Genomic DNA, 144,179 nt, shown 5'->3' on the forward strand with positions numbered 1-144,179 from the left:
GACCCAGAATTCAGAGTTCAAATCCTGACTTTCCCACTCACTATGACTTCGGGCAAGTTACTCAGCCTATCTGTTCCTGTTTCCTTTTCTTTAAAATGGGGTGTAATCCTGGTACCCTCCCCAGTAATTGTTACAAGGACTAAATGGGTGAATAATTCTGGAGTTCTGACCCCTGCTTGAAATCGAACCAATGAGACACAATCTGAAGCATTCTTAGAGATGTCAGTGTGTTACGAAGATGATTATTCATGTCCCTAGTCATCATCAAAAGGGACATCACCTTTTTTCTTGCTGAGTGACAGCAGCAGCAACAGCAGCTCAGGGAGAGGAGGGCAGGCAAATAGTACTCAGACTATTTGCAAATTGCATTTGCGGTATAAGGCTCAGGAAAGGAGGTGGTCAGTGGCAATACTGAGGTTTAGAGAATGTCAGAGGATTTCAATCATCCATGCTTTCGTAGCCTTTTCTAAGTTGTGTTTTTAAGTGAAGTCAAGTGTTAACAAATTGTTATGAAAATCATAGTCTATATCCATCAATCCACACATGCAAGCCAGCCTTGGCATTCTTGAGCTATCCATCAAAAAGCAGCGACTTTCAAAAGAATAGCTGATGTTAAAAAGAATAAGTGCCTGATGTAATCGTTCAAGAGGCACTAAATAAGCCAATTCTTTACTTTCCGTTTTTAAAAAGGGTTTCAAAGAAATCAAGAGAAGTTTAAATGACTCTGCAGAGGAATAAGCAAATTCCTTGATGTCAGCATCGGAGCACTTAATTAAATCAGATGGCTTTATTTTTAGGTTGATTGAAACATGTGTCTGCCCCACCTCAAATGCCCATTTCAACCATCATCTCCTCTTATCATCTCTCCTGTCCACAGAGCCAACACAAATATTTGCTGAATGAAATAATGAACAGCTTCCTCTATATAGCTGATCTCACAAAACACTTTATCAGGAAACCATTACTCTCTGAACTCTGAGTCTACAGATATTTTTGAACGGTAAGCAGATATTTGAGGGGGATTTAACTTAGCAACATAGATCCAAAGAAGGCTCCGCTTGAATAGATTTACGGTTACTATTATTCTCCGAATGCGGAAACCACAAAGAACTGAAAAACAGGATTTTTTTTTTCTGATTGAGGATCATTTTTTTTTTTTTAACGTTTATTTATTTTTGAGACAGAGAGAGACAGAGCATGAATGGGGAAGGGTCAGAGAGAGAGGGAGACACAGAATCCGAAACAGGCTCCAGGCTCTGAGCCATCAGCACAGAGCCTGACGCGGGGCTCGAACCCACAAACCGCGAGATCGTGACTTGAGCCGAAGTCGGACGCTTAACCGACTGAGCCACCCAGGCGCCCCTGATTGGGGATCATTTGTAACCTCACTCTCAACCTTTGTCATCTGGTTCTTCCCTTCTCCCCTCAATCCCATGCCACTTCCCCCACTTAAGGAAAAGGGTTTCCTTTTTGCTTTGTTGCCTTATTGACTACATTTTACAAAAATTGATTTTAAGAAGAAGATTCAGTCTATCCTCTTCGATGAGATTTGTTTCCGGCTTCTATGAGGTTTAATGAAATCTCTAGAGCACTGAGCTCTGACCACATGAGTAGTTTGGAAAACAAGATGAAACGCGTTGGAGGAAGAAGGAAAGGCCAGTTCTGGATTAGATTAATGGGGTTGAGACATTTGTTATTCTTAAGAAACAAGCTAGAGAAAAAAAATGGTAAGATTCAGGAATTTTGTTAAGTGTTTGCTGGCAAGAATGACTGTGTCCTTTGACGTTTGTATCTACCCAAATATTCCAGTTACTCTCACTGTGACATAGGCTGTGTCAAGCTTAACATAAAACAACTATCATTTTACTCTGGTTATGGCTCTCATGGGTCAGGAATTCAGAGAGGATGCAGTGAAGACAGCTTGTCTCTGCTCCTTGACATCTGGGGCTTCATTTGGGAAAACTCAAACAGCAGGGAGTGACTTGAGAGTTTGAGGCTGACATCATCTGGAGGTCTGTTCACTTATAAGTCTGGAGGTCCTTCCTGGCTGTTGGCTGGGAACTCAGCTGAGCTGTTGGCTGGAGCACCAGCATATGGCCTGTCCATGTCACTGCTTGAGCTTCCTTACTGCAAAGTGGCTGGGTTCTAGGAGTGAGCATCCCACGATGACGTGGGTGAAGCTGTGCTGTCTTTTATGATCAAGACTTGGAAGTCACACATAGTGTCAATTCCACCATAGTCTCAAACCCACCCAGATTAAAAGGGAGAGAATATAGGCTACATCTTCCCATGTCAGTTATACTGAGTGCCAGTTAAGAAGAGAGAGAAGGGAGATATTGTGGCCGTCTTTGCAGAATACAAGGTGCCACATTGGGCATAAAGTATATTTTAATTTTTCTCATATGGTAGCGTGGAGAATAAAGTTCTCTATGGCCCTTGAATCTAGTTTGAACAAAATTAATCATGTCCTTTTCTCTGTAGACTGGTGAGGAGGGAAAATAACACAAACCAGATAGAGAAAGTGGGATTAATTGATAATCATGAGTTCTCCTTGAAACCCAAGAATATACTAAAACTAGGCCAAGAGCGTTAGGGTGAGTGGGAGAAGATTGTTGATCAGGATCAACAGAAGCCTTGGAGAGAAGGTGGGGGAAAAAAACCCAACTTGGTAAAGCCAACTATCAGTGAAGCAAGGAGTCTCTCTGGAGAATCAACACCAAACTAGCAAATGAATCCTTGAGTTTAATGTGGTGGTTACATCTAACATCCTTTCATCCCTCCCAGAACCAAATTTGGTGTTTAGAAGGCTCAATGCAACCACTCTTTGCAGCTAACCCAAAGAGGTTTCTCTGCCCCTATTTCTCCTTCATCTTTTTCTTCTCCTGCTTTCTCTGGCATCCAACATTATCCCAAGTTCAATCTCAACTCCAAAAATGCACGTACTTCTGGTGAATTGCTGGGAGAGAGCACTTTTTCGCTCCACTGCATTTCTGTATTATAAATTTCTGTTAGGGGTGCCTACAAGCTCAGTCGGTTAAGGGACCCTTGATTTCAGCTCAGGTCATCATCTCCTGGTTCTCCTGAGATCAAGCCCGCTTCAGCTCTATGCAGGCAGTGCAGAGCATGCTTGGGACTCTTCCTCTCTCTGTCCCTCCCTTCCCCTCTCTCTTTCTCAAAATAAATAAACTTAAAATTTTTTTTTCAAGTTTCTGCTGGTAGACTTGAGATTCTCCCTTAAACACTAAGATATTTCTACCATCACCTGAAAATGTGTAGAGTGATAGAAGTCCTCCTTCTTAATTAGTTTGGGACATTTATAAATTGCAGTATGAAGGGAATGGCCCTAATAGCAATGTGGTAGGCAGAATTATGGCCCCTCAAAGATATCTATGTCCTTATCCCTGAGACTTCTGAGTATGTAACCTTACATGGCAAAAGGGACTTTGCAGGGGTGATTAAGTGAAAGATCTAGAGATGGAGAGATTATCCTGGATTATCTGGTTGGGACAAATATAATCACAAGTGTCCTTATAAGAGTGAGACAGGAGGGTCAGAATCCAAGAAGGAGATATGATGATGGATGAAGAGGCCAGAGAGAGAGAAAGAGAGAGAAGAGGAGATACAGAGAGAAAGCTGAAGATGCTAAGCTGCTGGAAGATGTCAGAGGGCCCACAAACCAAGGAATGCAGGTAGTCTCTTGAAACTAAAACAGGCAAGAAAATAGATTCTTCCCGAGAGCCTCCAGAAGAAATCCAATCCTGAGAGCCATTTTGGACTTCTGATATCCAAAGCTATAAAATAATAAACGTGTTTTGTTTTAAACCACTAATTTGGGATAATTTGTTATAGCAGCAGTAGGTAACTAATACAGACAGACAACTTATTTTTCTTGTTGTCATTTGTTTCAGAAACGACAGGAGGCTTTTGGTGAAAGCTGCTTGGGGAAGAAATGTTTCTACAAATCTGCATGGACTGAGTTTGAATCAATATGGAAGGAGTTTGAATGGAAGGCTTGAACAGTAGCTTCCAGAAGCTACACAGGAAGATACAGAGAAGAACAAAATTTGATATCACGGTTCTCTTTTTGTAATGTTTATTTATTTACTTTGAGAATGAGCATGAGCGGGGGAGGGGCAGAGAGTGGGAGAGAGAGAATCCTAAACAGGCTCCACACTCATCATGGAGCCCGACACGGGGCTTGATCTCATGAACCTCAAGATCACAACCTGAGCCCATAGTGACCTGAGCCAATATCAAGAGTCAGATGCTTAAATGACTGAGCCACCCAGGCGTCCCTGATATCACTGTTCTAGAAACAACTTTCCTCTTGCTTAGGACACAACTATTTATATGGAGTATAACATAAACGTATTTGAAATATGTATTTAACATATTATCTTCAAACATACTGTATTCAACTGATTAAGTTTGTTATGACAATCCAGGATCATATTTATGTAAATGTAAATGTGCTTAAAATTTGTCTAGAAAATTATTGATACTTCTGATCCCAGGTTGTATGAAACATGTATGATAAATGCCAAGTATCAATAGACTATTCAAGTCTCATGAGTAATGCTATGAAATTAGACATGGCTAACTGCTACAATTACCTGATTAAAGAATGGAATAGTTTATTTTTTCATATCTTTGTTAAGGTACATAAATAACACGATTCTCTCTTTTAAAATTTTTTTAATGTTTATTTTTGAGAGAAAGAGAGACAGAGCGTGAGCAGGAGAGAGGTAGAGAGGGAGGCATAGAATCCGAAGCAGGCTCTAGGCTCTGAGCTGTCAGCACAGAGCCCACATGGGGTTGAAACTCACAGACCTGTGTGATCATGACCTGAGCCAAAGTCGGACACTTAACTGACTGAGCCACCCGGGCACCCCCTGTTTTTTTTTAAAAAAAATTAATGTTTATTTTTGAGAGAGAGATAGAGTACGAGTGGGGGAGGGCCAGAGAGGGAGAGGGAGACACAGAATCTGAAGCAGGTTTCAGGCTCTGAGCTGTCAGCACAGAGTCTGACACGGGGCTTGAACTCACAAACCTCGAGGTCATGACCTGAGCTGAAGTCGGATGTTTAACCGACCGAGCCACCCACTAAATAACATGATTCTGTTGAGAATTGTCTGAATCATGTCTTCATTTGCCCCTTCAGATTTACTTGATACCCTTCTTCACCCTGCTCTGTGCCCTGGAAGGCTGGGCCAACATGGGCCAATTCAATAGGTTCCCTGGCTTCCTTGCCTTCTGGCTTGAGGCTTTGGCAGAGGTCTCCAGCGGGTGACCAAAGGGAGTAAGAAGGGTGAGGTGGGAGTATATGTTCTTCCGATATCCTCCTAAATAAACTAGTACTCAAATCCTTGATTCAGAGTCTGCTTCAGGGGATCCGATCTAAGAGAGCATGATATCTGGGAACTACCCCCATCTTCAGGGTGGACCCCTGCAAGCTTGCTTGTACTTCCCATAGCTAGCTGGACCCAAGCTACACCCGTCAGCTTCTCCTTCCCTGGAATCTTGTATTGGAACAGAGAGGATATAGGTCAGTGTCTGCAGGAGGCTAGGGCTCTCACATGTGAACTCAGGAGCTTTGCAAGTGTACCAACAGGTAAGGGAAGCAGAGAATGCCAGTCTGCAGGACGGGGCAGAGGGGTGGTACAAGGAGGCAGGGAAGAGAGAGAGAGAGAGAGAGAGAGAGAATGGCCCAGAGAATCAGACAAGAGATGTGGCTTCTTGATCCAGATCCTTCCTAAAACCCTCCTACACCTGGCTCCTGCTCTGTGAATTATGCCGATATGGGTACAATATAGGTATAAATTCTCCATTGTCTCTCATGGTAGCTCAAGTAACTTCTATAACATACCATCAAAGAATCAATTAACCCAGCAAATCATCGTAAAATTACACTCACACTCTCAGCGAACCAGAAAGCTCTGCTCCACTACACTCCCTGTGAGAATTTCCTTCTTGAAGGCTTGAAAGCACAATGATTGTTAATCCCCCACAGGTGAATGAACAAAGCTTCAACCACCCTCGGGCATTTACAAAATCTGGCCTAAAGACCTGCTTGGCACATACAGCGAGGTGTTTGTGGTCCAAGACAACCCAGAAAGGAACAATTTATTCCCTAATTACTCTCCTGGAGCAGCACAAGCTCACCAGGGAGCCCCGATCTAGAGATCGGTGGTAGGAGGAGGAAGTTCGAGAAAGCCAAATACACTTGAACAGGAACACACTGTGACACCAGTTCTGCAAACTCCCCGGTCCCTACTTACTGCCTGCCAGGGTTCTGAGTCCTCAGCTTTCTTGTCTTTACTTCCTGGGCCACCTAGTGTGTGGGTGTCATAGGCTGCTCCCCATATGATACTACTATTGAGGGAGCAAAAGTATCCCCTATCTGCCAGTCTGCCACAATTCATAAATTCTCATTATCAGGTTGTTCTTCTGGTTAAGCTATTATTTCCAGAATATCACTAAGGCACAGATGTCCTATAAAATACAGAAAAAAGACTGGAAATGTCGTCGTTACCTTGCTGTTCAGGGTAGGGTGGCAGCAGAAAGATTTTTTTTTTTCTTAATGCTTTTTGGTGATCAGAGGGAGATACCAGAAAGGGATTGGAGAAGGAAGCATTAAAGGACCTTAAATCCGTTTGGAATTAGATTCATTTGTGGAACAAACATCTGTTGAGTGGCTGTAACAGGCATTGGGAATACAAAAAAAACCAGCCTCCTGCGTTTATGAAACACAGAGATTAAAGAAAAAGATGGTTGGGGCGCCTGGGTGGCTCAGTGGGTTAAGCATCCGACTTTGGCTCAGGTCATGATCTCACAGTCCATGAGTTCAAGCCCCGCGTTGGGCTCTGTGCTGACAGCTCAGAGTCTGGAGCCTGTTTCAGATTCTGTGTCTCCCTCTCTCTGACCCTCCCCCGTTCATGCTCTTTATCTATCTCAAAAATAAATAAAAATTAAAAAAAAAATTTTAAAAAAAGAAAATAAATTTAAAAAAAAGAGAAAAAGATGGTTAAAGATCAAAGAGTCAGTCCAAGATGGTGGTTCTCAACTAGGGGCCATCTGAGAACTCCTGGAGATGTTTTTGTCACTACTGGAGGAGTTGTTCCTGGCATCTATTGAGTAGACGCCAGGGATGCTGCTAAATGTGGTGTGACGCGCAGAGCTACTCCTCCACAGTAAAGAATTGTCTGGCCCAAGATGTCAATAGTGCCCTGGTTGATAAACCCTGTAGTAAGACAGTGATTCTCAAAGTATGGTCCCTGACAGGCAGCATCAACGTCATCTGGGAACTCGTTAGAGATGCAAGTTCTTAGGCCCTACCCTAAACCTGCTGAATCAGAAATTCTGGGGGGTAGAAGCCAGCGTTCTGTGTTTTAACAAGCCCCCCAGGGGACTCTGATGCAGGCTCATGTTTGAGAACCACTAAATTAAGGAATGAAGGAACCTATCGTTACAAGTGAAGGCAAATGCTCTGAAGGAAAAGAACTCTGTACCAATGCTACTCAAAAAGTGGTTTACCCACTATTGGTAGCATCACCATCAGAGAGGTTGTTAGGAGTACAAATTCCTGGGTCCCACCCTACCTAGACCTGCTGAATCATGGAGAGATGTGTAGGGGTTAGATTGAGAAAGCCATTGTGGGCCATTCTAAGTAACTAAGACCTTAGATGATGGGAAATCAGAAATTTTTCGACTCTGGGTGGATCAAGTGCTGGCAATAAGCAGGATTAGGTTGGAGAAAAGATTAGAAGGAAACCAGATGGAAGGTTGTTGAGGTAGCTCCATGGGAGTGTGAACAAAGGCAGAGGTCGCAGAGATGAAATGAGGGAAGTAACAGTGGGAAAACCACAGGAGGAAGAGTGTATAGGATGTGATGACTGATTGGATTAGGGATGAAGGTGTGCCAGGAATTCTTTTGACTGGAAGTAGCAAAAACATTCCCAATTTAGAGTGGTTTAAACGGAGGAGTTAATTTTTCCCCATAGCAAGAAGTCTAGACCGAGGCAAATGCTGTCTTTGTTTCATGATTCAACAATATCAAGGCTGCTGTCTCTCTACTTCTCTTGGTCTTTTCTTAATAGTTGTCACCTCATGGTCACAAGATAGCTGCTGCAGTTCCAGATGTCTTGCTTGCATTCAGGGATGGAAGGAGAATAAGAAAGACAGGGTCTGTTCCTTTCGATAAAAAAGCAAAAGTGGGGCGCCTGGCTGGCTCAGTCGGTTAAGTGTCTGGCTTCAGCTCAGGTCATGATCTCCTGGTTCTTGAGTTTGAGCCCCGCGTTGGGCTCTGTGCTGACCGCTCAGGGCCCGGAGCAAAAGCGTTTGTAAAATCATTCAGAGACTTCTAGTTATTGGCCAGAACTGCACCCCATGACCACCTATAGCTACAAAGTAGTGTGAAAAAACGTTTATCATTGGCATCTCCATGGCAGAGAAAGAGGTTTGGAAGTTGGTATTAAGTCCTCCAATCTACAGCATCTGTAAGGGAGGAAGGAGTAAACTAGACTGACTCTGGCTTCAGCTAATATGGGGAGTCTGGCACTATTTTGTAGGATAGGAACATGGTGGGAAGACACAAGTTTGGAATGGGAAGGACATTATGGTAGATTGCCTACTGCAATAATTCTATCCACTGTTGTATATATAGCTCTTTGCTATGAGACTGCTACTTTTTAAAATGTTTTTATTTATTTTAGAGAGAGAGACAGCAAGGAGGGGCAGAGAGGGAGACACAGAATCAGAAGCAGGCTTCAGGCTCTGAGCTGTCAGCACAGAGCCTGACATGAGGCTCGAATTCACAGACCTGTGTGATCATGACCTGAGCGAGTCAGACGCTTAACTGACTGACCACCCAGGCATCCCGAGACTGCTATTTCTACCATCAAGAAGTAGAATTTACTTCTCCACCCTTTGAGTTGGGGTTTGGCTGTGGGACTTGCTTTGGTGCATGGGACATTAGCAAGGGTAACACAAGCAGGGCCCTGAAAAGCACTTACACATGGAGGCCTGCTCTCTTTCAGCCAGAGGAGGAACACTGAGACCATGATGTGCATAAGCCTGATGAGCTCTCTAGAGGAGAACTGAAGTGCCCCAGCCGGGAGCTAGTATCAACCACCAGATACATGAGGCCCTTTTAGGCCAAGATGAACCACCAGAGACTATAGCTGCATGAGTGAACTCCGGTAAGATCAGCAGAATTGCCCAGTTGAATCCAGCCCAAAATGCTATTCAAAGAAATATGAGCAAATTAATATCCTGGTGAAAACATCCCAGGAACTACCTGAACTTAAAAAAAACCCTAATTTTATTTTTTTTAATTTTTATTTTAGAAAGAGAGAGCAAGCAGGGGAAAGGGGCAGAGGGAGAGAGAAAAAGAGAGAGAATCCTAAGCAGGCTCTGCACTGTCAGCATGGAGCAGGACTTGGGGCTCAACCCCACAACTCTGGGATCATGACCTGAGCCGAAATCAAGAGTCAGACACTTCTACCAATTGAGCCACTCAGGTGCCCTGTACCTGAACTTTTTGATCTGAAGCTGCAGATCGGGATGCAGGAGTTATCAGCGTAGAGGGAGTACATATTTGAAGTTGTGAAAAGGGATGAGATCGCCTTGGGGCATCTCAGAAGCACCAGTGAGAGGTGGAAAAGAAACGGGCATAGAGCTCATAAGAGCAATTTCCAGAAGAAAAGTATCAACAGTGCCATGTGCCAAGGAAATATTAGGAAAGATGAAATCCGAAAAGAGAATGTTGGATTTGGCAATTAATGATTGGTCATCAGAGATCTTGACCAGAGCAGTTTTGGGAGACAGGAGGGCCCAGAGGTCAGGTTGCAATAGGATTATAATGGGTTGAAGAGTAAGCAGCAGGTGGGAAGTAGACTGTTTTTCCTAGGAGTCTGGGCTGTGTAAGCAAATAGAGGGAGAGGGGGCGGGGTGGTAGCTTGACCACACAGTCAAGGGAGGCCTGAACCTTCTTTTTGTCTTTCAAGATAGGGGAGGCTTGAAAATGTTTAGAAAGTGTTGGGATAGGGAAGATATTAAGAAAAGCCATAATATCCACTGGGACTTGTTTCTTGAGAGGCAGGGTTTATTTTAATCAGGGGAAAGGACGCCATAACACACAGAATGAAAGAAAACAAACACAAAACTAGAGGGTAGGCGTTGTGGGGGTGAATGAGAGAGACAAGGTTGTAGATATGGGAGTGGGAAACTGAGGTACCCAGGCTTGACAGCATCCATTTCCTCTGGGTTGTCAGAGATCCAAGAGGCAGAAGACAGGCTTTAAAAGAGTAGCAAAGCTTTGGAACAGGCTCTATGGGCGTGAAGGAGGGAGCTGACCGGGCACCAGTGTGGGATTCACTGGGATGCTGAGATCCATCTGAGGTTTGATGATCACTCATCTGGCCACTACCTGTGCCAGCTGTGTAGCACTTGGCAGTCTATGTGTACGAACTAGCAATGTGAATACTGGCTTACTCCATGGATTTCCTCCTAACTTCATTTCCTGCAACACAAACTCTTCTTTTAATTTTTCTGATTATTAAGTTTTACTGGGCGTGTGGCTTTCACGATCAAAGACTGCATTCACAAGCTTCTCTTGCAGCTAGTTGTGGCCACTTGACTAAATACTGACCAATGGGATATGAGTGCCAGTAAGTGTCCCTAAAGGACTAGGCATGGCCGTCTTTCTCTCTTCCTGTTTCTCTCTGGTTGGAATGGAGATACCAATGGCTTGAACCCAAGCAACTATTTTTGGTTATGAGGGAGAAGCTACACATTTAAATGGCAAAGCAACAAGATAGAAAGGATCTTGGTCCCAAATGATCACGGAGCCAATATATCAGCACTGGACTAGCTACTAGCCAAAAGTCATTTACATGAAGAAAAATATTCTATCACATTTAAGTACATTTTCTGTTTTATATAAATGAAACTAATTCTAAATTTCCATACTCACTGCTCTCTTGAAGAGCCTCACCTACACTGATATTCTGTCAACTCCAGATGCCTATATATTTCTCAACTCCCTATTTAAGTTTCTTCTAAGGTCTTTTTTGAACACCTACTACATGCTTTGACCTGGCATCAGCTCTGCTTATTCAAATCTCTGACCAAAGACTTACCACATTTGGGCACTTCTGTTTATATTTTACTTCTGATTAAACCTAAGGGGAAATACTCTCAATTCTTACTCAGATATTTTTAGTATTGCATTATTTTCACCGTGCTACAAAAAAAAAATCATGCCATCCTGTGTTACACATTTATTAACTCATTTATTCAACATTGATTTGAACACTTTCTATGTACTTTGAAGTGATGGACTTCACAGAGACACAGAAATCAGTGTGGTATCCCATCAAGAACTTGACCACCCAGCACAAGAGAAGAATATGAAAGTAACTAAAATAATGAAATTAGAAGTGACGCAGCCATATTTTGCATGTTTTGGAGAAGTAGGCAATATTTGAAATATTTTCCTAAATTTCCCATTGTGGTTTATAAGACTGGATTTAAAACTAAAATTTCCTGATTCCCAATATTCTGGTCATTGTATCAGACTCCACCCTAAGCCATGATTCCAACTTTCATAAAACCATCTTAAAAGAATTTTTTAAAATTTGTTTAAAAGTTTAAAAAAAGAAAACAAGGGCTGTGAAAGACGTAGGAGTTGATTTAAGTTTATTCATTTGTTTCCGCACAGTGTCAGGGCCCGAAGGTAGATGTTGAGATAAAATTGAAACAAATGACTGATGTGGTCTTGCCCTCACAGATATTAAAAATAAATCTCCCATGTAAACATCAAGTGCTAACTGTGATGAAAACATTTCCAAAGGGAGGTCCAGAGAGGATATGATGGAGTGTTGGTCCTAGACAGGAAAAGCATGGCAGGGGCTGGGCTGGGGAGGGGAGGTAGCCTAGCAAAGGCATGAGGAAAGGCCCATTAACAGGAGAGAATAACAAAGACACTGAGAGTTGGCTCACTCCCTGGAGCTCAGAGAGCAAGGGGAAGCGAAAGAACGTGGTGTAAGAGGAGATGGGAGAGGTAAGTAGGCGCCAGACTGCAGAGGCTCCTGTAGACCACATTACAACTTTGGCTTATTTTAAGAGCAACAGGAGGCAAGTGAAGTGGTTTGCTTTCAAACAGATCCCTCGGGCTGCCAAGTGAAGAGAGAAATACGGGGATGAGGAAAGAGTAGGAAGAAGGGAGACCAGTTTGGTGGCCATGGCGGGAATGCATCTGCAAGGTGAGAATAGCCTGGACACGGGTGTGCTGTGGGGGAAGAGAGACTGATAGGAGAAGTCTTCAGGAGGACTTAGCAATAGTTTGGAGCTGGGATGTGAGGAAAGAGAAGTCAAGGAGGACACTTGGGCGTTTGGGTTTCTTCACCTGATGGATGATGCTATTATTCAGGGAAGAACATGAACCAGATTTGGGGATAAGGGCAAAATGAAACAGGTATTTCTTGGGTCCAGTTTTGGACATGCTGACTTTAAAATGCCCTTGAAATACTCAAGTGAAAATGTCATGAAGGGGGTCAAAAAATGAGTCTAGATTCACTTAGGAGTGGGACCTGGGTGGGAGAGAGGGATGATGAGGTACCTGTGGGTCGGTTCAAACTGAAGCTACAGGCAGGGATGAGACAACCCTGGCAGTGTGTGGGCATTAAGGGAGCAGGGGGTGGGAGTGAGTGGAGAAACACCAGGGCTGGGTGGCCAGGTAGGGCAGCAGGAGCACAGGTAGGAATTGGCTAAGGAAAAGGAGGAAAAGCCAGAGATAGTAGAGACTTGTAGGCCAGTCAGCACAGGTAGGAATTGGCTAAGGAAAAGGAGGAAAAGCCAGAGATGGTAGAGACTTGTAGGCCAGTCAGGAGAGCATTGTTTTCATTTTATTTAAGTTTATTTATTTATTTTGAGAGAGAGAGAGAGAGAGAGAGAGAGAGAGAGAGAATCACAAGTAGGCTTTGTGATTGGGAGTGGAGCCCAATGTGGGGCTCAAACTCACAAACTGTGAGATCATGACCTGAACCAAAATCAAGAGTCAGATGCTTAACTGACTGAGCCACCCAAGTGCCTCAAAGAAAACATTTCAAGGAGCATTCAACAATGTCAAAAGCTGCTGGGAGAATGAATAAGATGTGGCCCAAAATCTGCCTGGGGAATCCAGTGTCATGGTGACAATTCAAGTTCAAAATGTTTTGATGGAATGACAAGGGTGAAAGCCAATCTGGAGGGAATTGAGGAGTAAATGGAGGTATGGAAATGGAGGCAGAGTATAGATAATTATTTTGAAAAGTTTGACTACAAAGTGGAAGAGAGAACTAGGGCAAAAGCTAGAGAAGGATGTGGGCTTGAGGGCTTTTTTGTTTCTCTTTATGGTAGATTCATAAATAGAAAATCCATAAATTGATTCAAATACATACAGAAATTTAGAACCTAATAAAAGTGACATCTCAAATCTCTGGGGCTAAGACTTTTTACGAAATGGTGTTGGGATGCCTGAATAGCCATTTGGACATTCTAAAATTGGATCTATACCTCATATCATATATGAGTAAATTCCAAATGAATTGGATCTGTAAATGTAAAAATGAAACCATACAATTCTAGAAGAAAACGTGTGAATTCCTTGATATCTTGAGGGTGGGGTAAGGCTTTTGTTTGTTTGTTTGTTTGTTTGTTTTTAGTAATCTCTATACCCAATGTGGGGCTCAAACTCAAAACCCTGAGATCAAGAGTCACATGCTCTTCTGACTGAGCCAGCTAGGCACCCCTTTTATGTATGTATATATATATATATATGTATTTAGTAAGGGAAAGGTATTTTTAACTCAAAATCCAGATACAATGAAAGAAGTGTTTGATAAATGTTATTATTTAGAAAGAAACCTTTGCATGCCAAAAAAAAAAAAGAACAACACAAAACACAGTAAGGAGGCAAACAAATTTAAAAAAAATAAACAAAGTTAAAAGGCAAATGACAAACTTTTGTCTTCTTGGGGTAAATATTTGCCTCATGCATTATATATATTATGCATATTACCGGTAAAGGAATAGATATATAGATATAGATATAAAGAACCAGTGGAGAGGGAATAATTGGCCAGAGAAGAAAGGGGAAGCGAAGAGAAGGGAAGAAAAGGGAAGGGAAGGGAAGGGAAGGGAAGGGAAGGGAAGGGAAGAGGAAGAGATCAATAGTGTGAGTGTCCTGTGAACAGTCCAGGACAGAGGATAGGGCATAGAAAGACAAAAAGGGACTGCCAGCAACTTCTGTGTTAAATCGACAGGAAGATAATCTGGATGTGGCTAGATGTTTAATAACATTAGGAAGCCAGTTAGCAGGTGAGAGGGAGAGGAGAGAAATTTAAAATAATCATGGTGGAGGGCAGGAGCCTGCACTGACCAGAGAAATGCCCAGAAAGACCAAAGCCTGTTGAATGAGTGCACTTGGCAAAGGTGAACTTACAAAGGAGCCATTGTGCCCCATGAGTGGCTTTTCCCCGGCAGTCCTTGAGAGCTGAGTTATTTGACTTTTTATTGTCTTCTTGGGGCAAGGACTTCCTCCTGATTCCACTCTATCATCCTGGGAATTTTTTTCCTACAGATCCAGGAAGAGGGAGGAAATGAAGGGAGGCTCAGAAAGAAGCAGTTTAACTTATATGAAAAATATTTTGACTAACTCATTGAGTTTGTCAAGTAAAACAGTGAGCAATGTGAGACCTGGAGAGAGGCAGAGAAATTCAGAAGATTCTGAGAGAAATGTTAAGGATAACTGTTAGAAGAAGGCTAGTGGTAAGTTTATCTTATCACCTTAATTCAGAGCTTGCTCTCACTGCATTTTGTTTTGTGGTTGAGTGAGGAAACCCTTGCTCAGAGCTCAAAGTCCTAACACTTCCTAGAGTTAATCTCTGAGATGGTTCTCTGAAGGGGATGGTACACCGGGTGTGTCTGTCTCTGCAATTTGCTAGCTCCTTCCTCCTTGCTTGCCACTCCTCCCTCCCCCCAGTTCCATGCTGTCTGCAGATTAAATAGACATTAAGAGTTTTCTGTTATGACAACCTCTTCACAGCCAGGGCTGGTGGGAATGGCCCTTAGTTTAGTGTTGCTGGCACTCAGGGGATGGTAGGTTATATGCTAAGAGAAAGAATGTGAGTGTAGTGAGTTCCTTTTGCAGAGCGGGGGGGGGGGGGGGGGGGGGGGGGCGGGAAGCATTCCTGTCTAGGACCTTGAGATCCTTAATCAGAGCAGAATACAGACTCATTCTCCATGGAAAGGATTACAAAATCCATGATGACAATATAATTTAAAAACAAAAACAAAAAAGCCAGTTTTCTGGGGGTCAGGAGTCCATCTTGGAAAGATCGTGTCTGCATCTAGGCACTGCCCATAGCCCGGCTCTGTGTGTCTACAGTCTCAAAGCACAAGAGAGAAATAACGCCAGTGAGTCACCAAGTCTAGCTATTTGCTGGGAAGGTGACTTCAGAGGGAACCCAGCCAAAGCTGGAGGCATTTGTGCAGTTGGAAACTAGATTACCAGCCTGGCCCTGTTTATGTGGGACATACTGACCTGGGAAGGACTAGAGCTCCTTTAGTCCTAGGGGTGGTCCAAAGCTGGGAATAGTAACTCTGATTCCTTTTAGAATAATCACATTCTTTGAAGTTTGTTTATATTAACATCTTTTTGTGTCTCTCTCCTGGGCAGGCCCCTCCTAACCTCCTAACTTGAGGACTGATTGACCTTCTAGGCGTTACTCCCAATGACCCAACTTTGAACTAACTGCTCATGTGGCAAGGTGATGTGAAGATACTTTCATTCTGAAGGAAGACTCCAACAATACAAAGGAATGAATATCTAATGGTGGAACTTCAGGTACATAAAGTTTCCAAAGATGTTTTGGGCCAGGATGTTCTACCTTGTGCCGTTCAAATGATCGACTAGGTAGCCTCCTACTTTACCCTCTTGAGAGGTTGGCTCTGCCCTTTGGAACTTCAGAAACATCTGGCTCATTGTCTTTCTCAAAGGTTAGTGGATTTCAGTTCACTCCAAGGACTTACTGATAATGGGTATTTATAACTTGATATTATCAGTGGACAGTAGGTAAGTGCTTTTCTCGTCACTTTGATAGCAAAGGGAGAGTACGTTTACATGCTGTCTTCAGGTATGGCGGGGAGGTGGATTTTACTACCTTCTTTTATAGAACAGGAATATTAGGAACCCCAGGAGCTGAGGCTGCGAACTCTCAGAGTGTCACCACAGACATGAAGTGAGCACTCTGCCTCTCTCATGAGTCTGTCTGGCTATCCACAACAAAGGATGCAGCCAATTTAAGATAATAAACCCAACGAAGGGCCTGTCTTCACATTTTTATTTTCTACATCAATTGGTTTGGAGCATTTGAGCTTTGTAATTACACATTTCTCCTCGTTTATGCTTTTGCTAGTGATTTGCCTGCCCTCTCTTGGCCTTTAAACAAGCCAGTTTAGCAACCATGCATTCTGACATGGGGTTTTTATAGCACACACAAAGGATATTTCTAAAACACACAAAGGATTTAGGTCACAGATATCCAGTATAAGGCTGTGTCTGCTCTATTTTAATAATGCTCTTAAAAAATAATCTATGAGTTCAATGTGCTCCGGTTCATTAGTTTAAATGAAAACTTAAATCATTCCCTAAATTATAAATTATTTTTGACTTATTTTCTAAAGCTAGGAATAGTACCACTGATTCTTTTTAGGATAATTGTATTCTTTACAGTTTATATATCTTAAAATCCTCTTAGCCATTTATGAGCTTTGTCTCTGTGTCTCAGTTTCCTCACCTGTGAAACAGACATAATAATAGGACCTTACCCACAGCATTATTACTAAAATTACATGAAGAAATTCATGTCATTAATGCCCTTAGCACCGTCTAGAGTGCTGTACCAAACTTAGCTATTGTTAGCATATTATAATTATTTTGAATTACAGAAGTAATGTGTATTGTTGTAAAAAAAAAAAATCCAAAGAATTTGGAGGTTTATAAACTAAAGAGTAATCGTGTCCACTCTTCACCAGCCCTACCCGGTCCTACTTTCTAGAGATAGCCACTGTATATCGACTGCAGTTTTTCTCTGCGCTTAGAACTTTGCTTGCCATCTAGCAACTGGCCATGGACATCCTTCCAGAGCAGGTTCCCTAGAGCCCCCTCTTTACATAAGATGGGTATTAGCTCCTCACCCGATCTGTCTGTGGCTCTGATATGTGTTTAGGTCAGCTTTGCACATTTCTGTGCAGTCAAATCCTTGCTCTTTCCTTACACCTTCTGGGGTATGTACAACGCATAGGAAGACCTTCTCAGGGACCAGCATTTAGAAATACACTCCCCAAAACTGGAAAACAAAGACTTGCACAATTCAAGATAAATTTTGGAAGATACATTACACATTAGTGTGAGTGTATTTTGCTTTTTACTGGAGAAGTTCAAAGACTGAACTGCTTTTAGGTGTCATGGACAATGCTACCTTCAGTTAAAGATGAGAAATACAGGAATGAAGACATCTTCCAATCTGCACAGCCTCTTTGTGGCACCTGCAGGCTTTTTAGAAGTCATGGTGTGGAAAGAATGGGGGGGAGAAGTCAGTAATTTGGTGCTCGGTGTAGTTCAACCTGTGATTTAACCAGCACGGAGTGTAAGAAGGTGGCTTTACCTTATTTCATTTCAGAAGGTTGTTGTCAAAGATCGTAACAGCCAAATCATTTGGAGACTCAAAAATTACCAACAAAGCCAGCTGAAGCCAGCAGCTCTTGGCAAGTTCTGTCAAGTTCTCCGCATTCTTGCTCACATCCAGGCATTGAGACACTATCTTTGAGAACATGACTCAAAGGTATTTTCCAAAAAGACAAGTGGATATTTAAAAAGAAAAAAAAATTTTGAGTGATTACTATATCTTTGACAGTGAGGTATTTCCATAAATATTTCACTACTCATGTTTTTCCTACATTTTTATTTTTTTCTTAGTAAACACATACTGTGTCTATGTAAAGTCAGCACAACTGGCTGAAAAATATGAGGCCCACTATTTCAAAATAATTTTGTTAGGAGTTGTGTGAGATTTTTGAAGATAAAAAGATAGTCTCCACCCATAATCTAGTTATTTATATTCTTTTTATTTTCTAGACTTTTTAGGGAATAATTTAGAAAAATACCAAGCAATTAGGAGTAGAATATCTTATATTTTGAGATAAGGACAATTCTCTGTGTGCTCTATCATGTTAATCAATTGGTGTGCTGCTCAGACATATTGTTTTTAAAGGCACGGTGTAGCAGTGTCCTCCGATGATCCATGCCTTTATGTACTCCTCTCCCACAATGAATCAAGCCCTGAATGACTAATAGAACACATGGGAGGGGATAGTGTGTGACTTGGCAGTCTAAGTTTTTGAAGATATGGCAGCTTCCATCTTGGTCTCTTGGATTGCTTACTCTAGGACAAGGACTGGAATTAGGGCTAATGGGCAAAACCCAGCCTGCAAATTGTTTTTGCATGCCTGTGAGCGAAGATTGGCTTTCTTATTTAAAAAAAAAAAAAAAATTCTTTTTTAACATTTATTCATTTTTGAGAGACAGAGAGAGAGATCATGAGCAGGGGAAGGGCAGAGAGAGAGAGGGAGACACAGAATGTGAAGCAGGCTCCAGGCTCTGAGCTGTCAGCACAGAGCCGGAGGTGGGGCTCAAACTCATGACCTCAGCTGAAGTCAGACGCTTAACTGACTGAGCCACCCAGGCTCCCCTCTTATTTTTAAAATAGTTTTCTAGGGTTACCTGGGTAGCTCAGTTGGTTGAGCATCTGACTCCTGGCTTCAGCTCAGGTCTTTAGTCTCACGGTTCATGAGTCAGAGCCCCACATCAGGTTCTGCACTGACAGCACAAAGCCTGCTTGGGATTCTCTCTGTCCCACTCTCACTTCCCCTTCTCTGGCTCATGCTCTCTCTCTCTGTCTTTCAAAATAAATAAATAAACTTAAAAACAAAAAATCAAATACAGTTTTTTAAATTTTATTATTATTATTATTATTATTTTTTTTTTTTTTAGAGAGAGAGAGAGCGTGTGCACTGGGTAGAGAGAGGGGCAGGGGGAGAGGAAATCTTAAGCAGGCTCCAGGCTCAGCACGGAGCCCAACGTGGGGCTTGATCCCATGACCCTGGGATCATGACCTGAGCCGAAATCAAGAGTTGGACACTCAACGAACTGAGCCACCCAGGTACTCCTAAAATAGAGTTTATTAAAAAGGGGAGAATATGTGGCAGACTGGAGGTGGCCCACAGGGCCTAAAATATTTGCTGTCTGGTCCTTTACAGAAAAAGTTTGCCACCCCAGATCTGAGGAATGCAGGCAGCTTGCTGTGAACACACTTATCTGGAGTGCCCTGGGCCTCAGGCGGTCCTATGAAAAGGCCAATATGGAGAGGAACTGAGGCCTCCCATCCAGAGCCAACACAAACTTCCTCGTCATGAGTGAATCAGCAGGGAAGTGGAGTCTTCAACTCCAGTTCAGCCTTCAAAAGGTTTCAGCCTTACCTGCTATCAGCCCGTATCCTCATGAGAGACACCCAGCCAGAACCATCTAGTCAAACCACTGCCAAATAACTGAAGCACAGAAACCATAAGAGATAATAAAAGATCAAGTGTTATTTTAAGCCTCAAAGTTTTGGGGTAATTTATCAGGCAGCCATAGTAAATAGAATATATTATGTATTGTCCCTAGGTAAAATGCTCATTCACTTCCTTTAAAAGTTCTTGGAGGTAGGAAGAATATAAACACATAAAAGTCTTCATCACCCTATTATATCTGATGATTTCAAAGCTTTGCAATAACTACTAAGACCTCAGACATCACATTCCAATAAAGGTATAGGAATCAAATTATTTCTTTAGTATTTATAAATATCATCAATGTTTTCATCTACAGCCTCTACAAACTGCCTTTGTTCCCTGTTGACATCATACTTTCGTTATACCTGGTATTCTTCAAATCACTCGTTTGCAAGGAAAGTGAATTTAGAATTGCTAGCCATCAGTCTGTCAATGACGCCATCAAGCAATTTTGGTTTTTTTCTAAGTAGTCCTGGAAAGCATTTATTGTTCCCTTTTCACAGGCAAGGAAGTTGAGGCTCACAGAGATTAAAGGGCTACAGCCACATAATTGGTTATTGAGAGCTAGGACTGAAGCTCAGCCTCCTGACTCTACACTAAGAGATCTTGTTTCTTCACCTCTGAGTATAGATAGTCCAGAGTGGCTTTGGGTTATAGGTCAGACAGTCTTTACCATTGTGCTAGTACTGACTCTAGAAATTAAGGTCCAAGCTTATGTTCATGATAAATATACACGGTCCAAGTGCTGGGTATCTATTGGCAAATAAAACCCACATCTTCACTTTCATGGATCTTCCGGTCCAGTCTAGGAGCTTACAGTCTATCTGATACGTATTTTTTTTCCTTGGACATCTATTTATTGTTTAATTAAGGCTTTATAATATTGCATGAATGAAAAGCAATAGGATGCCTTGAGACTCATCAATTACTTAACCCTTGAACTTTTGTAAGGTTTTCTTTCTTTATTCTGAAAGCTAAATTCCCCAGATGGGTGAGTAATTAGATCAAGGTTCAGAATGACAAAGACAGATAAGGTAACTGCAAACAACATCATCCCACGTTGAAAGAGCTATTCTGGTCTTTCACCTAAAGTGACTTCTTTCTGCTGAAAGAGATTTGGCAGCAGCTAGCTTAGCTGATGGCAGAAAAATCAACCATGAAATATAAAGGTTTCATAAGATTGTGACATAACCCAGTTTTTTACAGCCATTATATAATCAATGGCAAAACAGCAGGGGGACCGAAATAACTTATACCTTACTTTTGGAATGCAATAAAATCTCTATTTTGCTGTCTCCACAGATTTAAAGTCCCTATTTTGTTTTGATGATGACTTCAATTAGTTTTCATTTCTTATGCACTAACCAATTGAAAGTGGTAAGAAAGGATGGTCAGAGGCATGCTATATGGCAAAGACAAATCATTTCAGAATTCAGAAATTTGCTCCAGGAAGCCCATCAGAAAGATAAAATTTATTATGGAAAGGCCACAGGAGAATAAAGAAGAATTAGTTTATAAGCAAACAAGTATGTTTTTTCTTTTATTATTATTTTTTTTGTTTATTTATTTTTGAGAGAGAGAGAGCATAAGCAGGGGAGGGGCAGAGAGAGAGAGGGAGACACATAATCCGAAGCAGGTTTCAGGCTCCAAGCTGTCAGCACAGCCCGACACAGGGCTGGAACCCATGAGATGTGGGATCATGACCTGAGCTGAAGTCGGATGTTTAACGGATTGAGCCACCCAGGTGCCCTAACAATGTGTTTTTCAAGGAAAGGGTGACAATGGCAAAATGTTCCAAGGTTTGTTTCACTGATAACAGGTCAGGAAGAAGGTATGTTTTTGAGACTTCTTGGAGAGTATAAGGGTTGAGTCAGATGGCAGTGGGGAATGCGGGACACCTGGGAAGAGACTTATTAATTCATGCATATAAAAATGCTTTTGAATCACTGGGCTGGGATCTGGACTACAAATATGAAATAGACACAGTCCTTGCCTTCAAGGCAGTAACAGTTAGTGGGAGAAACAGAAAGGGCAAAGGAATTTAATCATGGTAAATGGAGGAATGCAGGGCTTCTTAGGAGGGATAACTAACTTTCATTTGAAAAGTCAGAGAAGGTTTCCTGGAAGAATTCCCTAAAGCTGAGATCTGAAAGATGAGAAAGACCAAAGAAGAGTGTCCCTAAGGAAGCAAACTGTCTATGTAAAAAGCTCAGGGGCGAAAGCAGGCAAGCACAGAGTATTTAAGGAAAAGAAAAGAGTGTACAGGTGGAGGGTTGGGGGATAGTGGTGGGAGATAAGGGATAAGGGTCCTCTAAATCTAGTAAAGAAGTTTGAGCTTTAGCCCCAGCGTAAGGGAGTGGTGTGCTTAAACTTCATTAAAACAAAACAAAAGAAACAACTGGCTGCAAGAGAGGTGGAAAGCTGTTGTCATCCAGGTGGCAGATAATGGTGAGCTGTACTCAGAAAGTTGCTGTGTGGATGGAGAGAATTAAGAAATAGTCAGTAGATCTCTAAGAAAAAGAATCAGCAGGGTTATGGTTGTATACAGGACATGCTGACAAAGGAGGAAAAAAAACGTTCTGGCTTTGGCAACCAAATGGTCCAACTCACTGAGACAGGAGACACTGGGGTAGGAGCAGGTTGACTGAGAGGTGGGAGAAGTTTGAAATAAAGGTGACTGAAGGATATGTTGATTTGAATCTCAGGAGGAGCCTCTCAGGAGGCTTAGAGGTTTGGGAATCATGAGCATAGATGGGAAGGAGAAGATTCAAGACAGAATCCTGAGAAAGGCCCACAACGAAGAGAGAGAAGAGCTTATAAAGGAGATTTAAATGAATTTTTAAAAGAGGAAAAAGAAAAATAGGAAAGTGGTATCAGGGAAACCCAGGAAAAAACATTTTCCAGAGGGAAGGTGTGATCAACAGTGCTTAATGCCATTGGAAACCAGGCTGAAGCATCAGACAAACTCCAGTTGAGGGACATTCCACAAAATAAGTGACCTGGAATCTTAAAAAACATCAACACCAAGAAATACAAAAAAAACTGAGGAATGGAGATTCGAGGAGACCAATGAAACATGGAAACTGAGAATGCAATGCATGATCTCAGATTTTCTTTTTTTTTGCTGTATTTTCTATCATCTTTAATGGTTGTATAATAATTCAGATAATTTCATTTAATTATATTTGAGTTTGTCATTTTATGAAACAAACAGGAAAGTAACTTAGTATTATTCCAGGCTTTCTCTAATCACAATTTGTGTTACTTTAGAAGAATGTTTTTAGGGCACCTGGGTGGCTCAATTGGTTGAGCGACGACTCTTGATTTCAGCTCAGGTCAGATCCCAGGGTCCTGGGATGGAGTTCTCCCCACAACCTCCACACTTAGCGTGGAGCCTGCTCAAGATTTTCTCCCTTTCCCTCTCCCACTTCCCAGCTCACACACATTCTCTCTCTCCCTCAAATAATAATAATAATAATAATAATATTTTATAATATATATTATGTGAAAAAGGGTGAAAATTGAATCTATACATTTTGACTACCAATGCTGGAAGAAAAAATGAAATTTACAGTTGCTGTGTTAGGTTTGTCTGAATATGTTTTTACTTCTGCTTCTATTTTTATTTGTCTTCAAATTCAGCATGTGGTTGGCCAAACCTCAGCTAGCATTATTTAAAAAATTCTTCTCAAGTGAAGGACTCCCTAAATTATGGGATTCTATTCTAAGATAGGAATCTGTAGGAGGATGTGAGTGTACAAGACTCTTTCAAGAAGATGGTGAAATGGGACAATGACCTTCAGTCTCCTTTCTGTGATCCTGCAATTCTGGCACTGGTGTATGGCTAAGTCGCATGCAACATACTAAAATATTTTCATTCTCTTTGTTAATTTCTCTCTACTCTTTATGTTTTTTAAAACGTAGGCATTTAAATTTTTAAAATTAAAAATGTTTCCTGTTTTCTTCAACGTCCACCAAGAGCATTTACCAATAAGCCTTTGGTAAAGTTTAGTCAAGGGCGCAAAATTTCACTGGCTTGGCCAATGCCCTCAGTCAAGATGGCGGTAGCTACATTCTATTGCCCTTACTTGCCCTCAGCAAAGGTGGCTCCAGTGACTTCCTTTCAAACCCTCTTTTCCCATAACAAATATGGCGCCTCCGCTTCCGGATTTGGATGTGCTGCTGTTGCCGGTCGGTGAGTGTAAACGGGACTTTGCAATTTTTCTCTATCAGTTGTCTTCGTGGAACAAGGAGTGCCCTGGGATTGGGAATCGGCAGGGAGTCTAGGCATTGTTATCAGATCAGTCTCATAGTTGGGAAGTTATGGCGGCTTCCCCTGGCACACTTCCAATTTCCCGTACCACCCCTCCTCCACCCCAAGAACACATGGCCTCTGCAGACACCTCTTTGGGGAAACCCCGTAAATTTGCAGGCAGTGTGACCGGATGCCCTTGGGTTCTTCTCCTTTTTAAAAAGCAGCTTTTTAAAGCAATAAATACATATAATAAAATTCGCCTGTTTAAGATGTAAAATTCAGTGGCTTTTCATATATTCCCAGAATTGTGCAGCCATTCCTACAATCTATTTTTATCTTTATTTTTTAAAGTTTATTTATTTAGAGAGAATGAGAGAGAGAGAGAGAGAGAGAGTGCACGGTCAAGGAGGGCAGGAGCAGAGAGAGAATCCCAAGCAGGCTCTGTACTGTCATTGCAAAGCCCATCAGGGGTTCCAGCCCATGAACCATGAGATTATGACCTGTATATGACCTGAGTCCTGAACCAGAATCAAGAGCGGGATGCTTAACTGACTTAGCCACCCAGGCACACCCCCCCCCAATCTAATTTTAGAACATTTCCATCACCCCAAGAAATGCCCTGTGCCCCTTAGCAGTCTCCATTCACTTTGACCTTCCAGTTCTAGGCAGTTACTAGTCTACTTTCTATAGATTTGTCAATTTGGACATTTGATACAAATAAAATCATACAACATGTGGTCTTTCTTTACTAGTGTTAAAAGATAAACTGAGGCATATTTAAAATTCTAAGTTAATTTGAGTCAAAAAGCAATTTGAATTGGGCAGGATCCAGTCTAGCAGATAGAAAGGAGCTCTGAGGAGTTGAACAAAATGAGAGACTTATAGGCAGAAGGGAGCAGGAACAAGAAAGTGATACTAGGCCAAAAAAGCAGGTTGGTTATTGCATGGTTACTCCTCTTTAGGGGATGGCAAGGTTCTATCTGGCAGATTACCCAACTAGTGCTGATGAGGTGATTCCTGATTGGTTGTGGGGTTTAGCACAAGCAAAACCATTTTGGATCTGTTGTCTTGTTTTTTAACACTAGGTTTTTATCACTAAGTATACATGTGGCATGTATTCGAACTTAATTCTTTTATAAAGCTGAAAAATATTCCATGTGTGCATATACTACATTTTATTCATCCATTTATCAATTGATGGACATTTGGATTGTTTCCACTTATTGCCTATTGTGGATAAAGCTGCTGAAGGGTGCTCAGTTGGTTAAGCGTCCAACTTTGGCTCAGTTCAATGATCTCATGGTTCATAGGTTCGAGCCCTGCCTTGGGCTCTGTGCTGACAGCTCGTAGCCAGGAGCCTGCTTCCGATTCTGTGTCTCCCTCTCTCTCTGCCCCTCCCCTGCTCACACTGTCTCTCTCTCAAAAATAAACAAACATTAAAAACAAATTTAAAAAAAAAGGCTACTGTGAACATTTGTGTAATGTTTGTGTGGACATATGTTTTTAAAAAAATTTTTTTAATGTTTATTTATTTTTGAGAAAGAGAGACAGAGTGCAAGCAGGGGAGGAGCAGAGAAAGAGGGAGACACAGAATCTGAAGCAGGCTTCAGGCTCTGAGCTGTCAGCACAGAGCCCGATGCGGCACTCAAACTCATGAACCATGAGATCATGACCTGAGCCAAAGTTGGATGCTTTAACCAACTGAGCCACCCAGGCACCCCTGGATATATGTTTTTATGTCTCTTGAGCATATGCCTAGCAGTGGACTTCCCAGGTCAAAGTGTAACCTGTTTAACCTTTTGAAGAACTACCAAACTGTTTTCCAAAGTGCTGGCAACTTTGTATGTGGATATCCATTTGTCTCAGTGAAAAGACTGCCCTTTCCTTTTCCTATGTCTTGGCACCCTGTGGAAAATCAGTTGACCATAACTGTACATTTTACTTCTGGACTCTCAGTTCTATTCCACTGATCTATATGTCCATCCTTATGCCAGTACTCACAGTCTTGATTAGTGTGGCTTTTTACTAAGTTTTGAAATTAAAAAAAAAAAAAAACATGAATCCTCCAACTTTGTTCTTTTCCAGGATTGTTTTAGCTATTGTGGGTCCCTTGAATTTCTGTATGAATTTTTTAAGTACTTTTGTCAATGTCTGCAAGTAGAAAAAAACACACACACAACTGAGATGCAACTAAGAATTACATTGATCTATAGATCAATTCAAGCCATATTGCCATCTTAAAATATTAAAATATTAGATGTGTTTCCATTCATTTAGATTTTTAATTTCTTTCAACTCTTTTTAAAAAGATTTTATTTTTAAGTAATCTCTACATCCAACGTGGAACTCAAACTTATAACCCCGAGATCATGAGTCATATGCTCTACTGACTGAACCATCCAGGAGCCCCACTTTCAAAAATTTTTTTTTCAGTTTTCATTGTGCCTGTCTCACATATTTTTATTAACTATGTTCCTAAGTATTTTATTCTTTTTTGATGCTGTTTTTTTTCTTAAGTGTATTATTTTGGGGGGAGAGTGTGAGAATGGGAGGGGCAGAGAGAGAGGGAGAGAAAGAATCCCAAGCAAGCTCCGCACTGTCAGCACAGAGCCCCTTGAGGCCCTCAGTCCCACAAACTGTGAGATCATGACAGAGTCGAAATGAAGAGTTGGACACTCAACCAAACTGAGCTACACAGGCGCCCCTTAATCTTTTTTGATGCTATTGTAAATGGAGTTATGTTCTTAATTTAATTTTAGGATTATTTATTGCTAGTGTATGTAAATATTTACACAGTATTTTTACATATTTTTTATTGGCAGTTTAAAATCATTTGCATACAATTTTACTATATTGATCTTGTATCCAGTAATCTTGTTTAACTTGTTTCATGGTTCTACCAGTTTTTTAAGTGGATTCCTTGAGATTTTCTTTTTTCTTTTTTTAAATTTTTTTTAACATTTATTTATTTTTGAGACAGAGAGATAGAGCATGAACGGGGGAGGGTCAGAGAGAGAGGGAGACACAGAATCCGAAACAGGCTCCAGGCTCTGAGCTGTCAGCACAGAGCCCAACGCGGGGCTCGAACTCATGGACTGTGAGATCATGACCGAAGTCGGATGCTTAACCGACTGAGCCACCCAGGCGCCCCTCCTTGAGATTTTCTATCCACAAAATCACACCTTCTGCTAATAGAAATAGTTTTACTTCTCTCTAATATAGAAGACTTTTATTTCACTTTCTTGCCTCATTGTGCTAGCTAAAACCTCCAGTATAATGTTGAATAGAAGTGATCAGAGAAGGCATCATTGTCTTGTTCCTGATCTTAAGGGGAAAACATTTTACCACAAAATATACTGCTAGCTATGCAATTTTTTGTCAAAAAATACCCTTTATCAGACTGAGGAAGTTCCTTTCTATTTCTAGTTGTTGAGTGGTTTGATCATGAAAGAGTGTTTGACTTTATCAAATGCTGTGTGTGTGTGTGTGTGTGTGTGTGTGTGTGTGTTGTGGTTTTTGTCCCTTATTCTTTTTGTCCTTTATTCTAATATAGTATATTACATTGATTCATCTTGAGATGTTAGAACAACTTTGAATTCCTAAGGTTAAGTTCCACTTGGCCGTGGAGTCTAATCCTTTTTGTATTTTGCTGGGTTTGGTTTGTTAGTATTCTATCAAGGATTTTTGTGTCTGTATTCATAGTATTGGTCTGTAGTTTTTTGTGGTGTCTTTGTCTTGATTTAGTATCAGGCTGATACTGAGCTTAGACCAAATTGGGAAGTGTTTGCTCCTCTTCCATTTTTTAGAAGAGTTATTTAGGGAAGGGAATGACAAGTATAGTGGGAGGAAGTGGGGCTTATTGGAGAACCTGAAGAAAAGCCATTATGCTTGAAGCCTGGAAAGCAGTGGGGCCTGGCGGTGGAGGATCTGGGCTAGAGAGAAATTTCTGGATGGTGATTAATGTCTCAGAGGAGGAAAGAAGAGGAGAGAGCCTTGGGCTAAACATGGAGAAAGTCCAGTTGCGGATGGAGGATGAGCCACAGAGCAGGATGGAAGGAACAAAGGCAAAGAGATGGGAAGACAGGAGAGTGGTTCCCTGGAAAGCAAACAAAGGATGGCAGAAGAAGGAGTTTCTAGAAGTCGTATGCTAGAGTGATTGAGTTGGTGGAGATGAGGAAATGAACCAATTTAGACTTTTGAGAATTTTGTGGATAGGAGAGGAGACTGGCTGTGGGGAGTGCAGGTGTCAAAGATTTCCGTTTCACTTTTCTTTCTTTCTTGACAACCTTTGTTTGAGAGAGAGAGAGAGAGAGAGAGAGAGAGAGAGAGAGAGAGAGAGAGAGTGTGTGCTTGCACACGGGAGCCAAGGAGGGGCAGAGAGAGAGGGAGAGAAAGAATCCCAAGCAAGCAACGTGGAGCCCAATATGGGTCTCAACTCATGAACCATGAGATCATGACCAGAGCTGAAATCAAGAGTCTGTTGCTTGACCAGCTGAGCCACCCAGGCACCCCACTTTCTTGACAACTTTAAAAAAAAGTTTATTTAATTTTGAGAGGGTGGGGGGAGAGAGAAGGAGTGGGGGAGGGGCAGAGAAAGAGAGAGAGAGAGGGACAGAGGATCCAAAGAAGGTTCTGTGCTGACAGCAGAGAACTCCATGCAGGGCTCGAACTCACAAACCATGAGATCGTGATCTGAGCTGTAAGTTGGACAGACGCTATAACCGACTGAGCCACCCAGGCACCACTTCTTGACAACTTTTAATGTTGATATGATTTTATACCTTCAAAAAATTGCAAGACTTGTACAAGGAACTCCCAAATAGCATTTTCCAGATTCACCAGCTGTCTATACTTGCCCCATCAATTTACTTTACCATTCTCTCTCTCTCTCTCTCTCTCTCTCTCTCTCTCTCTCTCTCTCTCTCACACACACACACACACACACACACACACAGCGCTATTTGAGAGTGTGTTGTGCACACCTTTCCCCCTACCAATTGATGTTTGAGTGGCATTTCCAAAGAACAAGGACATTCTCTTACATGCTAGGTTTTGTTGAAAATGGGAGCAATTTGGGCATATTGAAAAATCTAAGTGAAGATCCAGTGGGAGAGAAGTGAGAGAAGGGGTTGTTGTCACTGAGGGCTTGTTGAAGGGTCTAGAGAGCAGGATTTAAGGTGCAGGTGGAGGGGTTGGACTTTGCCACAGGAGGGACAGCTCTGTGTTGTGAAGAGGAGTGAAGCAGTGTGCAGACGTCGGAGACTTTGTTCTGCTTGATGGGTGGTGGAGGAAGTTCCTCTCTGCTGGATTCTGTTTCCTTTGTCGGTTAGGAAGTGAGCAGATCTACTGAAAAGAGCAGGAAGGCGTGTGGCAGATGGGAAGCGTCTGAGTTGAAGAAGACAGGAGAAAGCACAAGAGTCAAGGAGAGGGGAAGAGGAAGTAATGAGATAAACATCTCAAGATTCATGTGGCCAAACAGCCCATTTCTAGTTGATGTTTATTCAGTTAGAGTGAGCCAGCTTGCTCTATTCAGTGACTCATGTCTAGCCCTGCAGAGGGGGGAGATAAACTGAGTTCATCTAGGCGAGGGTTTTGCCAAACGGGTGTGATAAAAGAACACAATGGTTCGGGAAGGGAAGTTTAGGGTACTGACAAGATAATGGACTATAAAATACACTGGATAAGAATGAAAGAAGTAAGATGGCTACTGAATGGGAAATAGAAGGGCAAATGGATAGGAGGTAGACTGGGAAGATGGAAGCCTGTAAATTGTTTTCTAATTATTACTATTTGACTTATTGGATCTAGATATTATTGAGCATGCATTCTCTACTGAGTATTTTCCATCCATTAATTTCATATAATTCCTATGACAACCCTATGAGGTAAGCACAGGCATCAAGCCATTTTTATCGATAGAGGAAACAGACGTTAGTGACTTGCGTAAGGTGACACAGCTAAAAAGTGACTCTCTAACTTCAGAGACCCTGTGTATCTCTGGACTGCTCTGCAGAGCTTCCCAGCTGTGCTCCTTGCTCCACTTTGACCCTCCTCTGACTCACGCTTCACTTAGCTAACAGTGTGAGCATTTGGAAATGCAAATTGATTGTACCGGGCACTAACTCAGAACCTTTCATTACACGTCACTGGAAATATGTAAAAAAAGAAGAATTAACAGATGAATAAAGACCTGGACAGGTGGATAGTTTTATGATAAAGAAAATCATAGTATGATGTTAATTGTGAAATCTAGACGGTAGCTATAGGAATGTTCATCAGATAATTGTTTCCAGTTTTCTTTATGTTTGAAACTTTTCACTGTAAAAACATGAAGGGAGGGAAGACCTTTGGCTGAAAAAAGAGATGAAGCTAAACAGCTTTTTATCTGAGGACCCTGACTGACTTGGATTTATAAGTTGGTAAGAATCTGTAGTCATGGGAGAATGGCTGTCTTCTCTCGGTAAGCAGGTTTTGATGTACCAAGAGACATCTTGTGCCTGTGCCCCTATGGTATTGGAAAAGAACACTTAGATTGTATAATTAAAGCCTTTTTTATTTTTTTTAAGTTTTATTTATTTATTTTGAGAGAGACAGAGACAGGGCAAGTAGGGAAAGGGCAGAGAGAAAAGGAGAGCGAGAATCCAAAGCAGGTTCCACACTGCCAGCGCAGAGCCCGATGGGGGCTTGAACCCATGAAACCATGAGATCATGACCTGAGCCGAAACCAAGAGTTGGAAGCCTTAACAGACTGAGCCACCCAGGTGCCTCGGCACTTTTTTTTTTTTTTGAAAGATCCTTTTAAGCAATCTCTACACACAATGTGGGGCTCAAACTCACAACCGTGAGATCGAGAGCCGCATGCTCTCTTGACTGAGCCAGCCAGGTACCCCCAGTACTTTTAAGAGGAAAATAAGCTCTTCTGGAGAAGGAAGTGGAACCCCGTGTTAAAAGTTTTAGGGCAGAGATAATCATTGCATCGTACTTGTCAGCTTAGGTGGTTACAGGCCATAGGAAGGGTCTCATCTGTACCTATTACTTGCTTTCTCCTGGGCAACTTCAGAATTCCAAAGAATGTTTTGCATGCACAGTTTCTTACTTTGCAATAAACCAGATTCTGCCTTTCAGTAGACTTTCTTTTTTCTTTCTTCCTTCCTTCTTTCCTTCTTTCCTTCCTTTCTTCCTTTTTTTTTTTTTTTTTTTTTTTTTTTGTTCAAATGCCCAGTTTGGAATATATTTGACATTTAATACCAGTGATTTCTAAAAGAAAAGAGAGATATCACATCCATCTGCTGCTTGTATCACTAATGACACTCTTGCTTGATGGTCAATGTCAAGGCTCCTTTTCAGGCAGGCAGGATGTACTGCTGTCCTTCACTGAACTATTTGTTCCCTTCCAGAAGCCTCCAGAGCAGTGTTTGTTAACACGAGGGGAGAAGGAAGAGACACAGATGCCTGTGGCGGAGGTGTTTGATGAAACTTCAGGCTTGGTTGGCTAATGTAATATGTGTGAAGAGACAGGATGTTCTTGCTTCTTTGGGAACCTTGATCCCTCTGCTTCTTTCAGAAGCAATCAGCTGCTTGCTCTCTTGGCTCACTCTCTGCATGGGCGAATGTCCACAACAGCATGCGACCGTTGTCCTCAAACAAGAAGAATCTTGCCAGGCCTCTCTGTTGATATATTTTTATACACACCCTATCTTTGCCTGATAGGGTGGTCCTTTGGGCTGTGCAGACACAGGAGGCTGGGAGGTCTGGGAGGTGGGTTCATTCCAGATTGGCATTTTCTAGATGAAGTTTCTTTGGGCAAGTTACTCGACTTCTCTCTGTGTCTGACTGTCTGATTGTAAATGAGGGTCGTGGTAGGATTGCCTGCTTCATGGGGCTACTGCAGATGAAACTCTTCACACAGTGCTTGGCACCCAACAAGCACTGGATAAATGTTATCTACCCTTATTATTATACTGTTCCTGTTATTCTGAAATTGCTTGTTTCATTCAAACATATGTCTTTGAGATCTTTCAGGTTCCAACTGTCATCTTAACAGCTGTACAGTATTCCATAATTTGGAATACCACCCCCTCCGAAAACTATTCCTTCTCTAACGCAGTTAGATAAAGCAACCCAGTCATTAAAGCTGCCATTCCTCATTGACTCTCTTTCTCTTTAGCCCCTTTACCTGTTCAGTGATGAAGTTCTACTCTCGTTTTAGTTCCTACATATGTTCTTAATCTGCCCCCTGCTCTTGATTACCCCTACCCTAGTTCACATGCTCCTTGTCTCTCACCAGGACCATGGCAGCTGAATGAATTCCTGTTGCTTCTAAGATTGCTGGCCACTGGGGTGAAGCCCTATAAAGTCATCTCCCATCCAGCTGCCAAATCTGCAGATCTGACCGTGTAAACTCCTCTGCGTGGCACGTGGTGGCCCACGGCAGTCATGACGCCTGGTGTTGGCTACAATATGATTTATTGATGACAGAAATTTATGAGGCAGAGAGTTGCAGAGGGTTTAGGCTCTCCCCAGGCCCATAGTTATTTTATAGAGAGGTGGGCAGAGCTGAATGCACTGTAAAGAACCTTCCAACAGAGAATCCAGTACCCACAAGTAGATCGGGGTCTACCTGGGGAGGGAGAATGAGGAGCACCTAATTTTATTTTATTTTTTTTTTTTTAGGAACACCAATGTAACAAGAAATGTCCAAGTGATGAACCCAATAAAGCACCTTTGTGGTCTCGAAAGCTCAGCCGGAGCGTTTGTGCATCCAAGTGGCTATCAACAGCCAAGCCTCGCTGTCCTTCCCAGAGCTGGGAACAGAAGAGCCCCACAGCCATCCAGCTGAAACCACAAGGTTTGTCTCTCCCCAGTTACCCATGTGCGATTGTTCTTTGACTCTCACTTTAAACTCCCAGCACCCCATGGCACTTGTGGTTGCCCAAGCTGGTTCTACTTGCATTTGTGCTGTCCCCCAGGCATTGGCCTGGCCTGCCCCATGCTTGGAGATGACCTTCTCCAGAAAACTTACTGTTGCTTTCTGGGTTCTTCTCTGTCTTGTCGTTGTGTTTACATGGTATGTTGGTGCGTTTACATCATCCCAAACTGTGAGCAACTTGAAGGAAGGGTCTATTACATTCACCTTTGTATACCCGGGCCTGGTGTGTTAAATCATTGACTGAATGCATGTTTGACTAGACCACAGATAAAAATACAAGTCACCCGTAATCTCACTAGTCAGCAATTAAACCACTGAATTAATTACCATTGAAGTTTATTTGGGATTTATCCTTCAAGATGCTTTTTTTCTAGCTATAGATATGTGTATTTCTCACTTACACAAACATACACACACACACACACACACACACACACACACACACACATACACCCCACACATGATTCTGCATTTTATAAAGTCTGGATCAAACCCTACCTATTGTTTAAAAATCTTTTTTCCACATAATGTATCATAGACAGTCTCTCTTCTCATTACATATTCTTGTAGTCCTTGGATTATCGTGTTGCACAGTGCTTCATCCTTATCAGACATACGGTTTATTCTCCAGCTGAAATTGTTAATCTTTCTGTGTCGAGAGTATTTGTTTCTCATGATGAAGAAACATGGTAAACAAATACTGGGTCTAAAGTAAGCACAAGGAAGACTGTTACTAATGGGAAAGTATTCTGGCCAAAGTATTGTTTGGCCTTTAAGGCGCTGGGACTTTAGTCCTTCAAGCTGTGACTGAAATGGGGGCCTCCTCTTAGGCAATGCCTCTTGTATTGAATTATTTTTTCCACAGCAGGACTATGGCGACCCAGGAAGCCACTCCAGGCAGCCAGTCCGAGGAGAGCAGTGCCTTGGATTTGCCAACAGTTTATGACATAAGAGATTATGTGCTGCAGAGACCCCACCAAGAGGCCGACAGTGAGGCTTTTAGTTCTGTAGAAGCCCTTTCTAGTGCTTGCTCTTCTGATGCAGATCCAGGTAAGAAACAGGGTTTGAAACAAGCTAACACTGACACCCCCCCCCCCCCCTCAATACATACAGGTATGTGGTTGTTTGTTTCTCTCTTTTCCAATAGCACCTCTCTGAGGAATGATTCATTGTCTCGGGTAGAAAAACATCTTATCTAAGCACAACTGTGGGGAGAGACTTCAAAGGACAAGCTCCCTGGTGTAACCACAAGGAGCTATTTCCTGGAGGCCTTTTTGTCTGAGGACCTTTCTAATCTCCATCCAACTGCATTCAGAGGTTCAACAGGGAGAGGGTGGAATTGAATTTTGTTTTGTTCTTTTAAAACTTCAGAAAGTTGGGGTGCCTGGGTGGCTCAGTGGATTAAGCATCTGACTCTTGATTACAGCTCAGGTCATGATCTCATGGTTTGTGAGTTCGAGCCCCACGTTGGGCTCTGTGCTGACAGCATGGAGCCTGCCTGGGATTTTCTCTCTCCCTTTCTCTCTGACCCTCCCCTGCATACACTCGCATGAGCACGTGCACACTCTCTCTCTCAGAATAAATAAATTAATTAAAAAATAAAATAAAAACGAAAACTTCAGAATGCAGCAATGTGGGCCTGTTAAATGTTACAGGGGACAGTAGTAGGGCACTCAGTATTCCTCGTAGAGAGTATACTCTGCATTTGGGGAACAACTTTTCTACAAGTTTCCCTGACTGAATTGCCAAAAAGTTTATTATTTAAGCTTAATGATGATTGTTGACGTAGTTACTGACCATCTCTGGTTGTAAAGCCCTTGTCTTTCCCATTCTTTGCCCAGTCCAGACCTGGAGGTCCACAGACCTGGGCCCAAAGCTCTCCCACTTACTGGCTCTGGGACTTGGGGCATGTTTCTTAATGTCTCTGAGCTCTGTGTACTTGACATCATCACTTAGATTTCTGTTAGACTCCTGGAATTTGATATATCCTAAAGCAAATTGCTAATTCCTCCACCCCCTCCCCAGTCCATTTCCCCTTGTATATACACACCTGTTCGTTGACCCTTTCTCATCTCTAAAAAGCATTTTTACCCATCCATTCACTTAGGCCCAAACTTTGGAGTCATCCTCAACCTCTCTCACATCCAGTCTATCACTGTCAGCTTTACTGCCAGAGTAAGATCTAGAATCTAAACCGTTTTGCCACCCCCTCTGCTGCCACTATTGCCTGTCTTCTGGATTATTGTTACAAACTCCTAACTAGCTCTTTCCATACCTGCCCTTGACCTCCTACACTCTCTTCTCAACACATCCACCAGAGGATCCTTTTAATTTTTTTTTTTTTTTTTTTAACGTTTATTTATTTTTGGGACAGAGAGAGACAGAGCATGAACGGGGGAGGGGCAGAGAGAGAGGGAGACACAGAATCGGAAACAGGCTCCAGGCTCTGAGCCATCAGCCCAGAGCCCGACGTGGGGCTCGAACTCACAGACCGTGAGATCGTGACCTGGCTGAAGTCGGACGCTCAACCGACTGCGCCACCCAGGCGCCCCCAGAGGATCCTTTTAAAAATGCAAATCAGATCATGTGAGTCCTTGGTGCAAAACTCCCATGGCTTCTCATCTGTCTCAGAGCAAAAGCCAAAGTCCTATGGCACCCATGCCCTCTGGGCCGTGGGTCTGCCACGTCTCTGCCCTGACCTCCTACTGTTCTTATCCTCACTGGGCGGGGCCTCTGCCTCCCACCTCTAAGAGCCAGCCACCCTCCTCCCTGTTGACGTTCTTTGTTGTACCCTTCCCTGGCTTTATTCTTTGCCTCGGCAGGAATGCCACTGGGCACCCTAGATTTGACTTTAATTGATTCATCTCCTGGAATATAAATTCCAGGATAGCAGGTACTCAATAAATACTTGTATGAGGAATGAATGGGTGAATGTTAACTGCTATTGGTATTTCATTAAGAGATATGCTTGTATGGATGTAGGGCTGAAGCTGATCCCAACGTAAAAACATCTCTGGTCCCCTCTCCACTGCCCACACATGTAGCTTAAGGCTGGTTAGGAGTAACTTTGGAAAGTTCCATGTATGAGGAGTGGGAGTCATAGGCAGCACTGAATCAGGTGAAGCCTGAATTTAGCCCCATAGCACAATCAGTGTTGGAGGAGATTGTCAGATTGCATCTGCCTCCCAGAAGAAAAGTCAAAATGTGTAATTGATGGAGACATGGCCCAACTGTCAGCCATTAACGTGTGCAAAGTGCGTTATCAACTATTGTGCAGTGATATAAATCTGAGCCACTTCTGCTAGGATAGAACACATGCACCCCAAACCCAAGTAGGTCCAGTCCAACTGGAGGCCCAATTCTCACTTTGTCTTCTCCTTGCTTGGGCCTCCACCGCATTCCTACGTGCCCTGGGCCTTCATATGTCACCCTTCAGAGCCTCCCCAAAAGACGATTTGAAACTTGGACTCAGAGACAAATAGCTTCAAGTGTCAGCTTTTTTCCATGATGGTCTTCATTTAAGAATACCTAGCCTTAACCTTAAAGAATGGTTTAATTTCAGGAATCGAGGATAGGTAGAAGAGAGAGTGGGAAACTCTGTGTGTCTGATGTTCCTAAAATGCATCGTATTTATGTTTTCCACCCCTACACATTCTCACACCCCCCCTCTGCACCCTACCCCCTAATTTGACCTTTCCAAATGGAGCCATTCCTAGCATCTGGGAGTCTTATCTCCTCCTTCTTCCCTGTGGCCATGCCTCCTGATCTGCAGCATGTGTTTAAAACACTAATGTTGGTTTACACATACTACCCCAACGAAGGTTCTGTGGTTACTTTTCTCGGCAGAGCTAGACATCGGAATGTCTTAGAATACAGGAATAATGATCACTCCCATTTATGGCAGCCTGGCTGCCTGTCAGGTTTTTTGTTGTTGGGCTCCATGCTAAGTGGTTCACAAAGATTGCTACTTTTAATTCTTACCACAAACCTGAGAAGCAGAAAGCAACCCTATTTTATAAATAAGGAAATGTAGATGTGGAGACATTAGGAAGCCTGCCCAGTGTTACTTAATAAATGGCGGAGCTGGGCTGAGCCCAAAGGCACTGTTTTAAATCACATTTTTATTGGAAAAAAGTTGCTTTTTCTAACCTGGAAAACAACCAAATAGATGATATCACTGAGATAAGGAATTGCCCAGAAATGAATCTAGGCAAGTTTGTTCACTTGATACAGCAAACAACTCATTTTTGGAGGGGGAGCAGTTTTAGGGAGGAATATTAAGTTTTTGATACTATTTTATTCAGACTTACATATTTAAAAGCAATATTAATTTTGTGGTGCAGTCCACCATTCTGCAGTACTTTTGTATGCTATACTATTTATTACTCACGATACTTGTTATGGTTGCTTAAAATTGGACCAGATCGGGGCATCTGGGTGGCTCAGTCGGTTACGTGTCTGACTTCGGCTCAGGTCATGATCTTGCAGTTTATGAATCTGGCCCTGTGTCAGACTCTGTGCTGACAGCTCAGAGTCTAGAGCCTGCTTTGGATTCTGTGCCTCTCTCTCTCTCTCTCTCTCTCTCTCTCTCTCTCTTTCTCTCTCTGCCCCTCGCCCGCTTGCACTTTTTTTCTCTCTCTCGAAAGTAAAAATAAATATTCAAAAAAATTTAAAAAATAAAATAAAATAAAATAAAATAAAATAAAATAAAATAAAATAAAATAAAATAAAATTGGACCAGATCACCTAGAGCTTCCCAAGAACTGAGTGGAAATGATATCCGAAAGATATCATGATGGGAGCAGGGATTACGCTAGGATCCAACCCAATGGAAGGCAGCCACCTTTATATTTAGTAGCTTTGTATTTAGTAGCTTTGTAGCGGATAGTTTATAGCAGGCAGGAATAAATGCACTCAGGTGTATCCACCACAAAAGGAACTTAATTCTGATCTAAGTGAAATTTACACAGCATGGGAAGCTATTTATTTTGTTGTAAACATTTCAGGGTTGCCTTTTGTGAGAAAGAGATTTTTACTAAGTAAATTTAGGAAAGATTGTCACTGGTAATCCGACCATTACCAGCCAGTGAAATGGCTGAGGTGGACGGTCCTACACTGTGGGGGAAATCACTGCCCTAACCACCCAGCCTGATTTGCTCTTGGCTGACCATCTTGCACCTCCAGTTTCTCAAAACTGTCTATGGTCTTGAGTTTTGATTTTCTATTTATAAAGAGGACCCGGGGTGGGGGGGTGCCTGGGTGGCTCGGTCAGTTGAGCCGCGATTTTGGCTCAGGTCATGATTTCACGGTCTGTGGGTTCGAGCCCTGCATCGGGCTCTGTGCCGACAGCTCAGAGCCTGGAGCCTGCTTCGGATTCTGTGTCTCCCTCTCTCTGCCCCTCTCCCGCTCATGCTCTGTCTCTCTTGCTCTCAAAAATAAATAAACATTAAAAAAAATAAAAAAAATACATAAAATCTTAAGTAAGTAAGTAAATAAATAAATAAATAAATAAATAAATAATAGGATCCGGGGCACCTGGGTGACTCATTCAGTTACAGGGCTGACCCTTGATTTTGGCTCAGGTCATGATGTCATGGTTCGTGTTGGGCCCGTGTTGGGCTCTGCACTGTCAGCATGGAGCCTGCTTGGGATTCTCTCTCCCTCTCTCTCTGCCTCTGCCTGGCTCTCCCTCTCTCTCCCTCTCAAAAATAAATAAACATTTAAAAACTAAAATTTAAAAAAGTATATATAAGTAAGATCCACTTTCCTTCCCTTTACTGCATGCTCACAGATTCTCTCCCCCACAGCCCTTCAGCAGATTTTGCCCACATTTTAATCTAGTTCTGATAACTCTGGATCTGTTGTTTGCTCAGAGACACGGCCTACCTTTACATTGGTCTCTGTTGGTGTTCTGATGGCTACTGTTCTAGCTCTGCTTTTTAACATATCCAGCTCCCAAGCCAACTTGCATTCTTGGCTTGCTTGTTTGCTGTTGTGTTTTGTAAGGAAGTTGATCTTCTAGAGATTGGTGAACACAGTCAAAGTTTTCCAGCTGATAGTCACCCAAGGTATCTCAGCATTGGGCTGCACCCAGCCCTAGTACTCCCTTTCTGTTGGTTGCACTTAGATAGCCTGTGCTTACCTCAGAGTATGGTTGACTACCTCAAGAACCGATGGAGTATGGCAGGTTGCTTACAGAGGTCTGAGGGTGAACCCAGGACCTGGCTTCTCTAGCTACTGGGTGAAATAGGAGCCAGGAGCTGACCCTTAAGATTCAGTCAAATTAGCCCAGTTGTCAAAACCTATGGTTAAAATTCAGACACATAGTTAGCAAGGAGATGGGGTCCACAGTGATGGTATAGAATAGCCTACTGGTAGCAGAGCACAGCCCTGCAACAGGTAATGCAACGAGAGTACCCAGAAATCCCAGCAAGTGGCAGGCAGTGTGCAGGTGGCTTATCAGTGAGTGGGAAGGTCCCAACTTCAAGGTCGGAGTCAGCATCAGAGTTGTAACCTCTGGAAGAATAGCAGGCAAGGGACGAGTGGCCCCAATTTTAGGAGATGGCAGGGACCACTGTAAAAACCAGGTTTTAAGGACAGGGACCTGGGCTGACGCCTAACTTTTATAAAGGATCCCCCATTTCACCATGTAGCTGCCTCTGGCTTTGCCCATCACTGACCTGTTCTTCCCAGCCAGGCTTTTTGAAGGGGTTGCCCATATTCCATTCTACTTCCTCTTATGATTGTTCTTCAATTCTGGGCACATGTCCTTCACCCCCACTACCCACTAGACTAAGCCCGCCCTTGCTCAGATGCTGGTGATTTTGCCCGGGAGCTAAACCTAATGGACATTTCTCTGCCCTAATCTTGTATGCCCAACTGCCATATCACTGTTCATGCCCTGGAGGAGGATATTAGCAGCAAGGGACATGAGAGTTCAGAGCACTTTCGAGGAAATGAGTTGATAAGAATCGGAGAGTATTAGTCAGGAAAACCTCAAAGCCTTGGTCATTTCAGTCTGGGTACCCAAAAGCGGGTGAGTCTGGGCTGTGTCTCTCTAGATAAACACCGCTCCTCTGTCTCGAACTGGTGTCTTGAGCAAGCATTGTCTAGCTACTTCTTATGAAGTAGTACTAAAACAAACAACAACTTGTCACCTAAGCCAGGCATAGGAGTACAGAACTCCCTCCCTTCTCTTCCTGGTGAGATCTGACAGAAGAGCCACACCGCCAAAGAGGTCTTCTTGAAACAGCATTTCCATCACGTTCCTCTATTTAAATCCCTTTGAGATATCATTGTACACCCCCACTTTCCTTCCAACTCCAAACAAGGCTCCTGTGCCTCCTTGTCAGGGCTCTGCATAATCTCATGTCCAAAGCATTTGTTCAAGATTAAAAAAAAAAATTATTTTAATGTTCATTTGCTTTTGAGACAAAGAGAGAGAGACAGAGTGTGAGCGGGGGAAGGGCAGAGAGAGAGAGAGAGGGAGACATAGTATCTGAAGCAGGCTCCAGGCTGTGAGCTGTCAACACAGAGCCTGATGCGGGGCTTGAACCCATGAACTGCGAGATCATGATCTGAGCCAAAGTCAGACGCTTAACTGACTGAGCCGCCCAGGCACCCCTGTTCAAGATATTTAACAGCCAGTTCAGCAGTACTGCAATATTTTAGTAACTGGCAAGGCACCAGGTAACATACAGGTGGATGCCAGCCGAATGCAGGCCCCTGCTGGTGTCTAAACTACTCATTAACACAGGCCTGCTACTCCTGTCGGGCTTGTTTTTATGCTGAGTCAGGCCTTAATGCCTCAGCTGTGTTGTTCCTGTCCTTGAAATGTGCTCCTTCCTTCCTGGTCAGCTCCAGGCCACTCCAGAAACTGTTGAGCTGAGTCCGTCAATTAGTCCCCCATACACACTTAGCGATGGGCTTGGATTCCCTGCCTCTTAGATACTTGTTTCCTTTCTCTTTTGTTACTGGGCTGGACAAAAGCATAGAGTAAACAGAATGCAAGTGCCAAGTGAGATGGTCAGTAGTCTCGGATAAACCCCTCAAAAACAAAGTCACCAGGGTTTCCTGGAGTGAAGTTCTGTGTGTACTGCTATAGGTTGAGAAAAGTCTGAGATCGGTGGCTGATCTCATCAGGGCCCTCTGCAGCCCCTGTTCTGGAGATGCATTCTATTAGATGCCTTCTAATATAGGACAAAGAGTTGCTCTGGAGTTGTTTGGCTTAGACGTTGCAATATGGAGTTGGTAAATATTTCTTTTTGAGCCCTTTCCTCAAACTTTGACTTCTAAGAGCATTTGTTGAGAAAACCGGCTGCATGTGAACAACAAACTGAATGTTTGATGATTAAATCTTGATAATTAAAAGCCCTAGCTGGTAGCCCTAGTTGTATGTCTAAAGTAAATAGTGATTTAATGTCTCCTTTTTTTTCTTCTGGAATCTGTCAAAATCCCAATCTTCAAAGACCATTTTGTAACCTATGTAAATATATAGGCATTTCATTCAAGGAATTTGCGATTTAAGAATAGATAAATGTGTCCTTTTTCCTTTCTATGATTCCTATGGTATGTATTTGTAATTCTGGAAAATTTTATTTCCATAAGAAACTTTAAGGTCTTGGGGTACCTGGGTGGTTCAGTTGGTTAAGCGTCCGACTTCAGCTCAGGTCACGATCTCGCAGTCTGTGAGTTCGAGCCCCGCGTCGGGCTCTGGGCTGATGGCTCAGAGCCTGGAGCCTGCTTCCAATTCTGTGTCTCCCTCTCTCTCTGACCCTCCCCCATTCATGCTCTGTCTCTCTCTGTCTCAAAAATAAATAAACGTTAATAAAAAAAATTATAAAAAAGAAACTTTAAGCTCTTAAATCTAAAATTTCAAAATAGAATTTATATATAATAATTATAGAATTCTGAATGTGGTGTTGTCATCTTAAATAGGAGTCAGGATATATTCTACACATGTAAATAATGGTAAAGACATTTTCCTTAGAGGTGACATCCAACCTAGAAGTGACATCCAACCTAGCAGCTAATGACCCAGCACCCTTTAAACCAGACCTGAGATATAGGGAGGAAGGGAAAGGAGATTGAGGAACTAATTCTCTGAGAAATCAGAGAACAAAATCTGGTGCTTACTATCCCATGTCCAGTTGATGGGTTTTATTTGGAAAGTTTGAGTGTCCTGCATGCCAGTGCATTTCTGATTTGTTACCACTCATTGGGATGAGTTCTACAGATTCAGCCACTGTAGGCTTCATTTTCAGGTCCAAAACAGGATGTTGAATTCTTTGTTTGCTACTATTGGAAGGAAGCAGTGTGTCCTAATTGTGTGGCCCAAGCAGTGAAGGATAAACTATCCGTGTATATGACTAAGGCCCACAGAATTACAGAATGTTACAGCCCCTGGGCCGGTGGTTTTCAAACTGTGTTCTAAGCATCCCTTCAGGAGCTATAAGGTCAGGACTGAACTTATGGGGGCCCTGGACTCTCCACTCTTGCTCTCCATATCAACTTATTTGCATCATAGGCTTCTAGATGAGCAGTCATTGGAAGAAAGGATGTCAGGGCCAAACAGTTTGAAAATTGCCAAGCTCACCCAGATGTGTCATTTTCTGCAAGAGAGTGTCAAAACCCAGGATAATGAAGAAAATCACCCAAGGTCACATAGCAACCTGGTAACTTCTATTTTTAGGTGGCCCTCTCTACAGACTACTTCTGTGACTTTTCAATCCCTTTTCTGAAAATAGAAGAATATTCTTCTCTAGTTTAGACTGCCAAATTGTAGATAACCTTAAATTTTTTTTTTTCAACGTTTATTTATTTTATTTTTGGGACAGAGAGAGACAGAGCATGAACGGGGGAGGGGCAGAGAGAGAGGGAGACACAGAATCGGAAACAGGCTCCAGGCTCCGAGCCATCAGCCCAGAGCCCGACGCGGGGCTCGAACTCACGGACCGCGAGATCGTGACCTGGTTGAAGTCGGACGCTCAACCGACTGCACCACCCAGGCGCCCCTGTAGATAACCTTAAATAGTCGTTAGAGATAGTAGTTTAAGAGGAGAGTTCTTTTCAAAGGCTCAAGAATGCTATTTGCCATCTGTGACATCTCTCATTGCTCCTCGCTTTTGAGTTTCAAGGACACCTGCTATGGGAGAAGAGACTTGTTTACTTCTGTGTACTTTGCCTATAGTCACAGGGTTTTTTAAATTTTAATGTTCATGTATTTATTTTGAGAGGGGAGGGGAGGGGCAGAGAGAGAGAATTCCAAGCAGGCTTCATGCTCAGTGCGGAGCCCAATGCGGGGCTTGATCTCACAACCGTGAGGTCATGACCTGAGCCCAAATCGAGAGCCACATGGTCTTCTGACTGAGACAGCCAGGTGTCCCAAGAAAACTATACTCTTATCACATTTTATAGCATTCTGAATTTTCCTGCTCGCAAAATAATGGAATTGAGTGGAAATTTTAAATAAATTCTAAAAACCGACAAACAAGCCAAGAGATTTAACCCTGTTTCTTCACAGTATATTCAGTCGTTAGATCCAGAATTTTCTTCTGTAAAGAACTCTTCGAAAACGTTAGGGAATGTTAAGCGCAGTGCAAGTGAAAACATGAGGAAGTTACCCGTGGGCCAATGCCATTTTAGAACATGAGTTTGAGGGAGAATGGGTGAAAATAATATTCTGTGTTTTCAGCCAGCAAAACCCAAACAGCTGCTCCGGGTCTAGATCCTGGAGATGGTGCTTGGCAATTGCTTGCCATGGGGCAGTGTTCGAGTCTACTGCCCTCTAGTGACTATTTTTTTACATATTCCTGAGCGTTACTGAGAACAAGAATTTCAGTGTACCAGATGTGTTAAGCCTTTATAATTCATCCTTTGCAGAGCTTTTGTGCCTACTAGAAATAAAACTTCAAGTTATTAGAGATTTTTTTACTGGAAATCTGAGACGCTAACTTGTCTTAAGGCCACCAGTGTTAAGTCTAGTTACTGCAAGTGCATTATATAATTTGAGGACACCTTTTCATTTATCTTGCTTGATTGATTGCAGGTGAAAATGTAAACATAAAAATACTATCTGATTTTTTTGTGTGCATTTGCCAAGAAAAAGTTGCGTTCTTCTGCAAAGATAAGACCAAAGGATTTAAATTTGCTTTATTTGATGAAATTATAGTAGCATTAAAGGGTAATGAGATTTTAAAAATCTTTCGGGATTTCTGATCTGATAAGATGGCATACCCATGACTCCCTGCTAAGTACAACTATAAACCATGGAAACATGAGAGGTGATCAAGGAATAGTGGGCAGTGGTAAGAAGAGGAATTGGTTTCAGGCCCCAGGACTGAAGGAACAACACAGAGGCAAAGTGTCTTCTGTTCTCCCACCCACCAGAAGAAGGTGACCAGAACTTGGTGCATTTCAGCCTGCAACCTAGCAACAAGAAGGGGCCTGGGTAGGCTCATTTCTCCACAGTACTGAGCAGTGGGTCATCCCACATCACCAGGAGAGCCCAGCACCCAACAAGGGGGCATCTATAGCAAAACCCATCATAGTAAGTGGCGAGAGGAAGCACTCTCCTCCATTGGGCCAGAGACTTCACTCCTCTGCTAAACCAGACCCAGGTGGCCCACAAGCACAAGTGAAGGGATTCTGCCAACTCAAGTAGTGACCTGGGTCGAAAATCCCCTTTGTCTTTGTGGGCCTGAGACTCCCCTTGCTCCCTACCTTTTTACATTCACTGGGGCAGCTAGAGGCACTGGAAAAGGGAAATCCCACAACAACAAGCAGCCCATCTGGAAAACCTCCTCTTCCCAGGGGGCCTGAGATCAACCCCCTACCAAGAGACACCCACGGGCTGGGTCAGTCCTGCAGGCAGTTCCAGCAGGGTGCTATGGGAGCCTCAACAGTACCTGATAAACCAAGGAGACCAAGATAAGCAGCAGAGGCTCTGAAAATTAAACTGTCATTGGAACCATGCAAAAGTAGGCCACAACCTGCGTGCTAAACCTGAACAGGATGGATGTGTGCTAAAGTACAGGACTTAAATAGCGCCAAGGTCACTCGTCATACCAAGAACCAAAAATCACAACGTGAATGAAAAGAGTCACAGACACCAATCCTGAGATGAATCAGACACTGGAATTTGCTAAGGATTTTAAAGCAATCACCATAAAAGCACTTCAGCAATCAGTTATAAATTCTGTTGAAACAAATGAAAAAATAGAAAACTCAGTGAAGAAATACAAGTTATAAAAATACCTAAATGGAAATGATGAAAATGAAATAGACCATAGCCAAAAAATTGATAAATTGGACCTCATTAAAATTTATTAAATTTGTGGGGCGCCTGGGTGGCTCAGTTGGTTAAGCTTCCGACTTTGGGTCAGGTCATGATCTCACCACTCATGGGTTCGAGCCCCACATCAGGGTCTGTGCTGACAGAGCCTGGAGCCTGCTTCAGATTCTGTGCCCCTCCCCTGCTCACACTCTGTCTCTGTCTCTCTCTCTCTGTCTTTCTCTCTCAAAAATAAATAAACATTAAAAAAAGTTTTTTTTTAAATTTGCTCTCTGAAAGCCCACATAAAAAGGATGAAAAGATAAGGTACACACCAGGAGAAAATACTTGCAAGTCTGTTGTCTGATAGAGGACTAGTATTTTGAGTGTAAAAGAACTGTCAAAATTCAGCTGCAGAAAAGTAAACACTTCAAGTAGAAAGTGGGCAAAAGACATGAAGAGACATTTCTCTGAAGAGGGTATCCAGATGGCAGATAAGCACGTGAAAGTATGTCCAACATCAGGAGCCATCAGGAAAGTACAAATTAAAACAATAACGATACCTACAGAAATGGCTAGGATAACACCACCAAATGCTGGTAAAGAGGTAGAGAAGCCGGACCACTCATGCATTGCTGCCGCGAGTGTAAAATGGCACAGCTACTCTGGGAAACGGTTTAGTAGTTTCTTGTAAAACTAAACATGGGATTACCATATGAGCACCTGGCATTTGTACTCTTGGACATTTATCTGGCAAATGAAGAGTCTCATTCATGCAAAAGCCTATACATGAATGTTCGTAGCAGGTCTCGTCTTAACACCCGAAAACTCGAATGTCCCAGATATCCTTCATCAGGAGATCGTTAAGTAGATTGTGGTGCATCACTGGTATGGCCAGTGAATACCGCTCAGCAGTAGAGTAATGAACCATCCAGACACACAACTTGGATGAATGAATCTCCCAGGGAATTCAGCTCATGGGGAAAAAAGTGAATTCCAAAACTTGACGTACTGTCGTCCATTACGCAATATTTTTGAAGTGCAAACATTTTTAGAAATTGGAGAACAGACTAGTAGATGTCAGGGTTTGGAGTTGGGGTGGGCAGAAGGGAGGTGGATGTGGTTCTAGAAGGGCAATGCTTGGGATCCTTATGATGAAAATATTCTGTATCTTGACTGTGGTCATGGATGGGTGAACCCAGATGCGTGATAAAACTGTAGAGACATACATAAATGCATACAAGTAAACTGGAGAAATCGGAATAAGATTGTTGGATTTATTAATGCCAGTATTCTGTAGTTGGAAGTACATTGAGGGAAAGTAGGGAAATGTTCACAGGATTTGTCTGCATTGATCTCTAGCACTGCATGGGAGTCTTAAATATCTCAAGAAAATTTTCAACCAAAAAATCTGTCGGGCATCATAAAAATCCTGGCCCTTTTTCTTTAAATGCTTGTAAGCTCACCTTTTCTTTGTTTTCTTTTGTTTTCTTGTGTTTCTCTGAAATAGTTGCATTTTTCTCTGAAACAACTGTAAAAATTGCTATACAAATAAATAATTCCCTAGCTTTGATCATTTTCATTGTTTCTAATGTGTTGTTGTTATAAAGGGCTGTCTTCAACATCCTTCTGGTTAAGCCCTTGTATTTATCTTAAATTATTCTTCAAGCTAAATTCCTATAAGAAAAATTGCTCTGGTTAAGCCCATGTATTTATCTTAAATTATTCTTCAAGCTAAATTCCTATAAGAAAAATTGCTCTATCACATTAAAACTTTTTTTTGACACGTATTACTAGTTTGTCCTTCCAGAAAAGGGAAGAAAATCATTTTTTCCAAGGCTCTTCTCAACACTAATATTATAATTTTTTGAAACTTTGCTAATTATGGGGGGAAAAAAGACTTTTGTTTTAATATGCGTTTCTCTGATTATAGTGTAAAGAAATACTGTGTTTTCTTGGACATTTTCTTTTTTATGAATTGCCTGTTTTCTATTAAAATTGTCTTCTTTTCTTACTAATTCGTAAGAGTACTTTATACATCAAGAATACTAACTCTTTAGCATTTTTTGCAATAATTCATCCCAGTTTTGCCTTTTAATTTTTATACACTCTCTGATTGAAATTTGTTTTCTCTAAAATGACCAAAGTAATGGGTACTTTAAAAAAGGTAAAATAGGGGCGCCTGGGTGGCTCAGTTGGTTAAGCCTCCAACTTCAGCTCAGGTTGTGATCTCATCATTCAGGAGTTCAAGCCCCACATTGGGCTCTGTGCTGACAGCTCAGACCCTGGAGCCTGCTTCAGATTCTGTGTCTGCCTCTCTGTCTCTACATCCCTCCTCCACTTGTGCTCTCTCTCTATCTTTCTCAAAAATAAATAGACATTAAAAAAAAAAAAAGTAAAATACCACATATGAAAAGGAAGCAAAAAGAACATTCTCTATTCTTCCCCTCCCTTTCTACTTCCTGGTGGTAACCAGTAGTGTTGTGTATATTTTTAGGGAAGTGTACCGTAAATATATATATCTCAGTGTTGGTAAACTGTGCATGTAAATGTGTGTATTTTAGTATGGTTGATTATGCATAGCTTTTAACCTGTCAAAGTTCAAGGAAAAAAAAAAAAGAAAACAGAAGTAAAACCAATGAATCACTGAAGTAGTAATTAGTTTATTGTGCATACACTAAAAAGACACTTTGCAAATTGGGAGTGCTCAAACCAAAACACAGAATGAAGCTCAGAGGTATATTGTTATAAAGCAGCTTATGTAGTGTGGAGGCAGTGACTGGCTTTTGCAGTAATTGGTTACAATATTAGAATTTTCTTAAATGTAAGGGTTTGGTTGGTGGTTACCTCCTATTAGTTTGAGGGAACAATTTAGGTTTTGCTTATGATTTTCAGACACATAACCAAGAAGTGTCCCAGGTCAAGTTAGCCTCTCTTATCTTGCAAAGTAAACTAAATTAAGCTTTACATGTATGACTAACTGGTTGTGTCCATTCAGGGAATTTTCAAGTCTGGTCTCTGTTTGTGTTTGATTTTAGCAAACCAGAAATCTCTAACAAAAACATACTGTTTTCCAACTTGCCTTCTTAAAAATTTATTTATTTTTTATTGTTTTTAAATGTTTATGTTTGAGAGAGAGAATGAGCGGGGCAGGGCAGAGAGAAAGAGGGAGACAGAATCCGAAGCAGGCTCCAGGCTCTGAGCTGTCAGCACAGAGCCCCACACAGGGCTCGAACTCACGAACCATGAGATATTGACCTGAGCTGAAGTCAGACACTTAATCAACTGAGCCACCCAGGCACCCCTGCAACTCACCTTTTAAAATTCCATGTTCTATCACAATCATCTTTAGATGTTAATAGCTCAACCAAAGGTCTGTGTAGTATTCTGGAGTACAAATACACTATAATCTTTTTCACTGTCCCCCTGTTAATGGCCATTAGTTTGTGTCCCAGTTTTGGCTACTACAAGTAAATGTGTTGTTTCGTTTTGTTCAGATTTTGTTTGTACAGATTTTAAATTCTTACATAGTTAATTTTATCCATCAATGCTTCTGCTTTGGTATAATATTTAGAAAATCATTCTCTCCCAATATTATATAAATTAGGTATTTCCTGGTAATTTTACAGTTTAAATTTTTTTTTTTTAATTTTGAAATGTGTTTCTTGGTGTAGAATGTGAGGCAGGGTGATAGCTTTATTATTTTCTCAGTGGGAGCCAGTTGTCTTAAAGCTACTTATTTAATTGTATCATTTTCACTTAAAAAGATCATATTCTGCATTCTTATTTTTGGTTTTGGAGCTAGACTGGTTTGGGTTTGACCTTGATTCTGACCTGGGGCAAGTTGCTACACTTTGCGTTGTTCAATTTCTTCATCTGTAGAATGGAAATTATAATATTGCCTGCTTCTTAGGTTGTCATGACAACTGAATGAGGCAACAGAGCTTAGAACATTTAGTAAAGGCTAGCGGTCATTACTGTTGCTGCTGTTACAGCTAGTAGTGCCCCTGTGGGTGTTTCTAGACTTCTACTTCTTTGTTGAACTCCTTTCAACAAGCATCTATAAGCCTTACCCTTTATGGTGCTCAGTACTGGGCAAAAAAAAAAAAAAAAAAAAAAAAAAGATTTGTACTGGCACAGAACCTTTACAGGGAAGTTATTCTGATTCATACTGACCCAAAGTATCCACAGAATTACTTCCTAGAATTTGCTGTTAGGATAGATGTTTTCTGCTAACTCAGCGTATAGTTGTAGGCAAATTATCTAACCCTGTTCTCATATAATCTCTTCATTGCAAATGTAGATGTCAACAGATGCCTTCTCATTTGCAAAGTGCTTTGATTTGTATTTGAAGAGGCTTCCGTGCAGTTTCCACAAATCATCCTATGGTGAAGGATCCCCATTAATTTCAGGTGGCTTTAAGCAGAGCCACGTCTGTGAGAATGTGTTTTATGGCATGCTTTTTTTTTTTTAAGGTTTTATTTTTAAGTAATCTCTACACCCAACGTGGGGCTCAAACTCACAACCCTGAGATCAAGAGTTGCATGCTCTACCGACTGAGCCAGCCAGGCGCCTTTATGGCATGTTTGTTAGAGGTCTATCTAACCAGTCAATAGTCAGTGAAACATTTTTTTATTGTCCTCTTTGCATCTATCACCATGCTCTAGGTTGAGGGTGACATAAAACATGAAATCGTGTGGGAACACATGATTTCTGTATGCAGGGAGTTGAGGCTAGTTGGGAAAATAAAATATGCAAACTTAAAATAAGAGGAACAAAATCAGGCAGGGTAGGTATCATAGCTTCACAGAACAAATAAATAGAATGAACAAACTCATTTAAGAAAATAACATCTCTTCAGGAAAGAGCAGATATCTTATTTCCCATGTCAGAATTCTCTATGAAAAGAGTAGCTGTTGAAACTATTACATTCTGAGGATGCTAGAGAAATATTACTTAAGGAATAGAAATTAACATGTTATTTTACATTTACAGTTCCCCAGAGAAGAACAATAATACAAAATTTAATCAGATCTTGGAGGAAACATTTTTTATAACCATTTATTACTAGACCTCAGAGTTTCCTTATTTATTGTCAGTACTTTTAAACCTGTAGAGTTTTAAATTATGCTTTAAAGTTGCTCTGTCAGCCATAGTTATTAATAACATTATTAATATATCATTAAGGAAATATAGAGAAATAGTCATAATAAGAAACAGGGAGTTGCTCATTTGTGATTTCAGCTGGTGCCTGTGGAATTTTTCCTTCATGATGCATCTGAGAAGTACCCTACAGTTTCCCACTGCTTTATCTGTGGCTATAAATTCTCAGCTAATTGCCTAAATTTGAATTTGAGCTACTTTGTGAAGATGAGAAGATCATTGGTCTTTGAGACCAAGTCTGTGCCTTCTTTCTTCAAAGAATGAGTTGATTGAAATATGTTGTCTTTCAAATCTGGACTTCATGAATATAGATTATGTGGTAACTTCCTACAGGTCCAAGGCAATAGCAGCCTGAGCAAAAGTATGAAATGGCAAGATTTTGAAATTGGGAAAAACAAATTTGGAATTATCTACATAAGGCTGTAAATGAGAATTTTTTAATGCATTCAAATGCATTTAATGCATTTTGCGGGCTCAGTATGAACCAATAATATCAGATAATCCTACTTTACTTATTTTACACAGTGAACACTGTTTAACATTATTTTCAGACATTCATATTACTCTCTATTTAATGCTTTTTATTCATCCAGTAAGCGTTGAGTAAGTGCATGCTCTGTTTTGAATACTGTGCCTGCTGTTGGCTATCCAGGTGCCTTACAGAATGGTGGAAAGGAAATGAGTTTCCTACTGCCTGTATGTCCATCCAGGTAGAATCTTCCTACTTGTAATCTGTTTCTGATTTCATCTACTGAGGAGGTAACGTGGCATTTACCCATGCGGTGGACACTCCATAAACATTTCCAGGGTGTTAGAACATGGGAGGTGAACTGAAAGGTAACTGGTCTCTGCCAGTAGTAGGCTGTAAACCTACATATCACTTTTCAAATATTAACTCAACCTTCAACAGGCGTGAGAAGTTGAAGTTGTTTGCAACTAGCCAGGAAGTAGGAAGGATATTGAATTCGTTTCAGCATATTAAGAACTGGGAAGAAACAGCCATAAAAAAGAATGAAATCTTGCCATTTGCAACAAAATGGATGGAGCTAGAGTATATTATGCTTAGAGTATTAGAGTATATTATTAGAGTATATTATAGTATATTATTATACTATAATTATATAATATACTATTAGTATAATATACTAGTATATTATAGTAGTATATTATATAGTATAATATACTATAGTATAATATACTATAATATTAGTATAATACACTAGTATTAGAGTATATTATTAGAGTATATTAAGCGAAATAAGTAAGTCAGAGGAAGACACCACATGATTTCACTCATACGTGGAATTTAAGAAGCAAAACAAATGAGCAAAATAAAAAAAGAGAGAAATGAACAGACCCTTAACTATAGAGAACAAACTGATGGTTACCAGAGAGGAGGGGGGGAGGGGTGAAATAGGTGAAGGGGATTAAGAGTATGTGTATCATGATGAGCACTGAGTAATGTATAGAATTGCTGAATCACTACATTGTACACCTGAAACTAGTCCAATACTGTACGTTAATTATGTTGGAATTTAAAAAAGAAAGAACTGGGAAGGAAAAAAAAACAGCTCTGGACTCTATTTTTTGCTCAAAGTTTAACAGGAAGCTTTCTTACATCTAACAATGTATGATGTGATTTAGAAAAAATTTAAACTACCTTTTCTGATGAAAGAAGGAAGTAGGAAAGAAGAGAGGGAAGGAAAGAGGGTTGGGGGGAGAGAGGGAGAGATAAATATTCTTATTTTTCAAGACTGTTTTGAGGAATAAGGACAATGCATGGAAAGTACCGAGCACCATGTTCACGCACACTAAACACACTATTAATAGTATCTGCCATGATGATCATGTAAAATTGTATGTTCCAGGAAATAGTATTTGACTGAAGGCACGTCTACATTTGTTTAAGAAGTCACGTTATGATGACTTTGTTACTCATGAACTTACAATGACTTGATATCACTGACCTCTTTGGAATTATACACCCCTGGCCATGTGACAAGACTCTGCCATTGTTAGAGACGTCTCTGCTCCCTGTTTCCTGGGCTACTGCTTGGACTCCTGGCATGTCACACATGTACATTGGACCCTTCTTTTGTTATTGTTGTTACTTTTTTTATTTATTTAAGTTTTTTATTTATCTCTATACCCCATGTGGGGCTCGAACTCACTACCCTGAGATCAAGAGTTGCACGTTCTTCTGACTGAGCCAGCCAGGCGCCCCAACATTTGCCCCTTCTGGCCGCTGTCACCAACAGTGGTTCTCTCTGAGATTGTGTTTGGGTTATCTGTTGCAGCCTAACTCCTCCAAAACATAGTGACTTGAAACAACAACCATTTTATTAACTCTCACAGTTGTGTGGGTTGACTTGATTCTGCTGGGTAGTTCTTATGCCTAGTGTGATGTTGGCTGGGGTTGCAATCACATGGGAGCTGGAGTTGTCTGAAATGTTCAAGATCTTATTCACATCGCTGACAGTGGATGCTAGCCATCAGCCAGAAGCTCAGCTGGGCTGTCTACTGGAACACCTCCACGTGGCCTCTTGATGACCCAGGCTTCTCACAGCATGGTGGCTGAGTTCCTAAAGGGAAGATCCCAAGAGGGAGCCTTCCAAAAGAAGAAAAGCAGAAACTGTTAGTCTTTTAAAGGCTTGCCTCACTTCTGGTTTATTCTGTAGGTCAAAGCAGTCATAGACCAGCTCAGATTCAAGGGGTGAAGGAATCAATTCCACCCTTAATGCAAGAATGGTACATGCACACAAGGAGAGGACGGGGTTAATGCGTGGCCATCTTACTATAAATACCACATTCCTTTAAATTTGTCTTAACTAAAGTTAAGTAATAAATAAAATAATTAACTAAAAGACTTAACTAAGTCTTCAGTTATTTAGTTATTATTTCATTATTAACTAAAAGACTTAGATCATTTATTTATTTTTATTTTAGAGAGAGAGAATGAGAGTGAGTGGGGGAAGGGCAGAGGGAGAGAGAATTTTTTTTTAATGTTTATTTATTTTGAGAGAGAGGGAGAGACAGGGCAGGGGGAGGGCAGAGAGAGAGGGAGAGAGAGAATCCCAAGCTGACAGTGCAGAGCCCCAACACTGGGCTTGATCCCACGACTGTGAGATCATGACCTAAGCTGAGATCAAGAGTCAGATGTTTAACAGACTGAGCCACCCAGATGCCCCGAGTCTAAGTCTCTTAAAAGGACACTCACAGGCTCAAGGTTCATGCCCTGGAAGTAATTCTGGAAAAGGTGGCCTAACCTTTGGAACCCAGACCGATTTGTCTTGGATCCAGTTCTGTGGCACTGGGGCAACACTTGTGTCAGTATATAAACATGACACTAATCTTCAAGGAAGGAAAATTGATATCCAGTTCTGTGGGAGAAAGTTTAAGTCCATTTGTGATTATAGCTAGCTCAGTAATTCTCAACTGAAGGTGACCTGTCCCCAGGGGATGTGTGGCAATGCCTGGAGGCATTTTTGGTTTTCGCAACTGGGATGTGAGGCAGTGCTACTGCCATCTGGTGAGTAGAAACCAGACGACAGTAAACATCCTACAACGTATAGGACAGCCATCTTTCACAACAAAGAATTTTCTGGCCCCAAATGTCAATAGTCCTGAGGCTGAGAAACCCTGAGCTGGAGCACAGGTTCTTCCTAGACTGCCTTGTAAGTTCATACAGAGTGCACTGCTTTTTATACTCCAAGGCATCATTTGTGCCTTTCATCTTGTGAAGAAATTTCGTATCTATATATTTCCAGATTAAAATCGTGAGATTTCTCTAAAGGCTCTCAAAAGCTGCAACTTATTTTTATTTTTAAGTTCATTTAATTATTTTTTTAGTAATCTCTACACCCCACGCGGGGTTCAGACTCAAGATGCCAAGATCGCATGCTCCTCTGAGCCAGCCAGGTGCCCCGCTGCAACTTCTGTTTACTTTTGTATGTAAATAATTTACATACAGAGACTGGAACAAAGTGGCTGGTAGTCCACACATCCTACCTTTCCCCTCAAACTTTCAAGAACTGACAAGAAAAAATTACATCTGTGTCTATATCCGTCTGTGTCTATGTCTCTATCTCTGTTTCCATCTCCATCACTATCTCTGTCTCTGTCTTTATCGCTCTGTCTCTCTCTATCTTCTGGAAAAGTAGGGGTGGTCACTATGGGCCAGAAATACTGAGCCTTTTTGAAAGGCTATATCAGCCAGAAGGGGTGAGGTTATGCCGTGGTAACAGAGCCCCCAATCTAAGTGATTGGAGAGTGCACAGTTGATTTCTCATTGATGCTGCATGTTCATTCGGGCGGTCAGGATGGTTGGCAGCCTTTCTCAAAAGTTGCCCTGGTCATGTGGAGGAAGAAAGAGAACTCTGGAGGGCGTCGCCCTGGCAGTTTAAAGGGACAAGCCCCATGGGGCGCCTGGGTGGCGCAGTCGGTTAAGCGTCCGACTTCAGCCAGGTCACGATCTCGCGGTCCGGGAGTTCGAGCCCCGCGTCGGGCTCTGGGCTGATGGCTCAGAGCCTGGAGCCTGTTTCTGATTCTGTGTCTCCCTCTCTCTCTGCCCCTCCCCTGTTCAAGCTCTGTCTCTCTCTGTCCCAAAAATAAATAAACGTTGAAAAAAAAAAAAATTTAAAGGGACAAGCCCCAAGAACCCCTTCTGCTCACAACTCATTGCCAGAACTATTGACATGGCCCCATTTCCACAAAGGAACCAGGAAGAGCAATCCTGGAAGTGCCTGGAGCAGGAAAATTAAAAATATTTGGCATATAGGTTTACTGACCACCCTCAAAGGCTAACATGGAAGGAAGGGATCTGACAGAGGGAAGAAGCTACAGCTCAAAGTGTGCACCAAGGGAAACCGGAGGAAGTAGTGGCTCCTGAAGGTATAGGGAGGGGGAGGGGACCCTGTACAGTAAAGCAAGTAATTAACTAGAGCTGTGATAGGAATAGCCTGGGAGGCTGGCAGCCACTCATACCCTGGAAACAGAGAAATCAGGAGGGCTCTATTTTAAAATTTAGAAATTTTTTAATGCTTAAAAATACCTGATGTGCTATGGAAATTACATAAAGTCTGTAAAGTCCTGTGTTCAAAATCACTATGCCTACTACAGTGCCTGGTACACGGTATGTGCTCAGCGAATACTAGCTGAATTGAATGGCAACACTAAAGCAGATGCTATTGTTGATGAAAGGATTCCTAAATAATCATATATCCTTAGCAGCATCCACATCAACAACAACAGCACCCTGTTATCCTGTCTCATAGATCAGGCTGGTTTTGGAAGTAAGGCAGTGTCCTGGCTCCTCATGAGGTCACTCAGGAATACCTCCATCAAGCTGCCAGCATCAAAATAAAAGGCATGTCCACCATGGGGATTTAGATCCTGGCTTCCTTGGTTTCCTAGCAGCCTCCTTGACCCACCCACCATGACTGCTTTCCTCACTCTCCCACTCTCTCAGCTGGTCACCCAACTTTCCTTTGATGGCCTCTGCCTGCATCAGGTCTCCGGGGACAGAGGTTAGAAGTGCATTCTGGAGTCAGACCGCCTGGGTCCAAATCCTCCACCCACTCTATGACTTTGAGCAAGTTACCTACTTAAGCTTTCTGGGCCTCCTTTGCAAAACTTGAGTAATACTAGCCTACGTCGTAAGACCCTGTGGTGAGTCGTGAATGAGGTGACATTGTGACAGTTCTTGAATGGTGCCTGGCCCTTAGTAATACCTGATCCGTGCTATGGGTCATCATCGTTGCTGTCAGTGCCACGTTTCCTCCAAGCTCTGTTCCCATCCAGCTCCCAAGGCTTCTCCCGGGAGGGGTCCCCATCTCTCTGCCCACTTTCGCTGAGCTGCATGGTGGTCTTTCTGATTTGGTGGGTTTTGTTTTGAGTCAATTTTCCAGTGCCTCACAGTCCCAGGATATCATTTGTAGGGCTGGCTTCGTGTCAGCTTATTTCTAGCTTTTAACCCACATTGCTTCAAAAAGGATTACATGGCTCTGTGCCCTGGTTTCCTTCTCTGTGAAACAGAAATAATGCCTTTTTCTTCCCCTTTCCCAGGGGTTTTGGTTTTCTTTTTTCCTTGGCTCTGCCTTTATTTTATGCCAACTTGTCAACTTTTGTGTGTCCTTAAAGCCACCTTCAGTCCTTGATGGGAAGAGGTACAGGTATTAATAAATAAAGAAGCACATAAATAAAATAAAGAGTAGTTATGAAAGCGCTGGAAGAGGTTCAAAGCATCACACACACAAGACGTTTTTAGTCAGTAAGTGGCAGAGATTGGAAAATCCACTCTGTAATTTTGTCTGTTGAGCTTAGAAATGTTCAAATCATTGTAGACTTCATGTGATATTTACAGAAAATAGAATGTACAGAAAACGTGGAGGAGATACATTTGCTTTGGTCCTTTCAAGAGAGAAGTTGTGAAAGAGTCAAGCGGCAGAGCTGAGAATATGCTTTTAAAACATGTGACCACACGTTCTTAAAGGGAAGAATTAACACAGAGATGACAGTAAATCTCTCACCCTGAGGAAGGGTTCACTGCAAAGGTCACACATGAAAATGATTACAAAAGGAGTGTAACCTCTCCTCTAACTAGCAGTCATGATCCCTGGCATTTACTGTTTACTTGGCCTTATCCCAGTAAGCAAAGGTGGGGGGGGGGGGAGGATACTATTTTTAGCCCCATTTTACAGTTGAGAAAACTGAGTCCCAGTGAGGCTGTGGTAGGAGTAGGCATCCTTTCTCCCGAGCTTGATCAGTGATCACCACTTGCAACATTGTTCCGTCCTTAACCGGGTGACTCCTTTAAAATTCTCTGTCAGCATGCTACAGGGCCAGGGCCCATGCCAAAACAACGTGAAATGGGTTACATTTGCTCAAGCTCCCATTTGGCCTGTTTACCAGCCCTGGCCATTCCTTCTCAATTGGCGGATTTATTGGTCCTCAGCACATACTCCATAAGCCCATAACACTTGCAACTCAAAAGGGGCTGTATTTTATTTTATTTTAAAAAATGTTTTAAAAATCTTTTTAAATGTTTATTTTTGAGAGAGAGAGAGAGAGAGAGAGGCAGAGAAAGGGAGACACAGAATCTGAAGCAGGCTCCAGGCTCCAAGCTATCAGCACAGAGCCCAATGTGGGGCTCGAACTCATGAACTGTGAGATCATGACCTGAGCCAAAGTCGGACACTTAACCAACTGAGCCACCCAGAGGCCCCAAGAGGGGCTGTATTTTAATACAACATTCTTGAAAGCTTGAAGGCATTTTTGCTTTACCTTGGTTCAACTGCAGATCTCTTTGAGAATCTGATAGAAAGAATAAAAAGCTTTCCCCAGGGGGGGAAAAAAAAAAGGTAGGGAGCTTCAAATGTGGCATGGTTTCAGGGAAACTTCCTAGAAGCCTGGGCCTCAAATTTAACATTTAAAGGAATAAAACAAGAATCCCAAGAGCAGGTGGTGGTGGGCTTGCCGTTGGGGTGTTGGGAGCCTGTCTCCTGCCTCCTCAGTCAAAAGAGGACGCTGTTGGCCTCTGTGCTGGATTGATAAAATTAATGCAAAACATTAGCACAGAGCAAGAAAAAAAAATGACCAGTTTATACTGTTTCCTTTGTATTTTTTATGTGACTTCAATGGTTCCTGCAGGCCAGCTTTGTTTGCTCCAGGTCTGTAACCTTTCGCTTTGTTAGAGCTGATCTGTAGCTGCACAAGAACATGTCAGTCTCGGCCTGACATAAGGGGTTCCCCAGGAATGTCATGGGGGGAGTTGCCCAGGATGAAGGTGCCCATCAGCCATCCCTGTCACCTAGTCCTGTCTCCCGGTGCCACTTGACACTTTGTGACTGGCATGGAAACACCTGCTGGTGCATCAAACAGGAATTTGTGCCGAGAAGCAGGGTTTTGTTCAGTTTGGCACAAGAGGTTTCCTGTTGACTTCTGGAAGTGTTTGCAGGCATGGGGCAAATGACAACAAACAACCCAAGAGTTCCCACTTACTCAAAGACTCCTTGGCAGTTTGTTTGCTGGAGAGAGGGCTGCGTGCTGGTGGCGAGCTAAAGCCTGTGCCCCGCGGGGGGATCTTGGTGGAGTCCTGGCAGTGGGAACCCAGGCGATGCTCCGGTGATCTGCGGAGAGAAAAACCAAAATGCTAACAACGCAAACCCCGAATGCCCTTGTTCCCTCCGGGAACATAGTATTGTCCCAAGCTCAGAAAGCTGTACCTTAGTGCCTAACTTTGGGTCTAATTGTCATGAAGCTGCAGGGGGGTAATGGTGTTTCCCCTTCATTCTCTTCTTTATCAACCAGTGCCCCAGCCCCCCTTTTGCATTGTTTAGGACGTTAGGCCCTTCTACAGCAGTACATTGTGTCACTTTCTTTTTTATGTAGTATCTTAAAAAAAAAAAGTTTATTTATTTTGAGAGAGAGAGGGAGCACGAATGAGTGCAAGCAGGGGAGGGGCAGAGAGAGAGCAAAAGCCAGCAGGCTCCGTGCGGTCAGTGCAGAGCCCGTTGTGGGGCTCGATCTCACGAAGCACGAGATCATAACCTGAGCCGAAATCAAGAGTTGGACGCCTAACGCCACTCAGGCGCCCCTTTATGTAAACCTTTCTAAAAATTGAGATGTGATTGACATACAAGGTTATAGTAGTTTCAGATGTACAACATAATGATTCAGTATATGTATCCACTGCAAAATGATCACCGTAAGAAGTCTAGGTAACATCCGTTCAATTCATTAAAAAAAAAAGGGTAAAAGGTAAATTATTTGGGACAGACAACAAAATAGGGATGTAAATACTTGAACTTTCTGATAAATTTGTGATCAGACAGAGGTGGGTCTAACATGGTAGGACTCATGGCTGGGCCTGGGTGGCCTCCGTTTCTCGGTCGAACGGGGAGAGAGTACAGCCTTTGGGGTTTGAAGGGCTTTGTGACTTTTTACTTGGTGTCCCTAGGTGTGTTAAAGAACTTGTCTGAGCCTCAGTTTTAAAATCCGTTTTGTGGGGATAACGATACCTACCCAAGAGAGTTGGGCACACAAAGGTGTCACACATGACAGTCCCACCCCACACTTTAAACTCTTTAAGCATCAGGCTTGGTGGTCTATGATGTATGCACTTACGGATTATATCTTCTTCCTCCCCCTTGAAAATGAAAAAAGTTGCCTCTTCTTCCGTTCCTATATCCCATCCCTTATGATGATTAAGAAGCAGTGATCATTTCCTGTATTACTGTGAGGAAACAGATTCTCTGCAATAAGTGCCCCAGTCCGTTTCCACTCTTACAGTCAGGCAGGCAGTTTTGGTAAACTACTTCCCAAGTGCTGAAGGAGTTAGATTAGGAGAAGGGTGGCATTGTCCCAGGGACTGGTTGAGACTACTGGCCTCTGCTTCTGGCCATGGACGGGGAGATTCAGCGTCTCCCTGTCGCTGCAGAATGATGGGAGAGTTGGCCTGCCCGTGACATGCTGCTGAGTCCGGACACCAACATGCCTTGTCACAGCCCATGCTTGTGTTTTGGTGTGAGCAGGACATGTGAACAGGTAATCTGGGGCAGGGGAGGGTGCAGAGTGGTGGCTGTGATGGTTGCCACATGTATCTTTCTTTTTTTTTTTTTAATTTTTTTGGTAATGTTTATTTTTGTGTTTGTGAGACAGAGAAACAGAGTCCGAAGCAGGCTGCAGGCTCTGAGCTGTCAGCACAGAGCCTGACGTGGGACTCGAACTCATGAACCACAAGATCGTCACCTGAGCTGAAGTCAGACGCTAAACTGACTGAGCCACCCAGGCGCCCCTGTTGTATTTTTCTGTTACAAGACTTGCTTTTAGTGTCTGAGAGTAACTGGTCTTGTAACCATTCCCGGTGATTTTCTGTCCAGAGTTCTCATTTTGCTCGTGAATACACTGGCTTAGGAATCCACTGGCTGGCAGCTGTGTGCCAGGACAGTGCCCACCTCTCTCAGCTGGAGCCCCACGGGGCCGTGCCTCTCCTCAGTCAGCCTTTGCCTCCTGTCCCTCTCCTCTGCTGGGCCGAGGGCAGCTCTTGGCCACATTTGATTATGCTTGAACTGTGATTCAAAACTGGCTCGATGATATCATTGGTTTAAAAAATTTTTTAATCCAGAAATATAATATAAACTCTTGACTTCCGAAAATATTTCCGAAAATAATATCCATCCCGATATATCCCTATATATATAAAACACTGCATTATTCAAAGCAGCTTTGTAAGTTAGAGTCCTATTTTTGTGGAATGTTCCCATTTTGGCAAGTCACATGCCCTAGAATTATTTTAACATTGCTGGAAAAGAGGCTCCCCTTAGACTTCCTTTTTGAGGATATAGCCTTTCTTTGTAGGCTTCAGGATTCATGTTCCCTAGAAGCCATTAGGGATTTCAGGCAAAGAGCTATAGAGAATAAATCCAAACCATATCTTTCTTTTTGTTGAATACTTACTGCAGCTTGTCTTTGAAGGCAGGTCCCCTTGTGATGAAGGCAATAGTGATCCTTTTTTTTTTTTAATTGTTTTAAATGTTTATTTATTTTTGAGACAGAGACAGAGACAGAGCACAAGCAGGGGAGAGGCAGAGAGAGAGAGGGAGACACAGAATCTGAAGCAGGCTCCAGGCTCTGAGCTGTCAGCACAGAGCCTGACATGGGGCTTGAACCTACAAACTGAGATCATGACCTGAGCCGAAGTCGGACACTCAACAGACTGAGCCACCCAGGCGCCCCAGTAGCGATCCTTTTAAGAGAAAAGTTTAGGAAAATAAATAGTACAGAAGGTACACAATGAAATGTAAAAGTCTTGTGTCTCCTCAGTGCTTCTCCCTAGAGGTAATTGTGAATAACTTTTGTGTATCTTCCCAGATATTTTCAATGCAATTATAAGCATAAATATTGATATAGCTATACATACACATACGTACATATACACATATATTGCACACACAAAACAGCACATGTATCTGTTTTTTAGAAACGCAAATGGAATTTTATTGTACCTACCATTTTGTATCTTACTCTTTTCATTTAATGCTATATCACGGCATCTTGCCATATTAGTACACGCAGATCTCATATTTTTAGTGGCTACGTTGTATTCTGTTGTATGGTTGGACCATAATTTATTTAATGTGGTGTCTATTGATGGATGTTGAGGTGGTTCCTACTCTTTTAGTCTCACAAACAATCTTGTAGTGGGTTTTCTCAGTGATATCTTACCCAGTGCATTTGGTGAATGCATACTCTCATTAGTTGAATCACATCTTGAGAACTATATTGCTGTATTTTAAGTATAGGTTTCTTGTGCTATATACATAAGTAGAGTGTTCCTGTGAAAGCTTTCATCAGCCAAAATGGCATAAAGTGAAGATGCAATTATCATTAATTTATATGGAAAATTTTTTGAGCATTCCCAGACTCCAAAAATAACCCCTTTTAGGCATTTCTGACACCTTAGAACACACCTTGTTAATAGATGCACATAATAAATTGAGATGAAGTACAGATGTCCACAGACACAGGTCAAAGTTATGGTGGCTCGACACAGATATTATGAGTATAGTTCCCAGGAAGGAGCTTGGTGGGGCCACTCTGGCTTCTCAGGTACAGCTGCCTCGGTATATAAGCAGTGAACGCTATTTTGCCATTTTTGATCAAAGTGAAAATCCTCTTTGGATTTCTTTTGGTTAGTGAAAATAGGTACTAATGAAGGTCTTTTGTAAAAGCAAAGTGGTGAGACATGAACTTTGGAAAAGTAGGGGATACCTGTATTAGTGATTTAGTAGATTTCAGCAGAGAATATTTATAACGAAGCCTAGCAAAAAAATCTCCTTAAAAAAGTACAAGAGGGGCTCCTGGGTGGCTCAGTCGGTTAAGCGGCCAACTTCGGCTCAGGTCATGATCTCGCGGTCCGTGAGTTCCAGCCCCGCGTCGGGCTCTGTGCTGACAGCTCGGAGCCTGGAGCCTGTTTCGGATTCTGTGTCTCCCTCTCTCTGACCCTCCTCCATTCATGCTCTGTCTCTCTCTGTCTCAAAAATAAATAAACGTTAAAAAAAAAATTAAAAAAAAAAAAAGTACAAGAGGGTCGCCTGGGGGGCTCAATCAGTTGAGCATCCAATTTTGGCTTAGGTCATGATCTCACGGTTCATGGGTTCGAGCCCTGCCTTGGGCTCTATGCTGACCGCTTGGAGCCTGGAGCCTGCTTCGGATTCTGTGTCTCCCCCTCTCTCTCTGCCCCCACCCCTCCCAGCGTTCACGTTCTGTCTCTCTCTCTCAGAAATAAATAAACATTAAAAAATATTTTTTAAAAAGTACAAGAAACACATTTACAAATAGTGGAAGTGTTACAGAAGCCAGTTTAGTTAGGTTAATCTTATTATTCACTAGGAATTAATTCATGGTAAGATATTTGTTTTAGAACATCAAATTAATACGCCACGAAGGAATTTAAGGGGGTGGCATTTTTTAACGAGTTGCCATAGTGGCAGATACAGCACTGTGGCACATACATCCTTAGAATACGCTTCCATAGGTGGAATTAAAACAGAATAATTTCTCATAAGAGGAGGTGAGAAATTTTGGGGGTGGATTTTTCTTTCTAAAACAGTTTTCATAAGTGATTAAAATGACAGCTTTTAAAAAGTCATCAAAGAACTAGATGTATGCCTAATAGAAAGGATCTGAATGTTCATGTTTGCACAAAAATAGGCAATCCATTTTGATTCCATGAAATGAATATTTACTGGTTAGAGTCCATCTTGATGGCATTAACAGATATAGCTCTCTGTAAGTAGATTCTTAGATTTATTTGCTCTGAATTCACAGTTAAATCCCTGTTTCTCTTTATTTAATTAAAAAAAAATTTTTAAATATTTATTTATTTATGAGACAGAGAGAGACATAGCATGAACGGGGGAGGGTCAGAGAGAGAGGGAGACACAGAATCGGAAACAGGCTCCAGGCTCTGAGCTGTCAGCACAGAGCTCGATAGCGGGGCTTGAACTCACGGACCGCGAGATCATGACCTGAGCCGAAGTTGGACACTTAACCGACTGAGCCATCCAGGCGCCCCTCTTTATTATTTTTTTTATTAAAAAAATTTTTTAAGTTTATTTATTTTGAGAGAGACAGAGAGAGAGAGTGGAGGAGGGGCAAAGAGCGAGGGAGAGAGGGAATCCCAAGCAGGCTCTGCACTGTCAGCATGGAGCCCAATGTGGGGCTTGAACTCACAAACTGTGAGATCATGACCTGAGCTGGAACCAAGAGTTGGACGCTTAACTGACTGAGGCATCCAGGCGCCCCTCCCTATTTCCCTTAAAATTTTTTTTAATGTTTATTTATTTGCAAGAGATAGAGACAGAGTGCAAGCTGGGGAGGAGCAAAGAGAGAGAGGAAGACACAGAATCTGAAATAGGCTCTAGGCTCTGAGCTGTCAGCACAGAGCCCGGCATGGGGCTCGAATTCAGGAATGGTGAGATCATGACCTAGACCGAAGTTGGACACTGAGCCGACTGAGCCACCCAGGCGCCCCCTATTTCCCTTTAAAGGTACATGCATATGATCAGGTGTCTGATTGCCATCATCCATGTAGCAAATGCTGTTTGCCTTGCGTGAGTGGGTCCCCGGTTCCACAGCTCAGCATACACCTGAGTGGAGTGCCATTCTTCCAGCAAGTATGAGTCAGTGCCATTGGCCCTTGCTATCGGCAGCCACAGCCTGGACAAGTTTTCTAACTACCACTATCGTGTTTGATAGCAACTGCATCCATCCTCCCTCATTTGTGTAGGTAACTCAGGTATTGACACCACATTTCTCAACCAGGGGTGATTTTGCCCTCCTCACCCTAGAGATGTTTGGCAATGTTTGGATACATTTTTGGTTCCCCTTCTCCTCCTCCTTCTCCCTCCCCTCCTTTTTTGAAGACCAACATAGATTGGCCCCACTTTTATTTTGCCAAGGAAACACGTTGAAAGCAGCCCATACCACTGATTCCACAAATCTACCTTCATTTCATAAAAGAAAAGCTAATTTCCAAAATAGAAGGAGGACCTAATCCCCAAATAAAGATCAGCCTCGTGTGGTTGCTAGTTTTCTCACTTGGCCATGGACTGGTGAGAATTTCATCATGGCCTACCATGAGTCAGAGGCCAGTGCTTGGGATGCTTGGCATACATAGTGCAGAAAGCACTGCTTACAGTTCCCTGATGCTTAACAGGCAACTGGAAAATGGTAGTAGTATGAATCATAACTATTGCTTAGAGATGCTGCTGCATGAAATTTAAGAGCCCTTCCTTCCATTTCTGAAAATTCTTGTATCATTGAACAACTGAATGGATGGCCTCTTGTAAGACAGCAAGGCTATGCTTTTCTGTGTATTAAAAGTTTCCTTTGGTGGAGAGATTTTTGTAGAGTTTATGGATCATATTTTTAGTAGATTATACCAAGCTTCAAGCTCAGTTACACCATTTCTCTGCCTTTCAGAGTAAATCATTACACCGATGGGAGGCAACGATGCCCTATGCGTCACTCTCACCAGGCATTATGCCTCAGCAATATACTGAGTTCTTTCAGTTCTCTCCATGTTGAATTGGGTTGTTTACCTGAACCCCTGATGACTAGGCTCTTTAAAAATGCAGTGGATGTTGTTTGTTCATTCAAGAAATGATTTTTGAGTACCTACTATGTGCCAAGCCCCGTGCTTGACCCTGGGGATACACAGTGAACAAAACAGATAAAGGTCTTGCCTTCAAGGAGCTTTTACTATAGTTACTGCCCTGATGCTTGGAGGGGGTACACAAGGGGTAGAGAGATAACAAAACAAATAATCTATCAGCTGGTGCTATGAAGAAAGGGGATGAAATGTAAGAGATGGGGGTGTGATTTAAGCACCATGGCCAGGAAAGGCCTCTTGTGAGGATAGGTGACTTGTGAGGAGAGTCTGGAAGAATTTTAGTATTTTTTTTTTTTTTTTTTTAAATCTGGGCATTTCTTTTTTTTTTTTAATTTTTTTTTTCAACGTTTTTTTATTTTATTTTTGGGACAGAGAGAGACAGAGCATGAACGGGTGAGGGGCAGAGAGAGAGGGAGACACAGAATCGGAAACAGGCTCCAGGCTATCAGCCCAGAGCCCGATGTGGGGCTCGAACTCACGGACCGCGAGATCGTGACCTGGCTGAAGTCGGACGCTTAACCGACTGCGCCACCCAGGCGCCCCGGAAGAATTTTAGTATTAATGGAGTAAATTAATACATTTTTCTTGCTTATAAGCTTATAATTATGGGATAAAGAGCTTCTGTACTTTCCTATGGGTGGGAGAAAATGCAAATATTGTAAAAGAGCAGTTGGAGAGAGAATCATATATTTATGACACTATTTCCTCAGAAGAGGAAAAGGCAGAGAAACAAAAAGAACTGAGTCAAATGGTTGTTTTGGACTTTATAACCAAGAAATGAGCCAGCTTTTCTCAAAACACTTATTACTGCCTCTCTTTCGTGGCATCCTGAGTATTGATCCAGAAAGCATCTTTAAAGGTGTTAAATATTTATTAACACTGGAAAAAGTAAGTCTCATCTGTGAAATTGTTGTTTGGGACCCAAGAATCTTGAAGAAAAGTACTGAACACTCATTGGTGGTTGATTTAGGAATATCTGTATATTTTCTGTTAAACATTACTGAATTTAAAATGCCTCTAAACTCAGCCCTATAGAATTAATTCCTTAACATAATCCCAAAATCAAAAAGATTAATAAATTGTCTACTTTTAGCTAAATGTTTAACTTTTGAGACTGAAATTGGTAACATCTTTTTAAATACGTTCTGCACTTCCAAGATTACTTTTTTTTTTTTAATTTTAATGTTTATTTATTTTTGAGAGCTAGAGTGTGAGTGGGGGAGGGGACAGGGAGACACAGAATCTGAAGTGGGCTCCAGGCTCTGAGCTGTCAGCACAGAGCCTGATGCAGGGCTCAAACCTACGAGCTGTGAGACCGTGACCTGAACCAAAGTCAGACTCTTAACTGACTGAGCCGCCCAGGCACCCCTCTAAGATTACGTTTTTTTAGTGGCATTCACCACCAGAGGACTGGAAAGAGACATCCAGAACTAGCTCTAATACGTTGTGTGGTGACAACAGCTACACTTGTGGTGAGCATAGCATAAGGTATAGAATTGTGGAATCACTATGCTGTACATCTGAAACTAATGTAACACTGTATGTCAACTATACTTCAATTAAAAAAAAAAAAAAGTATCTGGGGCTCCTGGGTGGCTCAGTCAGTTAAGTGACTCTTTCCCTCTCTCTCTCTGCTCCCGCCCTGCTCACTCTCTCTCTCTCCCCCAAAATAAATAAATGAACTTTAGAAAAAAATATTAAAAAAAAAAAAAAAGCATTAGCTCTAATGTTCTTTTTCACCACTCATGCTCCTTGGGAGTTTCTGTGATTCTGGAATCCATCTGTCTCTAAGAGGGAGGCTGCTTTCTCTGCTAGCAGATGAGCTTGACAGTTTGACTGTACTAAGTAAGCCTTTTCAACCTTGATTCTTAGCCTTAGCTGCACATTGGTATCACTTGGAGGGAGTTTTAATGATACTGATATCTAGGACCCACCTCTAGAAGCTCTGATTTAATAAGTAAGGAGGGCAGCCTGGGGAAATCAGAATTTTTTAAAAGCTCCCTAGGTGGTTCTCATATGCAGCCAAGCTTTAAAAACCCCTGCTTTAGTGCAGCGCTTTTCAAAATGTAATGTGTGTATCAGTCACTCAGGGATCTGGTTAAAGTGCAGATTCTAATTCAGTCGAGTATGACGTGCAAAGACCAGGGACACCTGAGTAAGACTGTAGAGCAGAGGTTGCCAGACAAATCTGACCCAAGGGCTGATTTTGCATAGCCTTTTGGCCCTTTACAGGAAAAAAATTTGCTGACTCCTGCTCTAAAAGGACTTTTGATAAAGCTCCCTATAACCACTGAAAAATCCCTTCTTAGTAATATCCCACTTTATAGGACCCATGCACCACTTTTTTTCCTATACTCAGGAATTTATTTTTATGTAAAAGTAATGGCATAACTGGTAGATTACTTGCTGGTAAACTTGATCCTTTCAAGGCTTGTTTGTAAGCTTGTTAGGGAGATTTTAGGGCAGCCTTTACGTATCGCTAGTCTGGCTTCCTACCGAGGTGTGTCCCTTTCTGGCTCTCTTATTGAATACCCCAGTTGTTCAACAAGGACTCTCCACTCTGGCTGTCAAAACATGTGTGTCCCCCAGCCCTGTGTGAGTTCTGAAAGGTGGCCAGGTCATAACTGCCCTGGCTTTGCCTGGCTTTATAGACTTCTGCTCTAAATATGCCCAGCTTAGGGGCACCTGGGTGGCTTAGTCGGTTAAGTGTCCGACTTTGGCTCAGGTCATGATCTCACAGTCCGTGAGTTTGAGCCCTGGGTCGGGCTCTGTGCTGACAGCTCTGAGCCTGGAGCCTGCTTTGGATTCTGTGTCTCCCTCTCTCTCTGCCCCTCCCTCACTCATGCTCTGTCTCTCTGTCAAAAATAAACATTAAAAAAAATTTTTTTTAATGTACAGCTTAGTGTCCAGAGAAGGACTCAAAAGAATAATCTCTATGCTTATTTCTGGAGTTTTATATCTGTGCGGCTTCCTCCTCTACAGGACTTGGCTTCATAAATTTCAGGCACCTCAAATTCCAATCTCTGTGCCCTGCTTGGATTCCCCCTCCTTGCACTGTGGTCCCTAAAGTGACTCCACGCAGAAAGTTGGGGCAGTCGTAGGCACATTTTACTTGCTTCCCTTCTCTCTCCTGAACTCCCTGTGTTCAATAACTGAAAAACGTTGTTTTGTCCAGCTTTCTAGTTGTTTTACAGCAGAAGGGCAGGTCTGGTACCAGTTACTGTATCATTGCTGGAGACTGTTTACTTGGATTTTTTTCCTTCTAATATTTTTCTACAGTAAGTAAAGGCAGGGGTCCTGTCACCATTTAATTTTTTTTTTAATTTTTTTTTTAACGTTTATTTATTTTTGAGACAGAGAGAGACACAGCATGAACGGGGGAGGGGCTGAGAGAGAGGGAGACACAGAATCCGAAGCAGGTTCCAGGCTCTGAGCCATCAGCACAGAGCCCGACGCGGGGCTCGAACTCACGGACCGCGAGATCATGACCTGAGCCGAAGCCGGACGCTTAACCGACCAAGCCACCCAGGCGCCCCTGTCACCATTTTATAGGTTAGATGACACAGAGTTGCCAAGAGTGCGTAAGAGGCTTGAAATCACACGCAGAGTTGGTAGGATGGCAGGATCCTGGATCACATGACTTAACCTTGCCTCACTAACCTAGATCCCACCTGCAGACCTACACATGCCAGTGGGTGTTACAGGCAGAGTCCAAAGCAGTGGAGAAAAGAGAAGAAAGGGTAAAACAGGACAGTGGTGGAAGCGTGGGGAGAGGAAAGTTCTTTAGCTGTCTATCGGGGTAGAAATTGGGGCTTCTACAGTTACCCCAAGAGTTGCCTCGGATATCACTCACTGTCACTCATGACAATATAGAAATAATAGCCACCATAGGCTCCATTCTTACCATTTTGCTGAGAGCTTTCAATGTATTATCTCATTTATCTCCGTGCTCTACCCAAAGAAGACACTATTATCCCTAATTTACAGATTAGGAAACTGAGGCTCAGAAAGGCTCTTCTCTGCCCAGAGACACAGCTGAGACTGCAGCAGTGCTGAGACTTGAACCCAGATCTGCCGACTCCAGAGCCTGTGCTCTTCATCACAGGTTGCCTTTCCCTGACTTGTTGTTGATTTGCCTGATGTTTTTCCTCATTCCACCCCTTTAAGAGTACATTTATTTTCCTCTGACTTTAAACTAATACATGCTAATTGTAGGAGATACTGAATATACAGAACATTAGAAGGGAAAAAAAAGCCATCTATACTCTCACCCTTATACGCATAATTATTTCCAGTCCCAAACTTGGCTTATTAACTGAAATACTCACCTTTGCTTTCATCAGTGAGTACCCAGTGAATGTTATTGATTTCAGATACCGCAGGAACTACATAGAATATTTAAAACGTCACGTAACTTGTTAAGAAAGTCAGAGCTTTGTGTTTATGTGTAAAGAACTACTAGATTCCAGTGGATACACAATGAGGACTTGATCGTCTCTTTAAGTGCTTCAGGTGTGTATATGTTATGTTAAGTTCGTGGTCCTTACAGCTCCTTGCACTGTGCTATACCCATAGCCACTCAACAGATACCCTTTGATTGATTGATAGGCCTTCAGAGATGGCAAGTAAATTCCAATATTCAGTGAGCACCTACTGTGTGCCAGGCACTGTGCTAATTCCTGCAAATGAAGTGTGAGCTAGATACGGTCTCTTCTATCTTGGAACTTACCCTCTAGCAATAGAAAACCCAAGAAATCAGCCTCTGAAACGTTCCCATTAGAAGACATTCTCCTACAGTGGTATTTTTACTAGGCAAACTTGGAGTTGTTTGTCATGGGTAGGCTTAAAAAAAGAATAGTTGTGAAAGATCAGGCTAAGTTCATAAAATAAAGAAGGGAAAATGTTACTTGAGGCTGACATTCAGTGATAGCTTAGCCAGCTGCCATACTGTCTCACAGGGAAAGGTTTTATTTATGTCTCTTTTGGTCTTGTCTTCTTTTCATCTCCACGTTTGATGTATAAGCTTTAGCCAGAGCCTTTGATTTACAGTGTTCTAGAGAAAGAGACCAGGGATGACAAAGCCTGCCAGGCCATACCTAAAAGCCCCTGTGTTGTCCTAGATCGGAGCAGTCTGAGAGCCGCACGGAGGATTTCAGCAGGTGCTCAGGGAGAGCCTGCTGGGAAGGCAGCTCCCCTAAAGCCTCGTAAAATAAAGACCTTCCTAATCCTTCTTTGAAATACACAATTTGCTTGGGTATTGGATGTTATGGCAGCAATTTGTAGGCCTTTGAAAATTCTTTTACTATCTGAGTTCAGTCAACAGAGAAAACTGAAAAATCCATTAATTATGAATATGTTAAATAAGGGGCTTTAAAATTTATTGAAAATCTGTAGCCAACATTTTTTAACCTCTAAAATACAGTTTACTAAAACTATAGTTACTGTTATAACATGCTGGATATTGAGGGGTAGGGAGCTTAGGTATCTATCGGGAGTAATAACAAATTACCCCACGACTCAGTGGCTTAAAACAATAAACATTTATTATCTCATAGCTTCTGGGGGCAGAAGTCTGGGTGGCTTAGCCGGAGGGTTCTGGTTCAGGGTCTCATGAGGTTGCAATCAAGCTGAAGCCTTGACTAGAGCTAGAGAATCTGCTTCCAAGAAGATACACTCATGGGACTCTTGGCTGGAGTTTTTGGCTGCCCACATGGGCCTCTTCACGGGACACAGGCTTGTGTCCTCAAGACATGACAGTTGACTTCTGCCTGAGTGAGGAGAGAGAGACTTAGAGGGGGAGGGGTTCAAAACAGAAGCCACAGTGCCTTTCAAAACCTAATCTGAGAAGTGACAGACCATCACGTCTGCCTATTCTATGGGTCACACAGACCAATCCCACTACAGCATGGGAGGAGACTACACAAGATTGTGCATATCAGGAGAGGGCCATCCTTGGGAGCCATCTTGGAGGCTGGCTACCACATGGGCTATGTTAAGATGGAAAGTAAATTCCAATATTCAGTGAGCACCTACTGTGTGCCACAGTTCAGCAAAGTTCCATTTAAAAGTCTATCATGTTGGTTGTATCTTCTTGAGAGATATAAAAGTGAAAACCCAGAGCCATGGGGTTGTGTGTGTGTGTGTGTGTATGTCCCTAAGTCTCAGCCAATTGTACAATTCCTTGTCATATTATAGGGCCAAAGAGCTGACACCTGAGAGGCAGGAATTGATCACCAAAAGACTTTCGAGTTTGCATGAATAAATCTCAGCCTGAATAAGACCAGTGATCCAGTACAAAGGAGAAGCCCCATCTGTTTTGTTCACTGATGGGGGCACTGACCAGGCTTAAGTTGTAGGAAATCTGAGGAGGGAACCTTTCTTCAGTGCAACATCCTGGAAACACCTTCTCCAGGCCATGGTCTGTGCTCCTTTCAGTGCTCATTTTCCAAAAGGGAAAGAAAGGGACCCAGTACCATCTTGTTCGTGGAGCCCTTCCTTTATTCTCCCCCATAGGAGACCTGAGGTCTGGTCTTGAGCAAGTCACATGCTTGCTCTGTATTAAATTCTGTAACGGTACCAAAGTGGTAGGACTAGAAAGAAAGGTAATGAGTACAGTACGTGGCTAAGTCATGTTGCAACTGGCATTCTACCAGCTATTGTTCCAATGAAGAATCACCTGGGCATTCAAATGTGAAAGCTACTGGTTCCCAAACGGCCTTTTTTTTTTTTTTTAATTTTTTTTTCAACGTTTTTTATTTATTTTTGGGACAGAGAGAGACAGAGCATGAACGGGGGAGGGGCAGAGAGAGAGGGAGACACAGAATCGGAAACAGGCTCCAGGCTCCGAGCCATCAGCCCAGAGCCTGACGCGGGGCTTGAACTCACGGACCGCGAGATCGTGACCTGGCTGAAGTCGGACGCTTAACCGACTGCGCCACCCAGGCGCCCCCAAACGGCCTTTTATTTCAACTCAGAGCCTTAAATGAGCCAGTCTTATGGCATGCGAGGGGAGGTACCTGATAATAGCAGTTTCTACAATAGCAAGTAGTCAGGGGGAATTACCAGAACCTTTTGGACATCCTGAGCAATGTGCAAGCTATCTGCCTGTTTGCACTCAATGCTTTTTCCAAAGGGTTATGGTTGTAATGAGGATAATAGGTTTTCATTGTAAATACAGAAAAACTTCAAGAAGAAAGCTTAGGAAGAAGAAACTCTAGAAGGAAAAGGGTGGAAAGAAGTTGGGATGGTGTTCAAATATATCTAATGATATATTGTCTTAAAACTTCACGTTAGTTTACTCTGGTTGGTTTGCTGTATTTGCTTTTGATTGTTTCCTGCTCATTTGGATATTTCATATGTTTTTGTTTTTTTATTTTTTTTAAGTTTATTTATTTATTTTGAGAGAGAGGGAAAGAGAGAATCCCAAGCAGGCTCTGCACCATCAGTACAGGGCCCAATGCAGGGCTCAAACTCACAGAACCGTGAGATCATGACCTGAGCCGAAACCGAGAGTCTGTCGTTTAACCCACTGGGCCACCCAGGTGCCCCTTGATATATTTTTAAAAAGCAATGCAAAGGAGAACACAGTCTCCTGTTTAAAACCTGGAGGTAATCATTAATCATTGTTCCCATTTTTGTGATTTACTTGTAGCTTTTCATTGTTAACCAAAGAAACATCATACTCTCTGTATGGTTTTGTATGCTGCCTCTTTTTCCCTCTGTAGAATAGTGTCCTAGAAGTGGAATGCCTGCTTTGAAGGGCATGCACTTGTCACATGCACATCTTACAAACAGTGCCACTGTGAACATAAATGTCCCATGTGTTTTGTGTTGCACCCTGCTCACACACACACCAGAGCCGACAATTCTGAGAAGAGGCAGGTTTGTGCTATGTGTTAGGGAGCAACCGGGCTCAACTGTTCTAATCCCTTTAAATGACACCCAGCCAGATGTCACCTCCTCCCAGCCCCTTTCCCCACCCTTTCTCCTTCCACCTCCTCCTGTTTCTGACTGTAGGATCATTTCAGGTTTCTGCTGGGAAACTCACTTTTTGTGAGCCACCTTCTTTCAGCTGGGTGGAGTGTGGGTATGTGGCACCTTTGGGTTTCATGCTCTAGCTGGCCTTCCTCCAAGTTGTCCACTGGAGGTGCCCTCCTCGCCTTCCAGCATGTAGTGGGTTGATAGGTGTGCACTTGGGGATTCTGAGCCTGCCTGCTGATTCTTTCTTGAGAATAGACTCCTGGAAGATAAATTACAGGATTAAAGTATTTGAGTCCCTTGGCCCTCTGGGAAAATGACACCTGCTTATCCTTCACCCAGCAGGCTGGGAAGGGGCTCATCTCCCCACATCCTGGTACTATTTACTCATTCCACCAGTATTGATGCCCACTGTGTGTCCTCACTGAGAATACCCTATGGGTTCAAAGTGTCATCTCATTGTTTTAATTTGCATTTATTTGCAAATCATTTATAATGAAATGTAATATTTTAAAAGCTGTGGCAATATACACATATTACCTAAAATTTACCATATTTACCAGTGGCATTAAACTACATTTACGTATTGCATAGGCATCACCACCATCCATCTCCAGAACTTTTCTATCTTCCCAAACTGAAACTCTGTCCCCATCAGATGCTAACTCCCCATACCTCTTTCCCCAGCCCCCGGCATCCACATTCTATTTTCTGCCTGTATGGATGAAATGCAATATTTTCATATGTATTGGCCATTCACATTTCTTCACCTATCAATTCTTTTAAAATGTCCTCAGCCTATATTTCCTATCAGGACATTAGTATTTTTCTCATGGAGTGGGAAGAGTTTCCTAGGAAAGTTGAGAGTGACTGGATCAAGGATTTTTTGTGTTTTAAGCACTGTTAAGATTGGTGGGTTTTCTCTGCCTGGTCTTGATTCTGGAGAGATTTGCCTTCTTTTATCCCCTCCTGGTTTCTAAGCTGCGATCTCCCAACTGTTTCCTCTCCTTAGAAATGGGCTCAGTATTTTTTTTTTTTTACAGCTTTACTGAAGAACAATTGACAAAATTGTATGTATCTAAAGTGTACAACAGGATGATTGTTGTAAAATAATTACCAAGATCAAAATAATTAACACATCCATCACCTTAAGTAGTTAACTCGTGTGTGTGTGTGTGTTGAGAACACTTAAGATCAAAAAATGCCCTAGGCTTATGGTGCTTATACAGCTATAAAGCCAAGACAGTAAACAACAAAAGTAGTAAATTAACAGCATTAATTTAACGTTATGCATTATATTGTTTTGCTGAAACTAAGTCACAGTTTACAACATGAATGTGACCTGCAGTGACAATATGTAAATAAATAATTTTTGAAAAAAGAGAGAGAGAAAGAGAGAAGGAAAGAAAAAGTGGCTCAGCAGGCCTCAGGGTGAGCTTTGGTGCCCCCACTGGTCCAGCCCAAGGCTGCTTGTTGCCCAGGCCTAGAGGAAACCGGGTTGTTTCTACCTCTTTGTTTTTTTTAATTGATTTTGAGGTTTTTTATTTATTTGGAGAGAGAGAGAAACAAACAGACAGACAGATGGGAAGAGGCAGAGAGACAGAGAGAAAGAGAAAGAGAGAGGGAGAGAATCCCAAGCAGGCTCTGTGCTGTTGGCATGGAGCCCGATGTGAGGCTTGAACCACAAACCTTGAGATCATGACCTGAGCCAAAACCAAGAGCTGGACACTTGACCAACTGAACCCCCCAGGCGCCCATGTTTCTACCTTTTCTCAGGAGCACCCCATGAGCCCCAAACCTTGCTTCTTGCTTATTTTACCAGGAAATTCAAGCAACAGAAAAAGAACTTTCTCATGGCCCTGACACCTGCCCCTGTCCCCATAGGCCCCCATCTGTTAGAGTGGGTACGTTGTCTCTGCTCCTATTTAAGGCTGGTCCCTCCTAAGGTATGCTGTCCCCATCTCCTCTCTCCCAGTCACGTATATCACACCTCCACTTATCTCCTCTCTCCTGCATTATTGATTTTCCCCTCTTGACTGGCTTATTCTTAGCAACATAAAACATGCTGCAATGTCCCTCATCTTAAAAAAAGAAGTCCTCCTTTGACCCCATATTGCTCTTGGGCTCCTGCCCCACTTCTCTGTTCCTTTTTCCAGCAAAGGGCTGTGAAAGATGTGTCTAATTTGTCCATACTCACTCTCTCCCTTCTTTCCTTCCCAATTCCTCTCCAATCCCCCCCCAGCCAGGCTTGTGCCTCCCCTCCCCACTCCCCACTGACCACCACCTCCCTCCCCCACCCCCCTTCACCCCCGCCCCCACATACACTCCACCACTGCTGTTAGGAACTTAAGTCATGTGGCCACACTTGGCAGCAAAGGAGGCTGGCAATGCAGTCTAGCTGTGTGCTCAGAGAAGGGGACACAGGATTGGGGGTGGGGGAACAGGTAGAGCAATGTGAAGGGGAAGAGGGAGCTATTTCAGAGCTACTACTTGCAGTTCAATGGGGCCGGATGTGAATGCACGCTCTCCTCCACGGGAACCTTAACTGAAGAATGTAAAGAACACGGCGGCTATGAATAGCGCAGGTCCAGCCCGCAGGGGCAGGGCTGCTCTTTGTCTATCGGGAGGGCGGAGCAGACCAGCAAAGGTGCTTTCGGCGGCTGGCTTCCGATCTTGACTTCAGACGAAGGCTGCTTTTTTTGTTTTCGTGTAAAGAATTGGATTCTTTATTTGTGATATCCATCAACCTTGCTATTCTATATTTCTATCAGGAAGGCAGTTTTCTCCACTATCATTTTTTGTTTTTTATAAACAGCTTGAATTCGATCACGCGAAAGGGCTACAATTATACATTTGTTAACCAAGCACAACACATAGCTATTTTGCTTTACAACTTGCACCTAATATATCAGTACAGCTGGTTCATCAGTTGTCATGAAGGTTGCATTTTTTTTTTTTTTTAGTAGCCCAACGCAGGGCTTGAACTCAGGACCTTGAAATCAAGACCTGAGCTGAGATCAAGAGTCAGAGGCTTAACCAACTGAGCCCCCCAGGTGCCCCATGAAGTTTGCATTTTTTAAGGGAAAAATGTATCTAGTATCCAGGAACAATTTTCTGATGAAATCTCCAGTTTTCTGCAATGTGGACTGGAGCTTGTGTCTTTCCAATTTTATTTGAAAATCCTAAAATTTAGATTGCCTTTTCCAAATCCTAATGTTCAGATTGCATTTTTCAAACCAAAAATTGTGGATCAATCCCTGTGGCCTGTATACATATCTCCATCTTCACGGTCATCAGAGGCCTTAGCTTCCTTTCCAAAACCACTGGACTAAGTGGGGGAGTAAGTCTCCCACTGTGGATCTTTTTATTATTACTATTATTACTATTATTATTTGAGAGAGAGAGAGAAAGAGCACGTATGAGCAGGGGAGAGGGGCAGATGTAGAGAGAGAGAATCTTAATCAGGCTCTGTGCTCAGCACGCAGCCCAATACGAGCTTAGCTTGGGGCTCGATCCCATGACCCTACAATCATCACCTGAGCCAAAATCAAGAGTCAGACAGATGCCAGACAGATGCTCAGCTGACTGAGTCACCCAGGCTCCTCTCCCTTATGGGGTCTTTAAGGATGATTCCAGCACAGCCACAGAAATTACAGAGAGGCCTATGAGACGAAAGGGTCTATTGTACTCTCAGGGCCTAGAGGAAGGAGAGCCACGTGGAAGGAGCAGCCAGGGAGAAGACTCAACCAGGCCGTGGGGGAGCACACCCCAGGGCAAGTGCCTTTGTGGTGGTCATGGAGGGGTCGACCAGCAAAGGTGGGAGGGCATTTTACTGGTGTGTTTGAGTGTCACTTGGTCAGAGTCAGGGGGGAGCAAGAAGAGGAGCTGTAGCAGGGACCAGCCTTATCACACTGGTGTACCTGGTTGCCTGGGCAGGTGCTCACAGCATGCTTGTGGGGGGTGTTGAGGCATCAGAAAAATCGGAACTTACAAAAATTAACAGCACATTTAGCTAAGCCACGCCCCTTCCAAAGTGCTTCATCAAATTTCTCCTTCTGCTGTACCCAAAAGGAGGGTGCACTCCTTTAAAACAAATCAAAGGATAAATACTCGACATAGCGCCAGCTTTTCTTGGCTCCTGTTGTACGAATGGATGGAATGTCACCGATTAACAAGCGTCATCTGCCGGCCAGCCCTCTTGCATGGAAAAGCTGAGCGTCCACACAATCACGGCAACAGCCCTGGATGTGGAGTGACCAACTGTGGAAATGAACCATTCTCTGTAGTCCTGTCTCTACCATGCGTGGGACCCAGCAAGAGGATATTCAGGAAGAACGGAATAAGGCAGGGGCCGGTCAGTACAGTTGTAGCTGTTATGCAACACCCCCCCATGTGGCTGCAGGCCCCCAGCCGGCGTTTTAGGAGCTTGTTATCAGATTCCTCAATACAGCCGCGGCAGGGCTGGCACGCTTGGCAGCGCACGGTGCAAATGAAAAATATAGGAATCTGACTCAGGGAGCGTTTCCCTTCCTGTCTTTCTAATGAAGGAAAGGAAAGTGATTGCTGTGGAAGCTATTTCTGATATTCATAGGAACACAATGGTCTGGCTCGGCTGGCCAAAGGAAGACAGACAGCCTCAGTTAGGAAGGTGAGGTGCCATTTAAAACCATAACGGAGGCACGTGCTGTTGTCACCTGTCTCTGGTGCTCCTCATCTTCCAGAACACTGTGCTTTTCATGATCTTATCTGCTGCAAGAGACCTTGTACAAACATCACTGATGGATATTTTCCTTGTGGTAGAACCTTTCATCTCAAGAACTGGTTATTATGCACCTGTCCATGTGGGAAGCATGGTTTGCATTTTCTGGGCCACTAGGGGTTGTGATTTAGGCACCATCGGAGGGAGCCCTGGGCTTTTCTTTATCGTCGGTGGGTGTGAACTTGACAGCAGGTCATGTTTCTGTGCTGTTCACGGTTCTCTTTTGTTGGTCTGTGATCAAGCCATTTATTATTTTCAGATGGCGACAAAAAGTAATTAAACTCTGTGCTATCAAAGCTCCTACAGGAAAAATTATTTAGCTTTATCAATCCTCTGTAACCATAGCCCTCCTTTTCCCATCTTGAAGTAACTATTTGTATATGTTTTTTGATGATGTTTCTTAGGAATATAAGTGTAATTTTATAGCATGAGTGACTGTAATTTGTTTGGGTATGTTTTTTGGTTTTTGGTTTTTGGTTTTTTTTTAGGATTTTTTCCATTCTGATACCTTTACATGATTCTGCATTGTCACTGAGGCAGAGTTTGTGTAGGGTAGCAAGATTTTCTTCAAACAGCTTTACTTCAGCAATCTACACATGTGTCTGTCCCAAGAATTTCATCACGAGTGTCTTGCCTTCTGCAAAGTCTTAAATTCTGAAGGCCCCTTCTTTGCCCCAGCCAGAGTGGTCAGTATAGCAAAGAGGCTGAGAACTGGACTCTGGTACTAGACCTCCCTGGGTTTGAATCTGAGCTCCACCACGTAAGTAGCTGGAACCTTGAGAAACTCACTGGGCCTCTCTGGGCCTCAGTTTCCTCACCCATTCAAGGGGATGCTTCATAAGAAAGTTTCAAGAGTTCAGTGAGTTATGTTAAAGCCTGTGGAATGGCGCCTGGCACGGGGTAGGTTTCTCATAAGTGCTGTAGTCTGTGGCTAGTCTGTCACGCCACCTCCCCCATCACCATGACCTTCCGCACTCCCTTCCCCATCTCTCCCACAGGCGAGTCCCTGTCTGCCTTTACCTCTCCTGCTTCCACCAGCACCTCCTCCCTGAAATCTTCGCTGCGCGACTGTTTCAGTTCAGGTCCTAGGGGCGGCACAGATAACACTGTCCAACCAGGTAATTTGAGGAAAGCTTAATAAAGAGAGCACGGGCAAAGGTGTGAGCATGCATGAGGAGACCACAGGGGAAGCACAGTGCCCATGCCTTGGCAACCCCGAGAGAGCATGCTCACAGGAGCTGTGTGGAGAGGGCTGCTTGGCAGGGGCCAGCGAGCTTGGTAGAAGGATGCAGCCAGCCCATGGCAACCGCCCTGGAAGACAAGCAGGGAGGTAAGGAATCTGACCTCACCTTTTTCTCTCCTTGATTCTCCTGCCAAGCGCCACCCCCTGGTTCTCAGCTCCAAGACGGAGAGCAAAGACACTCATCCATGCCTGCAGTGCATGGAGTCGCCTCCCAGGGCAGAGCAGGGCAGAGCCAGCTGGAGAGTGGATTTAGACCAGAGGAGCGGGGGAAAATACCAGCCTACTGCCCTGAGGCCCTGGTCTGCGGCCCCCACTCAGCTAGAGTCATGGCCCCCGGCGGTCTGGCCTTCATACATCGCCCCTCGTGGAGCTCTGCCCGGTACCTACCGCTGTGGTCTCTAACCCTGCCACATGGCCAGTCTGCAGGCGGCTCAGCAAACACACCCGACCTCTGTGCCGCTCTTCAACTTGTCACAGGGTGCCCTTCCCTCCTTCTAGGCCTGGAGAAGTGCAGCAGGCTTACAGTATCTAGTCCAGATACCCTTGCTCTCTGCAGTCTTCGCTGCCTCCTGTTAGGTTGCCTGTTAGGCTGGCTCTGCATGTATCCCTGCTGCACTGCATGAGCTTTAGAGCCTTACCTGTGGGACTGCCTCCTCTATAGACTAGATCACCCTCTCTTTTTTTTATTAAAAAATATTTTTTCAATGTTTATTTATTATTGAGAGGCAGAGAGAGACAGAACATGAGCAGGGGAGGGGCCGAGAGACGGGGAGACACAGAATGTGAAGCAGGCTCCAGGCTCTGAGCTGTCAGCACAGAACCTGATGCGGGGCTCAAACTCATGGACTGTGAGATCATGCCCTGAGCCAAAGTGGGACGCTCAACCGACTGAGCCACCCAGGTGCCCCTAGATCACCCTCTCTTTGAGGAGAGACTGCGCCATACTCTTCTCTGCATTCCTTTGTGGTGCCTCCAAGTGGTTGAAATAAAAATGCTCAAAAAGTCAATTGCATTGAAACGACTAGTTGGAAAGATGCAATAAATACCACTTAACGTGGCTAAAGGTGGTGTTAGTTATGAATAATGGATTCAGATTTTTTTTTAATTTTTTAAGTTTCTTTATTTTTGAGAGAGAGAGAGAGAGAGAGAGAGGGAGAGCACCCACGAGCTGGAGAGGGGCAGCTCTGTGCTGTCAGTGCAGAGACTGACACGGGGCTCGATCCCATGGAAGTGTGAGATTATGGCCTGAGTCAAAATCCAGAGTCAGACGCTTGACTGACTGAGCCACGAGTCACCCCTGGATTCAACATATTTAACACTGGCTAAGTGTATCATATCTTGTGCATAACCAAGTCACTCTCTGACCCCCTGTCCCCGCATCCAGCTTTAGTTGCTGTCATATTCTTTGGGGGCACCCTATACGTCACTGTTTAGAATTTATCTTTGTAGTCATTTATTCCTTCTAGATCTTCTAGATCTTTAGCTCCATGAGGACAGGGACCATATCTGTGTTGTTCTTCACAGCATCTCCAAACCTTAGAACAGTATATGGTGCACACTAGATCCTTCACAAATGTTTGTTGAATGAATAAATGTGTTGGTCATAATACCCATGACATGTCATAACTTCAAGATTCCAGCAGAGTGGGGATTCTAGTTTCATACCCTTCAAGTCATTTCTTGTGTCTCGAAGGGGTCATTTCTTTACGATCCTCCCCCCTCATCATTACAGCAGCCACCCTTTCCACTTGTACAGGAGCAGTCTTGTACCAAGGACAAATTCCCTTTTCCTTCAAACTCCATAGGGAATATAATGTGTTTGGGGGAATTGTTTTTTCTGAAATTATCCTATTTCTCATTTCTCCCCTGATTGTGTTTATTTGTAGTTTATTAATCTGATGGTGCCAAATAAAATATATTTGATTGTTATTTGGGCCATTTCAAACCTATTCAGTAGTCTTGAAAATGTGTCATAGGGCATTATCAAGTCTTGTAATTGAAAATTGGCATCATTTTATCTTATTGACTATTGTGACAGTCTAACCAGATTTTATTATGAATGAATGACGTCAGGGAGTTCTCTTTAAAGGTCACAAATGATGATGTTTAATATCCTCAAAAAAGATTACTTTTTGGAAACGGGAAGTAGCAACACAGCCTGGGAGCCTTAATTTATTTAAGCTCTATCATTGCTCAGTAATCTTTTCATCTGCCGTTTTTCTGACGTTTAATATTCTGAAAAAAAAATGTTCTGGAGAGGAAATTAAACTTGAGGTTTGAGATAACAGGACTCTTTACAAAGCTTATATACTGGAGATATTAGAAAAAGATCCTGATTAAAAAAAAAAGCAGTTAGTTTTAGAGGGACTAAGTTGGATTGTCTAAAGTGAAAACCTGAAAAAATTGGACAGATATACTTCATAAACTTGGAGAATATTAACTGTGGGGCCATGTTGTAACAGGTTTTACTGATGCTTCTGTTGTAAACTAGTTGCCTCTTTTCTGCCTGATAATGGACGTTTAAGTTTGGGGGTTTTGTGACAGAAGCAATTAAAAGCTCAACACTGTTATATTTTTCATTAATTTACCAGTGAGTGGTAGGGTTTATATAAATGATTGATTTATTTTGATGATAGTTGCAGTTCTAAGTTGTGTTTTACTAGACAGCTTGTCCTTCATAATATAATTTGCCTTTAACTACAATATAATTTCTTCCACCCTTCTGGTTATCAGCCTTTTCTTTAGGAAAAAAATAAGCATAGGCAATATCTTGAAGATAATTTTTTAAAATGTATTTATTTATTTATTTTGAGAGAGAGAGAGCATGAGCAGGGGGAGGGGCAGAGAGAAAGGAGAGAGAATCCCAAGCAGGCTCTGCACTAACAGCATAGAGCTTGATTTCATGGCCTTGAGATCATGACCTGAGCTGAAATCAAGAGTCAGATGCTCAACCGACTGAGCCACCCAAGCACCCCTGAAGATAATATTTTTAAGGTGATGAAAATAAAATGGTTTGGGAGCTCTCAATCTTACATGACAGAAGGTCAGATTTGGACCAGGTTTGATATAGAACATCCTAATTAGAGCCAGAAACAGGCAAAAGCAGTGATGGGCCCCTAACACTCAGATAAGCAATATCTCCAAAAGCCAAACATTGATATCCTGCAATCCAGCTTTTCTGCTCCCAGATACATACCTAACAGAAATGCATTCTTATGTTCATGGAAAGACGTGCCCTGAAACAGTCATAGTGGTGCCAGTTATAACAGCCATAATTAGTTCCTACCCAAATGCCCATCATCGGTAGAATGGAGAAATAAGTGGTTATGTATTCATGTGGTGGAATACCATACATCGTTGAAAATGAACAAACTGCTACCCTATATAACAGTGAGATGAGTCTCACAAAAATATAGGGTTGAGTGGAAGAAGTCAGATGCCAAAGAGTACCCACTGTATAATTCCATCTGCTTGCAGCAGAAAACAGACAAAGCAATCTAGGTGTTAGAGGTCAAAAAGGCAATAACCATTGGAAGGGTAGTTGCCAGAAGGGGGACACGAGAAGGGCTCCTGGGCTTCTGGCACTGCTCTGTTTCGTAATCTGGGTGCTGGTTAAACTGGGTCTGTTCAGTTTGTGAAACGTAGTAGAGCCATTATTTAGGCACTTTTTTATATGATATAATTTAATAAAAAGTTACAAATGTATCAACTTGCAAATTGGACATTGCTGTAATTTTCCAAGCTGACTCATTAGAAAGGCACAAGTATACAGTGCCACTCTGACAAAGGTTCAAGGGCACACAAGTACTGTACTGCACTGTCTTTAGGCAGAACCATATTATCTACCAAATGAAACCAAATGAATGCGACACTTCAACCTAGCCATGATTTTGTTTGCGGAGAACCATGGGAGCTTATCCAAACCCCCAGTTCCTTTAGGGGCCAGCTCTGGTGTTCCAGTTCAGTGAAATCTTTATGGCACCTCTGACCTCTGTTCTCTTATAAGCTCTGATGACAGCCACCATCGGAACTGGGTTAGAAGTTAATAGTACTCTAGGCGTTTTGTTTCTTTTGATTCTTTTTCGACTGCGAGTTTATCAAGGCCACCAGCTCCACCTTTCATTTCTCCATCCGGGGTCAGGCATTTGTGGACCTTTGATAAATATCTGACAAATGACCATTGCTCTTGAAGACACAAGAAGATGAACAGAGGTTCTGCCTAAGGCAGAGCAAGCATTTGCTTTTTTTTTTTTTAATCTAATTTTTTGTCAAATTGGCTAACATACAGTGTGTACCGTGTGCTCTTGGTTTTGGGGGTAGATTAAGTGGCAATAACTGTGTTGCTTTGAATCATCTCAATTTGATTTCTCAAATCCCTTTGATATCTTTTTCTCTCTCTTTAACATTTTCTTGTTTACATGGTTGGAAATTATGAAAAAGCACACAGAAGTAAAAGAGAAACACCCATAATCCTTCCTACTCCGAAGAAAAACTCTTCTACTGTTCTGCTGTGTTTTTTCTTTTGCTTTTGCTATAATGCCATTGCTTTCATGCTCCCTCCCCTCTCCGCTGCTTTCTTTCATTTCTGGAGAGGGATGGGAGTGAATCCAGGATAGAAACTGCTCCACTTTTTTTTTTTACTGCTTCACATTTTTAAAGGGTACTCAGGTAGGTTAGAAACTAGGTGTGTTACTGCCTCAGTTTTCCTTACTCTCCATATATGAAAGTGTGACTTAGCTTAAGAGCTGGGCTTTCATGCCTTGCTACAGAATAGTATAGCAGAAGATGTAACTCAGGCTTCTCTTATCCCCTGCTTAAGCTTTTTAGATTAGCTTGGCTGGTGCATGCATTATACTCCAAATCTCTAAAAAGAACTTAGAGTTTTTTCCAGGATAGAACTATTATGTTTACTAATATTACTGTCCTCAATCTCATCCCAAAAGCAGGATGAGAGCTTTTAAATGTCTTAGACTTCCACATCTTTCAGACCCTGAAAATCCTATGAATCCTACTTCTCTGCCTGAGAATCTGAACAAAAGAGTTGCCTCTCCAGGTAGCCATTTCTGGGCTTTTGTCCTGGGCTGAGCTGTTCTTTCTGTTTCTGGAACCAGAGGGTGATCACCTTCCCTCCATCAGCGCTGTGTGGCTGACACGCCTGTCTTCCTTGTCATGACCTGGAGCTCCCCATCTGTCATGTGCCCGGGTACACACGCCATGTGGTGTTTGCACTCTTGCTTTTTCTCCTAAAATAGACTCCTGTGCTTCTCTCCTTCTTGACTTCCGGCTTTTCCTCCAGACTCCTCAAAGCTTTGTCCCTAGTTTCTCTTTAGACTCCTGAAGTATTTAAATAATACTCATTTAAATGAGATTATTCATTGGTAAGAAGAAAAATCACCCCCATAATACTGACAGTCTGTTTCTCTTGACCTTTAAAACAGCTTAATAGGCACATTGTTTTGTTTGTTTAGCTCCGCTCTGGTTGGACTCCATGTGACATTTGCATTATATCTAAGCCTGTACTTTACTGTGTTGCTATAAATGATTGTCCTGATCAGAATCCATCTAAAGGGAGTCCCCTGCTCTATCGTGTGTATGTGTGACAGAGAGACAGAGACAGGAAACAGAGAGAGAGAATAATTTTAGAAAATCTATTTACCAGAATAGTTATAGAAAAGAGAAGAGAATGGACATAGTTTGGATTTGCACCTTTACCGTTTCCATCTTGACTAACTCTTGGCCTATGTTCAGTTACCTGAAGTGGCTCTATAATCCTCATATAAGATGCCCCTGCTGTCCTCGGCCTTGAGGAGACAAGACTTCACATGTGTTTATACTTGATGCCCTTCAAGTTGGTGACCCTTGGAATGCAGATACCTGCTGAGGGCAAGTTCACGTTCAAGACGTGATGTTTATGTTCGTATTGGAAAGGCAGTGCTCAACGTTTGGGAAAGCAAATGGGCAATTCCCACCCATGTCTGAGCCTTCTCTTGGAGGCCCAGAACCAAGCTGCCTGCCAGGAGGGAGGTGTATGTATGGTGGAGCCTTTCTGCCTCTGGGTGAGTGGTTCTCCTATCCTGTGAGTCCTTTTCTTCAAACATGAGTTTCTGAAGTTAAAAAAAATTTTTTTGATAGAGAAATTAACAGTGTATAACTTTTATGCAGAGGAATAACTGGGAACGGGATCATTTCTATCATGATACAGAAAAAAAAAAATATATATATATATATATTAATTACAGACTTATCCAGCTGGGTTGTGTTCTAATTTGACTAATCCTTTGAGTAAAATAGCTTTCTTGGGTTTTTTTTTTTTTTTGGCTTTCTCATTTTTAAATTAAAAGTAATGTGTAGTCATTATGAAGAAAAATCTACTGAGTATAGATGGATGAGAAGGGTAACAATAATGAAAACAACAGTTAGCATTTATCAAGCACTCAGTCGTGCTTCCTCATTTTGCTTCATTTCATCCTCCTCCAGTTCTGTGGGTGAGGTACCACTGTGCAAAGGTCTATGGCAAAATAAATCCGGTTAATGTTTTTAACCCTCCCATCTTGAACTTATTGAAAACCAAGTCCCCCTTTTCATGAACACCTGCTGCCATCTCTCAGGACGCAGGTGGTGTTCTGCAGACACTATTCGGAAAAGGAGAGGTCAGTGGTCTCACCAGCAAGGGCCTGAACTGGGACAGACACGCTGCCTCCCTCTACCACCTACCAGGTTTCAGATGCTTCATGCTAGTTGTGTTGATGGTGATTTAATGTGTCCTTCCACACTAAAACCTAGAGCAGGATATTAATTCATTTTTTCTGGTTCACTAAAACCAGTTGCCTCAGCCCTGGTGTCCCACTAAAGATAGGACAGGGACCCCATGTCTAGGAAGTCACAATCGGACAAGAAAACAGCCACACACAAGCTTTTAGTAGTGCAAGGAAAGAGACGCCGAATACCATGTCCTGAGCACTGTGGGCCCTGGGGGAGGGCCCAGCCAGCTCCACCTGGGGAACAGCAGGGAGGGGCATGGGCACAGGGTCCCCCAGGAGCAGTGGAGTCTCCAGGTGGAGAAGGCCAGCCAAGGGAGAGTTGAGACCATATTTGGCAGCGTGCAAGTGGCCAGGCTTTGAGCAGGATGCCCAGTGAGGAGCACAGATGGTGTTTAAAGTCAGCTCTGAGTCACTCTTTGAAATTACAGAAATTCAGGGAGAAGGATTTGGAAGCCCTCCAGCCAGCTCTGTGACCTTCTAGTCTCTCAATAACCATTGGGTCTAGCTCATAAATGGGAGCTCTCTATAAAATTGGAGGATATAGGAAAAGTGGCAGAATGATTTCAAGAGAAGAAAAGGGTTCTCGTGCCTTAGTCTGCGAACCACTGGGTTTACCATCACTCTCCTGACTGGCTTTTTACTGGCGAGTTGCCCGCCTGTCCAGCTTTGACCAAGGTCCCAGTGCAGTGGCTTCTCAAGTCTTGCCCCATCTCCACAAATGACTGGATAAAGGTTACATAAAACCCCCAAAGCAGGGCCAGAAGGTACTTGGCTTCTCAGTGTGAATGTGCTTAAGATGGAAACTGTATTTTCTGTCGAATGATTTTTTTTGTTGCCTTGGCAACTCCTTGGGTTTTTTTTTTTATGCTTTTGATTTCTCTCAACAACATGAGCTGCTTCCTTTGATTTAGCTCAGACGTGTGCACAGATTTCTATCTTATTCAGAGTCTCTAGCGTGTTTATGAGGTATAGATTTTTTTTATTTTCCACAGTCTTCACAGGGTTGAACAGTGATAAATAATTTCACATAACCATTAGCCTGCCTGATTAAACACAAAAGGCAAGTCATAGTGATTTTTTTTGTTTGATGTCATATACTGTAAAAATGACTCAAATTCATTTTTATAAGATATCGCTAAATATTTTAATATTAGGCTTTTAAAGTCTCCAACAAGGTCTATGTGGAAAATTGTTTCCATACATTATAAATGCACATGGTTCCTTCTGTCTCCTCTTTGCTCATGGGCTCTGACCCCATTGGCTTCCTGGTTGGTTCTTATCCTTGTTAAACCTGTTTCTATCTCAGGGATCTTCTGTTTCCTGTGTCTGGAACTTAGCTGCTCAGATACTGGCATTGCTTCCTTCCTTGTTGCATTCATGGCTCTTGTTAAATGCCACCTCTTCCAAGAGGACTTTCTGGACCTTCCTGTCTAAAACAGGATCTTCAGAGCACCCAGGTGGCTCAGTCAGTTGAGTGTCCAACTCCTGGTTTTGGCTCAGGTCATGATCCCATGGTTCATGGGTTTGGCCCCACGTCAAGCTCTGTGCTGACAGTGCAGAGAGTGCTTAGGATTCTCTCTCTCTCCCTTTCTCTGTGCCCCTCCCCTGCTCATGCTCTCTCTCTCTCAAAATAAATAAAACTTTAAAAAGTTAAAAAACAAAACAAAACAGTGTCTTCATTCATTGTTCTGGCCAGTTTGGAGATGAGGGGATCCATCTCTGGAAAACCTGAATGAATTATCAGTCATCTTATACAAAGCCCACCAACCTATAAGCTGGACATTAGTTTTTTCATGCCACACCCTTAAATTATGAACACATAGCCAAAAAATCACCAGATATTTGCAGGAATCTTCCATCACAACAGATAGAGACTCAGACTAATAAGAAATGAAGAACTTGGAAGAAACAATGATGAAACAGAAGAAATACATACACCCACACATGTACACATGCACAAAACAAAATGGGGCAGAGGAAATCATCATGGAAATAATACAAGTAATTCAGGAGAGTGAGAGTGACAGAGGGGACACCTAAGCCAACAGCTGGGGAGCAGGCCTGGAGAGCAACCTAGTCAATGGCAGCAGAAAGGTGGAAGGCTCTCAGGGGGAGGTGACCAGGAGTGCTGGGGAATCAAGAGGCTGTCCTGCCAGTTTGACACAGGAAAAATGATACCAAGAGGCTCTTTGAGGGTGTGGGTAGAGTTAGAGATGGTTACAAAGCCAAACAAGCAAATGCAGAAAAAAAGAAATAACTATTAACTACAAAAACAATAATATTGTACAATAAAGGAAACATTCTCTTACTACATTTAGCAGTGACCAACTTTATATAGTTATAATAACATAAACACTGACTGTGGCTTTAATAAAAAATCGACATAACTGTATTTAGAGAATGGGGGAACGTAAGCCTCTGTGTACGTGTGCGTGTATGAGTGTGCACCTGAGGCCTGAGGATATGAACATAGAATGTGGATATGAACATAGGACGTCTAAAACCGATAAACTACATTATTGTTATATTAATTAGATATACAGAATTTTTAAAACGAGAGGGAATAGCAAGTTGAGACGTAGACTGAGGAATGGGAAGGAGGCTGGGGGAGACAGAGCACTATTGTTCATTGTAAGACTTTTAGCCTCATCTGACTTTTGAAAGCTATGAGCATATATTACTTTGATAACCAAAAATTAGTTAGGAATTAAAATATAAGCTTCAAGCAGCCCTCTGGCTGTGCACATGTCTCTGATAGAGTTTGATGTGTATTTGATTAATATGAAATTTAGTCCAGCATGTGGCTGATGTCCTTGGCTGGTAGGCCCATTTGTTTAACCAAGTCCATTTTCACTTGCACACAGAGTAATTAACTCAGACTCACTTTGTTGGAAGTCATGCTGAAGACATTTATCATTTCTTTCTACACCATGGAGGTAGATTGGACTATGGCTCGGGGTTGTTGTGGCTGTATGCTCATTAAAACTGGAGTAGATGCACGTGGCACTAAATTGAACTTTTTAATTACTGTAGATTTAATGACATCCCTCTGCCATGCACTTAATCTTCAGCAAATATTTACCCTTCCCAAACTGGCAGATTTGCAATTTATAGCTTGTCATGTCAAATGAAGCATTTTCTCTTTCCCCTGCTCCTAGAAGGATCTCTGTTCAAAATTATAATCATTTAAAAATAGCTGACACATTGTCTTTGTGGGGAGCTTTCAACATTTCCATCTTATTTGGAACTGACCCTTCTCACTCCTCTCAATCTTTGTATTTATTGATGTATTTATTTTGGATACAGTGTGATGTTTTTATTCTGTTATCTGGGTCATTTGCATAGAGCAATGGGTGAGTAGGGGGAGGGAGGGATGGATGGATGGAGAGATAGATGAAAGATGATAGATAGGTAGGTAGATAGATAGATAAATAGGTAGATAGACTGAGAGGCCAAACTGTACTAAGCGTGTGTGGAAATACAGTTTCAGATAACAGAGAACACATCACAAGCTTTAGTCTTAAGATTTCCACTTCTTAAGAGCTATGTAGTAGCTTTCCAAGAAGAGGCTAAATAACCATCATTCTATTACATCAACATAGTTTCCCAGACTTTATGATGAAAGTGGAATTAACAAGATGTTCCATTAGAAAGTCCTGAAATAACTTCAGGATACTTGTAGATGTTCTTTTAATTTGTACCATGGAACTAATGTGAGGAGCTGCAGCTGGAAGCCCGGTTATTGAAGCCTGGGTATGGATGTCGTAGGTCACCATTTGGTCATAGAAACTTTTCGACAACCCTCCCTTGTCAACACTTGAGAACGCTTCCCAAACCAAAAATAAAATGGTCAAGTAAATTAATATATTTTTGTATTTTGAAGATGAGAAACTGTGAGACCTAAAATTCTAGAGGCGATGTCAGGATCAATGAGTACAGTCGATCGGAAGTTGCTCGTTATGACATAAGCACGAAAATTTGTACGTCAAGACTGGAGGCCCCACAGCCATGAGCTTGCCTGTGCACCATATCATTATCCTCTTATGTGCCTTCTTAGTGTTTGGGGCCATGCTTCCTAAGTTTGAATCCTGATCTTGCTCCTTACTAGCTCTGTGTCTTTGACCAAGTTTCTTAATCTTCATGCCTCAGTGTCATTCTTCATGAGTGTATCAGTTAGCTCACTCAATGCCTATTCCAGCCTCCTCTTCTTACACAGTATGGAAGTTCCCCCTTTCGGAATCTCTTATAGCTAGTATTCTGGATGTGAGTTATATCTGCTAATCAAATGCATTCCCATAAACATGTGGATTCAGACCTAGATTATGTAGGAAGAGGGATGTGGCATGGGACATTCATTTTTAGCTGGGGTGGATAATGGCAGAGGCAGCATGGTCTGGAACTAGCAACTTTAGTGATGGCTTCCTGATTGGGAAGCTTCCAGGTTGTAGCAGAAACTAACTTGGAGCAGCCTCTGTAGCAGCTCTCTAATTGTTTAGCTTTCAAATAATGATAGAGCCAGCAGCCTCTTTGGCTAATTTGAGTAGTAATTTGTAAAAGCTCAGCCTAGAGTCCGTTTGTACAGCCCTTCCAACAGCAATATATACTATGGTATACTTTTTTTTTCATTTTTAAAAAATGTTTATTTATTATTGAGAGACAGAGAGACACAGCATTACCAGGGGAGGGGTAGAGAGAGGGGGAGACACAGAATCCGAAGCAGGCTCCAGGCTCTGAGCTGTCAGCACAGAGCCCGACACGGGGCTCAAACTGCAAGATCATGACTTAAACCGAAGTCGGTTGCTTAACCAACTGAGCCACCCAGGCGCCCCTGGTATACTTCTTAAGTAGCCAAAGTGATTTACATCGGCTGCACCTGAAGAGTAAGAACAGTCCACTTACCTTATCGAGTTGTTGAGTTAATAAGAAAGCATTTACAGTGTTTAGAACATCTGGCGTGCTTTTTCTTTTTTAAACGTGCCGAGGACTTTTTCTGGCCCTAGTCAATGGTACACCTACAACCATAATAACCAGATATTTATTAGCTTGTTGGTTTGTTCATTCATTCATTCATTCATTCATTCATACATTCATTGAAACAAATATTTGCTGAAAATATATTCTAATCAAGAGTTGCCCAGCTGCCCTAGGATAGTGGTTACCAACCTAACTGAACATTAGAACCTTCTGGGAATCTTTTTTTTTTTTTTAATTTATTTTTTGAGAGCAAGAGACAGAGTGTGAGTGGGGGAGGGGCAGAGAGAGAGGGAGACACAGAATCTGAAGCAGGCTCCAGGCTCTGAACTGTCAGCACAGAGCCTGGCACGGGGCTTGAACCCACAGACAGCGAGATCATGACCTGAGCCGAAGTCGGACACTTAACTGACTGAGCCACCCAGATGCCCCTAATGTTTATTTATTTTTGAGAGAGAAAGAGCATGCGAAGTGGGGAGGGGCAGAGAGAGAGGGAGAGCGAATCCCAAGCAGGCTCCGTGCTGCCAGCACAGAACTCAACTTGGGGCTTGAAACCAAGAACCATGAGATCATGACTTGAGCTGGAATCAAGAGTTGGATGCTTAACCGACTGAGCCACCCAGGTGGCTCTATCTGAGAATCTTTTTTAAAAAACTTAATTTCTGTGCCACACAGGGAGTGTGTGTGTGTAGATATTTTCTTAATTGAGATACTATTTTCATAAAGTAAAGTACACAAATTTTATGTGTTATAGCTTGGTGGATTTTTCCATATGTATACACCCAATTAACCACTACCCAGGTCAAGATACAGAGAAACAGAAGTGTTCATGAAAGATTTATTGTGTGTATGGATTTGGGGGAGCTTTTTTTAGAAGCTGAAGTTTCAAATGCCTTTGAGATTTTGCCACTCAGAGGTCAAAAAAAAATTAGTCCTCTGGAATAATCAGTATAATCAGGTTACTTTTCCCTTTTATTTTTCATAGTCCTCTACAAGTTTGTTGTCCTTTCTAGATTTATGGAAGAAAACTATTTCATTTATACATGAAATGAAATTAATTTGAGGACTTTAAGAGAAAATTGCAAAATATCAATAAGGCAGTAAATATTATCAGTGGTAACTTTGTGATTCAAAACCTCTGACTCTGTTTATCTTCTTATAAGTGATTGGCACAGTTTTTTGACTAAAAGAAAGCTTAACTGCTTTCTTAAAACTAACCTATACAGCTTCTTTCATGTGATCTCTTCCAAGAGAGTGAATATCATGAAAGTAAAAATAATTATTTTCCTTTTTTTTTCAAAAGAGTGTTTGGAGCCAATGACTGCATAATTAGAATTGCAAGGCTGAGGCCACTAGAGCAGCAGGCATGAGCTGAGTTAGGAAGATAAAGTTAGTAATTATTTGAAAAGCAAATGGAAATAGTTGATTACAGAGAGAAAATGTCATCAGCAAAACATTGAGAGCATCTGCCTTTTTTTATAAAACCAACTAGAACAACTTTGATGTTGAATTGTTTTGCATAATTGGCTCATTACAGAATGAAACTTTCAGGAACAAAATATAAGGTGGACATGAATTATACTTTTAAGGTGATCACGTGTGATTTGGGATCAAGGTCTAGCATTGGGACCCTGTTTCAAGGATAGCTGGGACCCTATTAGTGAATTAAATAGACTCCCATCACCAAAGGAATAGAAAACATGAAGATTCTATGTAGCTCATTTCTCTGCCTTCAGGAAAAATCTCCATAAATTGACTTAGATGATGTGAATATTGTCCATTTTGAGCATTCTTAAAAGAATAAACTTTCGACAGGAAGGCAGTCTGGCTATAACATTTATTATTCTGTTGATCTGGCCAGGTAAGAGAATGTCTTAATTTCCTCACCATTTCCTTAGTGACCCTAGGTTAGAACTTCCCCTGCCTTCTTGTTTCTATTGCTGCTGTCGAGACATCAACCATCAACTTAATTGTCATTCATTTATAGGTAATCTGTCTTTTCTTACTGGGTGATTTTAGAATTTTTGTTTTTGCCTTTGGTAATCTGCAGTTTTATCTCATGCCTAGCAATAAGGTTCTTTTTATTTATCCTGCTTGCAAAACCCTGTGATTGCTAAACTGGAGAATTCATGCTTTCACCAGTTCTAGAACATCTTCACCCATTAACTCATTGTGCATTGTCTTTCCCCCATTCCCTCTCTTATCTCTGAAATTCGAGTTAGGTGCATGTTGGACCATTTCACTTTGACTTATGTATCTCTTAATTGTTTTGTTTTCTCCATTTCTCTGTCTGTCTCTGCTACTGCTAAATTCTGAGTAATATCTTCAAATATGATTTCTATTCTCTAATTCTCTTTCCACTGGTGTTTAATCTGTTTTACCCATCTACAGAGGGATAAATACCTATTATTATAATTTTCTAGTTTTCTAAGTTATTTTTGTTTTTTTCTAATTTACATGCTTATTTTTTTGTAGTCTCTTGTTCTTAACTCAAACTTTCTATTTCCTATTTTCTTTTTTTTTAATGTTTATTTATTTTTGACGGGGAGAGAGAGAGAGAGAGAGAGAGAGAGAGAGCAGAGCATGAGCAGGGGAGGGGCACAGAGAGACGGAGACACAGAATCTGAAGCAGGCTCCAGGCTCTGAGCTGCCAGCACAGAGCCCGACACAGGGCTCGAACTCACAAACCGTGAGATCATGACCTGAGTCAAAGTTGGACGCTCAACTGACTGAGCCACCCAGGGTCCCCCCTATTTTATTTCTTTGACATAGTAAACGTACTTGTTTTATATTCTGTGACTATTAACTGATCTCCAAAGTTTCTGTCAGTCTCAATCTGAGGCTGGCTCCAGTGCCTTGTTTTCAGTGTGTATTTTGTGAGTACCGTTTTTATTGTGAGCTCCTATTCAGTGGAATTTTATTTGAGGGGTTTCTTATGACATTTGAGTGAAGGTACATTCCTCTGGAGAGGATTTTCATCTGCTTTTCTAAACATATAATGTCACATTATTCTGGAAATATACTAAAATAAATTCCTGACTTGGAGGTCTTTAGACCACAAAAATAGTCTCAATTTAGGCCACAAACACATGCGAGGTCTGGCTCATAGTTAAATCTCCAGAAAGATGTTTTTTTGTTTTTTTTTGTTTTTTCCTTTTCTCTACCCAGGGCCAAAGCCAAGACAAACAAGTTTTCTTATTGGGACCCTTTGCAAAGCTTGCTTTCTTTTTTTTTTTTTTCCTAGTTCATCTTTTCTCCAAGTGTGTGACTTCAGGGCTCTCAGCTTTATGCAGTGATGTCCTTTCAAGCACCCCATCTTGACTTTTGGTCTCTGAGGATTTCTTTTGCTTTTGGTCTCTGAGGATTTCCTGTACTTTATTCCAGCTCAGTCATGCATTTTAAAAGATTAAAAAGAAAATTTACCCAGAATTTTTAGATATTTGGTAACAAGAAGGATCTTGTTACCACCACATTTTTTTAGTCAAAAATATATAACTATCTTTGCAGTCCTACTAGAGATGTCCTTGTAAAGCTAGAAATTCAATTCCCTATTTGCCTCCACTACTAGCTCTTAATAATTCATGCTAGAAACATTTTCAACACAAATACATCCTAAACCCCTCATGTCTAATATTTTTGTCATTCAGTCAGCCCCAGCTTTTACTTCTCTACTGTCTATAAGGCCTTTTCTGCATAGGTTGTATCACAGCTGGTTTTTTTAAATTAAATTAAATTATTTTGAGAGAGACAGAAAGAGAACCAGCGGGGTGGGGCAGAGAGAGAGGGGGACAGAAGATCTGAAGCAGGCTCTGCACTGACAGCAGAGAGCCCTATGAGGGGCTCGAACTCACAAGCAATGAGATCATGACCTGAGCTGAAGTCAAATGCTCAACCAACTGAGCCACCCAGGCACTCCAATCATGCTGTTTTTAAGTGTTTATGGCTCCCCCAGTTTCTTCTTTTTTTTTTCTTTTAATTTTTTTAAGTTTATTTGTTTATTTTGAGAGACACAGAGACAGCACAAGTGGGGAAGGGGCAGAGAGGGAGAGAGAAAATCCCAAGCATGCTCAGAGCCTGATGCAGGCCTTGAACTCACAAAACTGTGAGATCATGACCTGAGCCAAAACCGAGAATCTAATTGACTGAGCCACACAGACGCCCCCTATGGCTTCCCCAGTTTCTGAGCTTTCTATGTTTTCTGATGTTATTTGCTCCAGAAAAGAGGGCTCAAAGCTTTGCCCTTCTTCAACTTCAACGGTAAATGCAGGGGGAGAGGGAAAGATTAACTCCTATGACTGTTCTCAGTGTATTTCCCAGTTTTATCTTGCCTTTTAAACTTTAACTTAGCCCTACAATTCTGACTCAGCCAGCAGTCATTCTGTGAACATTAGATCTTTTCTGCCTAATTTCCCAATCTCTTTTTTTTTTTAAATGTTTTTGATGCAGTCTGTTTCTCCTTCTTCAATGTATTTACTAACCTAAACTTTTCCCTGAAGCTTTTCACTTGATTCATAGTTTCTATCAACTATGAAACCACCACTGCCATCAGGCCCCTGGAGGTTGAGTCACTAGAATCCCACCCACACCTTGGTGCTGGTCCCCCTTGGGGAGACATGTCGGGGGACAGCTGGAGGCGCCCCCACCCCCAGTCTGGGCTTCTGTGTTTGACACTCCCCCACACTGAGGAACCTGCTGTTTCCACCTACACTGGGATCATATTTGCTTTGTAGAGCATGCACTTGGGACCTCTCCATAGTCAGTCCTAACCGTGAGATGGGTATTGTTTACTGTGATTCATCCCAGCAACTCTGATACCAGGATGAGGCACAGGCTGTTGATAAAGGTGATGTTCCTTCCAGTCAGGAATGAACGCTTGTTTATCTGGACTTTCCTTGTGATATGTATCTGTCACTGCATGGAGACATACAAGAGCATTTACAATTCACTTCTTAAAACCTTGGATGTTAAATGACAAATTTCTTAAATATTTCCATGTAACATCACTGCGGCTGGTGCTGCTCTTGTCACTAAGATAATAATTACCAAGTAGCTTTTATTTACTGAGTGTGAACCGTGTGCTAGGATTTATGCTAATAAATCATTAATTCTTACAACTGTCCTGCAAGGCATGACCATTATCATCCTCATTTTACAGATGAGGACATGATGATTCAGAGATGTTAAGTGACTTGCCCAAGGTCACACAGCCAGTAAGTGGCCATGCTGGACTCAAACGCAAGCCTTCCAAACCCAGCCCATGCTCATAAGCATTTCATCTATCAGGACAGAAACAGATTTCTGATCTATGACTATGAGCTGTTTTACAGAAGCCAGAACTTAAATTCACGTTAGTTCTGTCCTTTACTTACTTACTTACTTATATATTTATTTATAAAAAAGATAGAAATTCATTGAATATACCTCCAGGGAGCCGCAGGCAAGACAGCAGAGGAGGGGCTGTTGCAACCAGTTATGTCCTTTCAAGCAACAAATTTGAAAGTGTATAACACCATGCTGCCTGCCATTATGCACAATTGGTTTTGGAGTCCTTTGTAAGAACTGCTTTCAGAGCCAGTATGTGAAACATAAGAAAAACAATTTTTTAAATATTTTATTATTTATTTTTGAGAGAGAGAGACAGAGACAGTGACAGTGCATGAGCAGGGGAGGGGCAGAGAGAGAGGGAGACACAGAATCCAAAGCAGGCTCCAGGCTCCGAGCTGTCAGCACAGAGCCCGACGCAGGGCTCGAACTTACAGACCCCAAGATTATGACGTGAGCCAAAGTTGGATGCCCAACCGACTGAGCCACCCAGGCGCCCCAAGCGATTTCTTTTTGGAGATGAACTTTGCTTTTTATTCCATTCCATGTTACCCTACTTGATCACCTACATTATTTATCAGATTTTACTCCTAATGCCTTTTGACAATTTCCAAAAAGGTAATTCTGTCCTCTGAGGATGGAGATTTGCCACCAATGAGGACATTCAGAAGAAGCTTTCAGGGGGAGTGGAGACACTTCCTAGGAGGCTCCAGCATGTTCTCAGTGATGTCAGCATTTTGAAAATGAGAGCTTGGCCTCCCAGGATGATTACTTTGAAGGGGAGAGCACTCAGCTATATATTCACATTCTGCTGTATTTGTTTACAGTTCAATCTGTTACTTCATAGATATACTTAAATTGATTTGATGTGAAGTCTGTTTATACAAATATGCATTTAAGGAAAATACTACTGTGTTTAGAAAGACATCAGACTTTCCTTGTCTATCACAGTCTCAGAAACTCTGCTGATGTCAACACTGGAACTGGCTCTGTTTTGATAGGATTCTGTTCCTCTTTATATCTTCAAATTAGCAAATACTAACTTGTGGATTTGGACAGATTGTGAGTAGGCCCCCATTCTTCTTCAGGAAAAAAATCAGTTTGCTGCTTCCACAGCAAAGGGAGATGATCCCGCTTCTAAAAATGTCTCCAGCAACACTTCAAGCATCATTTTTAAAGTGCTTTTTTTTTTCTTACAGTGAAGGTTAGGGTTAAAGTTTCAAGCCTCATCTTAATTAGCTGCTCACATTTAACTTAACTCTGCCAAAGTAAACAGTCGTATTCAAAATAGCAATGTTACCATAGTAACCTAGATCAGAATCGTTTGATTTTCTTTTCTGCTCACGATTGTACCTTACTATCTAGGCCATGATGTGAGACAAATCTGCAGAAACATCCCGTGTAAAATGAGATTTCAAAAAAAACATTTAGGGGGGAAAACATTTTTAAATGATTGCTTTAAGTGTTACAGGAAGCTCCTAATTCCCAGTGGCTCCTGGAGGAGATTCTCTTTCAGGTTCCCTTGTCTGACAGCCTCACCACTCAGTCCCCTCTTGGGGTTCTGGGTGGTGAAGTACCCCAGAACCTGGACAGGGTCGGGGGATCGCCGTTCTTGTTCCAGTTCTAGCTATCAGACTGTGGTCCTCAAAGTGAGACCGCTGAACCAGATAATTCCCCATGGCTTTTCTACTGTAAAGGGGGGCTCAGGTTCTGATCCTTTAATTTGGTTATTACTTAACAAAATGCAAAACCAAGCTGTTTTAAATCAAGCCTCGGGCTAAGCCTTAATCTTCTAGGAAAGAAGAGAATTGTTAAGCATTTTTAAAATCCAGGCCTGTGATTCCTAAATTTGTATTACCTGAATCATCTAGGGAGGCCCTCGAACTCCCCTGACTGGCTCCTCACGGCCAACATGTAAAGCTATCATTGTTCCTAATTATGGCAAATGTTAGCCACATGAAGAGCATTTTAATTAAGAAAATTAATAAGCAGATTAGCCTTTTCCATGGTCTATTTTCCAGGCCCTTCATGAAGTGATTCTGGAGACTTGGTCTTTGTCTCAATTTTCTTGCCTGGCAAATGAGACTCCGGAAGCCAGATGTTTTCCCTGCCCCTGGATCCAGCTTGGTGCGTGACTTTTTTTTTTACTAAATGGAGTAGAGACACAGTATTATTTTTGGAAGTGATAAACTGACACTGTGAAAGTTGTTTTACTTGAGATTTGCCATTAAAACAAAAACAAACCTCAAGATCTTTTGTCCAGCCTCAGACAGGAATAATCTAGTCATGAGATCAAGTGGAGAAAAGTCAAAGATATTGTTTTCTCTATAATTTATTTTGTGTGCCATTAAAAAGAAGGTAGAGGGGCGCCTGGGTGGCTCAGTCAGTTAAGCGTCCGACTGGTTCAGGTCGTGATCTCACGGTTCCTGGGTTGGAGCCCCGCGTCGGTCTCTGTGCTGACAGCTCAGAGCCTGGAGCCTGCTTCAGATGCTGTGTTTCCCTCTCTCTCTGCCTCTCCCCCACTGGTGTTCTGTCTCTCTCTGTTAAAAATAAATAAGCATTAAAAATTTTTTTTAAATAAAATAAAAAGAAGATAGAAAAGGGACAAAGCCCAGTAGAAAAATGGTAAAGAACATGAATATGAATGGTAAAGAAGTGGGCATGAAGCGTATGAAAAGCAGCTTAGCCACATTGAGTGTTAAGGGAAATGTGAATCCGAGTAAGGAGATACCATTTAAAATGCCTGACAGTATCAGAGTTTGGCAAGGCTGTGGAGAAACAGGAAAATACAACAGATACTGCTGGGGGGATTGCCACAGCCAGTTGGAGAGCGATTTGGCAGGTTCTGGTGAAATTGAACACCCACGTTCCCTTGGACTAAGCAGTTCTGCTACTGGATGTAATTCCAGAGAGCGTCTCTGCAAGTACACCAGGAGGCAGGCACTGGGGGTTCACTGAGGCCTTGTTTGTGATGGGCAAAAAATCAGACACAATCTACATGTCTACCAGCAAGAGAATGCAATAGACGAAAAATAATGCAGTATGTTCTTTTTTTTTTTAAGTTTATTTATTTATTTTGAGAGAGACAGAGATGAGGAAGGGCAGAGAGAGAGTGAGAGAGAATTCCAAGCAAGCTGTGTGCTGTCAGCGCAAAGCCCATGGTGGGGCTCAATCTCACAAACTGCGAGATCATGACCTGAGCCCAAATCAAGAGTCAGATGCTTAACCCACTGAGCCACCCAGATGCCCCAATGCAGTATGTTCTTATATTAGAATACTGTAAAGCAGATTCATACATAATATCAACAATGGCTGAAGTAAAAAGTCAAAGTTAAGTGAAAAAATGCAAAACTTTGTATATGGAAAGTACAATTAAGATGATACTCACACATGTATTATGGGAACATTGGTATAAGGTATAAAAATGTGCCAGAAGGGGTGCCTGGCTGGCTCAGTTGGTGGAGCATGCGATTCTTGATCTTGGGGTCATGAGTTCAAGCCCCACGCTGGGTGTAGAAATCACTTAAAAATAAAATCTTAAGGGGCACCAGGGTAGCTCAGTCGGTTGAGCATCGAAGTCTTGATTTTGGCTCAGGTCGTGATCTCACAGTTTGTGGGATGGAGCCCCATGCCGGGCTCTGTACTGACAATGCAGAGCCTGCTTGGGATTCTCTCTTCCTCTCTCTCTGCCCCTCCCCTGTGCATGCTTTCTGTCTCTCTCTCAAAATAAATAAATAAATAAACATTAAAAAACACTTTAAAAAATAAAGTCTTTAAAAAATTATTAAAACATTTTAAACATGGGCTGAAGGAATAAATTTCTATATAGAAATGGTCAATTTTAATTAAAAGATTTACTTCTTTTTTTGTTGTTTGTTTTTATTTTAATTCCAGTATGGTTCAATCTATAAAGAACTCACCAAATCAAAGCCACACTGAGATACCACCTCATGCCGGTCAGAGTGGCGTGAACAAGTCAGGAGACTATAGATGCTGGCAAGGATGTGGAGAAACGGGAACCCTTTTGCACTGTTGGTAGGAATGCAAACTGGTGCAGCCACTCTGGAACAGTGTGGAGGTTCCTCAAAAAATTAAAAATGAACTACCCTACGACCCAGCAATAGCATTGCTAGCAGTTTACCCACGGGATACAGGAGTGCTGATGCATAGGGGCACATGTACCCCAATGTTTACAGTAGTGCTTTCAACAATAGCCCAGTTATGGAAAAAGCCTAAATGTCCATCAACTGATGAATGGATAAGAAGATGTGGTTTATATACACAACGGAATACTACTTGGCAATGAGAAAGAATGAAATCTGGCCATTTGCAGCAACATGGATGGAACTGGAGGGTATTGTGCTAAGTGAAATAGGTCAGTCAGAGAAAGAGAGATATCATATGTTTTCACTCATATGTGGATCCTGAGAAACTTAACAGAACCATGGGGGAATGGAAGGGGGGAAAAAAGTTACAAAGAGGAAGGGAGGCAAACCATAAGAGACTCTTAAATACAGAGAACAAACTGAGGGTTGATGGGGGAGGTGGGGGAGAGGGGAAAATGGGTGATGGGCATTGAGGAGGGCACTTGGGATGAGTACTGGGTATTGTATGGAAACCAACTTGACAATAAATTATATTAAAAAAAGTAATTCCAGTATGGTTCACATACAGTATTGTATTCATTTCAGGTGTGCAATATAGTGATTCAGCTACTCCTTATGCCACCCAGTGCTCATCACAAATGCACTCCTTAAACCCCATCCCTAAAATGTTTCCTTCTTTAATAAGAAAAGAGACTTGGAGCAAATATGACAATATGTTAAAGGCGTGAATTTGGATATTCCAGTTCCTGTGTAATTTTCAGAACATTTTAATTTCTTAAGACAAATATAAAATGCCAAGGTAAAAGTAAGGCAGCTGACAGATCAGACAGCAAAGATGAGCCTTCTTAATTGCCCTGAGCATTTAATTTTAGGGCTTTTCGCCGATCACACAAATTTTTGGGTTTTTTCCCCCAGCATTATTTTCTTTCTCAGCAGTTGCCTTTTAGAGGACCCTAGCTTTTGCCCATTGCATCTGTTCGTCATTAGGATGAAGGGTGACAGCATAGGCCACCTCCTCTCGGGGTGATTCATCAGGATTAGCTTTCAGATATAAACAAGTACAGACTTAGGCTGAGGTTTCGGAAACACCTGACAGTATCATCCATCTTTTGAAGTGTTCATTTGGGTTAAATATCTTGATATCCACACCCCGCCCACACCCCTTTGTGAGTCTGTGGGTTTTGTCCTTTAAAGGAACAGTTGCAGATTCTAAAATGCACAAACCGCAGATGGCAGGCTGCTATCTGGCAAAAGGAGGCGTAAGCTTACTGATTTTTTTTGTCATTAATTTTATGTTATTAATAAGACAGAGAGTAAGGTACCTTAGAACTCCGGGGCTGCTGTTACTGTACAGTGGTGGAAAGCCAGATGAAACCAGAGAAAGGAATCAAAGTGAATTACTGATGGGATGAAGTAAATTGAGGCCCATATTACTTGCAGGGCCGAAACCAAAAGGTCCTTGCCCAGCCAGGGGGTAGGTGAAAAATGATTGCTGTGGAAGCAGAGGGAAAGGAAAGGAGGACTGTCTCGGAGGACAGGAGAATAGAAAGTTTAGGAGGGTACCTGGGTGGCCCAGTTGGTTAACCAGCCCGCCCTTGATTTTGGCTCAGGTCATCATCTCTTGGTTCCTGAGATCAAGCCCCACATTGGGCTCTGCACTGACAGCATGGAGCCTGCTTGGGATTGTCTCTCCCTCTCTCTCTGCCCCTTCCCTGCTTGTACTCACTCTCTGTCTCAAAATAGATAAATAAAATTAAAAAAAAAAAAAGAATAGGAGAAAAACAAAAGTGTGTAGGCATCTTATTATTAACCCACAGACCAGATTATTTCTGGTATCAAAACTCAGCCCTCCTTTGACATAGGTATGTATGACAGGAACTTATATGTGATGTATCATGATACGTATACATGTAATGAATTATGTGATCAGGGCCCTTTTGAGAGTGAAAGAAGGTGCTATTAATAATTAGTTGGGACAACAGGCATAAACTGGGGTCATCCTGGGCAAACCTCCTAGTCACCCTAGTGAGTACTGGTCACCCAGTAACCATGCACATTTACATCTTTGTAAATGAAACTCATCAGGGGTGCCTGTCTGGTTCGGTCGTTGCAGCATGTGACTCTTGATCTCGGGGTTGTGAATTCAAGCCCCATGTTGGGTGTAGAGATTACTTAAAAATAAAATCTTTAGGGGCACCTGGATGGCTCAACTGGTTAAGTGTCCAACTTCGGTTCAGCTCATGATCTCACAGTTTGTGGGTTCAAGCTTCACATTGGGCTCTGTGCTGACAGCTCAGAGCCTGGAGCCTGCTTCAGATTCTGTTTCTGTCTCTGCCCCTCTCCTGCTTGCACTCTGTCTCTATCTCTCAAATATGAATAAACATTTAAAAATAATAATAAAATAAAATTTTTAAAAGAAAAGAAAATGAAATTCATTAAATAAATGAAACATCAAAAAATTTTAAATGCATCTACCATGTGCTAGCACTGTTTTAGGCCCTGGGGGTACAACAGGTATTAAGAGAAACAAAAATCCATGAGCAGAAGCTAGACAATAAACAAATCATATGTTATTAGATGTTAGTATGTTTATATGGAAATATAAGGCAGATAAGGGAGACAGGGACAGCCAGGGCCTAGGGGAGTAAGGGAAATAGAATTTTCTTTCTTTCTTTTCTTTTTTTATCAATAATTTACTTTTTAATTTACATCCAAATTAGTTAGCATATAGTGCAACAATGATTTCAGGAGTAGATTCCTTAATGCCCCTTACCCATTTAGCCCATCCCCCCCCACAACCCCTCCACAACCCTCTGTTTATTCTCTAAATTTAAGTCTTTTATGTTTTGTCCCCTTCCCTGTTTTTATATTATTTTTGCTTCCCTTCCCTTCTGTTCATCTGTTTTGTATCTTAAATTCCTCATATGAGTAAAGTCATATGATATTTGTCTTTCTCTGACTAATTTCACTTAGCATAATACCCTCTAGTTCCATCCACGTAGTTGCAAATGGCAAGATTTCATTCTTTTTGATTGCTGAGTAATACTCCATTGTGTATATATATCCATTCATCCATCGATGGACATTTGGGCTCTTTCCATACTTTGGCTATTGTTGATAGTGCTGCTGTAAACATTGGGGTGCTTGTGCCCCTTTGAAACAGCACACCTGTATCCCTTGGATACCTAGTAGTGCAATTGCTGGGTCGTAGGGTAGTTCTATTTTTAATTTTTTGAGGAAGGAACCTCCATACTGTTTTCCAGAGTGGCCGCGCCAGTTTGCATTCCCACCAGCAGTGCAAAAGAGATCCTCTTTCTCCGCATCCTCCCAACATCTGTTATTCCCTGCGTTGTTCATGTCAGCCATTCTGACAGGTGTGAGGTTGTATCTCATTGTGGTTTTGATTTGTAGGGAAATGCAATTTTTAGTTGTATGCTCAGGGATGGTTTGGTAGACTGAATTATTGTTCACCAATACTCTCTGCCTCCTACGGGAGAATTTTGCATCCTCATTCTCTTGAAATTAGTTAGCATTGGCCAATGATATGTGAACAGAAGTGACAAAGCCCTCCCAGTCACTGCCTGCTCTGTCATGCTCTTTTCCCTCTGCCGCAGTCACTAAGCAATGTTGAGATAGTGGCTGCTCCATTGGCCTAGGGTCTGGCATAAAGGCAAGGATGATACAGACCTGCTTGTATGACACAGAGCTGTAAGTAGTGAGAAATAATCCTTTGTTCTTTTATGCCCCTGAGATTTGGCACTCGTTTGTTATGTAGCATAACCTGATACAGAAGCCCTCACTGAAAAGATAACATCTGAACAGAGACCTGAGGAGGTGAGGGAACCAATCATACAGATGTGTAGAGAAAGCATGTTCCACACAGAGGAACAGCAAGTGCAAAGCTTCTGAAGAGAGAGCTTGCAAGGATCAGAAACGAAGCCAGACTTCTTAAGGCACTGATGCAGAGGTATTGCACCAGTCAGATTTTCATGCATCCTGTGGGGCTGGAGACAGGACTTAGTCTTATTCAGCCAGCGATGCTGCCACTCCTTTTTATCTCTGCAGGGCATGGAGTGGAGTGGCAGGAGTGATAGGGACAAACGAGGGTAAGACGGAAAAGAAAGATCTGGGCAGAGAGATGCAACCTAGCAGAGCAGGGCTCCAGATCATGGGCACTAGCCACTCATATATTATAGATCATAGTGTCACCCACATAGAGAGCCTGTGAGGCCTCTGAAGTCTTACTGCTGTCATAAAGGAGATGAGTCTGTGAATCCAAAGTGTGCTAATCAGTGACCACTAATGACCACGACACGCCCCTTCCCCACTCACCTTGTTCTTACACCCCTGACTTTCTTAGAGCCACACAGACTCCAAGGAACCTCCAACAGACAAACCAAGGCAGAAGGACCACTCTTAGCAGACTGTGCACTGCCCTGAAAAAGGGCTGCTTTCCCTTTGAGCAACATGAAAGGAGACCATATGAGCCACATGTTCCTTCTTTCCTTAAATCCTGATAATTCTCTTTTTTTTTTTAATATAAAGTCTTCGATTTCTTTTGGCTCTGTGCAGCCTTGAAACCACAGATCCTCCCAATTAGTAGTCACTAGTAAAAGAGAGTCTGAACATGGGGCGCCTGGGTGGCGCAGTCGGTTAAGCGTCTGACTTCAGCCAGGTCACGATCTCGCGGTCCGTGAGTTCGAGCCCCGCGTCAGGCTCTGGGCTGATGGCTCAGAGCCTGGAGCCTGTTTCCGATTCTGTGTCTCTCTCTTTCTCTGCCCCTCCCCCGTTCATGCTCTGTCTCTCTCTGTCCCAAAAATAAATAAAAAACGTTGAAAAATTAAAAAAAAAAAAAAAGAGAATCTGAACAAATAAGGCAGAGTGGGCGGCTATTGAGGCTGATGCATGAGGGAGACAGAATTCAAAATATCAAATCCATTTAGGAAAAAACTTGTTAAAGTTGAAAGCTAAATGTTTCACAGAGATAAAATCCTGCTGCGCATTTATCAACCACAGAAGTAGTCGTGGAAGATTCTCTGGAAGAAACCCCCATTAAACATCTGGGTTTCTAAAAGCTGATGGCATCTCACAGAATGCAACCATTCATCTCAAATCCTCATGCAAATTGATTGCCTAGAATTGCCATCTATGACTCCTAAACATATAAAAATGGCTTTAGATTTGTAAGAATCTTAAACAGCTATGTTATCTGTTTTCTCTCTCATCAAAAGAGAATTTAATGGGGCGCCTGGGTGGCGCAGTCGGTTAAGCGTCCGACTTCAGCCAGGTCACGATCTCGCGGTCTGTGAGTTCGAGCCCCGCGTCAGGCTGATGGCTCAGAGCCTGGAGCCTGTTTCCGATTCTGTGTCTCCCTCTCTCTCTGCCCCTCCCCCGTTCATGCTCTGTCTCTCTCTGTCCCAAAAATAAATAAACGTTGAAAAAAAAAAAATTTAAAAAAAAAAAAAAAAGAGAATTTAACAAATGGATGCTCTGGTAGATAGGTGACCTTGAAAATGCATGCAAAAGTATGGCCATACCAAGTGCCACCTTCCTCCCTTTCTTCTTGTCAATTCCTAAAGAAATTGGAACAAAAAGGGAACAAAAAGGGAAATTCCACTCAATTTAGACAATGCCAAAATGATTGGGACTGGGGCCCTTGCTGAGAAAAATAAAATGCCATCTCGAGGTCTGAGAAGGGAGGAATGCATGGTACAAATGGATGCCAGCAAGAAAGGCATTGATTGTGCAGGGATCAATAGCAAAGGTGCCTTGGGAAGCCCAACGCAATTCAATATATTACAATGCAGTGGGATTCACCATTCACTTCCCACTCTTTCCAGAATCCATCCTTTGAACCACTGTTCCTCTCAAGGGATAGGAGGCATAATTGTGATTTTGGGGAGGATGACTCTTTGTTGTATGGGATTGTTGTGTGCATTACAGGATGTTTCCATCCTTGATCCCACGCATTAAGTACAACCATTTTCCAATCACTAACACAAAAACATCCCCAGACTGTCCCTAGAGTAGATATTACCATCCCAAGTTGAGAGCCTTACAAGTCTGGCCTATATTAATGTAAGATTAAAGTTTGAACTTTAATGTAAGTTTGAACTATTAATGTAAGATTGAAGTTTGAACATAACTGTGAGGATGCACCACTGAGCAGGAACTGAGTTATCAAAGATCATCATTCTGTACACATGTAGGTTCATGAGGAAAAGAAAAGCGATTAGCTCTATTTGCTGGAAAAGAAATCCCAGGTATCAGGCCACAACAGCCACATGATTAGAGAGATGGCTTTGTTGTTGTTGGTAAAGCAGATTTTAAAAGGAAATCAAAGACTGAAATGAGCTGGAGACAGTGTTCAAAAGAACTGATATGGTAAATAACTCAACCCATGTTGTCATTGCTTTTCTGGAAAAGGGAAGGAGGGTTTCTTTAAGATGAGTTGCAATCTGCTTGATAGTTACATGAAAAACAGAGGAGCCACACTAGTTTTTTTTAGGCTCGTTAGGCTCAAATCAAAGTTATTGACCAGTTCCTTAATAAGTACATGCTATGCTACTTGGAGGGTTCTGTATAAATGGCTACCTCGGTGGGCAGTTTCAGGAACTCTCCAGCCTTTTCAGTGTTACTGCTGAGGACCTTCCCTCTCTCTTTCACTCTTCCCATTGACCTTTCTCAGCCTCTGTCTTCCTGCCTTACTTTCCCAGGACCAGATCATCTTTGTGGAAGCAAGTGGGAAGGGACACCTCATCTAGCCATTGTGGGACCCCTTGCCCACCCCCTTCTCCCGTTGGCTCTCCAATAGTACTGTTTATTAGGCAAGTACTGTTCACCAAGCCCTGGGCTAAGGCTTTTGTTTGTTTGTGTTAGTATTAAAGTAGGCACCAAAGGAAATTTTAACAGTTATTCTTCCAGAGGAGGAATTTAATGACTTAATTAAATAATTCTGTAATTATTTTTCTTGAAAGAATCTCAAACTCATAGAAAATTTGCAAGTATAATACAAAGAATTTTTTATTTTCTGGAATTATTTGAGAGTAAGTTGCCAGCCCGATGCCCACCACCCCTGATTTTCCAATAAACAAGGACATTCTCCTACATAACCGAATGAAACTATCAAAATGAGGAAGTTCACAGGGTACATTACTACCATCTAATCCTCAGGCCCCACTCAGGCGATCCCAGTAACGTTCTTTATAGCAAAAAGACCTAGTTGAAAATCATGTGTTGCTTTTACTTGTCATGACTCTTTGGTACTCTTCAGTGTACCGTCTTTTGCTCCGTCTTTTCTGGGTTTTCATGACCATGGCACTTCTGAAGAGTACAGGCCAGTCAGTTTGTAGAACATCTGTCGGTTTTATCTGTCGCTCCCTCATAATTGGGTTCAGGGGCTGCACCTTCGGCAGGACTATCAGAGAAGTGGTATTGGGTCTTCCTCCTGCATCTGGTCAGGTGGCAACAGGGTTTCGATTTGTCCCATTACTGGTGATACTCACTTAGGTCACTTGATTAAGGTGATATGTGCCATGATTCTCCACTCTGAAGTTATTTTTTTCCCATTTGTAACTAGTAAGTATTTTATGGGGAAGTGCTCTGAGACTGTTCCTCAGCAAACTTGCAATTATTTTATGGATTTATGGTTTTATATTTTAATAACTGGGCTACCATCAGTTACAGGTACTCTCATAATTTATTTTGATGCTTAAGTTGTTCCAGATGTGGCCAGGTGATCCCTTTGGAGCTGGCCTCTGCTCCCCGTTGACAAGCCTCCATCAATATTTGAGCATTCTAGATAGTAAGATGCACCAGGCCCATCTTGTACTGTCCTTAATCAGCCTGGAATCGGCCATTCTTCAAGGTGGCTGAGTGCTTTGTTTTTGGGCTACTTGTGTGGTGGACCAGTGAATGCTCGTCCACGTGTGGGCTGCGTGTGTCTCACACCATGTGTCCACATCCTTCTTGGGTGCTTTGGATTAACTACTCCTCTGTTCCTTGTCTTACCATAGAAGTTCTAGAAGAGAGATCATTTACTAAAACTCTTGTAGATGAGAACTCTCAAGCTCAGCAAGGTGATATGGTGTCTAGCTGGTAGCAAAACTGGAGTCAAAACCATAAATCTCTTCTCTTTTTCTATAACCATCCACTGCATCACACAACTTTTTTAATCATGAGTGCAAATATTTTTATCATAGCTACTAGTTGAGTTAATGGGGTGAGGGGTGTATGTGTGGAATTAAAGCTAGTAATTTATTAAAGCTTATATCAGAGCAAAAAAGGAAAATATATTTTGATTTAATGTATACAATTTTAAAAATTAAAACTGGTTGGTGTATAAGGAATTCTGTAAATTATTTGTGGGGAATCTTTTCTAGAACACATTGTCAGCTTGGGATTCTCTGTCTCCCTCTCTCTCTGCTCCTCCCCCGCTCATGCTTGCACACATGTGCATGTACGCTCTCTCTCTCTCTCTCTCTCAAAAATAAATAAACATAAAAAAAAAAAAAAGAATTAAAGTTCCCAAAGAGGTACAGAAAGTTAGATCAAGGACTAGGATTTGGCTCCAGTTCTGGCTTCTTCTTGTCTATTATTAAATCAGTTTATTTGTTACTCCTTTAAAAAACAGAAAGGTGGTGATTTTAATTGAGAGAGAAAGAGTCCATAGGATTACTGTAAGGAGTAGAAAAAGAAAATGTCTGAACTGTGTAAATGCCCAGCACTGTCTACATTAGGGGTCTGTTTCTGTGCCTGTATTAGGCACTGTATCTGTGCCATGGATCCTTTTGGCATCTGGTGAAGCCTTCCCACCCTTTCTTAGATAATGTTTTAAGTGAAAAAATTGAAATGTATGGGATGATCAAGGGAAAAATATTGAAATGTAGTTATTAAGTTAGTTAAAGAACAAATTTACAATATTATAATGAATATTTTTTAATTAATGTTTAAATAATAAGTTCTAGTATCAGGACCAATAAATGTGTCTTAGTCTACTTGGGCCACCATAGCAAAATACCATAGACCGGGTGGCCTAAACAACAGAAATTTATTTTCTCAGAGTTCCAGAGACTGGAAGTCTGAGATCATGGTGCCAGCATGGCTGAGGTCTGAGAAGGGCTTCCTGGCTTAGAGAAGGCCACCTTCTCATTGTGTCCTCTCATTGCCTTTCCCCAGTCTTGCACCTGGACAGACAAGAGAGAGAAGAAAAGCGAGAGATCTCTTCCTCTTTTTATAAGGCCACCACTCCTATCAGATTAGGCACCCACCCCTTATGACCTCATTTAACCTTAGTAACCTCCTAAATGCCCCATCTCCAGATCCAGTCACGTTAGGGACCAGGGCTTCAACTGTGAATTTTGGAGGCCACACTTCAGTCCAGAGCATAGCGATGGCATAAATGATATTTTGAAACATCTTCTGCAGACTGTAATGTGGTATGAAAATAGCTGTGAGCTATTGGCAACAAAGTCATACGTACTGCTGCTAGTAGGTTTGTTGCTTACATTCATTATGGAAGGGAATGCTTAATTTTTGATCGACGGTAGTGAAAATAAAGATACAAGTTTTCTCCCTACCCAAATTCACAACTACCCTGAACTTCTGTACAAAGACCATAGATAAGAACTCCTGAAACATGCACATAAGATGTTCTCGTTTGGAGCAAACAAGTGGCATAACCCCCAGGATGGTGGGGATCAATTCCAAAATCGGCCAGTCCTGCCCAGTGCCAGTCACCCAGGAGCAGCAGGTGACTAGAAGAGACATCATCTGCTTCTGGCCTTTTTGAATATGTGTTCAAGTACTGGAATGTGTTTTGTCTTGCAGATACCAGTAACCTAAATTCTGAACAAAATGATTCCTGGACCTCTGAGAACTTCTGGCTGGACCCTTCTGTGAAGGGCCAGGTGAAGACCAAGGCAGAGGATGATGGGCTTCGGAAATCCCTGGATAGATTCTATGAAGTGTTTGGCTGTCCACAGCCGGCCTCTGGAAATGCACTCTCCGCAGCAGTCTGCCAGTGCCTGTCTCAGAAAATCAACGAACTGAAGGGCCAGGAGAGCCGAAAGTATGCCCTCCGCAGTTTCCAAATGGCCCGGGTCATCTTCAACCGGGATGGCTGCTCGGTCTTACAGAGGCATTCCAGGGATGTCCACTTCTACCCATCGGGAGAAGGAAGTGTGTCTCTGGATGATGAAAAGCCAACCCCGGGACTTTCCAAAGATATCATTCATTTCCTCTTGCAGCAGAATGTGATGAAAGACCTCTAAGTAGTGCCTGGTGGTAAGAGCAGGCAGTGTGGAGGGTGGTCCGGTGGCCAACGCTGTTAGTGCACACCCACTTCCCCTCCAGCCCCTCTTGCCAGCTCTGTGTGTCCAGCCCCCTGTGTGTCTGGCCCCTGTGTCCACACCACCTCCCACCCCACCCTACCACTCCCTTTGACTTAAGGCCAGTGACTGACTGTGGAGCCCAGAAGCACATCTTCCTTGCCCCAAGGAAGGAAGGACATGCTCTGAGGCATAAATTACTCTCCAGAGCTCCCCTCTGGATCAGGCCAAGACTGGGACTTCACACGAAATCACTCCCTCGCTCAGCACCTGCCGTTTCCCTGTCCTCCCATTCATCTACTGGTGTCTCCCAGGGGCCTTTCCTTAATATATCTCTTGTACCTGGATCCTTGACTCAGAGTCTACTTCTGGGAGAACCCAACCTAAGGGAACAGGCTTTCTTTGTTACATGAGTTTTTTAAAGGATTTAAAGCTCTGCACCAAAGCAAGTATAAGAATTATACCAAGTTGTAGAACTGAGGTCATGTGACTGCGCATGTATTTCCCAAAATAACATAAAGATTTAAATACGGTTCCCAAAAGTGCATCACATCTTCCTCATACCCCTGCCTCTCCAAAGCCAGAATTCCCTGTTTTGTCATTCTAACAGGGTGTGGAAGGAACATTTGGATCATCTAAAATAAGAGCTAAAATTTGCAAATTCAAAGAAGGGGGGGCGGGGCTCTCTGTCTCCACCAGATTGCCAGTGTGGAAGGTGTAAAGAAAACAAATGTGCGCCACCTACCGAAGGACGCACCGCGAGGCTGACGGGACGCGCGCGGCCTTGGCAGTTTGTGGTGGAAGGGAGTGAGGAATCCTTTGCCCAAGTGGACTCCTCCCTGTCATTTTTGCCTTCTGCCTGTACCCTCTGTCACCCTCTGAACAGTTGGCCCCTCACCCCTGTCCGGTCCTTGCTCCGCCAGGGAGTGGCTTTAAATAGCCTGCGCCGCCTTGCGCCGGCCGAGGCCCTGCTCCACGGCCGTGTCCTGAAACCCCCCTTTGAGACTCGGGTGGTAGAATGACGTCACCTGGCACCGAGCTCTTGGAAGCTGTAACTGGAGGCCTCGTGCTAATCCCTGCCTCGACAGCCCTTCAAATAAATTACGTTGGCAGAAAGAGGGCTATCGTTTGGGGGAACGACAAGATGAGGCTGGCAACACTGTGCAGTTAGATTTTGAGAAACTCGAGGTGAAATTTCATTGGCCTAAGGCTCCATAAGCTTGCCAGAAAGCGGAGTTTGCAAACGGATCGGATCGGCCTCGAGGCGCGCATGAAGAGTGAGTGAGCCCTCTCAGGCAGGTCTCTTGGGGACTCTCCGAGCAAGAGTGGGGATTTTGCTTGAAAGGTCAGGGATTACATGCCAAGGCTTCCAGTGTCGGGAAGAGCAGAGGTAAGAAACAGTGTTTCACACTGCAGTGCAGAAGCCCCTTGGAAGAGACCTAAATGATAGGAACTAGGAAATGGGGAGGTCTCTGAGAGATACAGAAGGAAACAAGACTCCGCGTTTTCCTCTGACAAGCAATCATGTGAGTCTCTCCCCAGGAGCTTCTCCTATGCAACACCCCCGAATTACTCGTAAACCAGTGGGCCTTACAATTGAAAATGTGCAGGTTGAATTTTAAGGTCCGTAGTTTTATTGTTTTTTAAGGTGGAGCAAATTAATAGACGCAGCTGAAGAATGCTGTAGATTTCAGAATTATTCATTCACTGAAAGGAATATTGGAGATTAGTTTCCATGGCCACCAACAGAAGGAAACTGGATTATTTTATACTGTTTTTATAACACAGAAGATGGAAGCTATTCCAATCTCCATGCCGGAAGCAGCCGCTTCTGTTTGGCACTGAGATTTTAGTATTGGTAATTTTGTAACCTTTATTATTATCAGTGCTGAGGGTGCTCAGTAAAAAGAGGTAGATCCTGAAACCAGAGCATTTAGAAACCTGGAAGCCAGAATCACCTTAGGGTGAAGGGAAAAAAAAAAAGGAAGAAAAGAGTGTGGTGTGTGTTTGCTTGTATCTGAGTAAGTGCTTGTGACAGGTCAGTACAAGATATTTGATTCCCTGCAGTCTCGCTCTCTAATTTGATCTTCACAACGTTGGGATGGCATTTTCCATTTATCCCTGTTTACCTTTAATAAAGACTAAGAGATAAGGGTGTTAAGGCTCTGGCCTTTGGCATTATTGTCTGTCTCTGCCCTCCTGATCACTTCACCGTCTTATCATCCTGTGAACATTCTCACTGGCCTATGATATCATCTGTGGCCCTTTTCAGAGGTCTCTGCGAGGGAGGATTTGCTCGCAGGAACATCAGAACTCCAAAGAAGAGAACCTGCTGCCAGTGTCTTGCATGTGTATGACTGTTACTCACTTCACTAGTCATTTCTTTACATGACCTACGTGAGAACACGTGCCGTAGATCTTATTACCAGCAATTAGCACAAGACGATATGGAGATCACCAGCCAGCCAAGGTGGCTCCTTGCTGAGAGAGAATTTTCATCTGGAGAACAGATGGGGATGGTTTGCTCAAACTACTCGTTACCAGAGCTGCTGGTAGTATACAAAATAACTGTAGGTGCCACATGGACGAACAATGTTTATCTTCATGGTTATCTATTTTGTTTAATGTGTTAGAAAAATATATAACTACCGCGTTGAATCTGTGCTTTTACAGACAGCATGTAGGACAAGCCTAATATATTTAAAATTTTAAAGTGAATTAGTGAAAAAGTTAATGCTGTCGACAATATACAGATATGTCAAAAATTATAAAGGTGGTATACCAGGAAATGACTGAAATTTGGGATATAAGGGGAGAGAGAATCTATTCTACCTTCTGTATCCCCCATCTCTCTCTGGGAATACTGCAGGAAGCTTCCATCAGGTCAACCCACATCTTCCTTTGCCTCTATTTAGTTTTTAAGTTTTTTTTTTTTAATGTTTGTTTATTGAGAGAGCGAGAATGAGCAGGGAATGGGGCCCAAAGAGAATCCCAAGCAGGCTCCTCACACAGTGCAGAGCCCAACTTGGGGCTCGATCCCATGAACAGTGAGATCATGACCTTAATAAAAATCAAGAGCTGGTTGCTTAACCAACTGAGCCACCCAGGTGCCCTATCCTTTGCCTCTCTTTACCCTGCAGCTGTGTTGCAAACCCTTTTAAAAATCAAACAGATGTGAATAGCCAGCAAATTAAAGAGAAGGGACTAGCCTTGTCAAATATGGAGACGTTTTTACAGTAACTAAAGCAGCAACAAAACCAAAGTAGACAAATCAAAGAAAAAGCGTTCAGCCCATAGACCTAAATGTACGTGTAAATGGAGTATTTGATGAAGGTAACATTTCAAATTTGCAAGGGAAGGTGGAGTTTTTAGCAAATGGTTTTAATTTTTTTTTTAGTTTATTTATTTATTATTTTGAGAAAGAGAGCATACAAGTTGGGGATAGGCTGAGAGAGAAGCCCAAGCAGGCTCTGCACTGTCAGTGGGGAGCCGATGCAGGGCTTGAACTCATGAGCCACGAGATCATGACCTGAGCCGAAGTTGGATGCTAAACTGACTGAGCCACCCAGGTGCCCCTTAGCAAATAGTTTTACAATAATTGGCTCCCCAACTGGGGGAGGAGAGTAAAAAAAAGGCTAAATTCTTCACCTCATTCTTGATATCCAAATGAATTTTAGGTGGATTAAAATTTTAAAGTAAGGGGCACCTGAGTGGCTCAGTTGGTTAAGCTTCCAACTCTTGATTTTAGCTCAGGTCATGATTGCACGATTCATGGGTTTGAGCCCTGTATGGGGCTCTACTCTGGCAGTGTGGAGCCTGCTTTGGATTCTCTCTCTCTCTCTCTCTCTCTCTCTCTTTCTCTGCCCCTGAGAGAGAGGGAGAGAGGGTGTGAGCTGGGGAGGGGCAGAGAGAGAGAGAGAGACAGAGAGAGAGAGACACAGAATCTCACTGTGCTGAGCTGCCATCACAGAGCCTGACTCGGGGCTCAAATTTGCAAGCCACGAGATCATGACCTGAGCTGATGTTGGACACTTCACTGACTGAACCACCCAGGTGTCCCCCCCAAATTTTTTCAAGGTAAAAAGATAAAAATCATAAAATTCTAGAATAAAAAATGAATGATATAGATACATGCAGCTGCACTAGTAGTGGCTTCAGGCCCAGTGTCTCCCAGCCCTCCATGCAATGACAGATGGTGACTTAGGGCACCCCCTACATCTGCCCAAGGATACCCATGTAGGCATCACATGCAGGGATCTGGTGGGAGCTTAAACAAAGCCAGAACATAGTAGACCAGAACAGCATTGCAAGGGCTCAGAAAGTTGTCATTGAAACTATAGACTACAAAAGTAAACCTTAAAAACAAAAACAGGGTGGCTGCCTACTAAAATAGAAGATTTATATAAGATTAAGAGTCTCCTAGGATGCTTGGATGGCTCAGTCAGTTAAGTGTCCAACTTCAGCTCAGGTCATAACCTCATGGCTTGTGAGTTCAAACCCTGCATTGGGCTCTGTGCTGACAGCGCAGACCCTGGAGTCTGCTTTGGATTCTGTGTCCCCCTCTCTCTCTGCCCCTCACCCACTCACCTCTGTCTCTCTCTCCTTCAAAAATAAATAAACACTAAAATAAAAAAAAAAAAAAGAAAGATTAAGGGTCTCCTAACATAATATGCAAAAGTTCAGAACACAGTAAAAAGTCACTTGTCTTACCAAGAACCAGGAAAATCACAATACGAGTGAGACAAGATAGTCAACTGACACCAACAGTGAGGTGAATCAGATGTTGAAACTATCTGGCAGAGATTTTATTTTATTTTTTTCACTTTTTTTTTTTTTTTTTTTTTGAGAGACAGAGCATGAGCTGGGGAGGGGTAGAGAGAGAGGGAGATATAGAATCTGAAGCAGGCTCCAGGCTCTGAGCTGTCAGCACAGATCCCTACACGGGCCTGGAACCCACAGACTGCAAGATCATGGCCTGGGCTGAAGTCAGATGCTTAGCTGACTGAGCCACCCAGGGAACCCTATCTGGTTGAGACTTTAAAGCATTTTTAAATGGTTTCAACCAATAATTATGAAATCCCTTGAACCATATGAAAAACTATAAAACCTCATTAAAGAAATGGAAGTTATAAAAAAGAACCAGGTGGAAATTACAGAACTGAAAGCACAACCACAAAAAACAAACAAAAAACCCCTCACTGGATGGGTTCAGTGGTAGAGTGGAGATAACAAAAGATGGGATCACTGAACTGAGAACAGATCAATCAAATGTACTCAATCTGACAAACATAGAGGAAAGAGACTGGGGGAAGAAAAGGAATCTGTGAAACAGTAATAAAAGATATCGACATGGCTATCATCAGAATCCCAGAAGGAGATGAGCAAGATTGTGGGGCTAAACAAATATTCAAAGAAATAATGGCTGAAAACTTGCATTTGGCAAAAGATGAAAACTACAGATTCAAGGGCTATGTGAACTTGAACTAAGATAAATCTAAAGAAATGCTCATCAAAACAGCATAATTAAACTTCTGGAAACTAACAAAAAAAATCTTAAGAGCAATCAGAGAGAAATGATGCATGCCTTAATTATAGGCAAACACCAATTCAAATAAGAACAGATTTCGCATCTGAAATCATGGAGGACAGAAGGAAATGGTACAACATTTTCAAGGGCTGAAAGAAAAAAAAAAACTGGCAGCCATATCTTTCCCAAGCTTGTCCTGTTGTAATTTACCATGGAACATTCTACTCAGATGCATCCTTGTCACCTTAAACAAAATGTATAAAAAAACCAAAGGTATCTTCTTTCCCACAGGCTAATAATACTCCTATTTGATGCATGTAATTCATCAATGGCTTTAACATTTGCTAAGTCATTCAGGCTTGAAAAACTTTGGATTCATCATGACTTTTACTTCTAAACATTCCACTATAGCACACAGTGGTTATTAAGAACCGAGACCTGGGAGCTTCCCTGCCTGAATATGAATCTTGCTTCTACCATTTATTAGCATGTGTCCTTGGGCATGTTACTTGACCTAACTGTGCCTCAGTTTCCTCATCTGTAAAACAGAAATAACAATCATGTCTAATTCAGGATACTCACATGAATTTAGATTTGTTATGGTATTTAGAATAGCACGCAGCAGGTAGCATTGGTTTTTTGGGGGTGAGGGGTTGTTTAAAAATTGAAATTCTTACATTTGCCTCTTCTTTCTCTTCTCACTGCCATCGCCTGCTCCAAGCTTTCATCTCCTTAAGGACCTCCTTAAAGTTCCTGCTTCCAGCCGTTCCCCACACTGTTGCTACCATATTGGTCTTCCTAAATCTAGTCAACACTGGATCCCATCCCACCTCCCACAGAAACTTCCCAAGGCCCTTAATACAAGCACAAACCAGGTCCATACTATTCTAACCTAGGTGTTCTGCCCTTTTCTCAGCCCTCAGACCTTATACCCAAGATCCATGGCCTCCAGAATATCCCATCCCTTCTCTAGCTCTGACGGCTTTACCCAACCACTCATTTATACTTTAATCTTACACAGTAGGACCTCTCTGTAGCTATTAACATATATACATCTTCTTTCCCAAAAGAGATGGGAAGTGCCTAAAGGTCAGGGAGCTTCTCTTAGCCGGACTAGACACAGACCAGTCCTGGGTAAATACTGATTATGAAATGAGCTTGTTCTGTAGTCTCCTCTTCTGTTCAGCCTCCTGGTAGAGCCAGCTTGACAACTCTTTCCCTTTCCTGCAACTGAAACCATATAATCTTAAACCAGGAGTAAAGGACAGGGAATAGGAGGTGGCTTTATCCCTTTTGGGAAACATCATGGCTGGAGAGAGAGTCCAGTTGTAGGCATCAGAGGCAACAATGCTGTCATTAACAAGAAACTCCTCCAGGAGTTCGAACTCCTCCAGGCCTCATTTCCATCTGCAAAATGAGGACATTAGCAAAGCTCCAAGTCCCTCTCAGGCTCAAACATTCTGTGACAAATCTCCACAAGGGTGGATTCAGGAAACTGATTTTCAAATTGATTGAGCTGTATGGCATGACTGCATGGAGAGTTAAACTGTTTTTCATAGCAATTTATTTCCTGAGTTTAGCCTATCAGCCAGTATTTATTAAGCACCATTTACTCAACATTTACCCTGTGTTGAATCCTGTGGAGACACAGAGTGGTATCTCACAGGAACCTTGGCTTCAAGGAGTTTATTATATAATCAGAATTTATTATATAATAAAAGCTCACCAAGCTCATGATCTAGCAAATTGCTTTGTTTGTTTACCCACGACTTCTTCTGTAAAATAAAATTTGACCTGAATCATTACATATAATCCCTATGCAGACTATGTATTCTGTGGGTCATTTCCATATTATTTTATTTGAAACACATACATATTGTATAGGTACTATATACGCTTAGATATAAGCATATGAGATGTATTGAAAATGTACATATTTAAAATATCTCCCTTGGCTAGATTTTTAAAAACTTTTTATTAAACCAAATGATATAGATTTTCAAACTTTCACAAAAGTAGAGAGAATTGTGCTATGTGCCCATCACCTAGCTTCAACAGCCATTAGCTTTCTGCCATTCTTTTTCATCACTCTCCTCCACCTGCTTTTTGTGTGTGTGCTAAAGCATTGCAGAAGCTATCAATGGCGGAGGACTTTTTGCTTAATTTCCAGTCTCTCATGGACCACTCAAGCACATAGCTTGTGCTCATGCACACGCAGCTCACCATGCAAGTTCAACAATACCCAGACTGGGCTCTTCCCAGGCCAGTGAGACACTAATCACTGCTTGGATGGCTATGACAACACAAAGCATCGTAACAGTTTCTAAATACATAGTGTCAATGTCTGCACTTATCACAGACCAATAGCACACAATTTGCAAACTGGCATTGATCCACAGACCACAACTTGAGTAGTACTACACTAGAGTGTTTTTGCTTTTAATTTTTATTTTAAGGAGAGAGAGAGTGTGCGCAAGTGGGGGAGAGGGGCAGAGGGAAAGAGAGAAAGAATCCCAAGCAGTCTCCATGCTCAGCTCAATGCACAGCTCCATCCTATGACCCGGAGACAATGACCTAAGCCGAAATCAAGAATCAGCCATGCAACTGACTGAACCACCCAGGTGCCCCTATGCTACAGTATTTTAAAGCAAATCCAGGGCATTCTTTTATTTCACCTGTGAATTGAACATCTGTCACTAATGGATAAGGACTCAACAAAACAAAACAAAGCATCACATGACCATTAATATTCAGTCCATGTTCAATGTTTCCCAACTTTCTCAAAAATGCCTTTTTACAGCATTTGAATCTGGGTTAAAACAAGGATCTACGATTGCATTTGTATCTTTTTTTATAATTTAATTTTTTAAAGTTTATTCCTTTTGAGAAGGGGGGAGGGGCAGAGAGAGAGGGAGAGAAAAAGGATCCCATGAATCATGAAATCATGAGCTGAAATCAAGAATCAGACGCTTAACCAACTGAGCCACCCAGGCACCCCGCATTTGTATCTCTTAAACCTCTTTCAATCTACACTAGCCTCCCTCTCTCATAAAAACTATTTGGAACTACCATCCAAATAAATTGGTTTATCATTAAATGCAAAAGTTTTCCTGACCCGTAATGTTTCAAATGGGTTTTTTCCTGCATTTGTTATAGTGTGAAAGGACTTCAAAACAAATGAACTCTACTCTCCCCCTAAAAATCCATAATCGATGCTATGGATTGTTATGACCACCTTTCCCATGCCCCAGACTTGTTTTCATGGCTACAAAATTATTTAGATTACTGCATACACAAAAGTGTCAATCACTCTGTCTTCCCTCTGATTTTCTTCGTCCCCAGTGGGAGATGCTTGTGAACAGTGTTAAGTGAACCATGGATTTTCTTTGCCTTGACATGCCCAAAGCAGTGTTTGCCAGATACATTCACCTCTCTGGGGACCTGTGCATACAGGATAGTGGCTTGAGATACTCTTTGATTATTTGATTTGGACCAGATCTATCTGTAGGTTTCAGAGTGGCATCTTTTTCCAGACACACTTTCCCTATCGCTAAGGATGCAGAAACTCAAGTAGCTTTGGGTCTTTACTGGTCAACACTTCACTTAGAATCATAGACTTTGAGGGGTGCCTGGGTGGCTCAGTCAGTTAAGTGTCTGACTGACTTGGGTCATGATCTCACAGTTATGAGTTTGAGCCCCACGTCAGGCTCTGTGCTGACAGCTCAGAGCCTGAAGCCCACTACAGATTCTGTCTCCCTCTGTGCCCCTCCCCTGCTCACACTCTGTCTTTCTCTCTCAAAAATAAACATTAAAAATTTTTTTTAAAAATCATAGACTTTGAACAGCAAAGGAAACTCAGCAATCATGTAGCCAAGCCCTTTGCAGGGAAGGAGATAAAGACCTCTTTGTCTAGTTATCTAGATATCTAAATGCCCCCTGGACAAGAGCCCAGGTCTCTGACCTCCAGGGGTGACTCTGTATACTAGGAGATATCACTTTCTGTGCAGAGTTCTGGATTGCCCACAACAAAAGTGGACTCTAGCTGCCTTAAGTAGAAGGTTAGCTAATAGGTGGCAAACAGAATTGACCAGAAGTCTAGATAATCAGGTTTTGAAAACGGGCAGCATCTGAGGGAGGATGGGCAGCAGGAACACAGCTGAGGTCATACTTCAGGGACAGTCTGGATGGAATGTTCCTAAGTCTGGCCCTGCTGCCACTCTGGCTGTTGGACACGACTACAGCTGTGGCCAGGAGCCTAGGTGCCACTGCTGCACTAAATTCTGCACTGTGCCCGAGTCTAAATTGAGCCCTGGGTCGGAACGTCTGATTTGCTGAGGCTGGATCATGTGACTGTCCTCTAGCAGTCAGGGATCAGGGAAAGGGCCATCAGGTGTGGCTCCCTTGTATAGTAGGGGGTGAATCCTGCTTCTCACCATTTGCCACATCATAGAGGAAAGGAATTAGGATGCTAAGCATTCTCTGAAAACAGCAAATGGCCCACCCATCTCCCCATGTGGACTTCTGTTAGTATATAGACATAGACAACAGTAGTTATTTTATTTCAACAAAATATGGAGAGATTTCCTACCCTCCAAAATGGATTACATTGTCAGAGAAACAGCACTTTTCTAAGCACCGAGTTTGTAAAGGCTTTAACCTCACTGAAGAGGTAGGTTAACAGTTCTTCTGTGCCTTGGTGTTTCAGTGATTGTCTCTTGGCCTAATCTCTGGGGGGGGGGGGGGGGGGAGCCAAAGACCAATCTGTCCACTCGACTTTCACTCAGATGCTCAACGTAATCACAGTGGCTTCCAGGGGCATTAAAACTTCTCCGAGTTCCATTAGTGACTGGACTTGCACTGGAAAGTATCCCATATGCTGCTACGTATCAGACTGGGGCAAAGATGAACTGGGACATAGGAGATTTGTTCAGGCAACAGCCAGGATTCTGCCTCTGTTCCCTCAGTATTTCTAACAGCTTTCAAATTCCATAATGGGAAGCAGTGGTGTGTGGTTAAGTAATATGAAGCCAGAGCTGACACTGTGACAGCTGTTCCCAAAGGCACAGGATTTCTTTGTTACTAGGAAAAGATGCCCTTGAGTTTTCTGGGCTGAGGTAAGAGTGTTTGGCAGGCCCTATCTTCTCTGCTTTCTGATTGCCTTGATGGATTACAAGATGGAAAATAATGAGCCAGAGGGACCTTCAGAGCATTTGTCCACTGCCTATGTGGCTTAGTTTTAGATCCCCTCAGAAACAGATTCTGGGGCACAAATTTAAGTGCAAGTAGTTTATTTGAGTGGGGGAGTGGGGAACTGAGATGGGAGAAAAGCAAGCCAATAGGTGGTACATTATCAAGCAAGTTGCTACTGTGCACAACTGGAACTCAATCCTACCGCAGAACTCAGGAGGCCAGGGCAGAACGCAAGCCTCAGTTATCCTGCACCAGAAGAGAGACAGAGTGTGGGGTCTGTAAACACCAGTTCCCATCAGTCTTTGGTAAAAGGCAGCAACCAGGAAGGCATTAAATCTCCAGCATGTCTGGCCTGCTGTGTGTATGGGCAGAGCAGACCCTGGCCACCTAACAGAGCCCTCCGGTAAAGAGGGCAGATGCTGGCCGTTGGAAGTCAGGCTGGTATACATGCAATGTCAAAGCCCAAGGAGATAGGGCCAGGGCATCTACAGCATCTGCTACTCTGTGTTCTCTCAACCTCCAGACTTGTGGGCAAACTTTCTGTTCCCCACCCATTCAAAGCCCAAAGTAAACTCCCCCAGAATCAAACAGGGGATGCACTTCCTCTGCCACCCCAAACCAAATTTCTAATTGGTAGATTACTTATTTCACCATTTGCTATTTGGTAGCTCTCCACACATGTCACAGGGTCATTCTGCATCTAGTCCTCTTTAACCCTGCCTGGTAATGTGTTAGCAGCTCACACTGACCATGGCCCTGCAACAACTGAACAAACTTCACAGACTGACCCTTCCATTCAGTGAACATCTTCTAGGATACTTGGAATCACAGCAGTCCACAGCCAATGTACTTTGTGTAGGTTCTCATCAGCTTTGATGTTTTGGAGAGATTTACAATTTGCTAAACATAATGAGTTTGGGGTGTATAAAGAACTGTGATTCTAGGGGCGCCTGGGTGGCTCAGTCAGCTAAGCGTCCGACTTCGGCTCAGGTCATGATCTCACAGTTTGTGAGTTTGAGTCCCGCATCAGGCTCTGTGCTGACAGCTCAGAGCCTGGAGCCTGCTTCAAATTCTGTGTCTCCCTCTCTCTCTGCTTCTCCCTGCTCACGCTCGGTCTCTCTCTCCTTCAAAAATAAATAAAAACATTTTTTTAAAAAATTAAAAAAAAAAGAACTGTGATTCTAAAGAATATATGTTGCTCGTTTCTAGGGAAAGAGGTCAGATTCCTCAGGACTATGAATAGCACTTGCTTCAACTGTGGTTCAGCCAGCTGTGAGCTGGCAACTTGGAAATGTCTGTGAGAAAGGCAAAGACGTCAGGAAAGCAGAAACATTTTCTCACTTGTTGTCTGGTGTATGAACATCCTACTGTGGTTTACTGAATGAGTTGAGTTGTAAGACCATCTGAGGCTTGTCATGTGATCTTGTACTAATGAAGCTACCTATATCTTGAAGTAACGGCTTTCTGGTTTTCATCATTTTTTTTCTTTTTTCAATCTGAGTATCAGTCTTTAGTAGAGAATGAGAGATGTCAGAATCAGCTGGCTCTATCGAAAGGACCTTAAAAGATCACGAGGCAGTTTCTCTGCCTTCAGGCAACATCACACTTAAACCATTCCTGACAGGATGCTGCTTCTGTGTGGTCTGAAAACTCTCTTGAAAGAAAAGTGGGAGAAATACCACAGCCTGCCTGTTCTCAATGTCTCTCCTTAATAAACTCTGGGCTTATCTTTGTTTGAACTTTTGCTTCAAGTTTTTAACAAATGTCATGATGATCTCCTAAATCCTACAAAGAGATATTCTGCAAAACATCCCAGTGACCTATGAGCATCCTAGGCTAGATGACAGTATATAATTATAGGAAGTCAAAAGTGGCATTTGGGGGAAATTTAGTCTTCTAGAGAATCAGTGAAAAACATGTAGGATTTGCTTTGAAATGCATCAACAAATAAGATGGAATGATGGATGGATAGATGGACAGACACAAGACACAAGACATAGTAGAGCAAATGTATGGTAAATGTTATATGTATAGTAAAGTAAATGTTAATGGTATAGTAAATGTTAATGGTAAAGTCTAAGCAGTGGGTATAAAGGTCTTATTTGTAAATTTTTATCAAGTCTGTATGTTTGAAATTTTTCACAACAAAATGTTAGGAAAATATATGCAGGATATGTTTTGAGTATTTAAGTGTCTACCCACGTAGTTTTATTTATAACTTGGAGACTTAAATAACCACAAACTTTCCTGAAGACAATCTGTTTTCACAATTGAAAATATACTTGAATATAAGAGATAACTTCATTGGCTCCTAAGGGTTAGAACTAATGAAACAATCAACAGATCGTTAATGAGTACCTCCAAATTACTCTGGGAGATATCAATATATAGATATGATTCCCATCTTCAAAATTTTAAATTCATGTTGGGAACATTCTTTTTATATTGATCTATCTAGATATGTATCTCATATACCTAAACTCTTGATTATACCTAATCTATGTCATCTGCATCATCAACACCAGCATTTTTCTGCCCAGATCATAAAATTTACATTTAGACCATCAACATTAGCTATATCAAATATGTCATCCACACCTATGTTTAGACCAATAGCATTTATATCTCCTCTTACATCATCTCCTCTGTCTGTATTTACATATTTTTTACCAACATCTATGTTTGTGTCTATATTACCTACAGTTACACTTTCTTGTTCATCGTCTACATCATCTACATCTATGCTCACATCCACATCAATGTCTACCTCGATTTACATCTACGTTGTCTAAATTGGTGGTTCTCAACCAGAGCCGCTTTGTACCCAGGGGACATTTGGCAACATCCAGAAACATTTTTGATTGTCACAACTCTGGGTGGGAAAGGCGTGCCCCTGGAATCTAGTGAGTAGAGGCCAGAGATGCTGCTAATCATCCTATGATGCACAAGACAGTCCCTGAAAATAAAGAATTATTCAGCCCCAAATGACAATAGTGCTGAGGTTGAGAAACTCTAATCCACATTATCCACATCAACTACATCCATGTTTACAGCTATGCCAATCACATCTACATCTATATTGACATCTACTCTATGTACATCTATATTTATATTGACATCAGCTACATCTGCATTTACATCTGTGTCACAGCTACATCACATCACAGCATCTGCAATATCTACATCAACATCACCTACTTGAACATATACAACATCTACATCTATGTGACGTACATCTTTTACTTCTACACCTACCTGTATATCTAACTAGCAGCTCAGAGCTTATTCGTTACATCAGAATGAGAATTTTAATTCTCCCCTCCTCTGGCCACATACAAAAATGTGAGTGGAACAGAGGTCGACCATTACTGATCACATTAAAGTATAAGAGGCATGAGCTCTTTACTGGCTTTGTCCTGGCTTCAAAGGACAACTTTGATTTCTGCTAGTAGAAGTCAAAGAGGCTTCCATTTTGAGTTGGACTGAAATGAGAAGTTAAGCTTGTGCCTGATGAATTTCATCCATGCCCTCTCTTTGCTTGCCAGTCTCCAGAATCAGAGGTTCATCTGGTACAGACACCATTGTCTATAACAGGGTGATACAGAATAACTTCTTCTCAAAAGAGCAATCAGTGCTGATAACTTGACATGGTTTGATCACATCTGGTTCAACCTGAACTGATCTTGGCCGGAAAACAAGCAGTTGGGACAAGGGAAACGGCTGATACTATGTGGTTGAGTGCTTTACCTATAGCTAAATAGTTAAAAGACCTCGGATTCTGGACCAAACTACCAAACTGCACCTCAGGTTGCCACATTCATTTAAGCCTCCTTAGGCATATAAGTGGACTTGTCAGCCAAGACAAAAGTGAAATGATGTTTCTAGGTGAAATTGAGAACATGGGGGATAAGACAAACAACAGCAAATCCCTGTGGCTTCTGTAGCCTGTGACATTTACCAAATAACTTTGCTTCCCTGCGAACCTCTACCTCTTGGACACCATTATTTTTCCTCCAGGAGTAAGATTGGCCCTGGGCAGAATTTCAAAACAGACTCTCTCCACCGTTTAAAATCCTCAACATTGTAGTGCTTCTAAATTCTCAAAAACATATGAATCTTGGGGACTTGGAAGTAAAAAATCCAAAATTCCTTACTCATTATTATGGATTTATTTAAAAAAAAAAAAAAAAAAAAATATATATATATATATATATATATATATATATATATATATTAAAGTAAACTCTATGCCCAACGTGGGGTTTGATCTCTTGGCCCCACAGTCAAGAGTCACATGCTCTACTGACTTAGCCAGCCAGGTACTCCTATTTATTAAAATATTTTTAATAAATGAGAAATACACAGCTTATATATGTAAAAAAAAATTGTAGCCCATAGCAAATATCCAAACATTAGAAGATGCCAGTGAACATAATTGAGTAGTTCTTAATCTAACAATTGAATGTAATCCAGCAATATAGACATCATCACCCAAAAATCACAATTCAAAATCACTAATTTATGGGCTTACTTTGCTTTCAAAAGTTGTTATTTCTTAGGATCTGTATAAAGTATACCATTATAAGTATAAAGGTATTGATATTTATTTTGTTTGCAAGAGTGTTTCTCAGTTAGCAGATAGGACCAGGAACACACACTTATAATACAGTAACAGCTACACACAGGCAGACCCATCAAACTGTGACTTCTCTGTGACATTCTCCAAAAATGTTTACATTAACCTTCAACTCCTGGGCTCTGGTGGCTCCTGGTCTTTCAGTGGATCCCTTTAGACTAGTCATATCTCTCTGCTCATTGTTAAGCTTTAATTCATACAGGAGAATTGTAATACCTTCTCCTGTTTTCCCAATTTCTATTTGGAAACTATATAAATTGTCTAAGAAACTCTGGGAAGGAATTCCCTCATGGAAACACTACTTAGCAGCTCCTCAGTGGGTACTACCTCTTGTACCCTCTGACTGCCCAAAGCCCCTTTCTACCCTATGCCACTAAACCTGCCCTTTCTCCTATATCATTTAAGCTTCAAAGATACACACTCCCCACCAGCAAAACTTCAATTCTCTCTGGGTTGGTGTTAGGCTTCAGGAGGGAAGCAATCTGATTGAACGATTTCATCCTGGGATGTGAAGAACTAATATATCTCCCATGGGGGTTAGAAGAGCAATCAAGAGAATGGAAAACTTTCTGCAAGTGTGGGAAAAATAGTACAAGGCATTCTTTCCAAGGATCACAGAAGCAAATGCTTCCAAGGGACACAAAGGTGATAAACTGTGGCAACTGGGCTAAGAATTAAGCCAGAAGTGGTGGAGACTGGGAGTGGCCAAACAGGAGAGTGCAAGCCTCAATTAAAAGTATTCGAATTCAGGGAAGCCTGGGTGGCTCAGTCAGGTAAGTGGTTAAGCGTCTGACTTTGGCTCAGGTCATGATCTCATGGTTTGCGAGTTAGAGCCCCACGTCAGGCTCTGTGCTGCCAGCTCAGAGCCTGGAGCCTGCTTTGGATTCTGTCTCCCTTTCTTCCTGCCCTTCCCCCAACTCTCATTCTGTCTCTCTCCCTCTCAAAAATAAATAAACATTAAAAAAATAATAATGAAAATAAAAGTATTCAAATTCAAATATTTAAAACAACCAACTGGTATAAGTCAAACCATCCACTGAGGCCCAGGCTCTGCCAGTTTGGGATCTCTGCACTGAATGCTTCAGTGGGGCCTAGTGTTCCTGGGGTAGGTGCCCCCTGCATTCACAGTCACACCTCAAAAGACTGAGGGCAGTATTTTCCCAAAGTCTAGAATGCAGAGTCAGTGAAATACAGGCATAGCCTTTTACTAAGTATGGACCTAACGGAAATCAATTCCAGTTGCTAGGCTGACTTCAGCTCTCAACAATTAAAGTCACAGATTAAAAGATCCTAATCAAGCAAGCTCTGTGCTGTCAGCACAGTGCCTGATGTGGTTCTCAATCTCACAACTGTGAGATCATGACCTGAGGTGAGATCAAGAGTCTTATGCTTAACCCAGCCACCCAGGTGCCCCTCTCCCAACTTGCAAACTCTCTCTCTCTCTCTCAAAATAAATAAATAAACATTAAATATAAATCAATAAAAGATCCTAACCAACCACAATTTAGAAGCAATAATAATTTTCAAAAACCAAGTAGGCAAAATGACATTTTTAATCTTAAACTTTTAATAAATTGAATAATCATATGAGAATATTATATCTCATATGAAGGCTGTGTTTTTGTAAACAAGGCAATGTATAGAACCCATTATATTCTCCACCATTCAACTATTGCACTTATGTTAGTAAGTTCTCTTTTATTAGATCTTTATCAATATACAAGTTCAAACACAATCCTAGTATTATATAACCTAGAAACATTTTTACATGAATCTACTTGAGGTGGGGGGAGGGGGACTCATTGGTAATATAACTGCAATTGTTCAATGTGATCTTCCCTTAAAACGCTGGTGGAATTATTTTTTTTAAGTTCATTTATTTATTTTTGAGAGAGAGAGAGAGAGAGAGAGAGAGTGGGGGAAGGGCAGAAAGAGAGGGAGAGAGAGAATCCCAAGCAGTCTCTGCGCTGTCAGCACAGAGCCTGACATAGGGCTCAAACCCACAAACTGTGAAATCATGACCTGAGCCAAAACCAAGAGTCTGACACTTAACTGACTGAGCCACCCAGGTACCCCTGGATTTATTTTTATTTTTAAACCAAAGCTTGTCTAAAGTGTACAAATGTGTAGAATGTTATGTGACTATTGACTGTTTTTCTAGTAGCTAGATCTTTATTTCTTTAAGTTCAAACCATGATGCCAGATAAAAGGCATGATTTGGGGGGAGAAAAGATTCTAACCAATGTAAATGTCAGCTACTTGGATCTCTTCTGACTGTGATGGTGGTTTCCTTCCACATAAAGGGTCTCAGTTCTCTTACAGCATTTTTCTTAGCATGTCTGTATTTAAAATTCCATTTTAAAAATGACATCTGGGTCTTTCTATCAGATCAATACTTTTTGCAGTGCAAAAGGTGTTGAACTCTACTTGGATCCTAAAATCTCCTTGCCCTGCTTCCTTGATGTAGATAATGAGGATTTTAATATCTTATCCCTGTCTCCATTATTTATGATTGTTGAGATGGTTCTTGCCCACTTGGGAGAGAACATGAAGGTGAGCATTAAAAGCTCGACAAGCTTGTTTTTTGGGGTTTGTTTTGTTTTGTTTTGTTTTTGAGAGAGAGAGCAAGCATGAGAGGGTGAGAGGGGCAGAGAGAGAGGGAGAAAGAGAGAATCTTAAGCAGGCTCCATGCTGAACACAGAGCCCAACACAGGGCTCCATATCACAATTGTGAGATCATGACCTGAGCTGAAATCAAGAGTTGGTTGCTTAACTGGCTGAACCACCCAGGTGCCCCAGACAAGCTTGCTTTTTAAGTCTAAGTTCTGTTATTAATTTCTGTGTACTCTTGTGCAATAACTTGACTTCTCTGAATTTTGATGTTCTTATCTTCAAAACGAGGATAATAAACCCTACCTCATAGGATTATTTTAACGATTAACAGAAATGATGCTGACCGTAGGAATGGAGGAAGCATATAAAGCCCTCAATAAATGAATGACAACAGTTCTTACTTTTCCTCTCCTTCAGCTATCTCGTGCACATCCCACCTCATTCTCTTTGTTCATGTAGTTCTGTAGTAGTTTCCCAATATGGTAACCTGGTTCCTAATATGGTAACAGATTACCATAACATTAGTGGCTTAAGACAACAGGCATTTATTGTCTCACAGTCCTGGAACTAGGAGTCCAAAATCAAGGTGTCAGTAGGGCCATGCTCCCTCTGAATCCTGTAGGGAAGACTCTTTCCTTGCCTCTTCCTACTTCCCAGTGGTTTACAGCAATCTTTGGCACTCCTTAAGTTGTATCTGCACCACTTCTGTGTCTCTCCTCACATGCCTTCTTCCCAGGTCTTTTCTCTCCATACCCAAATCTCCCCTCCTATCTCTTGTAAAGAAACCAGTCACTGGATTTCAGGCACACCTGAATTCAGTATGACTGTATTCACTGTAACTGAACTAACTACATCTGCAAACACCTCATTTCCAAAATAAAGTTAAATTCTGAGGTTCCATGTGGAAATGAATGGGGGGGGGGACATTATTTCACCCAGTACATTCACTTTGGCATATCCAAATCTCATCCTCTGTAAAGGCCTAGCTCATTTACCATCACCACAGTCCTTGACTGTGACAGCTGCTACAGCCATCCCATCATATGAAACCTAGGATCATGTCTGCTCTGTGCCTGCTGGTATGTTCCTGGGTGTTTAGCAACCACCTCTCTTGGGGAAGGGAAGATCTTATATATAGAGGGAGAGAGAGACCAGATATATATAGAAATCATATATACATATGGTTTCTGTGCTGTAATATCCCCACCATGGCTGAGTTCAAGCTGCCAATGTAATGTCAGCCAACTGTCTTGAAATTCCTGAAAATTTAACAATCACCTCTCATGAACCGAACAAGCTAGCTCCAGCATGAGTGGCACAGTGCCTTGTAACTGCTGTTTTGTCTTTAAAGTTACTCATCATCCTATGAAATAATAAGCTTCTCTGGCATATGTTTACTTAAAAGCCAGCTTAAAATCAGCTCCAGTGGAAGCCTTGGGGCCCCCCTGCCAATTGTTGGAATTCTTTATTGGCCCTACTTTATATTTCCTCTAAGGAAGCACTCAGAACCCTGTATTATAATTATTAATTTGCACCTCTGAACTCCTGAGTTAGGACAAACCTCCTGATAGGCTTGTTGGGGGAAGTTATGGTTTGTCCTAACTGTCCGTGAGCCCCAGCAACTCACACAATGTTAGACTCAGCAGTTGCTCAATGGTCAAATTGAGTGAAAGGGTCAGGGCCTATATCTTGTTTTGTCTTTCTCAGTGCTATGCTCACAGCAGGCACTGAGTGTATCCTTCCCAGAACTAAACAATGTCATTTTAGTGTCCCCAAAAGCAGACCACCTACTCTCCTGTTGGTTGAATGTCCTCCCTAGCAATTGTTCCATATCTGGTTATGCATCATTCATTCATTCATTCAACAATATGCACTGAACAGCCACTATATGCAGGTATTATTCTGGGTACCAGGAATAGAGTATAAAAGGAAACAGGCCAAGCCCTTGCCATGTGAACACAGTAAACGCAAAGGACCTGAGGAAGAAGGATGCTTGGCATATTTTAAGAACAGCACAGAAACTAGCATGGCTGGAGCAGAGTGCATGGGGGTGCATGGCAGGAGAAGTGAGAGACGTAAAGGGAGCCAAATCACAAAAGGCTGGTGGCCAGTGTAAGATTCTGGCTTTGTGCGTGAGATGAGAGACCTTGGGGCATTTTGAACAGAGATACGACATGACCTGAATAGGCATTTTATTCTCACTGTCTGGCTGCAGTATGGAGAATGGACTATTGAGACAGGGGAGAAGCAGGGAGACCAGTGAGGAGACCATTCATTTATCTAGCTGAGAGAAGATGGTGATTTGCAGCAGTGGTGGTAGAAGTTAGAGTTGGAAATCAGCAGTTAGATTCTGGACATATTTTAAAGTCTGAGTCTTCAGGATTTTCCAAAAGATCAGCTGTTGGATGTAAGAGAAAAGAGGAGTTAAGGGTGATGTTCAGGCTTGTGGCTGAGTACCTGCAAGTATAGAGACATCCTTTACTGGGATGAGGTCCCAAACTCTTATACATTAGATAATCTTGGGTTATAGTAGAGGTGGCTCAGTAAGGTCAGAGATGAATCAGAAACAAGACCAGTCACAAGAAGTCAGACTCCAGATTGGGCTCGACCAACAAGAAATGTGGCCTGATGCTGAACTCTGTGCTTCTCTCTTAATAGGGGCAAAGGGAAGTCCAAAGACTCAGGCAACATTGAGCCCATAGGCACAGGGTAAAGTGTGTTAGCTATGCTCAAGGTTGAGCACAGGGTAAAGTGTGTTACTTGTAGACTGAGAGCAACAGGCAGTCAAAAGACACTTCAAGATCAACACCTCCTTACCCCACTAAGGTTGGGCCAGATGCTGTCAAGGTCTGAGATTAAAAAAAAAAAAAGACTTGCACCCTCCTTCCAGGAGTTCTGGAAAGTCTTCCAAACCACTAGTGTTCACATAAATGTTCACTTCAGCAGCAGCCCCTGATCCCAAGAATGTTATCATGGGAGCTATTTTTTTTATGGTCAGTAAGAGCAGAGTTGGTCCACTGAGTGGGCCTTGATTCACAGGTAATGTATGAGCTGAGGGATCCCAAGAAGGTTCTTAACTGAAGTGGGTTTCTGGGGAACCTCTGCACTGTGGTGAAATTCCACTCAGACTTCCTCCTCTTGGGTGTCTTCAGGGATGAGTTGTTTTTCTTTTCTTTTCTTTTCTTTTCTTTTCTTTTCTTTTCTTTTCTTTTCTTTTCTTTTCTTTTTTAAAGTAGGCTTCATGCTCAGCACAGAGCCCCACACAAGGTCTGAACTCATGACCCTGAAATCAAGACCTGAGCTAAGATCAAGAATTGGATGCTTAACCAACTGAGCCACCCAGGCGCCCGAGGGCGAATTGTTCTGAAATGTCCCCAGGGGTAATACTCGTTTGGAGTCTCCCAGCATTCATTAGCACTTTGTAATAGAATATTTTGTACAAATTATCTCTTCAATTTTAAATCTGGTATGGTGGGATGTTAATCATGTACTGGAAAGACAGACAAAAGATGGAAGCTGAGCCATGTGAATGCTTACTTACTCTAGAGCAGAATGACAAGAAGACAGAACATGGTGCCTGAATCAGTTCCCCCTTGCCACCCAAAGTTCTTTTGTTTTTTCTCTTTAATCTGGAGGGCTAAGGAGAAATGGAAAAGGGGTATGGAAAGGAGAGGACTGGGAGCCATTGACTGACTTGGCATTTTGATGCCTGCTCTGAGGCTTGAGTTACCTCCAATGTGCCCTTTTCCCCCAAATGAGGAAGTAGCAGCATCCAAGAATGCCACCATGTGGGTTTACCTAGAGCAGGGGTAGGAACTTGTGCATATGATACTCTGCCTCTTATGTATTCTTCCTGGGTTTTTTCTCCCTCCACATCCCCACTGTCAAAACAGTGTCCAGAGTATCATAATAAGACAATGAATTATTATGCAAACAAACCATTGCTCTAGATTTTGAAGAACGTTGTCTATCCATTTCATGAAGTCCTTGGGTGAATTCATGAGTTGAAGGATTCAGGTTCACTTTTCAGTGACTAAACCATCTCCCCTGAGGCAACTCCTGTGCTGCTCTGACCTTTCTCCAACATTTTCTTAGGCTATAGATTCAGTGAGGTCTTTTGGATGCCCTTTTACTTCCTCTTCCGTCTCCAGGCCAAGAACTGGCCCATGTTCCAGGAGATGCAGGTCCAATGAACTGAGGCTTATGCTTTAGTGTGCAGGACTTAGGGTACTACTCTGTCCCTCAGGTCATATTCCAGCAAAAGTTCTTTCTCTTTTCCTAAATTAGCTATAAAGTCTGCTTCACTATACTTCTAGGGGGAAAAGACCAAATCCCGTAAATGTTCCAATGCTTATTTTCATACCTGATAGGATAATATGCCTTCTGAAAAACAAAAAGATTTGAGTTGAGAGTGGCTCATCCATTGGTAATTTATAGTTCCAGGTAGTACCATGTTTATATGGTATTATTATCATCATCATCATCATCATCATCATCACTATTTGGTGCTCTTTTCTCTGCCTTATGACTGAGTACAAAAGAAAGAAAAGGCAGCTAGGGGGGAGTAAAAAAGAGGTGAAGAGCAATCCTTTAATAAAACCTATGAGAAGTGACCCACCATACACACACACACACACACACACACACACACACACACACACATCTTTGTTACCCAGAACAAAAATATGGACAATTACATCTTGGGAGGTTTGGGAGTATATATATGAACTTAATAGTAATGGCTCCTGGAGGACCATTATGAATTATTGGGAAATAAAATATTCATAGATGTTAAACCGAAATTAGCCTACATGGAGTTTTCCCAGAGTTTACATCCACAGAATACATTTTCGTAGAGAAGAGACCTGCCTGGGAGTTGATGTGCTCTAATTTCACCATAAATAATTAAAAACTCAGCATCAGCAGAAGAATGACTCCTCCTAGTGCAAAGAAGGCTTATTAAGTCTGCCAGATTTTTCAGAATCGCAGAGGCAGAACCAACCTACATTTCATGATTCCTGAGGATCAGTGCAGAGAGAAGGGCCAGGGGAATGCAGCAGACAGCACAAGAGTAAGACCTTAAAACACCCTGCAAAGGACTGGTCCAGTAACAGCCACGCTGGCCTGAGGGTGGTATGACTTCAAGGTTATGACCACCATTTCTGGCTTGGTGCTGGAAATTCCAGAAACCAAAATACATATTTTTGAGAACAAATTTCAAAAATGCCTATGAAGAGTGCCACAGAGAGAAGACTTTCTGATGGGAAGAGGACAAAGAGACTGTGGGCATCAAGGCATCAAGGTGGAGAGAAGTTGCTACTAAGAGTGGGAAGAACCCAACAGAACAGGAGGCAGGTCCTGACATCTCTGCTACCCACTGCTTGGCACAAGTGCCGGAGGACAGGAGGGTCATACCACCTATGTGCTTCCACCAGGTACTCCGTTCATACCCCTCAACAGTTACTCACAGATTCCCTCCTGCTTCTAGTCTTGGAGGAACCTCAAAGCAACTCCGATCTTTTGCATTAGTTCTATTTTAGGGGATGTGAATTTTCTCCTTCACTCTGAACCCATCTGCTTTCATCTTTTGGGGATTCCTCATGATTTCTGGTCTAGCAGGAGCATTCCCTCTTATACTGCAGCACTCATATACGTAAACAATGTGGAAGCATTTTTCAATCTTATATTGCACGTATATCATTTTGAACATGCTGAACTTGGAAGGTACACTCAGGAAACAGCTTCAATCTTCTTTCACAACTGCCTTCAAGCATGCTCTGTCAAATCTCCTTTCCTGGTCCTTGAACAATATCTTAGGCAGGAACGACAGCTTTTCATTAACTCTGGACCATTACAACAGTACAGACTTCTATTTTTCACCCACTTCAAAGCTCCTTCAGCGCCCAGCTGCTGCCTGACTCAGAACCAATCATGGAAAAGAGGGAAAGGATGGGCTCATTCTTTTGTTCTCCTGGTTTCTTTCTTTCCTATCATAACCACCCCACCCTCCACCCCCTCCACCTAGCTCCTTCTGGTTTGGAACAGGGTGGAAGATTAAAGAAGTCCAAGAAGAGATCAGAGGTTGCCAGTGTCCTCTGTAGTTCCCCAGAGGATGTCCAGATGCTGCCTTGCCCTTTCATTAGAGACCTTTATCAATTCTTTGGAGTCCTCATGGCAACCTCCTCACTCCACCAATTCCTGACAGAGGTGATGCTCCCTGTCTGGCCTTTTACAACACCTCTCAGCTACCATAATCAGTACATCCCTGGAGTTCCCTTGCTCCAGCAAGCAGGGGCCTTTTCGGGTACATGCAGTCCACTTGCCAGGGAAGAGCTCTAGATATGCAGATGCTCCAACCACTGTCCTCCCCGACCTGCCACTGCAAGCTGCTCCAGCTGACCTCCCACTGCCTCCATCTTCACGTAACTCTTGAACTCTCATTTAAAATTGCCCTATGGTCCCTTCCCACTCTCCTCCAGTAGCATTATAGCTGCAGCTCAGTAAGCATCCAGCCAGGAAATGAGATGTCATCTCTCTTCCTTCAGACAGCCCCATTTTTTGTGAACTATTCTCTAGGGGCCTTTCACCTGGCTAAGGTAGGAAGAACCATCATAACACAGTACAGGGCTCCGTTGCAAATAGATTCCTTCTCCAACCAGTCCCTCTTGCATTTCTAGTTCTCCCTCACACAGATGTTGTGACAGTCACTGTGCCACTTCACTGTGCCTGTGTTAGTGAATCTCATAGTGAGGTGCCTGACCCTTCTCTTTAGATCATGGGAGCACTTAAAATCCATGTTCCCTCACTCTGAGGCTTTAACCAAAAGTTGGACATACTAAGAAAAATTCTATTAAACAGCCTGCAATGGGTTTGTGAATATATGCGTCGTCATTCAATTTCCTCCAAAAGTTGACCCTGAAACAAAAATATGACTGGAAATAATTTATTTTGGAGATAATTCCAGGAAACAGTGACAAGAAGCAAAACAGGGAAGGAAAGAGAGCTGTAAAGAGCTTGCTATCAAGAAAGTTTCCACTGTGGGTAACTAAAGCTGAGTCCCACTAGGAAACTCTCAGAGCCTGTGTGGAACACATACCTCAGAGGGATCTGGGAGTCTGGGGGAAATCTCAGAATTCTAGAGATGTACATTTGCAAGGTAGCAGTCTCCATGGTAGTGCCATTTTCCTGGCATGTCATGCTCTCTCACCCTCCTCCGCAGTCCTGGAGTCTACCCTACACCTCTCCCACCTTTTCTCCCTGACTGCCTGGTGAACTCTGCTAGAGTGGATGGAATATATCTCCTTTTGCCATTAATGTTGGGATTGACCACATAATTTGTTATAGCCAAAGTAATATGCATGTACCACAGGGCTTGACATGTAGTAAGCATATATATGCACAAATGAAATTAATTGATGAGTTTTGAGGGAAAACATAAATTCAGTGACTGTACTGCTAGGTGGTTTTGACCTATATGCCATTCATTTGTCTGTCTGCTTTCTGATTCCATGCTCTGTTCTGTATCACTAGAGGGACTGTTCCTTGAAAATTATGTTGCTCAGGCTTCCCTGTCAGTCATACCCAGGTATGTTCAGCCACTAAGAGGCATATACACTGAAAGAAAAGAGAAGCCAAAATAGTTCTCCCCCTTTCTCTCCACTGGAAGAGGGGGATGCATGGATAGCAGAGGCTGCTTCTCTTCTGTGGGTCTAGTTCTTACCAGACAACCCTTCCTCCATGGCTCAAATTCTGCCTTCCTAGCCTGTAGAACTTTCCATTGTTACCAAGTAATTCATGTTTCTGGGCTCCAATGTGGACAAATTCTTTTTTATCCTTCCATTCCCGAGGGGTGTAGCAGCTGCCTGTATTTACCAATCTTTGGGTTTCCTCTTCTTTCCCTATTTGCTATTTCAGCTTTTTTAATTCCTGTGTATTATTTCCTTTATTAAATTCCTTCTAGGGGTACCTGGGTGGCTCAGTTGGTTAAGTATCTGGCTCTTGATTTCCGCTTAGGTCATAATCTCAGGGTAGTGAGATTGAGCCCCACGTGGGTTCCACACTGGGCATGGAGCCTGCTTAAGATACTCTCTCTTTCTCTCTCTCTTCCTCCCTCCCCTGCCCACCCTGTGCACATATTCTCTCTCTCTCTCTCTCTCTCTCTCTCTCTCTCTCTCTCTCTCTCTTTCTCTAAAAAAATAAACAAAATAAATTCCTTCCAGTCATTTCTTTTTACTGGCTGGACCCTGATGGATAACCTATTTCAGAAGCCATGTATAAAACCATGGTTTATTCTAGACACTGGTTCCTAAAAGATATATATTTCCCCCTTATTTTTCTTCGAGAGCATTCCTGAGAAATGCTCTTCCCCATGGGTTCTTTTCTTTTCCTGTGGTAATAGTATTTATACTACTTGAGATAAGATTATATCCAGAACATTATCAGTAATCAAAAAGCTAAGTCTGCCCAATATGGTAAAGATGTCAGCTGCTCCCAAATTGATCCATAGATTTGATGCAATTCCTATCAAAATCCTAACAGATTTTTCTCATGCAATTGACAGAAAACTGATTCTAAAATTTATATGAAAATGCAGAAGGCCAAGAATAACAGATACTCTCCTGAAGAAAAACAGGGTGGGAAGACCTTTTCCACCAGATATCAAGACTTCTTAAAAAGCTGTGGTGATAGAGAAAGTGTGATACTTCTCCAAGCATAAACAAATAGACCAATGAGATGATGAACTCTAGGGTTGTGTGTGTGTGTGTGTGTGTGTGTGTGTGTGTGTGTGTGTTCAGTGACACTAAACAGAAAGTGGGTAAGGATGGTCAGTAAAAAAATTCTCAGAACAATTAAGTGGCAAAGCGGTAAAAAGTGTGACTGTACCCCTATCTCATTCCATGTTTATTGTAAGCCCTGGTTCCTAAGGAAAATATGTTTTCCTCTGTCATCCTGCTTTGAAAGAATTCCTTAGAAACGCTCCTGCCAAATGGTTTTTTTTTCTTAGTACATTGAGATCTAAATGTGAAAGGCAAAATAATAAAAAGTTTGTCAAATAATGAGAACAAAGAAAGGTAAGTCTGAATATAGGAACTGGCTGTGGGCCAATTCACAATAATGAAAAGACTTTTCTTGATGAGTAATAAGCTCAGCCCAAGCCCTGTCTGAGAAGCCACAAGATGACATTAATATTTTTAACCCTGTACTTTATGAGAAAGCAAGATAAAAGGGAAATTGATGAAATACTGGAATGTAGATGCTCCTGGAAGGTGGCAATGTTTAAGTACTATTGGCAATCAGTGCATTTTAAATAGCAGTTGGAACCCTTATATAATTTCAATAATAGTAGAAAAATTTCCCCAGATCAGCACTCAAAGAAAGGCCTTTACTCAACACCTTCTTTTTCTGTACCCACTTCTTTACAGAGGTTTTATAAGACTCTTTTGTGCCAAGAATATTCTTTTCTGTTTGTTTGAAAATAATATCAGATTTCAGAAAAATGCAAAAATAGTATTAAAAATTCCCATATACCTTTCACCCCAATTTCCCAAAGGTTGCCCTGCTTGCCTTAGTATTCCTTCTTTCTTTTCCTTTCTCTAACTCTATATTTTTCTAAAACATTTGGGGGTAAGTTGTATATATGACACCCTTTTATCTCTAGCTACTTCAACATGCCTTTCCTAAAAACAGAGACATTCTCTTACATAATCACAAGAACAATTCTCAAGATCAGGAAATTAACACTGTATTGTATTGTAATGATACAATATTTATCATGTAATCTACAGATCTTATTCAAATTTTACCAACTGCTCCACTAATATCCTTTTTAAGACTATTCTCTTAAATATCCTGCAGCCATGGTCCTGGGGAAATCATTCCCAGCCTTTTCAGGAAGATGTAGTACATGCATAAAGAATTTGAGCTTCATTGATTTTCAGGAAAAAGACACTGAAACTTCCTTTTAGTTGTACATGCAGACATCTGCCTTCTCTAAAAAAGACTCCACATGATGGTTCACTCTATTCCTCAAAGCCTGTGTTATCAGAGAAGATTCTGAGCTGTTTCTCTTTGGTGCCCATATGCCTGCTTCTTTTTCCTGATTCCTCATTAGATTGAGAGAAGTCACATTAAAAATATCCTGGAAGATGTTTTCACCTTCCTCTCACAGAAAACAGAATGCCTTCCTATTTCAATTTTAAAGCCAGAGAAGATGAACAGTGCTTATGAGATGTACTAGATTCTACAAGCAGGTTATTACATGACCTGCCCCTGACACTAGGGCTCTGTTGTAAAGGAGTAATTAAAGGCCAAAGGGTAATAACCTAAATGAATGCCCATCAGAAAGGGAACTGGTTAAATGAACTCCAGTTAATACAGTCAATGTAATATAGTGCTGCCATCTGAAAGAAGATGTAGCTATATATGCTCCAAAATAAATTAAGCCTAAACAACAGAAAGTGGTTAGGTAGAGTAGACTCTGCAGGGGGTTAATTAGAAGGGAGATGTTTCTAGTAAACTCTTTTGTGCCATGTGACTTAAAATTTTTTTCACTGTGTGTGTATGTTATGTGTTCAGAGAGAGAGATAATCACAAATAGTACATAGGTAGGTAGGCAGAAAGGTAGATAGATACGGATAGATAGAAAAATGGGTAGATAGATTTAAGACTAAAATTTTTAAAGAACAGCAGGTTCCATATTCTCCCTCTGCACCTTTTATTTTTAAAGCCATCATTGCTCCTTCCATGTCCCCCCACCGTTTAGTACTCTCTAGTTAGCAGGAGTTTTACTGATACTTCGCTGGGTAGTGGCGACACAAACCAGACTTAGTCCTAGATACACTCTCAACAAAACTGCACACGATACACAGCCTCATTGAAGGTGGCGTGGAGCGAGATGAGGAACAAGCTGGGGCAATCTATGCGGGACCTCTGCCTCTCCCCTCGCGTCAGATTTGCACTGCCTCCCCTCAAACTTTCATTCCGACGTCCGCCTCACTCCCACACCCGCTCCAGACCTCGAGCACCCGGGAGACTGGACTGGCGTAGATTTCCTCCCACTTGCGCCGCGGGCCCCGGGGCCGCCTCCTGACGTCAGCGCTGAGCGGAGGGGGCGCAGCCTCCTGGATTCCCGCCCCTCCCGGCCCTGCGGCCCTGGCTTGCCCTTTAAAAGAGCGGGGCCTGCGCCAACCGCGCCACACCGCGGGGACCAGGACGCACAGCTGCTTTCCCGGAGCATCTTTATCTCGCCTTCCGCCCGCATCCCACTCACCGGTCCAGTCGCCATCCTCTTCTCCGCACAGATTCGGGAGAGCGGGGCCATGCAGCCGGCCGTGTTGCTGGGCCTCCTGGCAGCGTCAGTGGTGGCCGGTGAGTGGGCTCGGCGGGCTGTTCAGCACCGCGGACAGCGCTAGCCTTGGTCCTCCAGGGCGCTCCGGGAGTCTTGGCTTGTAGACACTGGGGGAGAGGAAGGGTTGGTTGAGTGGAAGGTTTTTCCATCTTGGTTGACATTCTTAATTTCTTCTCTTGGCTGGGTATTTTCCTTCAACTCCCCGCTTCATCGTCTGACTTGGAAAAAGCCAGAGGTCTTCTTAGCCCAACCAGAAGAGTCTCAGTCTTTTCATATCTGAGTTTTCCTGTAGATAGAAAGAAAACGTGCAGTGTCTCCGCGGAAACCCCACATTTTGTGCTACCTCCTAAAATGTCACTCTCTCTCTACCTGTCTAGACGCTGTTAAAGCCTTAATATGTAACTGGCATGGAGTATTTCTTTGTTTTTTTAAAGCCAGAGGACTACAGAGACACAGGAGTCCATGTATTATATATTAGTTGGCACCTGTGTAATTTCCTTTATTATTATTATTTAAACATGATGAGATGAAAGTAAGTCTTGTATGTATTCTTATATCTTTTAATTAACATGTTCATCTATATGTGTGTGTTCCTGTATATGTTATGTACAAACTTAATGTAATTTTTTTTATTTTATAGTTCCATTTCTGGGAAGAGGTAATTTCATACCCAAATTAATCCATTTTTAAGTTATGAATGGAAAGTGCAGTAGATATTTTGTCTTTTGTACTGCAGGAAAATAACAAGTATAAAATAACCACAAAATATCCTTGGAGAAGTTAAAAAAATCATTTTAGTCAATTTGGGAGGATGAAACTTAAAGTAGTAGATATCTGACAGTGTCTCTTTATGTGTGGAAGACTGCAGGATTAATCTTTCAAACTACTTTGAATCTTGAAGAAATGATCTCTGGAGATTGGAAAAAATGTGTGTGGGGTGTGTGTGTGTGTGTGTGTGTGTGTGTGTGTGTGTGCTTATTCATGTGTATTGAAGTAAAATTTCTATGAGTATTGAGACCATTGGGAGGTAAATATGCACCACCAGATTAAACTGGAGGTTTTCTGTGGCTATTTTAATGACCCCATAGGATATTGTTCTTTATCTGAGATTGAGATTCCTACCTGGAATTGAAGTATTGCCATCTATGAATATAAAGCTTTCATTGACAGCAATTGTTGGATACCAAATGTAAAGACATAAAATGAAAGCCAGTGGTAATTTATTTTACTGCAAGCTACAAGCATTTCAAATTTTCTAACATTCTTGTCACTCTTATAAATTACCTATAAATGTTCTTAATTTAAATATTTTCAGAAACAAATTGCTTAAAATGCTATTGCTATGCTATATACATTGTGCTAGAGACAACAAAACAGAGATTTATTTTATTATAGTGGTAAAACACTTAGAGCTCTCCTATGCAAGAGAGTATTTTAAGATGGGTTCATATTTTAATATCAGCTAAAATGGAGACATCACATTCTTTAAAAAAATTATTGAGCTATAATTCACATGCCATAAAACCCACATTTTTAAAGGGCAAAATTGAGTATATTCTGACATTGTGTAATCACTATCAAATGTCAGAAGTTTTTCATTGCCCTAGAAAGAAACCCCTGTGCCCATTCCTGCCATCCACAAATGCCTGGAAATGAAACATGGTAGCTTTCAAGCAAAGTTTGTTATTTAGCAAAATCACAGGGATGAAGAAAACCTCAGGAAACCATTTGGTTCATTTCCTCCCCTTAAGAGCTTCTGAAGGGAGATCCATACCTTTCCACAGTAGCTACATGTGCACTCTAAAAATTAATATAAGTGAAGTTACTACGTGATATCTATATTATACTGGGTAAAATGGTTTCTTCATTCAGATGAAGTTGCTTAACTTTTAAAAATTTTAGCTGTATTTTTATTCTGGAATCAAACCTTAGTTTGATAGTCTTATGAAATATCATACGTTTCAAGTTGTTCTTGGGTATATCATACAATATTATTTGAAGATTTTCTATCATCTGATTACTTCACCTTTATCATAATTATTGGGTTTTCTTTGGTGCCTCTTGAATCTTTATACAAAAATAAGTTAAACTGCTTTAGGGGAATCAATGTGTTTTTATCACTTTGCTGTTACAGATTCCATTGGAAAAAATACAGTGGAACTTAGGTGTCTCATCAAGGTGCGTAATGCACTTTTATAAGGAGACCTTAGTTCCTTTCCATCAAAAATAAATCTGAAGAGCCTCAATCAGAGAAATAGGACTGTTTGCAATAACAAACATGAGCTATAAATTGTTTAGAGTGAGTGCTCGCTTCAGCAGCACATATACCAAAAATTGTTTAGAGTGATAAAAGAAAAATATTTATCTCCTCCCAAATATGATAACTGCTAATACTTTGGCAATGCCAGTAGTTAATAAAAGCACCTATTTTACATATATGGAGAAAAAAAGAAAAGTTATTAGCAAGAAACTGCATTACCAAAGAAGGTTTAGTAATGCTAGATTTTAAAAAGGCACCTTCTAGTTTATTAGAGGAGTAATTCTCTCAGTCATTTCTTTCTAGAGAATTTTACAGATTCGGGCGCAAAGAATAAATGCCAAAGTGAAAATGTTTCCCAATAACAACCATTTGGGGGATAAAATAATGATCTAGCCAGTATATTTGGCCCTGGGTGCCAAAGGTAGGACATCTGGATCTTGTCTGAACTATGTTTTAGAAAGATAGTGGGGTCTTTTTACCTTGTTAGGCACTTCTCAAACATTTTACAAATGGTTTTAATATGCTGGATAGCTTTGGACTTCTTGAAACAATTGAAGTATATCCCAAGTCATGCTTTAAAAAGGAAAATTAAGTAAGGTAAGTACATGAAATAGGTTTTATTCCTAGGTTGAGCCTGGGATGATGTGTAACTGATTAGAGACAGGTAGTTAAAGAGACTTGGAGAGTGGGGTGCCTGGGTGGCGCAGTCGGTTAAGCGTCCGACTTCAGCCAGGTCATGATCTCGCGGTCTGTGAGTTCGAGCCCAGCGTCGGGCTCTGGGCTGATGGCTTGGAGCCTGGAGCCTGTTTCCGATTCTGTGTCTCCCTCTCTCTCTGCCCCTCCCCCGTTCATGCTCTGTCTCTCTCTGTCCCCAAAATAAATAAATGTTGAAAAAAAAAATTTAAAGAGACTTGGAGAGTAAACATTTGGGGAGGAGAGGTCAGATTGCTGGTTAAAAATAAATTGCATTTGAGTAGCTTTCATCTCTGATGTCTGAGTTTTGCTCTTCCTTCAGCTAGCTCTTTTCTTGTCTCAGGGACCTATAAGGATTTTGTGCACTGAGCTTCTTCAGCCATAATGGCAGCTGTCCACTCCAGGGAGTGTCAGGAGAACTGTGGAGATGGGCCTACATGTAAATGCTTTGAGCTTCTCCAATGGAAAGGGCTTAGACAGAACAGAGTCAAAGCGAAAGATAAAAGAATCAAAGCAGCTTTGAAAGAAAAAAAAATGGCATTGGAAAATTAAAAGCACTTGAAGCATTTCTTAAGAAGACAAAGACACTTTAATCGCTGGTTCAAAACAAGCAAAATCTTATGAAATTTAATTTAAATAAATTAAGATTTACTGTTTAAAAATATTCTGATAAGCCAGTTGTTAAACACCTATTTCATATATGATATTATTAACTAGAATCAGATCCCTCCCCTGATGTTTACAGCCAACATGGGGAAAGGGAAACACAACACTGATACACATGCGTAAGCAAGCTTGTTCAGAAAAAGGACTGGGGGTAAAAACAAGGTAATTAGTTATGTAAAATAATCACAACCATGACTTCAAAAATGAAATGAGTTGTGGGGAGGATATTTTGGTGGGGACAGCAATAGGTAGAGGGAATCACAAATCTTTACATTTTGGGTAGGCATAAGGGTTGAGGAGGGTACCCTGGTTTCATTTAAAGTAGGTTTTCAATTTTTTATTGAAGTATAATATCCAATTAGAAAACTGCACAGATCATAAGTATATGGATTAATGAATTTTTCTCTCATTGAGCACATCTGCGTAATCAGTACCGCAATCAAGAAACAGAACATTGCCAGTATCTCAGAAGCTCTCTTTGTCTGTGGTCTGGATTTGATTTATACTGCATATAAGATAGTATTCATTTCTAAATCATGTTTAAGACATTGCTAGGGAAAACAGGTGTGTGTGTGTGTGTGTGTGTGTGTGTGTGTGTGTGTGTACATGAGCAACTGGGGCAATTATGGCTTCTGGACCAATCTTACCCAGCTATCTCCACTCTGCTCAGCTGTGACTCTGCCACTCTTTCCAAGTAATGTGCAGGGAGTGGGAGTGATTTTGTGAGTTTGGGGTCACACAGCTTCCAAAAATCAGCTCAAGTCATTTCCCTTTTCTTTTTCTCCTTCAAAGCAGTCAGTTCTATGCCAGTGGATAACAGGAACCACAATGAAGA

The 144,179-nt window shown here is 42.1% G+C and overlaps 2 protein-coding genes and 1 long non-coding RNA gene across 8 annotated transcripts in view; 2 read left to right on the forward strand and 1 right to left on the reverse strand.

The window, feature by feature from the left end:
* The first annotated feature begins 15,936 nt into the window (after positions 1 to 15,936).
* SHLD1 (shieldin complex subunit 1) lies at positions 15,937 to 112,681 on the forward strand. Of its 6 annotated transcripts, none has more exons than XM_047851879.1 (4): positions 15,937 to 16,038; positions 32,582 to 32,756; positions 33,706 to 33,887; positions 109,913 to 112,681. In XM_047851879.1, exons 3-4 carry the CDS (start codon positions 33,710 to 33,712, stop codon positions 110,353 to 110,355), a joined length of 621 nt encoding a protein of 206 aa, XP_047707835.1. In that variant the 5' UTR covers positions 15,937 to 16,038; positions 32,582 to 32,756; positions 33,706 to 33,709; the 3' UTR covers positions 110,356 to 112,681. The 6 variants fall into 6 exon arrangements, with proteins under 6 accessions (XP_047707835.1, XP_047707831.1, XP_047707832.1 ...); XM_047851875.1 differs by having other exon boundaries at positions 15,942 to 16,038; positions 33,703 to 33,887; XM_047851876.1 differs by lacking the exon at positions 15,937 to 16,038 and adding an exon at positions 23,804 to 23,848 and having other exon boundaries at positions 33,703 to 33,887.
* LOC125161793 (uncharacterized) lies at positions 52,472 to 75,410 on the reverse strand. Its single transcript, XR_007150759.1, has 4 exons — positions 75,246 to 75,410; positions 72,993 to 73,184; positions 58,270 to 58,397; positions 52,472 to 52,879 (listed from the first exon to the last, which is right to left on the reverse strand). It is a non-coding gene; the product is annotated as an uncharacterized LOC125161793 (long non-coding RNA).
* Positions 112,682 to 134,686: 22,005 nt separating the features above from the next.
* The window catches only part of CHGB (chromogranin B), an 18,094-nt gene continuing 8,601 nt past the window's right edge, over positions 134,687 to 144,179 (forward strand). Inside the window, 4 exon segments of the mRNA XM_047854441.1 lie at positions 134,687 to 134,800; positions 139,425 to 139,638; positions 139,641 to 139,745; positions 144,137 to 144,179. The exon segment at positions 144,137 to 144,179 is cut by the window's right edge and continues 4 nt beyond it. Coding sequence (XP_047710397.1) covers positions 134,687 to 134,800; positions 139,425 to 139,638; positions 139,641 to 139,745; positions 144,137 to 144,179 — 476 coding nt within the window.

The sequence above is a fragment of the Prionailurus viverrinus genome, chromosome A3 (assembly GCF_022837055.1).
Source record: "Prionailurus viverrinus isolate Anna chromosome A3, UM_Priviv_1.0, whole genome shotgun sequence".
NCBI lineage: Eukaryota > Metazoa > Chordata > Mammalia > Carnivora > Felidae > Prionailurus > Prionailurus viverrinus.

Excerpts from the sequence above, each read along its gene's own strand:
- SHLD1 (XM_047851879.1), top strand. The coding sequence starts at position 33,710 with ATGGCGACCCAGGAAGCCACTCCAGGCAGCCAGTCCGAGGAGAGCAGT. Across the intron at positions 33,888-109,912 it reads CTCTTCTGATGCAGATCCAG|ATACCAGTAACCTAAATTCT; the intron begins GTAAGAAACAGG and ends TTTGTCTTGCAG.